General features: G+C 37.8%; 1 protein-coding gene and 1 long non-coding RNA gene across 5 annotated transcripts; one reads left to right on the forward strand and one right to left on the reverse strand.

Moving 5' to 3' along the window:
• Positions 1-1,129: 1,129 nt before the first annotated feature.
• On the reverse strand, positions 1,130-26,969 carry LOC116793944. Of its 4 annotated transcripts, none has more exons than XR_004359646.1 (8): positions 26,691-26,969; positions 23,925-24,082; positions 22,231-22,721; positions 17,855-17,973; positions 14,206-14,359; positions 10,089-10,248; positions 2,353-2,527; positions 1,130-1,235 (listed from the first exon to the last, which is right to left on the reverse strand). It is a non-coding gene; the product is annotated as an uncharacterized LOC116793944 (long non-coding RNA). The 4 variants fall into 4 exon arrangements; XR_004359652.1 differs by having other exon boundaries at positions 1,167-1,235; positions 2,300-2,527; XR_004359645.1 differs by lacking the exons at positions 1,130-1,235; positions 2,353-2,527 and having other exon boundaries at positions 9,463-10,248; positions 23,925-24,079.
• A 245-nt stretch (positions 26,970-27,214) lies between these two features.
• On the forward strand, positions 27,215-70,260 carry PCMTD1 (protein-L-isoaspartate (D-aspartate) O-methyltransferase domain containing 1). Its single transcript, XM_032702187.1, is given in 7 exon segments — positions 27,215-27,319; positions 45,742-46,168; positions 50,128-50,230; positions 62,531-62,702; positions 64,271-64,331; positions 64,334-64,393; positions 67,581-70,260. Coding segments are annotated over 6 exon segments (1,074 nt in total). The 5' UTR covers positions 27,215-27,319; positions 45,742-45,861; the 3' UTR covers positions 67,952-70,260.
• The last annotated feature ends 73,919 nt before the right edge of the window (positions 70,261-144,179 follow it).

Here is a 144,179-nt window from a genome sequence, read left to right on the forward strand (position 1 = left end):
CTTCTCAGCTCCTTTCAAGATGAAAAGCACAATTGAAAGGAAACACAGAAAAAAAAATGCTAAAGTGGTATCAATATCAATCTTCCTATTATTAGTACAGTTATTTATTGATAAGTTTAGTTCATCCTGCTGTGTTATATGGGAGCATCTTTTGTTCTATTTTTCATCTGGATTGAGGCACTCTTCACAAAACCCTTCAATACTTCTCATCCATGTTATTTCTTCTGTCCCCACTCCCCACATCCTGCAATTGCACTCACTTGCAATATTTTCTGCTATTAACAGAATTTTTTTGCATCAGGTAGCAGCTCTGTAGTTGGAGACCTAAGAGTCACTTGATATAAAGATCACTGAGAATCATAAACCATTTTCTTCATGACCTTTTCTACCAAAACATTAGCTTCTGAGTCAGCCTGCTTTGAAGCACAGAAGCACCACATATTGTCTTGTTGGTTTCTGACTTCAAGCAATTCTTTTCTTCCATTTCCTCCTATTTTTAGCATCTGAAGGCTGAAATTTTACAATATGCTATTGCTCTTTTATTTTTTTTTTCCCCAGGAACAAATGTCAGCACATCAAAAGCTCGCTGCTTTTACTGTGTGTCACTTGAGATCACTGGGGAAAAAAATACTTCGTAAATCTCCTTATTGAATCATTAACCGTGGGCGCTACTATGAATAATTTTCACAAAAGTTCTGGTATCAGTCATTTGAGCATCACTTCACTGCTAGGTAAAATCCATAAAAGCTCTCAGCACTGAACAGGGTGACTAAAAATAAACATTATCACAAAGGTGAATGGGTATGCAATCAAAATATTTCTCTTGTATGTAGCTTTTGTATGTGTTTTGATATATACCTTAAATATCTTTTTATCGTTTGTAATGAAAATAACTGTACACTCTCACATACACATATACTTGCATTGCTCATCTTCTCTCTCTGTTTTGATGCCAGTCTTAAATCTTCCAGACCTGAAATGCATTCTGCAGAAAACAACTTTCAATTTCTAGGAAAATGGTTCATACCATCTTTGTGATATTGAGTTAGCAAGAAGAGGGGGATGTGGGGTCACTGCTGACATATTTGGCAGATAAAAAGGCCACAATAGCTCCCCTGCTGCATTGGGTGCTGCCACAGAAATTCACCTTCAGTATATGCAGCTATGTCATGCGCATGTGGCTGTGGACAGGGTCAATCTCCTCATAGCATATACAGCTACAACTCCTATACAGCCTGCAACACAAAGGATATATTAAAGAGTTAGAAGGACTCTTACTTTCTCATGATAATCAACCTTTCCTGCAACCTGGTCAGAGGCGTTCGCTGAGGCGTCCTATTTAATGCACCTCTGGGAAGGGTGTGATAAACAGACAGACCTCAACAGATTTGGCAGGAACAGCCAGTACATGTTTTCCAGAACTTTGTTCAGTTTGCCATTCAAGTTTGTGTCTAATGCAATAGGGAAATCAAATCTATTAAACATTTAAAACAGGGCTGCTAAATTGCCACCTAGTGGTGTTGTAATGAAGCTAATGTCTCCAGCATGCTTATCTGGGAGAAAAAATATCAGTGTGAGTTATGTATTTTTGTCAGGGTGTTTACTGATGCCATGCACATAGCATGGTTGGAATGGAAGGGTGGCAGGGCACAACTTCTGAGCCAATAAAAGACAGGACCATTGGGGCTGCTGGGGTACCAGGGGCAGCTTGTGCAGGATTTAGACACTAAAAGAGAATTTCTGAGCCAGTCAGCCAGCCTGTGCATGGGGTGAAAAATGCTGCCAAGTAGAAGCCTTAGTCTGTGACCTATACTACTTCTTAATCTTTCCTTTTTAACAAAAAAACCCAAAACAAACGCACAAACTGAAGGTAAATAATTTTATGTAAAAGGAAATAAAAAGTTTTCTGTTTGTTGGTAAATGAGTAAAAAGTTAGGATTTTTATCTTTCTGAGGCTCAACCAGAGAGCTGGTTCTTAAGTCCCTTCCAACCCAGGCCATTCTATGATTCTATGATGATTCCAGTGTAGGAAGCACTTTGCTCTGCTGGGATATTCTCCCACCTTCTAGTCTCACTCTGGCTGAGCCATATGTTCAGCAGGATGTGCTGTGTACACAGAGCCAAGCAAATGAGAAACAATGAAGAAGCACATGTGGAACAGTAAGTTTTGCAGTTGTGCTTTTGTGATTAGTCATGTGGGTCTGCCCAGAAGCTACTACAAGAGACTAAAAATAACTTTCCATATGATGAACTGCAATAGCAAAGTCTCTGGGGATTAATGCATCCTCTATCATTTTACCACTAATCAGCTTGGGGTGCACTGGATGGTGTGTTGACAAAGCTGATGCTCACAGAGGTGGAGGTGGTAGAGGCTTCCTGTTAGGAACCAGTCCTGGAGTGGGGGCTGCCGGCTACATCTCTGGGAGGACACATCAGTTGTTTCAGAGATAAGTCAGAGATAATTCAGTCCATGGCAGCAGAATCCAAATGATTCATCTTCCTCCTCCATCCTGTCACCTGCTGGGACCTAGTGCAGTTAGTGAAAAAGAAACATCAGTCCTGGAAGACAGACTGAGAACCTTTATTGCAATGTTTATTGAGGTCCTAGGTAGTGTAAGGTGTCACATGAGTATAGCATTGGTCTGAGGATGCTGCATAAACTGAAAGCTTAACCCTGCCCAAAAAAGACATCCCCTTGCAGACTGCTGTATCCTTGATTAAGGTATTGGCACTTCTTGTGCCTCTTCTCCCCTTGAGATGAACTGAAAGCCCTGTAAGCAAAGGTCATTGCTTCTCACAGAATATGAGATGAGACAGGTCATGAAAGATGAAGAGAAAAAACCCCTCAAGACTAGGGCAAGGGATATCACTTGGGTAGCAATAAAATTCAATTGTTGATATTGTCTTCCTACACTTCAGATTTTGTGACTAAAGTACAGCTCACCATATAGAGCACCATATACAGTTCTGTTTTTCCTTTCATATCACTTTTGGTCTGGTTGACTTTAATTTGTTTTAAGATACAATCTAACTTTTATTTTTGGGCATTTTTCCTATCTTTTTTTTTTCCATTTGTTTTGCATTCACCTGTTATTCTCTTAATTTGTTTCTCCTTGTACTTTGTTCTTGTTCAAGATTGATTCAGTGAAATTTGTACCTTGATTCTCTTTGTTTCAGACTTGATTTGCACAATGTTTTGTTTTAAACAAGTATCTATTGTTTCACTAGTGTCTGACCTCACTCCATTAACTTAATCATATTTTATTCAACGAAGTTCTCTGTAGAGTGAATAGCTATCTAAACTGATTAACTTTTTTTTCTTTTTTGTAAGACCACAGCTTCCCTTCTTTTAGTTGTTATGGGAGCACAATAATAGAGGAAGCTGTTAACACACTCCACAAACTGATGTGCCACTAATCCAAAGTACCTAGTATAATAAAAAGGCATTCAACTGAAAGTCAGATTACTCCTTAATGTACTCTAGGTGATTTGATCTTTAAGGAGTATACAATAAAGTGGGAAAGGTAATCAATACAATACTGTCTGAGAAACTGCAGGTTTAACTGCATACCTATTGTCAATAAAATTATCCAAGGACAGAATGCCCTATAAATGCAACCAGCTTTTTTAAAAAATAAATGTCCTGTTCCAAACCTGAGAACTGGTAAGCCACAACAAAGAATTTAGATGGCAATTACTCATTTGAACTTTAATGTGTGCCATGAGCTTCCGTTTCCCCAGCCTCTCCTGAGTTAGTCTCTTCAGGGTTTATTAGGATTGGCTTTGACTAAGGGATTTACCATAGTGTCAATCTGTCACTATTCTGCTATCCTAGTAGCCTCCTGAGTTCTCAGATTCTGTTCAAATTGCCATGCCAAATGGTATCAACATAGTTCTGGAAGACATTTCATTTCTGGGGCCTCATGCCTGCCATAGGTAATACTGAATGCCTTCAAATACATCTCTTGACAACTTTTGCTGCTCTTTCCAGGTAAGAAGTTCTAGATCCTTCTGTCTTCATCCCCACAAATAGCCACAGTAAATGGCTTGAGAGCGTGTTAGATGGGTCATTCAGTACATTTTTACTTGATGTTTATATATACATTTACAAAATCACCAAATGCTTCCAGAAGGAAGAAAGCATCGCCCAGTGTTACTGTGCCAGCATTGAGTAAGTGAAATAACTATTCAGCTGCCACACACAGAGAACATGTAGCAGGGAGAACTTACTTGCATTGGCTTCAAAACAGTGTACTATTTCAGTCTTGTCTTTGTCTTATAGGGCTATGCAGTTTTTACTCGGTTCAGAGCAGTCAGACTGAACTTATGCACCTCCTAAAAAACCAAACTGGTTGTCATACCTGAAGATGTGCTGTGAGGCAAGGTATCTACACTAACTGTTGTGGCAGAAAGCTACCTTAAGACTTTTAAAAATTGAAGTACAGTCAGGCACTTAAAAATGGACCATAGCTTTCTTGGCCAGTTGGAATATCACAGGTTAACTGCCAAAACAGGGCTTTCACAGGAATTTCTTTGAGAAATCTTAAAGACATGAGCGGGGTACTCACAGTAATAGAACAGCTGCGATCCAAAATAAGAGTGTTCTCTGAATATATAGGATGGTTCTCAGTCAAAGGGATGGGAAAGTTGAAGTAACCAGAATACTGTGCATTTTTAAAATAATTTTCAATAAAAATTTGTGTGGGTGAAAGTAGATTGACCTTTTATAAGCAAGAGTTATTTTTATTTATTCATTGTTTATTTTCACTATGCGTGTGTGTGTCTCTCACCTCCAGGAATAAAAACACTGAAGTCAATTCCCTTCTGCCTTTCTTTACATGGAGCTGGTATTTATAATGAGCCTCCAGTCAGCTCTGTCATGTTAAAAAGAACTTTCTGAATTATTGTTCGCCTGATTTCACAATCAGCCCTTTGCAACCCACAACACTGTCACTAACAATCTAACCAAAGGCAAAAATTTCTTTAATGTCTAGATCAGTTTATGTTGAATAATCTCAACACCTTTCAGCAGCAGTAGTATTTAAATACAGCTGGAGTGCAACAAAACAGAATGTCTGAATTTTCAAAAAGTCTCATGCATCCACTCTTCTTTCTCCTCTGCTGGAATCCTGTAAGTTATAAATGATGTGGGCTCTTTCCCTTTTCTTTTTATGTCTTGCTAATATTTGGTGTCTTGCCTTGGGTGTAAAGGTTAAAAACTTTTAAGGTTGATGGTCTTTGACATAGGAAAGTGACTTCTCTGTTTGAAAGACATATTTAACAATTCTATATTTAACAATTTAGGTCAAGAAAAAATATCCATTTATCTAGCATCTATCTGCTGTCCTTTTGATAGATAGAGCATGAAACTATTGTTACATTACATGAATAAAATGGCCAGAGATGGTGCTTTTACTTGCAGCTTGAAGTCCATTTCCAGTTACCACTTCATATATATTTTACTTTAGTTTTTTTAATTAATAATTCTACTTAGAGTTTTTCAAAGAAAGACAGTATCAGGCAGATAGGACTGGGGGAGGGAGGGAGAGCAGGGTAGGGGAAGAGACTGCCTATGTCAATTCTCTATTCATCATCTTTTCAATCACCTTTTCATCCCCTGTTCTAAAAAAATGACAATCTTCACAAAACACTATCTGGTCCTCTTTGTGCAATGATATACAGGACTAAATCATGAAAAAGACATGTATTTTATTTCTAGTCCTATGACAGAGCAATTCAGAGTACAATCTGACTTAAGCCCTGCTTCAGCACTGGCAGGATTTTTTCCTATTCCGAGGGAGTACAGCTCGCTCACAACAGGGCTGCAAGAGCTTTATCCTCTTTGAAGCAGCTCTGAGTAAAGCCTCAACGGCTTGCCAAAAGAATTATCAAAACTGTAGATCGCAAGAAAAGCTCTGTGACTGAGCTATCGGAGGGAAAGAAAGGAAGCACACCCAACCGTTAATTCCCATTTTTCCAGTACTTTAACTTGCCATAAAGCTCGTGAACCACCAGAGGGCATTACATGCCTCAAAAAAAATAAAGATTGGTAAACAATTTGAAAGCAAGGGGAAATTCTTCTTCTAGCCTTCTTAGGATACTGGATATTTCATATTACTAATCAAAAGCTTAATACAAACAGAACTATTCCAAGTACAGTGTCTATCGGGTATTTCTCAACTGCTCTTTCATTCCAGTAGCTCCTTTACTGGGAAAATAGTTCTCACTTGTAAACAAAGAGTGAAAATAAATTATGAAGACATATTTTCCCTTCTTGACAGCTGAATCTGAGTTAAAACCAAGAGCGTGTTGATTTTTCACCTATTAACTGCATAGTTTTAGGTTTCATTTGTCCTATTCCTTAGCTAACACACTGCAGACTTTTTCTACTTAGTGAGCCATGTGTTTATGGGGATTTTGCTTTCCTAGCATCAAGTAATACTGAAGTCCATCAGCTGAGGGGCCAGTCTTTTGCATATCATTACTTACAGAAATATGGTACAGCTGAGAGTACATTTGTCCTTTACAAATTATATTAGAAAAATATGCTTTCATTTTTGCAAGTCTGCAATCTTGTCTAAGGATTCTGAACACTTCATGTCAAAGAGCTTAACATATAGACAGCCTCTAAATTTATACCTATGAACTGAATTTTCTATAAATCAAGAAAAATTAACTGTGTCACTTAAACTGAAAGAAAATAACCAGGGAAAAGATGAAGAAAACAGCATTTCTCATAATTCTGTGCACTTCTGTGCAGCTTTGCATTGCATTGAATTAATGTTGGGGTTTTTCTTCCCAAAGCCTGAGAGTTTTAGCAGCCCTTGGAATGATCCCTTAGCTTCACATATAAAAAAAACCTTATTGCCCATCTCGATATTCAAAACTAAGTTATGTAACAATATTTTTTTACCAAGTAATGTATTTTATTGTATTTCTGTTCTTCTGATAGAAATAGGGTCTTCAGGCAAAGAAATACAAAAGGTGAGTTCACGTCCTAATGCATCAATGCATAATTATATGTTACCAGATAATCTAATATACACTTCTTCAGTGTACCATACTAGCAATTTTCTAGAATGTTCTTAAATAAATAAAAAAATAAATAAACAAATGTGTGTAAACAATTTTTTTTAATTGAACCTAGCAGACAAGGTTTCGAATCATCTATATTTCTAAAATGCATTAAAACTAAAGATTACTGTATAAACTATGTAAAATAATACATTTCTTTTTACAAAAATACTGAATTGAAGTTGTTGATTAAACTTTGTTATGTAAGAAAAGAAAAAATCTAAAGTATGGTTAAGTCATCAAATAGGAAGAATGGAAAGTAATTTCTTCGGTGGAACTTACTTTTACAGAAGGATGGAAAGAATATAGCAGCTAAATCTTTTTATTGTACAAAGCATCCAGCTTTCCAAGTTTGTAGATGACTGCTTAACTTTGTAATGACTGCTTAACTTAGAAGGTAAACATAGCATAATAGTTATTTGTTTCTTTACAAGGCAGGGATGTGCAGTGACTTACATCTATTGCTTAGAGAGCAGAAGCCCATGTGGTCATTTTCAAGCTGTTTTCAGCATATCATTACCGGGTAGGATGTACTCACTTGCTTGTTCATCCATTGTGGGTTTGCTTCCTTATTTGAATACTGGCATATTTTATTAATATGTATATCATAAACCTAAGATTTAAAAGTACAATGTTTGCATTTAAGTCCAGTCCTAAAATTAAAATACTATTTCCTTCTGCTTCAGTGGATTAGAGGAAAAATACCTCTCTGAGAAAAGGAAAAATGCCCAGAGGCATGTCCACAAATGACTCACTGACACTTTGTGTACATTTTCCTTCTGCTTGTTTCAGAACTCAGCAAAACACTTTGTTGGTCATAGATGAGAGAAAGCCTTGTCCAGCTAATCCTAAAATGATCTCAACTTTCAGCATCATCTAGGCTGCTCTATGAACAGGACTGACTGTGCTAGGAAGCAAAGGCTAATTGGTCTTGAGAACAGCTGTCCTGATAGGTAGAAGATATTTCAGTAAGAAACTATGGGGCAATATTAATTCAAACTCTAAGGCTAATAAGGACAGTATTTGAGTTGTGAGTCTCTAATGCAAACAAAAACTGCTTTGAGTTTAAGCAGACTGTGACTTCTACCCACAAAGCCTGTAAGTCACTGACCTAGAACTTGGCTCAAACCCCACGTCTGGATATGGGCACTGCAGTCCCGTGCTATGCTGCTAAAAAAACTTATGCAGGTGCTCTGAAATTTGAGCTATCAAAGTCAAGGAGACTGCTCTCAGGAATAAGAAAAAATATCTTCTTTTTCATGTTGGAAGGAAGAGATGGGAGGAAGCCTTCAAAATATCTTTTATTTCTTACTGCTTTTGCTGACACTTGACCCTTTTTTCTATTAATGTCAACTGTATATCACAAACGCAGGTGGCATAAAAAGAAGTTAATTTGCTTCATGTGAGCCAAAGTTTCTTATGTAAAAACTTCTGCAGAAATTATGAAGAAAGATTAAGTATGCGTGTGGTAAATTTTCATTCATATCTAAATCAGTAATTAACTTATTAACTTATTGAAAAGTTATGCTCTCTAACCAAAAGGATGGCTTTCAACAAGTGTTTTGAATTGTTAATGTTACTACATGCTTATCAGATCTCTGACTTATGAATCTGTTTTGGGTGGTTATTTTTTGTTTGTTTTGCTTATGACACAATTGGGTTTTTTTCTTTAGATAAACAGTAGATAGAAGGGAGTGAATAACAGTCATCCCAGATTATAGCAAGAGAAATTTAGCCTAAGTCACATGGGGTAAAACATGCTCTCACTGATATTGGTGCAAAGAATAAGAAGTACTGGTCAATGGCAGGAGCTGGAGGGAGTTAAAAAGAAAGAGGTGAGAGGATAGGAGTCAAGGAAGAGATGCCTCTGCATCAACTTGTAAACAAGCATTTTAATCGTGTTTGCTACTTCACTATATTTGAACAATTCATATTGAAATATGAAAGATGGTTTTATCTCCCTTCTCTTTTATGCAGGTCCTGGATGGCTTTAAGCAAAACACTTCTCATCTGAATTATGAGGATAACAATAATAACATTTCCCCGTCTCAAAGGGCTGATTATGAGAATAAATTAGATACTCAGATGTTATTGTAATGCATCCCAGTAAATTAAAAAATTTTCAAAACAAAATAACCACATTTACATTCTTTTTTAGATACCTACATTTCAAAAATCTCTTTTGGCAATCATAAGCTGTTTGTATGTAAACAAGGAATTTCTGGATGGTTAACCCCAGAAATGTGAAGAACACTTATTGGGAAATACTTCAGCTAGTTGACAGCAGAATTATATAAAGAGGAGACTATTAAATTATTAAATGACCTACACGACAGCTTCTTGTATGCAGTTTTGCAGCTGGAGGAGAAGTGACTGTTAGGATGCTTAGTTTGGTCTCTTCAAAATGTCTACAGTGAGGATCTGGATTGAAAAGTGATTATGTAAAAATAGCACTTCCTACTCAGCAGATCTGTTCTTGTGCACTTTAGTGGGGAGAGAGAAAAAAAAAAAAGAAAAAAATATCACTGCATATCTTCCCTGCTGAGCCACCATATCTCTGGGGGAAAGAAACCGCATTATACTCCAGTTTATGCAACTTCATCAAAATCACCAATTTAAAGCTATAATGTACCTAAGCAAAACCCATCATTTCAAAATTGTGCCCTTCAAATCAGACCTGCATAACCTCATTACCTTCAGCTGAATGGAAATGAATGAAATGAAAGGAAATAAACCCTTCACACTGAAAAATCATGATTGGATTTCCTCCAGCTTCCTATCATCACCCAAACTAATCAAGCTATTTTCTCCCCAGGTGGAAAATGAATAGAAGGAGAGAGGTGATGATGATTCTTTTTTTAAATATTTGGCAGGTAGTCTCAGAGCATAGAGCCCATATAAGTTTCAAGAGGTTACATAAGGACTACAGAAGGCTAATACTATGATAACAGCTGCTAGCACAGGGATGTAAGCAACGCAAAAATCAGGTTCATGCCGTTTGGCCAGCCTGTTACCAGGACTGTCAGACTCCTAGGTGATGGAGTGGGCTTCGCCAATATCAGCTGCTTCCAAAGGATCAATATATCACAGTGAATGTTGCTCTTCCAGCTTTTCAAAAGAAGTCTTTGTCAGCATGATTTTTTTTTTCCCCAGGAAGAGCAGATGATGAAGCTCCTTTAAAAAGCAAAAAAAAGTACAATTTTTAACATGGGAAGATGCATACTTAGTATCTGTCTAGAGATTTGAAAGGATACTTTGATCATTCTTGCCAATTACGCACCTGTTAGAGGCGAGTATATTTACATATTTAATATTCAGCTAATCTCAAAACACTTCTTTGATCAAACAGACACGCCATTTATCCTCAAACGCTGTGCCAAAATCTCATCTCTAGATGGCCTTATGTGTGAAGTGATGAATTTGTTTTTAAGTCTTTTACAGAATGTCTTCCATTTTTCACTTCATATAAAACACCTACCCTTTTAACAAGTGTATTGCTTCTCTTGAACACTATCTTGAAATATAAAAGAAATCATACCAGAATGGTTCCCTCAGTGTTTTGCCTTTTGACATTTCTTTACTTAGAAAACTTCTGAGAAGAAAAATTAATGGCATTATGCTTGCAGACACAATCCTTTTCTAAATGAACAGAAATGTCTAGATATTTCTCCTTCCCATCTGTGACACATCCTAGTTTGCCTTATAGACAAAGATGCTGAATGACCTTCACTAAGTCCCTGGAGCAGTGGACTTAGAAGCTTGACTAGCCCTAGAACTGCAAGTTCTGAGTTAGGGCTTGTGCACAAATTGAAAATGGAAAGATTACTGCCTAAGTTTGCAGGAAAAACCCACATAGATTCTGACAGAAGCCAGTCCAGCAATAGAGGTTTTGCAACAGACTCTGGAGTCAGGTCTGTTACATTAGAGTTTGATATGACAAATCCCCCCCAAAAAAGCCTTTTTTTTTTTTATTAAATTGTGTTCTTACAGAATAAGTGCTTTCCAAGCAATGTGTAAGCTTGCAATGCTTTTCTTCTTTGTAACAAGCTTTGTTTTAAATCTCCTAAAAAAACTCTTTCCCAAAATAAGAATCCATGCAAGAGAGCTTTATTCCACAGAGATGCAAACGCAGCATCACAATTCCTCTATGTATTAAGAATGCAGCATTGCTTTGAACTTCAGACTAGATCTTCAAGACTTTTCAAGCATGGTCTACCTGTTTACTAAAGTACCAGGCATTCCTCTCCTTACAGTACCAGGCATTCCAACAGCAGAGTGTTAAGACCTCAAGGCATGCAGTCTGCTAACAGAACTGTAATATATCTGGAGCCACTGGCAGAAAAGCACTACTTGCTTTTTTTTACAGTCCTAAAATTGAACTACCAATTGAGGCTGAGGTCCACTCGTCAACAGTATGCCTCATTAGTGGCATTTGGTGTTTGAAGGAATAACTGATTTTGTACAATTGTTTTCAGAGTGCAAGGTGCAACTGTATGGACTTACTTAAGCATGGACTACAGAGCTTGATAATCTATAAGATGTAAAATAGGCAATGAAAATATTGAAGAGAAACAGAAGAAATTCTCTTTAAGAGAGTGTAGCAATCTTTTCATCCTCATCTATCACAGAAATATTCTGGAGGTCATAAATCATGCTTTCTTACCAACTATAAGGTCAGTAAACAGTAGAACTTACTACAAGGATACAAATAATAATCTTAAAAATTTACAAAGATAAAATTAAATACCCTTCAGCAAGAAGACTATTTTTCCTTCCACATCACTAGATTTTTTACTTTTTTCCTTTAGTCATAAGACTCATTTTCTTTGAAAATGTTTTTTCTACCTGGGACAAATTTGTAGAAACTGATTTACTGAGAAGAATTCTGACACTTTCCTGGCAACTTGCAGTGATGGCTGGTGAAAGCAGCTAAATTTTGCTGTAGAAGATATTTGCAAAAACTCATGAAAACAGCTCTTGAACTCACCCAAATGTCATGCCCCTAAAGACAAATCTAAGTAGAAATTGTTAATTTTTACTCACTTGAGGAACCCCATTTGGTATATTGTCTGTACAGCTTAATATTAAAGTTGGGTTTTTTTGTTTTGTTTTGTTTTCCTCAAAGAAAAAAAAACCACTGAATTTAAGCCTTATTTTTCTTGTAAAGTTGCCTAAACTGAATATCTATCATATAATTTTGCCAGGAGACTGTTTTGCTTCTAGCGATTTCACCCTGAAATCTACAAAATCTGGTGAGATCCATCAAGAATTAAAAACCAAAAATGCTGGGTATCCCTGTTTTGCCCAACTCCCCATAGTCAGACACAAGCAAGTAAAAGAGGTTCCAAAGAAAAGCCAAGAGCTCTGTCCCTGCATGTCATGAATTACAGATCACCCTTCTTCGCCTAGTAAAAAATATAGGGCTTGTAGTACAAAAGCTACCAGAGGACGCTACCAGTATTTCAGGTTCCCTACAGCAGCAGGATATTTGTTCTCCTTAGAGGAACCCAGCAGTACCACAACCCAGCTATTTCTCCTATATCATGGCATTTTGGGGTTTGTTTTTGCAAGCGTTTCAGTCATGAAAGGAAAGTCCACAAGCAATTTGCATCCAACAAAGCAGTATGTCAAGGACTTTAAACTGTGTATATCTCACAAAACTCATCCTCAGTGCAATGCTTTTTCTATCGTCTGTCTTGATAGTTAATTTCCTAAATAAACTTTAGAAGCCTTTCATTTAAATTCTTCACGGGTATAACTTGCTAAAGGTGATTCAGACGACAACTTAATAAAGGCTGATCTTGTGAAAACAGAATAGAACAAGATGACAAGAAATTAGAGTACTATTCTATAATAGAGTATTTTTTTCTAATTCTGAGAAATTTATTTAACCTTGCTGTACTTCATTGTACTCTAAGGATAATGATACATGCCTATTCTACAGAGATCTGTGAATATAATTATCTTTACATTTCAAAGCTATGGGAATGAAAAGTATCATTACTTCACTGTTATTTAATTGTATTAAAAATTATCCTTCAGCTTCCATTAAAGTCTTCGGTATTTAATAGAACAAAAGTGAGCCAAAATGATGAAGGCCATAGAACCTTATTTTCTCTATGGGTAAAGGTGTTTACTTACATGAATTGATTGGTAGAGCAAAGTCTTTTTAGAGAAACAGATCCTATCTTCTTTTTGAAGGAAGAAGAACTCCTTTTGAAGGAAGTCCTTTTGAAGGAGGAAGAACTCACAAAGCCACCAGTTTGTGGGTTCTTCCCAGCCTTTTTGCAGCGTTTCAGGCCTGGGAGCTTTTGGGTTCTGTGAGCACTATAATGCTGCTGTATTACACTTCAAAGAAAAATAATCTAAAAATAATCTAAAGAAATCAAGCTCTCTGGTCTTAACATCCCAGATGGGAGAACAACAGTTGGATGCTGACTAAACACAAATCTCTCTGCAGCATTTTAATAAAATTTCCTCAATACTCTGCTGACATAAATAAGGTATTTCATAGAATTTATTATTAAATATAAATATTTTGACAGATCTAAGAGCTCACTGAAAATTAATAACAATTATGAGTAGTGCAACATAACTCCCCCCTTCCTTTGCTCTAACCAATGAACTGTGTTTCTGAAAGTAATTTTTGCAAAATCAGAAGAGCTGTCAGCAGAAGGATGACTACATCACTAAGGTCAGAAGCTATATAGAATGCAGTAATAAACCCATGTAATGACATCAGCCTTCCCCAAAGAATTTACATTCTGTGACTAGGCAGATGAAAAAGTGAAGATATTTTGGATGTTATTGTACTTCGCATGAACACCATCTCTGGGTGTTAATGATTGGTGTGACTATCGGAAAAAAAAAGTGTTCTAGAATAACCCTAAGAATATTTAGAGTGTGTTTAAATAATAGCCCTCAAGAAATAAATTTATCAGAGTTAATTTTTTTCTCTCTCTCTATGTACATATATTTAAAGTTGTGATGGCTTCAGATAAAATGTATGTATTAAGTTGGTTTGAAATTTTGGAAACTGCTTATAGCAGATAGATTTACACCCTAGCATGCTCAAAAGTTTACATCACGACTCACTAAGATGGCAACATTATTCGAATGCTGGGTCCTTACCTTTATGTTTCCACGTCTTTTCTTTTTTTCTGTGAAATGAAGAGTAAAGAGTGTATTTCATCCTCTAACTCTAAGTCTTCAGACATTACAGTCCCCTGCAGCTCTGAGTCACACATCAAGTACTTATTACAGTCTGGACTCTCGGTATCTACCCCTGCAGGGTATAAAGTCAGAATAAAGAAAGGTAGTACACTGACTTTATTAATGTCAACGATAGTAAAGATAGCACCAAATGAAAGACCATGAAAAAAGCCTCAGGGTCACCTGACTAGATGAACTTGCAACAGCAGCATACCCACATTACACAAGGAATTGAAGCTACTCTGACAGTCAAGGTCTAAAGGGCCCAAAAGTTGCAAGCAAAAAGTTTCACAGAAGTTTTTAAGGATCTGAGATAAAGTTGGATTAAGCAATGTCTAAAGCTTCTTCTGTGTCATAACAGAGAAGAAAAAATCCTAAACTAGAATCCAAGAAAGTATGACATTTGTAAAATTATTCAGAACAACTCTTAGGTATCTATGATGCATCTTCCATTGTGGCTTTCTAAAATCTGTTCCTTGTGAATTATTCCAGAAAATAAGATGCTTCTACTCTCTCCTCTTCACAGCCGAGGTTCAGGAAACTACTGTTACTTCTTTTCCTTTTATATACCTAAAAATTTATCTAAAGATTCTGGCAACTTTTGGAAGGCAGAATACTATCATAAAATATACAAAGAGCAATGCAGTAGCCTTTATCTAATTTTTGTAATGTTAAAAGATGTGTATGAACAAATTGGAGTGAGATAAAATAGTTTGAGTTGTGTAGGGTGTTTTTGTTTTGCCAGTGCATGTACTGTATACCTATTTTTTACATATATATCTATGGAATTTTACCCTTAATACAGATGTATTTAAAGAAACACCATGAACTCAGTTGTATACCAAATAATTTAATTTGTCATACAAGTTTTAGCTACATGCTTATTTAGGTGCTTATTTACATGCTAGGTAGTGCCTAGTGACTTCTGTGTCTCCAGAGATTTGAAACTATTTAGATGCTATTCTATTTATAGGTCTTAATCACTAACTTTGTGTTCATTATGGGTTCAGTTTGCTATTATATGCCAAAAATTCAAGTTTATTCAGGTGAAAAAAAATACATCAAGAAAAAGTATCAGTTACTTTCACAGAATGGGTCGGTTTGGGAGGGACCACTGGAGGTCATCTAGTCGAGCCTCTCTGCTCAAATAGGGTTCTCTCTAGCACGTTACACAGAATTGTGTGCAGACAGCTTTTGAACATCTCCAGAGGAGGATACTCCACGGCCTCTCTGGGCAACCTGTTCCTTTCTCACAAACAGGAAAGTCCTTGAGCTTCATTTTCTATTCTGCAGCATTCTTTCTAGAGAACAGCAGTGTTCAATCAGCAGAGCTCTGCAATTACCAGCTACATGGAAGCCAAAGTGAGATTTAAGTGTAAACTTTGTTCACTGATCTAAGTTGATACTGGCACAATCTAAATATGCACATTTACCTGACACAGCTAGATTTAACTGTGATCTAGAATAAGCTTTGAGTTCTATTTTTTAAACAGGAAATGGTTATGTGAAGCTCTGAAACACCTAAAAATTACCTAGAGGCTTTAAAAAAAAAAGAAGGCAAATAGAAATAAATAGAGGGCATTATCTAATATTAACATGTCATTTCCTATACACTGTATAACATTTTTATGAGTGCAGATTCCAATTTATTATATCCCAGAATATGCAAAAAAGCATATCAATTCAGTTAAACACAGTTCATACCTTGGGGGAAGAAAACAAGGTTTATATTATCATTGCATTTTTGCCTGCTTCAGTAGCAGGCTATTAAGTCATACAGAGACAAATTTAGCATAAAAAGAATTGTGTTCTCTTTCTTTAATATAATGAGATAATAATAATGAGAATTTAATTGTTCCAGAATCAGATTCTGCCACTGTTATAATGTATAGCATACTGTTAGCAGAAAACATTTACACTTTTCTAACTCAGAGTCCACTGAACACTTTCTTGCCACTGAAGGGTCAAAATGCACACAAGAAGAAATGCTATGTATGACTTATTTGTCAACCCATTGATTTCAGGCTATTATCTTACTTGAGAAGTTGTAGACTTAGCAGAGTAATTTTCACACTCTCATACCACGTTTTTTCAATGTACTTTTTTTTTTCATGAAATTGTACAAAAAATTAGATATTGGGTAAAACAGTTAAAGGCAATAACCCCTATGAAACTTTACAGTTTTTTGTTGCCAAATATTTGATTAGCTTTTTTATTTCTTTAGGTTAGTAGAAAATTGAGAACTGCCAGGAATCAAGATGACACTTGTAATGGTCTGGGTTGGAAGGGAACTTACAGATCATCTAATCCAACTTCCCTGCCATAGGCAGGGACACCTTCCACTAGACCTGGTTGCCCAGAGCCCCATCCAAACTGGCCTTGAACACTTCCAGGGATGGGACATCCACAGCTTCTCTGGGCAGCTTCTTCCAGTATCTCACCATAATACAATCTTTCACATGATTTAAAGGGTGGAGATTTAGGCACTTACTCAGATATTTTGGAGTGCAAAATGCGCAATCCTGTAGCTGCATGCAAGAACAAGCTGGCTTTAACAAGATCTTCCACAATTACCAATATGCAATAAGGAGAAAACACTGGTTTTTGGCATTTACTCAAAGCTTAACACAAGCACCAGTCTGCTTACTTGTCCTTGTCTTGCACATTAAGATATATGCATTAGGCCAAATGAATGAGAGAGATCACAAACCTACTTCTTATCACAACAGTTAGACAAAGAATTTTTATTAGAGACCAAATGCCTACCTAAGGTCTTCTGAAACTATTAGATGTTTTTTAACTTGGCATACCTTAAACATGACTAATCAGTACAATCTTAATCTGATTATTACACTCTGTACTCATGTATTCACTGCAAAGTTTGGTCTGCCAAGTTATGTCATTTAAGAGCTCCATTTGGGCTTGATCATTTGAAAAGCTCAGTATCATGGCTGAATGCACCAAGAGGCTGTAGTAGTCCTGGTAAGACTCCACTCATCAGCCCATGAGCCCAGACTCATTTAGCCTCAGGCTGCTCTATCCTATAGGTGTTACCTACAATCCTCATCCCCACATCGCTGCTCTGGCTTGTTGCCTTGCTTCTGCCATATGGTCTCTTCATAAAATCCATTGCTATTACCACCCTGCTCTGGTTATTCAGCTCAGGTGCAATTGGACTGTGCCCTGGCAATGAGGGCACTGTTAATCCTGTGCTGTGGCTGCTCTCAGCTCCTGGCTCACCTTTAACCTTGCAGTCCTGCTCTTGCTGCTCCCTGGCACTCAGTACCCATCATTCCTGTCAAAAGTGAATCTCTTACGTAAAAGTGAGGCACCTGAAAGCATTCAGCATATTATGCTGTGCATGGAGCAGCTCAAGTATACCACTCACTATTACCATACTCAGTTACAAGACTTGCCTTCAATATCTTGCTCTTTTTTTCCCACTTCAGCTGCTCTGCTTTTCAGAACTTTTCAAAATGTGCTAGTAATCTTCCAAGATGCACACACAAGGGTGCTCTGCCTAGAATGGGGTAAACCAACTCAAACAATGCCCTATTTGCAAAGCTACCAGTAGTAAATGAAGAAGGAGTTGTCATGCTGCTTTTGGTGTTGAATACTGCTGAAACCAATCTGGCTCATCAATCCCAAAGTTAGTCATCCTGATAGTGACATGAAGATGTGGTAGACCTGGTGAAGTATACAGATAAAGGAATAAACAAGCAATACTACTAAAAACTTATCTAAAGCTGCTAAGCTGACACAGCTGGCCTGGAGATATATGACTAACAGTACACTACTACAAAAGCCCAGTCCCAGATTTTAACAGTAGTGTCTTCTTGGAGTGTATTGTACAGAGATTCCTCCCTTGAGTGGGGATGCCCTCAAGGTTACTCCCTGAGGCTGAGCAGAAGAGATTTCCCCATGGTCATTAGCATGGGTGAGTAACATCAATCTCTACTTATTAGTTGTTTTTCTAGCTTTAATATGATAGTTTTAACTTAATTGCTTCAACATTGTTTCATAGTGTGCTATATTATAATAGTTGTTATAGCTCCTATATTGTGTAGTACATAATTCTGATTAAGATCTTTTTGTCTAATCATTACCATAATAAAGAATATATATGTTTTTATAAATATATATATATATGGTTTGCCATCCTTAATCCTGCAGGATAAAGTTGTATAAAGGTTCAATTACACCTATGTAATCCTTTAGACATAAACTGTTGACAAAATCTGGGGCTAAGATGGGATCCAGATGCACCCAGGCTCCTCTGAGAAGCAGTTTAGAAAGCAAGGGAGTCCTTTCTTCACCCTGTGACTGAGCAGCAGGAGGGCTTCTTTAATAAACTTTGTCTGAAGCTCCCACTCTGCCCACTACAAAGGGTCTAGCTGTGATTTGTATGAGAATAGCAGACGGCAGAAAACATCTTGCCATTAGTGGTAGTAGAAACAGCTGGAGAAATGGCCAAAGAGAGAAAGTGTGCAGTGAAAAAGAAAAATGCACATTGCTCCCCATAGCCATAGTCAATTAATTGATTTCCATGACATGAGTATCTTACCTAGGAAACATCTCAAAATGTTTATCTTTCTCACCACTGCTCCAAGAGCCAGAGGAATAGAACAGGGGTGAATATTCAAGCCATTTAATTTTTTCTACTATACACTTAAACCCGTGGTGTGCAACCACAGATGAGGGACTCTAGGAAAGCACTCTAATTAACTGGTTGAGAACAGATCTGTTCCAGAGATGCTTTACATCTCTCCTAACGATCTATTTTCATATAACTTACTAAATAATGAGCACCTCAGACACAGTTATGTAGTTTTACTTTTACTGCCCCAGCCATCTGCACATATATCAAAGACTTAATAATAGTCAATTACATCATCCAAAAAGCAAAAACAAGTAAAAAAAAGCTGCTAAACCTCTGCCAAATTTGGAGAAAAATATCAATTGTTTTTTTTGGAAAGCATCAGGAGTTTGGAGGAGGCTAAGAGAAAAGATTACGTTCTGTTAGAAGACCTTTAAAGAGCAATCTGCATGCTGCATCTTAAGGACAAATCCTAGTAAGCCTTTGGATATAATGTATTATTTGTCCATTTCTCATAAAAATTGCTTAAAATGTAGAATATTATATTATATGAACTTAAAAAAATAGATCAATTTCAATCATCTCTGTAAAAAGAAATTGTTTCCTTGTCTTTCTGATAGTCTGTTGATAAAGGATGGTTTTTTACAGTCCAAAAGAAGACTAAGTTAACGTCTCCAACAACTCAGTTCTATTAAGAGATTTAAATTCTCTTAGGAAAAAAAATATAGTTAACCTTCTCAATTTGCCACAATATTAAATTTCTTAGAAACGAAACTACAAGCATTTTTTGACTCATTTACAGCATGCAGATAGCTTGCCTCATCTTTCCTACTTAAAGATAAAAGCCACATGTAAGAAAGAGCATTTAGAAACTATTAGGTATCTAAGTAATCAGTTGATCTTAAAAGCCTCTGAAATTATGGCATGTAGGCCAGCTGACTATATCAGTAGCAGGACTAGTAATAGTGTATTATAAGCCCAAATAGAGAACAGAAGCTCTACAAGTTAAATTTTAATACATTATAAATTAAATTACATGTTCTTTCATGTTTCACTAACATAATCAGGCAAAATTGAACTAAAAACATTTATTATTTTCAGAATAATTTTTTTGCTACTATTATAATACAAAATAGAGCAACTTCCTTTCAACATGACTCATTCAAGGGAAGCTCATAGACTGTTTGTCTTCAAACTAGTAATCATGGCTGCATATAATTTTTCTTGGTTCGAAGGACTATGTTCCTTATAAAAAAAGAACATTATAAATTTAGAAAAACACCCTACTGATTTAAGAAAAGGTTGACATAAAGAGTCTGTTGTTGACTCACTGTCAGCTACATCTAAAGACAAATCAACATATTTCCATGGAGAATGTCTCGTGCTTGCAGTTTACAATCGATGAGGAGGACAGAAGTGATAATATATGACACTTTCTACTTACATATTAATTTTGTACCCTAATATACATCTGAGAGAATTTACAAATGGTCAAAAGCAAAAATACTGAGGGAAGACATTTCTTTTCCCATCACAGGCCATGGAGAAAAAAAAGAAGTAATATACATGAAACCTAAATGTCAGACACTTGTCTTAGTACCAAATTCTAAACAATTTAATATTTGATTGTGTGACTAGATTTTATAGTATGCAAACATTATATAGATGTGCTCAGTTTGTTATATTTACAAACAACATTTGGTTATAAACTTAGCAGTGACTACAGGCCACTAGAATCTTTCTGTTGCTACAACCTCAGGCTTGTCCCTAACAGAAGAAAAAAAACCATGAAAGCGCATGCAGGAAATTGGAAAAGTAATCAGAAGGCCAAACAGCTGATCATGAGAGGCACATCCTTAGGATCAATGTCTATGGCCACAGATGCCACTTAATTTCATTGTTCATTTCATTCACTTATTTGCATCTTTAAGTTAAAATCTGGGTTTCTTTGGTTTTGTTTTTTTCCTAGTATGTGCTTTCAGTGTTTTAAAAACTGAACTGAGGACAGCTTATGTTCTGACAACTAAAATACTAGCTTTGTGCCACGCTTTGTCCACAGGAGCACTCCCAACAACTGATCCAGGGGTGCTGAGAGTTCTAACACCACCCTAGCAGAGGATTTTATGGCAAGAGGAAAAAGCCTCATGCACTCTCCTAACCAGATGTATGCAGGCATATCAGCTTTGGTGATTCTATTCCTGCTTACTCGGGGCATCAAAAGATGTTTTTGCTACTACTGTATCACATTTCTTTTAATAAAATTGATAAAAGTCATGACTGGTTAAATGGGGCATGAGAGGTTGGATGCACAGATAGATTACAGGAATCCCAAATAAATGTATGTAATTCAAACCCCAACAAATTTTATTTGGAGCTGATTTGATGTGCTTCAGAGGAGCACACTGTGATTGTGATGCACACCTTGTGTAACACTGTTCAATTACTTAATGAAATTCATGTTTGCTAAGACTGTATTTCAAAATCTACAGCAATGAAAATCTCTAGTCCTAAAAACTCCAAATGCCTTAGTGAGGTTACAGTAACTAACTGCCTCTGAAGGGGACTACAGTGGGCTGATCTAAAAGAAAAAGTGGCAAGTAAGTCTTAAAGACCAGCAAGAATACTCTATGAAGTAATCTGGCATATAGACAAAGCCCGTAGTAAATGATGATTTACTCCTTTTAAAGATGCTTTTTTCAATCAACTAGCTCTGGAGCTTTTGGAAACATTATTCGGATTCAAAGCTTGATTAATGTACTACCACTTTTATCTAAGACATCTATGCTGGGTTTGTTTATCCACATCGCAGATTAACAAGGTTGAAGATGCAGAAACACTATAGCTTGCATATGTAGATCTTACCAGTCTCACAGGTGAAATCTTTCAAGTCTCACCTGTCAAAGCCAATTTTGCACCATGCAAATGTGGCTAAACTACTTCTACAGCCAGGCCACAAGAGAAAGAAGTGCAGCTGCAGAGCTGCGTAGCCAGTTTCAGAGGTCCACATCAACAGCCTACAGAGCCAGGCTGATGTTTCACTACCCACTGGGACTGGAGGTTACAATCCAACATGTGACTGTGCAGTCAGACTAGTCCTTTACGGCTTAACTACAAGTGGATTCATTCTGTATCTGCCACTGAAAGGACTCAGCTTGGGTTTGGAACTCTGTGAGGCATAATCCAGTTCCCTTCTTAACATAAAGCTTTGGAAATGGCATGATGACTGCTGGATACAGATGAGAGCCACAGAAGGTACACTCAAAATATCTGGGAGTAAAGAATGTAAAAATAAAACATTTCAAAAATGACAGATGTGCCAAACATTAAGGACAAAACAGAAATTTTACCTTAGCTTTATGGATCTGGTTATCTATTTATATTTCCATGGCTTTTTGATTATAACATATTCCACATTTGTTCATCTCTCTTTCACTGCTGTATTGGAGGATTTTTTTTTTTACATGGGCTTTCTGGACTACATGCAGACACAACATTACATCCTGCTTTTTTTTTTTTTTATTTGATTTCCTGGCCTTCAGAAAGCATCAGTTTAAAACCTCAGGCAGAAGTAACTTCCAGGAAAGAAGATTCTGATTCTTTAGATCTCAGGGCCACCATCTTCTTATTTTTTCTCAAGCTGACTGAATCTCTATATAAATAGATACTAGTATGACAAATGTGGTTGAAGAAGTCAAGGGACATTCAAAACACGTCTTCAGATGTTTGTCAGCAGGGAAAATGAATGGCAGGTAACCCACAGAACAGTAAATATCCATAATTAAAACAGCTACATTAGAATTTGTTTCTGTGCCTTTGCACACAGCGTCTTTTCATTCACCTAAAAAATAAAAGTCAAAGCAAAAAGGGAAAGACAGAATGAAGAACTGCCAGAAAAATCTGGTTTCATTTACTACAGAAGAAAAGCAGAATCAGAAAATGGTCACTGCTTCAAAATGACAGTGAGTTATGAGATTTAAGCTTTATTAAATTAAGAAAATGACATATATCTCTAAAAATAAATGTTAAAGAAAAATACTTGTTTCGTACATTTTCTGTAGCATTTGAAAATATTTGAAAACGGTTACTCAATACTACAGAAACTGAAGTTGAAACTGACTCAAATCAAAGCACCCTAAATGAAATAATATGTAAATGGTTTTCATTAACTAAGGAGATGTGCAAAAAATATAAGCAGTGCAAATGACACATTAGTTGTTAGCTTTATGCTAACAGGATTGCATTCAAGGAATGTAACTTGTGCCACTCTGCTCTTAAGCTACTGCCATTATTAGGAAGGCCAATATGCTGGTTTAGTCTAAAGAAAAATTTTTTGTACATAAATAAGAAATTAATTATACATAACTACTCAATATATATGACATGATCTTTATTTGAAATAGTTTTCATTATAAATTGTTATGCATATCTAATTTTCTGCTCATTAGGGTAACAGGTAAGTCCAAATACTTAACCTTAATGACCTCAATAGCAAATTTCAAATTTATCTAAAAATGGCAGTCTTGAGTGCTTTTCTTACTAGACATCTGAATGTTACAACCTTCCCTAGGAGCAGAGAGTGAAGACACACTGGAGTCAGTTCAGACTTTCCTTATCTGAATTATGATGAAAAAATAATAAAGTATCAGGACAAAATACTGAAAAAGTAAATTATGCTTAAATTTGCAGAGACAATAAAACAACCCAAACTTGCAGAGAGTGAGTAAGATTTGGGGGCCTACACAGCCCATTGTTTTATGAGGATGAAGGAATGTTCCCTGTGCTTCAGTTAAGAGACAGGTTCCATTATTTCATTTTATTCAGTTAAGAAATGGGAAACATGGGTTTTGAACTTAGTCAGTTTATACAGAGCTTAGATGGGCCTGTCACATAATACTTAAACTTTTTTTGAGAATATTAACTTACATTTAAATGAAAACAAAGGTTTCCCAAATGATGCACATCTCGAATTTAAAATAACGTGACAATAAATATTTTTCACATCAAGATGCAGAAGTTACATACTGCATAAGAAAATACATACCTTACTTTTGTTTTGACAATGGATGACGGGAGTTAGAGCAGATTTGGAAAACTGTACGTGCTTGAATAGAGTTTTCTGCTAGACCTGGATGATGAAGCTTCTTCTCAGCTCTGAAGGCAGATGGCAGAATGACCTTCCTAACTGGATATCCATGTCTACTGTAAATAGAAAAAAAAAAAAGGTATCAGTTCAAGCATAACATGGTAATTTACAGAGAGAAAAAAAGCTATCTGAAAAATTCTCTTAAAATTGAATGAGGAAAATATGGCCATAAAGTCTGTCCTGAGTAAATACTGATTAAGCACAAATCTTGTCTGACAGGTAATGAGTATGTGTTGGTCAGGCACAAGAATATTTAGGATGTGATGGAAAGAGAAGGAATGAAAAACAGGAAACCCTCATACATACAATACACAGGGAATTATACACACTTATTATATCTAATTAAGAATTCTTAATAGAAAAAATTCAATACTCAAGCCAGCAAAAGTTATTCAAGTTTACTATCTGAGGGGAAGGCATATTTCAGTGTAAAAATGGAATTTGTTTATTCTTTCCCTACTCCTCTCATTCAAGGGGCCATCAGTAAGAGTGGCAATTTGAAGAACTATTTGATTTCCTTAGTCCAACTAACAAAAGACAATGCTTTCTCAGTCATATCCTAACAGAAACTCCCCCTTATGTTGCCAATTATCTCCACCTCAGTTGTTGCCATCTACAGCCATTGTGTGCTGCAGGTATTAACTAATTCCCTCCCCAAAGACAGTAATACTCACCCCTGGTCTCTTACCAGCTGTGCTTTAGTGTCCTTCATTCTCAGGACTTTTATTTAGAAATCCTGTTCCAACAGTACTTAAACTTTGGCTAAAGCTCAAAACTTTATGCCTCTCAACTGTATTTCTCAAGACACTCAATGCTTACACCATTCCAGAGTAAATTATTATTATGTCACCAAGTTATCTAAATTACTGTATTAGTTTAACATCCACTCTAGATCTTCAAATTTTCACATCCAGTAGTCCGAAATCCTTAAACACTACACCTTTTGCCTGATCATTCAGTGAATACAAACTTACTGCTCCACAAGTGTGAATATCATCCCTTTTTTGATGCTGACTGCAGGCGTTTCTCATTCCTTTCCCCCATGAAAACAGATTAGCCAAGCTGCTACAAATCCTGACACCTGCGCAATTTCTAATTCTTCCAAACATCAGAAGAGCCCACTTTCCACACTGACTCCCCAAATCTCTCATCATTCCTCCAGGCCAAAATCATGAGATGATGCCTGAGAAACCTCAGGTGAGACCAGGGCTCAGAATGACCCAACACTCTTCATCACCTTGGGCTTCTCTAGCCTGTACTAGGGCCCCACACTGCCTCGACTTCCACTTACTCCCCATCTATTCCATTCCACAGTATTTCTTCCTTTCCCAAATTCATAGAATATCCCAAGTCGGAAGGGACCCACAAGGATCATCAAAGTCCCACCTCCTCGGCCTTCACAGGACCACCTCAAGAATCACACTTTGGGCTTGAGAGCGTTATCCAAACACTTCTTGAACTCTGTCAGGCTTGGGGCCGTAATCGCTCCCCTGCGGAGCCTGTTCCTATTCCCAAGAAACCTCTAAGTGAAGAACCCTTCCCAAATATCCAACTTAAGCCTTCCGGTGACACAGCTTCATGACATTCCCTTGGGTCCTTCACTCATTGTCAAATACCTCCAAAATCGTCGGGAATAACAGAACCCTCTAACACCATCTTTTCAGTGTTAGCAAACAAGGCGTTACTTTATTTGCACCACTGGGTGTGCATGTGGCCAAGACAAATCCTGTGTCCATACAGATACCAACACATTACTCTTTCACCTATTTATACATTCTTAACAAAGAAAGAAGTTACTGTTTATTGTTTCCAAATTACATTAATTAGTATTCTATCCACTACTGGTTATCGATCTCCCGTTGCTTATGCTATTTAGTTAATACTTTTCGTCTTTTTAGTATCTTTTTCCTCCGGTAGGAATTTTCTGCCACAAACACTGAGCCTTTGTTAGTCTTGTTATCTACTGCTTTCTGCGAATAGTCCTTGTTTCCAGATGTCCATCTTCAACAATACATCTTTCTCTCATGGGCTTTGTCCATTGAAGCATATCAAGGTTGACATTAAGAAAATGTACAATTTTAGTAGTTTTCCCAAGCTACGTCTCACAAAAGTTGCTTATGACAGTCTTTTGCTATAGGCTGGCTAAAAGTAATTTAAGACCTAACACACAACCTATGATTAATTAAAACAACTGATTAAAATGTTTAATTGAAAGCATTACAAAATATTAGAAAACTTTTATCATTTCCAACAGAGAGATCAGTGCCTGCCCCTCCACTTCCCATGGGAAGTTGCAGACTGCTGTGAGGTGTCCCCTCGGTCTCCACTTCTCACGGCTGAACAAACCAAGTGACCTCAGCTAGTCATGTGGCTTCCCGTCTAGACCCTTCACCACCTTTGTAACCCTCCTTTGGACATTTTCTAACATTTCTAGCAATTCCTCTGAGCTTTTCCTGTGATCTCTTCTGCCTTCATGTAGTTTTTCAAACTATCTTTCAGAGCATCGGTAACAACAAAGCCCAAGGCCCTCCCTCTCGGTATGGGGGAGGGAACTTTCCGCCACCCCTTGCGAGCGGCCCTACAAACTGGACCCTGCAGAGACACCGCATCGGGTCATCCGAGAAAGGCGAGAGCGGAGCTGTTTCGGGCGGGCACTGGGGGCACCTTGCGCATGTTGTTCAATCCGGGCCTCCGGCGCAGCCGCGCGTCCCCTGCCGCCGCTCCGCCCCCCGCGGCTCGGCCCTCCCGCGCCACAGCACGGTGTTTTCCATCCTGAGCCGCCCACGGGAGACAAGTGGGCGGCGGCGACCCGGGATTCGGCAGGGATTTCCAGGGACTTCCAGGGCTGCCCAGCCCGGCGGGGGGTGTCGGGAGGCAGCGGCCGTGCCAGGCCCCGCCGCGCGCGCACGAGGCTCCCCAGCGCCCTCGGGGCGGCCGGTGACGAGCTCCGCGAGCCCTGGCCTCCCATTGGCTGTGGCCGTGGCGCGAACCGGCCAATCAGGGCCCGGGACGGAGCGGCGCAGCTCGCTCTCCCTCGCCTCGCGCGGCGGCCGCGAGCGCGGGGGACGGGGTCACGTGACGCTCTGTTTACATCCTCTCAGCTGTCGGGCCCCGCCTCCTGTCCCGTCCGTCGCACCGACCCCGCGACGGGACCGCAGAGCCCCCGAGCCCCCGGCCCGCGCCCTCCGATATCCGCCCTCGAGCCGCCGCAGCGCTCTGCCGCCTGCAATCCCCTCCCCAGGCGGGTCCGGCGCTGCCGCCCCGCGCAGGGCCCGCGGCCCGCTGCGGAACGGGTGAGTGTCCCGCAGCGGGGGTGGGCAGAGCTGCGCTCTGCAGCGCCCTGGGACGGCCGGGACGGTGGGTTGCGGCGAGGGGGTGGGACCGCGGCCCGCCGGCCCCTCCGCTCAGCTGGGTCGGCTCCCCGGGTGCCCCGGGTCCCATTGTCCGCGGGCCCCGCACGCAGGCGCGGGGGAAGGCGGGGGGGTGGGGGTGTTTGTTTTCGCGCAGCCGGGACAGGGCGAGGGCTCGCCCTGGGGAGGCACGGGACGGGGGCTGTGCGCGTCCGCCCTCAGCAGCCAGTTGCTTCTCGTCCTCCTCCTTTGCCCGATCCCCGCCACCCCCCGCGCCATCCCGCCGCCTGCGTAATAAATAATCCCTGGCCCAAAAAGGGTTGGGAGGAGGGGAGGTGGTTGATGTAGCTGTCGCGGGCCCAGGGCACCGGTGAGGGGACGAGGACAAGAGAGAAGGTTCCAGCCGTGAGATCTAGGCGGAGTGGGGGGTGGAGGCAAGGTAAGGACACTGCTCGTCCCCCACTGCGGCTCAGCGCCCTGCCTCTTCCCTCATGACGGCAGTGGGTTTGCTTTTTGCCTTTGAGGAAATGCAGTGAGAACGGGAGCTTGCGTTTTGGAGGGGTTTTGTTTGTTTGGGTTTTTTTGTTGGTTTGTGGTTTGTTTTTGTTGTTTTTTTTATAACCTCAGGGGCTTGTGGGGGCTGGCTGCGTCTTCCAGGCCGAGGCATCTTTAAGGGGTGCGTGAGACAACGCTTTGTTTCCCGCGGGCTAGGGAAGGATATTTCTACTTTCGGGAGAGGAATTGGTGCAGCGGCAGTGAGGGGAAAATACTTTATTTACATAAATAAAGTGTGTGAAATGCGCGATAAGTTCGCTTTTCCCCCGTAAGCCGGAGTGAGTCGGTCGGTGAGCCTTCCTGGCAGCCGCCAGGGGAAAGGGAGAGGGCTGCTCTGCCCCCCGCTTTGCCATAAGCGCACATTTTGCCTCTGTTTACATTGTGGTCTCTGTTTTGGCTGGGAGCAGCGTAAGGGGAGGAGCAGGAACTGGCTCCAGGGCAGCCACCTCCGCCCCTCTGTTTTCTTTGTTGTTATCTGTTCTGGGAGGCGTCCTGGGGTCACGTCTGCCGGTAGCTGAGCCGCGGTCTGCGGTTAATGGGATTCCTCTTGGGCCCGAAACCTGGGCCGCCTTCTGCCGTGCGTGTGCCGGTCTTGTCTGTCCCCCGCCGTCGCCCTCCTCCCCCTGCCTCCGCAGTTGTCAGCGGCTCGCAGTGGAGTTGGAGGAAGGGGAAGGGAGGGCAGAGGGGGAAGGAATCTTGGCATTTATTTGATACTCAGTCAGCAGCCTGGGCCAGCTTTGTACAGCTCTGTCATGAAAAAAAACCGAAACAAAAAGCACCTCAAAAACCACCTATGGCCGAAGGGTGAGGGGTTCGTTCAAAAACATCTTCAGGGTCTGCAGGAAAGAAGAGATGGAAGTACTGAACTGCTACGGTGTGTAGAGAATGCATGTGTGTCCTTGCAGTACTTGCCAGGGCCCACAAAATTACTGTTGTAGTGGGTATTTTTTCACTCTAGTCAAGTAAAAGTCAAATACAGTTGAACTACACACTTTAGTGAGGAAGTAGGGTTTCTTCTGATAATGAGGAACAAATTTTGATACACACATAAAAAAAAAGACACAGGTAAGGCTAGTCAGCAATTGAGTGAATTAATGAAGATACCCAATTCCTCTTGACCATGTGACCTTTCTGTTACAGAGAAGGCTTGCTAAGATGCAAAAAAATCTAATGCCTAAAATGAATATATTACAAGCATGTATTGTCTTTGTAACCTTAATCCATTATGCTTGCAAATGAATCATAATGTGTGATACATTTTTTTCCCCAGCAGGATCATTACCTTACTCTGGGCAGACCATCTCTGGGAAGAGTCAGGCTTGGATAAATGGAGCTGTCTTCTGCAGAACTCCTGCCTGATTTGTTGGGAAAGTTTGAAAAATACTTTGGATGTATAGGTGGAAAAATGTGTGAAAGATCTGTTGGTATTTTAACTGACTTTGGGTGAATAAATATAATGATAGGAATGTAAGAAGTACATAAGTGAGGTCAGAGAGCCACAATGAGGGCTTTGGAGATGGACACTTAGCCAGATGTTCTTTACAACAGTCAGTGTCCCTCAGAAAAGCTAGCAAAAACAATTGGATGTTGTTGGGAGGTCTGCAGTGAGGAGAATGTGATGAAATCACAGAAACAGAAAAAAGTATGTAATACTGAACAGTCCTGGGTGTCCAAATCTTATCACTGTCTGTTGTGCAGGATTAGGTTCCTTCCCTGCATAATCTCTGATCTTTGTTCCAGAATTCTTGTAAAAATATTCCTACCTCTCTAGTTGGCCTTCTCTCTGGATTTTCTTCATCTAATCTGCCTGCGTCGTGAGTTGCTTTAGATGTTTGACTAGCCAGTTTCAATTTTGCAGTGTTTATAAATTTATGAAGTCTTGCCATTTTTATAATCACAATCTTGGCAGATTGGTGATTTTTATTGCTTAGTCTTCTGTTTGCCTGTCAGTGACTGCCCCAAGCTGCAGCATCTCCTTTTGAAGAGGATTCTGCCTAATAGGAGAATAAGAATAGGATCTGACTGCCAGACATGTATTGTAGTTTTCCGTGCCTGTGCTGGACCACAGCAGAGCAGTCACTTGTCTGTGTTTCTGTAGTCTTGAAGTGCTTTTGAGATAGTGTGTATTCTGAAGCTAAAGGTAGGCTTAGCTTCCACCACTACTGCAGGTGGAAGTCTTAAAAGAGCATGTTGCCTGTGATTTCTTTTCTTTAGGCAAATTTAAAAGACATTAGCACAAAGGTAAAATTTGAAATTCCTACAGCAAGATACAGTTAGTAGTGTAGGTTTTTCTTCCCCCCAAAGCTTCTCCAAAACTAGGCAAGATAATTTCTCCATGAAGTGTTCCAGAAAGATTTATGTGAGGAGTTTTAAAACTTCCCCAGAACAAATACTTAAAAAGCAATTCTGAAATAGTTAGGCACATGGGAATGTTCATCCCAGTCTCAGGTGCATGGTGAGAAACACCTGAGAATACAGTCATTGTTTCTCAGTGAGAAATGTCTTTACATCTGTCCTTTTCATTTCCTGCTTTGTTCCCATTTTCAGCAGGAATGTCACAGAGATGTACTGTTGTACCCTGCTGAACTGAAAGTGATGTTCTGTAGCTGATGATTAATTAGCTCTCTGTATAAGAAAAGTGCCTTGAAGTCTACAGCAGTTGGCACTCTTGAATGCAAACATTGTTTAATATTATCTCATTTATTTTACCTACTTATAATGTAAATTCCTCAAAGCAGAAGTGGGTACATTATATGTGCAATCATGTTTTGCAAATGAATAATCAGGTATATGACTGCCCTAAGGCACTCCATGAGTCTTCTGGTAGGGTCAGAAGTTGATCTACATGCTTCATCTTCTCCAACCAACAAGCGTGAATTTTTTAGATGGAGTAAAATGTAGTAGTTATGATGAAATATTATGGTTATAATTATATGAAAGCATCAGGAAATAACTACTGTGCTTCAATTCCTTTGGGACTTATTTGTGTGCCCTGGATGTTAATGAGAGCCTTCAGGCCTGCTTCATGCACGCTCTTAAAGCAGTTGCTGCTGCTGTGTTATTTAAGAAATTTGGACTGGACTTCTGGTCCTTGAAGAAGGGCTAGAATGTGTAGCAGCTTAGGATGCCGAAGATAATTTTTGCAGAACTAAAAGATAGTTGGCTGACATTCAGAACAGTGGTCTTGGTTCTCTGTCCTTTTGTCCTGATACATCATGCCAACTTGATGTTTCAGAGTTAGTGTTGCAACTCCAAAGTTGACAGTGATGTTAACTAATCTCGAGGAGCTTGGAATCCTGATGGAACGTATGTGTGTGAATTATTGCTAAATCTATGTCTGATCAGAAGCTTATTGGAAATGTTGAAAGGAAGAAGTAAAAGTAAACTGAAAACAAAGATGCATTTAAAAATGGCAGTTAGTCCAAAGAAACTTATTCCTGGAAGGAAAAAAGGATTGGAAATGGTATCTGGAAACAACTGTACGGTCTTTATCACTTGTATGTTGTGACTACAATTGGTATGTGACTTATTTCTCAGTGAATTTTATCAGTGCTTTAAACTGAAGCACAAAAATATAAATTGCCCTTTATTGTGAGGAGAAAACACTGGTTTAGAGGTCATCACAGAGCACAGAACAAACAAACAAAAAAAGACAAACCCTCAAACTCCACAGCCCTAATGTAGTTTAGATGTGACATCAGGAGTCTCTCTGGTTACTCGCAGGCTGCAGATTCTGGTGTATTCTCATGTGGCGAAGTTCTAGAGTGGGGAAGTGACTGTGGAGCAGGATTAAACTGTGTTGTGGCAGAAAAATACTTGGAGCCTGCTGCTTGGAAAATGCATTTAATGAAGGCTAATTTTGGACTTCTGGCTTTGTTTTGTATAATATTTAGCAAAGAAAGGATATAAAGATCTTGTTTGTTAGAAGTGCAGAATATTGTGTTCTACGAGTTGCACACAAGTAGAGATGTAAGATTCTGTGTGTATTGTTAAGGTGACATAAAAGGTGATCTTAGGAATGTCTCTCAAGTAGCGCATTTCACTCATAGTAGCATTTGCTCAGCATACAGTTGGAAAACAAATGCTGAATTTGGACTTGCAGTGTTCCTTGGGTGTAAAAGACGACAAGTCGAATTAATATTTAAAAACTTGGTTGAGGAAACAATGCAGAATTTGCCAACAAAACTTTAAAATTAGGTTTAAAAGCTAATAGTCTTAGAGCAAGTGGTTTGATAGCGACATGGGACGTTTTGAATCCTGAATGAAAGACATTTATATGGAGATGCTGTAGGGCGTCTGAGTTGTCAGCGTGGGGCTGTTGGATATGAGATGGGATTTACTGAAAGCCTACATTCTTTGAAGTTAAGATTTATCCTGTCTGCCATTTTTTTTAAGTAGAGGTAGCTGAGCAGTTAGGGAAGGGAGAGCCTTTGTCTTGGTTGCTGACATACATGCTTTAGTGGAGATGCTGTGTGTTTGTAGACACAAATGCGCAAGGAAAACATGGACAACCAACCAGTTCTGTGGCAGTGTACAGACTGAACAGGTCAATGATGCCTTTTATCTGGTTGGTTTTGCAGTCCCAACTGAGTAGTCTTAAATCACACAATAAGAGCAGCTTTTCTTCCTTATTTGCAGAGAAGCAAAGACAGGATGTGGGCAGAAGAGTTTTTTGTTTTGTTACTCAGTGCTGTTGCCATTTCATAGGCCAAGTAGCCTGTAGTCGGTATGAGCACTTAATGTAGCACTGGAAGTCTGGGTTTGAGCACCTGAGTCACATCGCAACTATCAGAAGCTTGCTGTTATTACAAAGACTTTTCTTCGCATGATTTCTAAATAGATGCAGCTTATAAAGGCTGTCAGTAATCATAATTATTTCTTCATTTTTTAACAGTTGGCTTATTGAAGCCTTAAGTGAGGGGTGTGTATTTCTAATGGCAAAGCAAAAACTTTGTTGTACTGGATAGTGTTCCACCAGGAGGCACCTGTCAATGGGAAGACTTTTTTTTTTTTTTCCCAGCTAATGTCCACAAATGTTTTTATAGATGTAGCAGTAGTCAAATCAGAGTTTTTCTAGTATAGTAGTTTAAGATGTAATGAAAGGCAGTATGCAGTAGTATAGTGGACACAAAATACATGCACTCCTGAATGTAACCATTGAAAGTATTTGTATTGATATTATCCTTCAAGCAAAACAAATAGAACTTGCTATGAGTTGTATTCTGGGGTGAAAGGGAACGAAATTTCAAAGAGAAGATCTCAGAGATGATACATCTTAATTATTCATATTTAAAAAGAAAAAAAAGCTGCTTATCCAGAAAGAGATTCCTGCATCAATGCATGATTTCCATAAGTGAAGTGATAGTGATTGTAATTGGTTATAGTAATAGTCAGCTAGTTAATCATATCCAGCAATTGATATGTCTGTGGCATCTCTGTCCCAAATAAAAGGCTTGGTTCCTATAAATGGTTGTTTTAACATTGAAAGAGGAATTAAGACCACGTGGTTGGGAGAAAATGAGAAGTGTTTACTATTTTGAGAATTTATTATTTCTACAGCAAATGTTTTTAGCAGATATTCAGGAATTACTATGTGGTTTTCTTGAAATATATTAAAAAAAATATGAAAGAAAGAACCAAGTAATACTTCTCAACCCAGTCAGGATGACTATGCTGTGTAATGGTCTATATATCAAAGTTAAGAGACAGACGATTGTAGGGGCCTCTATCCTCTAATCACTTTCAGCACAATTTTTTTTGCTTGATAGGTATGGCTGAACTCTATGCAAGTTTTGCTGAAAGAATGAACTGCAGAGTTCTCCAGAGGAGATGCTTAATTTTGACAAATGTTTAATATTTCTACAGTACTCATAACTTCAAGTAGTCAAGAATGATGTGAATATTTCTACCGGGACATCAGTTTGCCATCAACGGATTTTATTTTGATTTGAAAGTCTTTGCATGAGACTCATAAAGTTCTTGTTTACTCTTGTAGTTCATGTTGGATTCTGGTAGATTGAGTTTTGCTGGCTCTTCTTCTGCTGGGGCATGTGACCCTGCTGTCTGATGCAAAACTGTCCCCTTTACCCTTTTCAGAATGAACTGTGGCTTTCTTTCCATTCGGTGTAGACCAGTTTGTTAAGCTTTGCTGTGTTCTTCTGTCAAGAAACTAAATTTGGCATTATTGAGGTCAGAAGGTCAGTGAAACTGGAAGGACACAGGAAAGTTGAGTTGCTGAGTTTCTTTGACTTCTGCTGAGCTGACAGTTGCAATGTTATAAAATCCCATAGGCTTTAGTCTCTGCTTATTTGCTTCAGTTAATTATGCATTCGTTATGACTAAGACTCATTGCTGCCAAGTTTCCTGAGATTCTGTGATGTTTTCTGAAGTAATTCAGTTGTCAGAAAACGTCAGTGTACAATTTGCCATTCTGGCATGCTCTGGATAAACTGGAGATGTCTGTGATATAACTACACCAGGTTATGTGATTGTAGCAGCCTCTTGTGTTATATCTGTAAACTACACTTTTGTCAGGTGAAAACCATGCATGTTGTGTGACTACAAAAAGCCTGATTGTGAGGCTGACGATTAAGTTAAGCTGTTCAAGTGCACTGCTGCTATATAAACAATGATAGAAGTTTTTCAGTCTCTGTGTCTTGCTGAAATATTTTTATGAATGTCTTGAAATGGTCACTGAAGCTTTCACAAATGCTCCAAATCCCCTCCAGACAACATCTTACTGCTGTTTGTACTGTAAGTAAATCATAACTTTGGAGCCAGATTTACAGTAGTACTTGATTCATACCTGGAGACAAAGAAAAACAATAATTCAGAAACATTTTCAAGGTAAGAATGTGCTTATGTATGATGGTTTTGACTTTTAAGGAAGGCCTATAAGGGGTTTTGTTCAAGTATTTCTAGTTTTTAGTTTAGGTGTACATGGCCCCAGGTCCAGTGAGTAGTGAAGCTAAGCACATATTCTCAGTACCACACAAACACATGTATTCAGCATGTACATACATAAATACATAGTTGGCCACCACACCAGCACAGAAGGCAGCAGTAATACAAACACAAACAGCACCAGTGGCCTTATCCTGTTGCCCTTTCTGGATGGCCAAGCTGAATGTCTGCAAACACATGTGCGTATATATTATGACTCTTTCCAGTTACTGGGTTGAGGCACTAGTTCTACCCTGGATTTGGCCCTTTGGTCCATGTATGCCCCATTGCCTCTTACAGACATACACGGACTCAGCTGCCAATCCCAAACCTCACAATTCTCCAGCAGCTCACTTGGACTCCCCCTTGTTCCTTTATCAGCCAACCCCTTCAGTTGCCTCGCTCAGTCAGTCTGTCCTGTCCCAGGTTCCAAGGGCACTCTGCCAGTTTGCTGGCTAGCCCAGCTTGGTACTCCCTGTGATCACGCTCTGACCCGCAGAAGTTCACCCTCGCCTTTCCTGGCACCAGAGACCCACTAGCACCCCTGTGACCCATGATCTGACTCCACATCATTCACCTGGGGCACTGAACAGAGATCCAAGAAAAAGAGTTACAAAAAGAAATTAATGGTCAGACAGGACAGGCAGAGCACAGTTGGACACACATACAGACCTGCAGACTGCTCACAGGTGACCCTTCCCTGTTGTTACCATAGCCCTGGCTTTCCATGCTTGTTTCTCCTCTAGACACTGGGGTCCCTCCCTTTTCCCACCCTTGGTTCCTCCTCTAAACATCCTCTCACAGGACTTCTGCAGTCCCCAAGTCCCTTTCCTCTGTACCCCATGGTAACTCTTCTAGTCTTGTAGGAATCACACCTTTCAATCTGAGAAGTGCCTTGGAGAGGCCCAGTGGTGATAGGAGTGTGGGGAGAACCGATGGATCTTCTGTGATAGCCTGGGTCAGGGTATTCATGTGGGTTTCCCTCAGCCGTAGGGATACCTCTCCACTCCTTTGTGTGCAGAACAGTTTTCTGTCGCATAACCCAACAGGGTTAACTTTGGTAGGTGCAGGCAAATAATCTGTTTAATCATTTGCAAGCCCTGTGAAAAATTTAAGGTAGAAGTTGCTGGCTGGTCACAGGTGTAAATTAAAGTGATACTGTTGTGAAAGCAGTAGTTTGAAACATTACCTCAAGTAGGGAGAATGATAGAATGTTTGCATGCAGCTTTGTGGAAAAGGCTTTGATAACAGTATTAATGCTGTATCCTTTTTACATTGTAAACTAAAATGTTGATTCCCCCCTCCCCCCGGATGACTAGAGAGGTTTAAAAGATTTTTGAAGTAGACTTAGTTAATACTTGATTTGTATGTTTTGAGTCTTGATAAAGCATCACTCTCTTTTGGTAAGAACCACGAATGGATGGTTGATCTCTGTTTTATATAAAGTAGGCATTGGACATCTTAATAAATAGAGATTTATGGACAAAGTCATTTTAGGTTGTGCTGTTTATGGGTTTATGGAAAATAAGACAGATAATGATATGGATCCTTAAAGTGTAAAGCTTTTGGAGATATACAGGATTTGGGGATTAAAAAGAAGAAAGGTTCAATTAGATATCCATTGCATTCTTAGACAAGGTAAAAGTAACTCTTGGTGGGCATGTGTTAGTAAAAAGTTACATTTGAAAAAAGTGATGAGTCCAGTGTGATGCTTCTGGAAGATTGCATCAGTGAAAGAATTTTGTTTCATGGTTCTGAGGAAGAGAAGCAGGAGTGGGCCATACTTATTTTTCCCTCTTGAGAATTACAGGCCTAAGTAATAAAGTAACTTCTCAAAACATATTATTGTATTGCACTGGACTATTTTAAGAATCAAGCAAAAAGGATTAGGACTTATTTTTCCTTAAATTGTATTTATTTAGCATCTTGTAAGAAGAGGGTATATAATAAAGTTGAGGTTCTTAGGCTGTGAAAGTAAACAACAAAATACAGTATTTAGAATTGTTTGTGCTGTGATTATTGTATGCTATTTAGATGCTTTTAGATGTATTTCTAAAGATTAGAAACCCAAAGGTTTTTGTGTACTTGGAGCTTGGTAAAGTTGATCAATAACTGTGTTTTTTTTAATTGGACCTGTGGTGTTTTTTTTGGAGACTGAATTAAATGCATAACTCTGTGATGAGGTTTCAAGTGTCAGGAATGCAACTATCTTCTATTTTTACACTTGACCTCATTTCTGTTTTCTTTTGCTAAAGGCAACAGGCGTATGTTGTTCTGTTGCTGCTGGAAGTGAGTTATTTAAGTAACTTGAAATGTTTATATGCAATAAGTTTTTGAACTTTAGCAGTAGCTGAAATAGTGAATATTTTGTCATAGGCCACATTTCGCCTACTCAAAGTTATATGAAGTGTGACTTGATCTGCTTAAGAACTATAACTTTTATGGTAAAAGCTTAGGAAAATACGTTTCAGTTCTTGTACAAAACATGCTTTGTATTTTATTATAAAAGAGAATTCTCCTTCCCCAGTCCCCTGTTGTTACTGGTTACTCTCATCAGATGATATTGAAAGTAAAGGAGCATCATTTTCCTGTGGTTTGTTACGTTCTGGTCACCACAGACTAAATTATTAAGCATTTTCTTTCATGAAGAAAAACGAATTTCATTTTAAAGTTGAGTATTTGGCTTTTTCTTGATATCTATCTATCTATATATATCTCAAGGTGTCTTAGTTGGCAAGTGTTCACAATAATATTAAAAGTTGCAGAAAAGTTTGTGTCACTTCTATGCCTTTTTCCATTTTCAGACTAAACAAGATTAGATATACCAGAGCTAGTTCTTTTCACACCTTACTCTACAGCTCTTCTAATTCCTAATGTTTGACAGATAGGGCTTATATGAACCTGCTTGAAATGAATGTTCTGTTAAATACCCTTCTACAAAGCTGTGTATAGTGGCAGTGAGTTTTGCAGGCTAGTCACTCTGTAGCTCACTAATTCCTGTGAAATATGTGCATGGACAGCAGTTTCTCATCTGAAAAACAGGTGCATGATACAGACTTGGTGAATATCAGACACCTGCATGTATTAATCATCATAGATTCATATCTGTCATATGAAGTCCTGACATTTTAGTCTTGCCAGTGAGCAAACTATTACCTGGTACCTCCTCTTTTTGTGGGTCTGTTAGACCCTCTTGAGAAGCTTCTCATCTTTCTGCTTTCTCCCAGCCAGTCCGTGATAAAGCAGTACTTTTCAGCTGGACAGACTAAAAATAGCAGTATCTGGGGAATAGGCAGAGCTGTAGGCACACCTCTCAGGACCTGAGACCTTTACATGTACTATAAGAGGACTGCCAGGTTCTGTCATGGACACTGGTGTCAGAGGAAGGATAGGGGAAGGATAGGGGATCTTCTACGTGTTAGACATTGGCTTAAACTGATATCCTTTGCTTATGCGATCTTCTGGTGGAGCTTTGACAAGTCAATAAGTCATCTTAGGCTCCCCAGAGATGAGGGCATTTTATCCAGTATCTTAAAAACAAGCAATAGGAAATATTTTGGACTGGTGTGGGTAGAGAAGCAATATTAATTGTTTTGAAATCTGCAATTGATGGGATACTACAGGGTACACAGAATCTGGGCAGAGCTAGTGTTCATTCAGTCATAAAGGTATACATACAGCCTGTTGAGATGCAGTCACCATTTTGCCTGTAGCTGAACTCTAATGGGAAGCAACAGACTGTCAATTATTATTTTGTTGATATTTTCCCACTGCATACTGTGAAAAAAAATGTCATGCTGTTCTGATCAGGTACTACTACTGGGAACTGTGTAGTTTTACTGCTCAGACCACATCACACACTTCCAGTGACTTTGGCTCTTGTCATTGTCAATCAGGTATTCAGACTTCCGTTAGATGTTATCATTGCTCTCTGAAACTACTGCAATAATTTAGAAATTTTTTTTTAATCTAGTAGACTGTGTCACTGAACTGACTCACAGCAAATTTTACCTCTTTGGTGTGTTTTTTTTTCTGATGGTGCTAGCCAGCAGCATTTTCCTGCTTTGAAAAATGGTTTTTTGGAGCACTTAAGAGGCTATTTTCTTAACAGCAGTTCTGGTCATCTGCTTCAGATTATGAGGAGGAGCTGGCTCTGGGACTGAACAGCAACTGGTTATTAATGCTGTCTATCAGTAATGGACAAAGTCTTTATGCCTGACAGACTCGTGTCTTCTGCACAGGTGGTAGTGTCACGTACTTGAAGTCTCGTGAAACTTTTGCAAAGACAGGTTAATCAGGACATTTCAGAGCTGTTAGTCATCTCATCAACCTCTCATGCATGGAGGCTTTTTCATTTCAAAAATAATGTTTCTTAACAAAGTATTTATGGCAGATGCTGACTAAACTAAAATTTACTGTGAAATTAGATACTAGCAAATCCTTCTAAAAGAAGGAAATGTTTCTGTGCTTGGTCCCAATTTAAAACTTTTTGTAACGTGAGTGACTACATTTGAAATGTTTGTAGGTATTCACACTCTCATATGCATAGGAGGTGTGTGGGGGAAATAATTTTGTACAGATGACCAGTAGATACTCTTAACTAGCAATTAATGAATCTGTGTTTGAAGAAGAAACTGCTTCTGAAGCCTGAGAGGCTCAGCTTTGTAAAAATTTTTTGGTTGCCCAGATTTTAAGTAGTAAGAAGAACTAAATCAAGATGTGGGTTTAAGCTAAACATTAGAAGTTCCATCCAGGAAATATATAGGATTGTTTCCTTTGCTTTGTAATAAAAGATAATGAATTTTAAAGTCTTTATCAGCATACCTGAAAAAGGGTGTGGCATATAGAAATGATGTACAGAATATGTTCCTTTTAGCATTCAGTCCTTGCCATTATGTGAAGAGGGTAGGTAGAATTTCAGATGAGAAAAAAAAATTCAGTGCAGGAGAAGGCATAGACCAAGAAAGAAATAAATATAACCTAGTCCAAAGAAGGAGAAAAAAACCCACCAACAAAATTCTATGTTGTTTTATTATATTTTACTTCAAGTTCCTGTGAACTGTATCAAATTAAAGAAAAAAGTTCAGTAGATACTCAGCAAAGTTGGTCTAAAATTACACCCTTGTGTAACTTCCAAGGTTAAAAGTCATTTGATCATGCACTGATATGCTTGTCCCTGCTCATACATTTGTGGAGTTCCAAAAGCTTCAGTGCCTCTTTTGAGAGAAATGCAGTACCATGTGTGCTGTTTGGTGTGTTCAGGTGACTGGAAGTGGAGGAAGAGTGAGACCAGGCACATACCTGGAATCTTGTATAAACAGCTGTTGAAAGCCTAAACAGGAAGATCAGGGCTTAAGCTTACATCAGACTTGACAAACATTTTCTGCTGAAGTAGGTCAATGCAATTCAGGTTAAGTCAGTAGTTGTAGCTGTTTACATTCATTTGACTCAACCTAATCCTGAGGTCTGTTCTTTGTTCCGTTGCTATATTGCAAAGAACTTCAAAGTATGCTTTGTGGAGTGCATTGCATTGGAGAGCTGACTGCAGTTGTTTTTGTACTTGCTTCTCTTCAACTGGAAGTGCTTCTTGAAGCCATCTGCTGAAGAGTAGGTTAGGAGTGAATGTTAAGATGAGTCTAGAGTATGGACTTCAAAAATGTGCAGTGTTTTCAAAAGAGTTTTCTTTAATGCACCAATAGTATGTTAGTATATCCTGAAAACAATTTTTCTTCTTTCATAACTGTTTGGAGTGACAAAACAAATAGATGTGGAAGAGAAGGCAGTTCAAGTAGTAGCTGATTTTCCGAAGTGCTTAGACTATTTGTTGCCTTTAGTATCGGTTTAGCAGGAAGGTGTGGGTATAAAAATAATTAAAAGAAACTGTTTGTAAAGACTTCACTCTGAAATACCTGTGTGTATCACATTTAATTCTTATTTTTGTAGTCACCTACTATAGTTACTTCCAGCATGCACTTCATATTTTAGTTTTCTCCAGTCTTTGCCTGGTGAAGTTAATACTGGAATTTTTCTTTTTTTCCTTTCAGATCATAATCAATTATTCTGGGTTTTTTGATAGCTCCCACTGAAATCTTAAACTCAGCTCTGCAGTTTGGAGTTGATTTTTCTTGTGTGAGGCACTGTTACAATACACGGGAGGCATAGCGAAGCTAAACTAAAAATGGAGCCTTGTGGTTGTAGGAGTTGCTGGATGAGACGAGGACAGGCAAAACATGATCTTGAGATCATAACAGCTGCAGGAGTGTCGTGAATGTCACGAATTGAGTCGGAACCAAAATAAGTAGGTCTAACAGTGGATTAGTGACCTGGAGAACTTTAAACCTCTGCTGATCAGAGCAATGTTGCTGATTTTTGCCATGAGTAAACTTAAACTGTGAAGTGGACTGAAGTGTTTCAGGCAATACTTACGTGCATTCATGGTTAATTCCCTTCTATTGCCGGTCACAGAACATTCCTTTCTGGGGAAACTTAACAGCTGAATTGTAATAGTACTGTGCAGCTCAGTGGCTTATAGTTGTCTTTTCCCCCCTCACAGGAAAGAGGGAAGATTGACCATGCAATGTTGTATTCCATTATGAGTTGAAAGTAGTGTCACACTTCATGGTTGTGTGCTGTTGCTCCAAGCTGATATCTTAGTGAAGATAGTTCTGAAGAGGAGACTTGAAATACAGCTTATTCCATTTATTATATTTTATCTTTTTTTATCTTTTGAAACAAAATAAGAATCAAGTAAATAGACTCAAATAACATGTATTTCTAAGGAGTCATCTATTTGAAGTCAGGATATGTCAGATTATTACAAGATACTAAATTTGTAAGATACTTGACACTGAATGGATTTAGCAATGTCAGTGAGATTTTTTCTGTCAAAATAACTGGATACCTTGCTAGCATGGTATTTAAACTGTATTTAGGAGTGTGTGCAAGTCCTTAGTGACCTAAGGAATTAACTTGAAGTGCAAATGTATTTGTAAAAATTCTTAAATGTGCAAAACTTGTGTCCTTTCGGGAGTTAGCAAAAAACCCCTTAGTAAACCTTGCTGCACATGGTTACTGACTTACCAGATAAGAGATCTGCATAGCTTATAAGATGGTGAAGAATTAAAATGCACTCAAATTGCCAGCATTTCTTACCCACATAGCCAAAAAATACTTGTTCAATTAATGTGAAAATATTAAAAAGAAGAAAAATCAACAGAAGAACCCTCAGAAATTACTTACGATAAGGAATTTCAGTGAAATTTGTTACAGATTAGGTCAGAAACAGGTCAGAGGTGCAGTTGTGTGGATTGTTATGTAATAGGAAAGTGTGTTGTCATTTCATTTTTATTGTGAATATAAGAAACTTCAAGAGAGTGTTCTGACTTCTGAAAATGAATTCATGAATTGTGTGGAATGAGAAGTGGAGATTGTTTTAGCTGTAGTTGGTTTTAATAAGTGAACGAACTTTTTAATCAAGACTATATTGAAATTTTAACTCCTAAACTACGATTTCTGTTGGCTTCTGTATTCCACAGATTCCTGAGCCTAAAGGCAACAGCTGCATTTTGTTAACTATGCACCTTCCTATTTCTTGTGAAATTGCTACATCTCTTGGTGTAATAGGCATCAGAATGTTGCATGTGCTTTTTGTGAACTGCATGTGTTTCACTTTTACTATCAGTGAGATTACAGGATGTTTTTGGTGAGTTTTGCAGTTGTGTAGAAACTTTTATCATAATATGCTCTGCTGTCTTTATCTTGGTCCTGGGTCAGCTGTCACAAGGGAGATTTGAGTAAGTTGCTGTTTTTCTTCAGCTGTGCTAAAATGGCTTCTGAAGTGTTTTATGTTGTGTGTTTGAAATCTGTCATCTCTGTTAGAAGTAATTTTACTTTCATAAGGCAAAAGCTTTCAAATACAAAAGCATTAGAGGAAAGTGAAAAAAAGTACAAGAGGTCACTTTCCATGAAAATATCTATTTCCTTACTAGGGCATTTTTTTTTGTTTTTGAACAAAAATACTTTCTACTACCTATAGCTGTAGAGTCCAGAGTAGAGCACCATAGTTGATTAATGAAAGCAAACCAAAACAAGAGATCTAAAAAGCAAACAATATTGCTGTCATCTAACTAACACCACCTCCTTCAGACAGGAGCAGTGTATCCAGAATAAGATGTAACCTTCAACTGCACTAGCAAACAGCCACTGTTCAGCTGCGCAGGTATCCCGTTTGTGAGAGAAGGCTTTCTATTTCTTTTCTTTCCTACTTCCCGCAATGTCATGCTGTCTACCACACCTTTTCTGTTCTTGCCTTTGAGATTCTGTGTGATAACCAGAAGGTGAAATGCTGTGTGAAACTAATGAAGACGCTTGTTGATGGAAATACTAAAGCTTTGCTCTGGAAGAGCAGCATTTTCCCGTCCGCGGGCTCTTGTGCTTGCAGTGCTGATGGCGAGCGAAGTTCTCCATCTGCTGGTGCGAAGTGGTGGATGCACCCCGCAGGAAGAGCTGGAAGCGACATTGCTGTTTCTCTTAACAACCTTCAGTAAACTCAGTTCTTACCTTTGCGGTTTTAGTTAAAATTATTTCCAGACATATCTCAAGATAATCATGAACTTTGTATTATGAAAGGATGGCAAAACCTATTACTTTAGTCAGTGTAGGTTATTTAACTGAAGAATCCTTTGATTCATTGAACTTTCAGGTGTGATGCAAGTGCAGACAAGCAAGTAGGGCTGGAATATTTTTACAAACTATACTTAGAAAAAACCTCCCTCAGCTTTCATATCTTCTGTCTAAATCACTCCCTAGTTTTTTCACTAGTAGAAAGGAATGTTCCTGCGCAAGTGAACACGCACATGCCTGCTTATTCTCGTGTGGAACGCTAGGGTGTTGAGAAATGTGGCTTTTCTACTTTAATGAAAGGTTTTCCTGCTGGTTGATAATTGCTCCTGGTGATTTTTTATCTCTTCCCAGTCGAGAATGGCACTAAAAATTGCTTCAGAGGGAGGCACACAGGTGAGTGGTGAACAGTCATGTTTCACTCATGATTTTACCAGGGCTTTAGCAGCCCTGAGCATTCAACCCTCTCCCCAGTAATCTGCCCCTGGTTTGTATACTGGGCATGACACCTGATGGTATGCAATATCTCTTTGGCCAGTTCAGGTCAACTGTCCTGGCCATGCTCCCTTCCAGCTTCTTGTGCACCTGCTCAGGGGCGGAGTGTGGTACATGGAAAAGTCCTTGGCTTAGGGTAAACACTACTGAGCAATGACTAAACTGAAGAGTGTTATCAACATTATTCTCATACTAACTTCAAAACGCTAGCTGTGTACCAGCTTTTAGGAACAAAATGAACTTGATCCTAGCCGAAACCAGGACAGGTTCAAACTCCAAAAGTTTTTTTTGACGTACAGTGGCAGAAAAAACCCACCAAATCTAACTGTGCTTGTAAGTTCCTGTTCCTGGATGTTTCCATTCAGTATTATGGAAAGGTTTGTTAGTTCTGTTTTGATAGACACCTTTTAAACATATTCTAAGGAGGTTCTTCATTTAAAGTATTTAACCATAAAACCTGTGTGGCAGTTATCCCCACAACATAAATTTAAGAACCAGCTTCATTCTGTTAAGTGATCATTGACATTTGGGTTGTATTTGTGAATTCCTGACGTGAATATGCACAGACAGGCACGTGCAAAATAGCGATTTGATGAATTAGGTTGGAGTATTCTCAGATAAAAGATTATATTCGTATTTTCAAAAAAGAAATATGCTTGTTTGAAGCAGAAGGTGGAATCTTTTAAAACATGATACCGAGCAATGCAGTTGATGAGTCAAGGGTGAATGTGTCATTGGTTTGGGATTTGTTTGGGGTTTTTTATTTGTTAACTAAGTTACGTAGAATGTATAGCAAGATTCACGATTGCCTTTCTATTCTCTTAGCTGTCTGAGCTGACATTCAATTACTGTTAACAACTAGTTCACTGTGTACTGTATTCATCTGGAAGTGGTGGATTAAACTTTTTTGTTTTCTCTTAGTCATCTGTTGCTATTTTACTGGTAACTCATGCAACATTAAAAATATTAACATCTGGAATTGATGAGTTTAGTAACTAATAATTTAGTAAGTGCAGATAAAATAGAGATCTGAAGGATTTTGAAGTTAATATGCTGTACAGAATTACATTTAGGAGCTGACAAGTTGTTGAAAACTTCTAGGTACTTAAGGAATTTGTATTCCTCTAGTGAATATGGCAGGCATTAGGAGGAGCTCAAATACTTGGAGTGGTTTCCTGTTTTGAATCCAGAACAGCAATGTGCCATTGTATCTGCTGTAGTATTCTGGTTCAGCTCAAAAGTGAACATCTGAAAAGCATCTCCTGGACATGACTGCTTACTGGGCTTAGTCTCCCACCATGGGGTGATCTTAGAGCATGTGAACCCTTTCAAAATTAACTACGTTGGTACATGCTCCAGCTGCTGTTGGACATTTAGTTCCAAGGATGGGACTAGAGCTCGCCCAAAGCCAGTTGCTATCCCATCCGTTCCCCCTTCAAATATATAACATGGGTGATAGGTTCTTAGCACAGTAGTGTTTTCAGTGTTTAGCAAGCAATGCAGCGTTAGGGTTTATTTAATGTAGACAGCCCATGTTGCCACATTAAGGCTAAGATATGTTTCTGGCTAAGGTCAGACACACTGGCTTGAGTTAGAATCTGAAGGGCAGAATTTTGATTAAATACTAGCTGTCCTGACTCTTAATAGTTCTGCTTCACTAAGTTATCCAGTAGTAACTATTTCGTCACCCACTAATAGTTGTTGATTTGTTTCTCTTTTGAAACTCAAGTAATCTAAACATATCTATTTTTCAGGATTCGTTTGTGATGTGCTTCTGAAAGAAGAACTGAGACTCCATTGCAGACATATACTTTTGGGAAAACTCTCCTCCTAATGTATTTTGCAGACTAATTGAATTACCATAGAAATTCAGCATGGGAGGAGCTGTGAGTGCTGGAGAAGACAATGATGACTTAATTGATAACTTGAAAGAAGCTCAGTACATTCGCACTGAGAGTGTGGAGCAAGCCTTCAGAGCAATTGATCGTGGTGATTATTATCTGGAAGGATACAGGGACAATGCTTATAAAGACTTGGCGTGGAAGCATGGAAATATACACTTGTCAGCACCTTGCATTTATTCTGAAGTCATGGAAGCACTGAAGCTTCAGCCTGGATTGTCTTTTCTAAATCTGGGTAGTGGAACCGGATACTTGAGTACAATGGTGGGATTAATATTAGGTAACCTGAATGTTTTTGTTTCAATATAGTGTGTTTGCATATATTTAGAAGATTATGCAAGCCCTGTAAAACTTATTTAAAAATGACAATACTATACTTAAGGCTGGCTCTTTGAGATGTGTTGTTAAAATATTATTTGTTATCTATGAGCAGTTCACTGGCACCTGTAGTTCAGTGGTGTTTCATGGGATTTTTTTGGAAGCGGCAATTCTTCCTGTGTTCTGTAGTCTGAAATTCTCATTTGAAAAGAAACAGTCCTTTTGTTGCTTAAAAGGGAAAGGTATAGTGGAAAAATTTTTGAAGACTAGAATTTCAGTCTGCATTTGCACCATCTTTATGCCCTCACTCTAGGTTACTGGTTTCATCCTCAGTTTATGGAAAGAAAAATCTAATTTGTAAAGGCTTTTCTTGAAGAAACTTAACTGAAAAATAAATCTGTATCAGTATGCAAACATTCCTTTTAAAATATATTTATTGAATAATTTTATTAGTGAGAAAATTTGGGGATGAAGACTGATAATATGTTTAATCACTGTAGGTCTGTAGGTTTTCAAAACTGCTTTAACTGATTAGCGCTGTGGCTTTTCTTCTGTTTTCAAATAACTTTCCTGTATGAAAAAAGATGTAATTAAATATTGTTTTCTAAATTTAAATTTAAAAACCTACAGACAAAAGTGCTTTAAATCTTCTTCTATCCCCAGTGTTTAGACTACAGAGCATATGCACCAAGAAATAATTTTTTTACCAATTAATTTATTACATAAAACAACTGCAGTTATTTTAATACATAGCTTTCATAGATATAATTTTTTTGACCATATTACATGCAGTTTTTCTTTGGTTGCAGAAACCCTGCTGACAAGTAATATACAGATTTTGTTTATTTATATATAGAACAAGAGTTGGTATATACAGTCAAGAGTTGGTTTGTTAATTTTTCAGTAAGTTGCTTTCTGTCATCGGTTCTTATTTATTAAAGAGCAGAAATTATACCTAATAGTGCATAACAAATGTCATTTGTTGGTATCTCTGGCAGTATCTTTTGTTCCAGTTAATAGTAATAAATTCAACAGATTCCACTGTTTTGTGAAAATAGGAGTTATGTTCTTTCACAGGTAAAAATAAAATGTAATAAAGATGTCTACTCTCTTAGAGTGTTGCTTTGCTCTGTTTGGAAGTGTTTCTGTTTGAGAGTAGCTATTTTAAATTAGACTGTAATATTTTAAGCTCAGTATTAAACCAATTAGGAAATATTGCTGCATTTTTTTCTCTAAAATGTTTCTTCAGCTTAGTGAGTAATGGTATTAATTTATTTGTCTTGTGGGAAGCTTTGTTATTTCATTATTCTTAACTGCTGGAAAAAAATAATGTATATTGCTCTTGCTTATATATATTGCACTTGTATCTGTGTATTTATCTAACCAATTTTGAGTGGCTGTTGGTTGGCTCTCTTGAATCCTCCTGAGTTTGACCTCTCCTTATCAAGCAGAATTCCTGCCTTCAGAATAGTATATGCAGTGTTGAAGAAATTAGGCAGGAAAAGACTTGTCTCTTGCAGAGGGTGAGGTTGGCTGACAGCCCCTGAAGAGCACAGTTACCCTGCAGATGTTCCCACAAAGGCAGCTCAGGTGCTGATATTCCCTAGCAGGGCTGAGCAGCCTGAAGCAGCAACTGCTCAGCTACTTACAGAAGGAGACTTTCCATGTTTCTGTAGTGCTGTATCCTGTCACTGAAATCTGCTTAGTGTTGCAATGTGTTTTGAGTTCTAGGCTGAGGCATAGAAAGTATAAATGCAATTTATGTGCCTTTATTTTCTTACTCAGCTCCTGATAAAATTAGTTACATGTAATCATTTTACTTCAGTGTGTGTTTTAGGCCAGGGAACAGCTGTTTTAACAAAGAAAAATAAACAGATGTAGTTTCCTGACAAATAAACCATAGGTATTTTTAATAACTCACGTTTTTTCAAACAAATTTCAGTGTACACTGCAGTGAGCAACAGAGAACCATGTGGGTTTTGGCAGTAGTTGGGTGTCTTTCCATTGGACAATGTAGTGAGTAGTATTTCTGCCACATAGGTGGTTTCAAAATGACTAGGTTAAATTATCAAATACTTTGGTAATCACTTCTGTGTATAGCAACATAATAAAAAGACATCCACCCCGCCCAATCTATACAGATTAAATTAACTGCTGCTGATACTGTTAAAATGTAAATGAAGTTCAGACCAGGTAGTGGAATTGCCAGCTCATTATGCTGGAAGAGGCCAGTTGATTTCAGAGAATAATAGAGAAGTTACTTTCATGATTTTAGAGTAACTGCCTCTGCTTAAATGTACAGCTGTGACTTTCCCTGTGGAAGAAGAGAATATGTTTCTCATCTTTCTGTTCAAATTATGGATAATGTGATGTATGATGATGGGGTAGTGTTCGGCATTCACAGATTTAATTTTAAGCTTTTGGAGCAACTGATGTTTGCAGGATTTTTTAGTTCTTTGTTTTCAAAATTAAGTAATGGAAGGTATGTACACGTGAATTTTTGGACAGGTGATATTGATGCATCATTTAAAAGATGAGATTGAAGGAATGGCAATTTTTAAGTAAAGAAAACATAAATTAAGTGCCACTGCATGCTATAGAACTGTTAGAAACATCATTGTCTATTACAGTACAAGAAAACAATAAACAGCTGGGAAGGGATTTCCTATGCCAGTACTTTTTTAATGTGAGCAATGATAAACTAAATTTACATGGAATGTCATCAGGAGGTGCATGTTTTCACAAGTTCTGAGAACATCCCTTGAATGACACCTACCTCTTGCCTGCAATCAGAGAGATCTTACAAACACTGCCTGTGGTAACCTAGTGGATTGCTGTTATTTCACCCAGTAGAAAATGTTCTAAACTGTTTTAAGAATTGCAGTTCTTGATCACCTTAATGGCATATGCAGTATTTTTCTTGCAGTAAAATGAAACCTCTCTTAGTAGCTCTAGGTCTCTTTTGTTAATCCGTGTCCTAGAAAAGACAAATTGAGTTGTTTCATTGGAGTAACATCATTGAGCTAAATATTTAGGAAAGATTTAGAATGCAGTAGAGGATATAAATGTAAGTTTTGTCTAATCTTATTGATGTTTACTTTCCCTTCTTACCCTTTCCTCTCCCTTTTCCAATTCTTTGCTCCAATGACTAAAGTCCCTGGGCTATGAGTGCATGTTAAATTTAGAATCCCCACAGCAAATGTGACTATCTGATTCAAATTCCTTCCTGATGTGGATAATCCTCATAGTACTGTCTCATGATTTCTTCTCATTCCTGAAAAATAACATTAACTTTTGGCACACAAATTTACTTGGAATTATATTTGGATTTGATCACAGGAAAGCAGTGTTGCGATTGTGATGAGTGACCACACTGTTCTAGGTGGAAATTAATTATTATATGTAAGTAAATCAGAAGCAAACTTCTGATTTTGCAACCTGCAAAGTAGAAGAGCAGATGTGGCTAAGGGATATAATATCTAATCTCTGAATTGTCGAAAATGAAAATTTTGCCATAAGAAAGCTTAAAAATTTAAATAACAAAATACAGACTAAATTAAAATTCTTAATTGTTGTATTCCAAGTAAGCAACATGTTGAAAAAGAATTTGCACAGACTGACTTCATTGTAGTCAATGTTTTTTCATTTTCTGCATGCTTATGAAGAAAATTCATTCCATAGAATTGTTTTACCACAGTTCTGTCCCTGTTCTTTTAGTGAACCTTTGGCCTTTTACCTTCCTCTTAAGCACTGGTAATGCAGATGCAAAAAATGACTTTGTCTAGCAGTGTTGGTAGACTTATGTTTTATGTGTTTTTAGTGTTTTCACAGATGAAAAGTATAGTGCTGTTCCATGCAGTTTTGTTATGCTTAAAGAACAAAAAACAAACACAAAAAAAACTATGCTGTTTTTATTTACAGGGCCTTTTGGGATAAATCATGGAATAGAACTTCATTCAGATGTCGTAGAATATGCCAAGGAAAAATTGGAGAGCTTCATAAAATATAGTGATAGCTTCGATAAGTAAGTATCTGACTAGCTCACTTTGCAACAACATTTTTGTTTTTAAACTCAGTGCGTCACTGCTTATGAGTTTAGGGAGGGGAGAAGAATGGCACCACATGACCAAAATAAAACTTCCAGTTTCTGACTCCGTGAGGTAAGTTGAGGCTTAGGAAATCATTCTTCAGAAGTATGGTAGTATTTCTGTTGTACAGTACTTAGCAAAGTGGATTTCTGTGTTTTGGCGATGTGTAAACGTACACAGGCACACGTATGTACGTGCACATATATGCATATGTTCTTAGGAGAGTGGCGTGATGTCCAGATGTCTTTGCATGTATAGAATAATTTTTATCCATGAAATGAATATTTATTGTATAATTATGCATCATCTCTCTATGCAGTATTAACTTTTTTCTAATCTACCACTGTTGCTCTGGACATGAATGAGTAAATTTTTCTGTCATCATGTTTACTCCCCGAAGAGATGGACTTAAGAGGATTCATCTATGCTCATAACACTACTCATTTTTACTTCTGGTTATAATTCTTGGTTACAGGGCTTTGAACCTTATTGCTTCTACCTACTTAACAATTTTTTATTGTTTTAAGTTGACCCATAAGAATCTGGATCTTGGGCACTTCTGCCTCTGTAGAAGGGAGAGCAAGGTTCTGATTAGGGCTGTTCTTTGTAAAGACTTCTTTCCTTGTGGGCAATAAATTCTCCAACAGTGATTACAAGGTAGCTGCTGGAAATGCAGAAAAGCTTTTGAATTGTAGGAGTAGCCTAAGAATTGCACGTCCTCCACTTCTTCTCGCTATCCTTTTTCCTGTGTGATGTGCTTTTTAATTGCACGCTCTTGGTTGTGTTGGCTGGACCTCAGACTCCTTTTTTCCCTACTGCAAACTTCAGAAGTTTGAGTCTGACCACTTCATGGTCCTAAGTAACAGAAAAATATCCATCCCAGTGTTACCTGCTTCTGAAGTCAGTTCTGTAATTCTGATATTGGCTAGATTATTTTAGTACTATGTCACCCCAGCAGAATAAATAAAATTATGTAGGAGAAAATACATATGTTTCATTACTGTTGTCTTAATACAAGCATTTATGTTGGCTGAGCGTAATGTGTAACGGCAGCCAGAATTTACATGTCTTAAAAAAATGTGTGTGAAATATGGTCACTTGTGATCATATGAATACTGCATTAATGGCTGTATTAAGTTGGATGTACCTGCTAGCTAGTCAATTCCTGCACATATATACCTGTATTTTTACATTTCTATAGGTGTCTGTACTGAGACATACAAAAACTGGTTTTTTTTGGAATGTCTTTCCAGTCAGGTGATATGTTTATGTAAAGAAATAAAGGGAAATTGAGTGAAGGGGTAGCAATGAAGTTTTATTATTGTAAATTTGATTGGGATCTTTTTGTAAATGAATAGCAGAACCCTGGTGGGGGTTATACTTTAAAAAATGCAAGAACTGGAGAAAACCAAAATTGCTAAAAATTGATACAGGTGAACATCAGTGTTGTATATGTATAGTGTTTCAAAGAAATAAGACTCCTCACAAACCTAACAAAAATTATACTTTTGTGAAAGGACTTTGTGATACAAATGTACTTGGTAATAGCTGCGCTGCAGCTGACATGATAATAGTTGGCTGGTTGCATTTTGTGGTTTGGGGGGGGTAAATTCTCTGCATAGCTGATTCTGGCTAACTACTTTCTTTGTAAATACTCTGTATTTTAATGTAGTTAATGAAGATGGTGTGCGTTTTTTCTGTTACAGGATTCTTCTGTATTCTTTTTTACTATAAGCATTAAGATCATGTCTTGAATTTTAAGCTGACTCTCAATGTGTTCTGACTCAGAAAGTCTGGTTTTGGTTCTTGTTTCAGTATTTTCCAGTATCTTCATTTACAAATGAAAGATACTTACCCAAAGTTGTGGGCTGTGGTATCTGAACTTAACTACTGCTTTGATCAGCTTAGTATTTGGACAAAATACCAGCCAAGGAAGATATGTGCAGTATCTGTCTGCTGTTGAATGCTGGTATATCTCTAGGGGGCGCCCTTACTGTTTGAAAACAGATTATGTGACAGACTGCTATGAATGAAGGTAATTGTCTGAGTGAATGTGTGTGTGTGTGAAAAATACCTTGCACTTGGACAGCAGCCTCTAACAAGGCACCTAGGGGACATAATGAGCGCGGAGACCATGATCTGTTTTCCTGGCTGTAATAGAGAAATGTGGGTGAGGAATTCAGTAAAGCTTTCCTTTGCTACTTCTTTGCATTCTCTCTTTAGCCTGTAATGTTCTATAGCTTGGTCTGAATGTTTTAAGCATTCTACTTTGAAACATAAACCAGGGGTTTGACCTTATGGGTAGGTACTTGGAGAGCTTCATCTTGGATCCTGAATAAACAGTTGGGAACTCTCTGATGTTCCTTTGTGTGGACCAACAGGCCATTGGTTTTGCATCTGACTTTTTCGTGGAGCTGGGTCATGATGATTTAGGTGGGTTTTTGCCTGATAAAGCAAGATGAAATACCGCGTTTATGCCATTTTTGTGGGGAAATGATCCAGTGTTGTGTCATATAATATAACTTTTTCTCTTGATTCCTTATAAGAATGTTGTTGAACTGTATTAAAAAAATTACTTTTCTATGATTTGAGTAAAGTGCTTGACCAGAGACTTGAAGTGATGTAAACTTAGCATATCCAGAAGGATTTGAGACACTCTCTTGACCTAAAGTGAGGGTTGTCTACCTCTGGTAGTTGATTATATCTCAGTTTTGGCCTCTTGAACTGTTTATGAGAAGAAAAGCTTTTCAGATATGTGTTTCAGAAAGGCAAATAATTCCAGAAATCGTTTGTATCTGTATCCATATCCCACCAATCTATAAAAATAATTTTCCTCTAAGTGGAGGTGGAGTTGTGTATTCTGAGAGATGAAATGCTGCCTTGATTTACTTGTTGACGTATGTTTGCCAGTAGAATCAAAGGAAAAGTTCCATCTTGAAAGCATCTGAAAGGGTCATGATGGTTGAGGTGTCAGGACTTTAGGTACAGACTGAAGAAAATCCTTTGAGTCTAAGTACACTTAAGGCCCTCTTTCATTCTTGAAACCTTCAGAGAGTGCATGCCAATTAAGGGGAAAAAAGCATTTCTTTAAGAAGGCTCTATATAAAACACGTATGTTCAGGCCCCGCTTCACCTGTTTATTGAAGGGGAATGTGTTGTCTTTTCTGCTCCCATTCAACTTCTAGACCTAGAATATCCAGCTTGGAGAGAGAGCCACAGGGCAAGGCTAGGTTGCCCATCTTCTAGCACCCTATCAAAAACCCAGCCTGGGTAAGCTGGTGAAGTCCCTGCTGTGAGAGAAAATCAGCAACCCTTCTCAGGATCAAAAGAATCCACTTCAATGGTAAGTGACAAGAACCCTAGTACTAATTATGGGAGATAACTGTTATGGGTGAAACTTCTTTCTGAAGTCCTGTGGTAGACTGTCTTGGCATTAAAGGAATAGTAAGCTTAATCTTCCTTCAGAATATTTGTCTTCATTGAAATTTAAGGCTCATGGTAGGACTCTGAAGGCTCACCTTTTTAATTAGATTTGAAAGGCAAAGTTCCTGGTATAAACACAGAAAAGTAAAGTTTCTTCCTACTGCTCAGCTGGCTACTGATTGCAGTAAAATCTAAGCGGGAAAAGCAAACTGTCTCCAAAACTCACAGCTTTCTTGGTTCAAATCATACTGATAACTTAGTTTCAAATAGTGTAAATAATGCTTTAATGTAAATTCTTGTTGAGGTTTAATCTAACCAGGGCAACACGGACTACAAGAATTGCAGTGGGATTCTTTGATGCCAGAGGCTATGTTAAACAAAAAGGAAAGGAAAATAAGGGTTTGGAACATATCCATTTTATATTTAGAGATATTAGAGAACTGCTGTTTCTAATCCTATACCTTTTAGACCAGAAGCCTCTAAAAATCCCAATTGCATCTGCTCTTACCTAAGGAGGTTGTTGCCCTCTCAGAACCACACATAAAATATATTTTCAAAATAAATCCCATGGTGGACACTGCCTTTTGTTGGAAGTCTCTCATTGCTACAGGTTTTGATAGTATTTAGAATTTTTGGTATGTTAAAACAAGTTATGACAACACTTGATGCGTGGTTCCTATAAAAACTGTTGCTTCACAAAACCCCACAGTGTAAAATATGAGTCTTTCAACCTGTAAAACCATTTTTTCTGCTTCAGTAAAAAAAAAAAAAAAAAAAATCTTCTGGTTTTTGTAAACAGACAAATCATTTTCCAGGTTTTAATCGGTGGATGTACTAGGGCCTTGACAATAAACTGAAGTGACAGAAATTTTTTTTCTTACTTCCCTGTTTCTGTTAACTGTTCTTAAAATTATCTGTGGAATTGATAAAAAGTGTTCCTTCAATATAATTTTTAATTATACCACCAAGGTTTAGATACGGTATCTAATGACATTTAAATTTTGTAAACCAGTGTTGAAGGGAGAGTGACATTAATGAAGCATTTTTAGGAACCAGTGTTTGACTTTTTCTTCAGAACTAATTGAATAATGAGTTTTGGTCTACTCAGTGAAACTGATGAGAGTATCAGAAATTTTAAACAAGATGGCTGAGAAGAACCAAGAGAATTTTATTCAGAGATGGAAATGACAAATACAAGAGATACCAATTTCTCACTATCCCTACAACATTGCTTGGAAGCTGAAAAAAATGTTTAAGGAAAAGATTATTGAATAAATATTTTAAAACATTACTTTTGGCTATTACTGTAATGATTAAAATTACTATTGCAGTTGGATGCAAGGGGCTTAAAGTCTATAAGGACAGCTTTTTGATTAATACTTTGTTTTACTTTTTGTAGTGTACATGCAAAAGGTATCAACAGTAGTAGGTGAAATGTGGGTAGCTTTCCAACAAAACATGGTAGAAATAGATAAACGTGTTTATACATGAACCAAAGACTAATTTACAGAACTTGAAAAAATATTTAACTGAGATGAACAATGAAGAAAGAAAAATAGAGAAAATGTAGCAAGAGCTTGCCATCTTACCCTGCTATTGCCTCACTTCATAGGAAAAGAATTAACAGTCTTTAAAAATTTTTTTCTATTAACTGGTGCAGGTTTTAAGTTTCGTAGCTCGTGATTTAATCTTAAATAGACATCACTGAGAGGATATATCATGGAAAGTATGGAAAAACCTTTTCCTGCAATATGTAAGAAGCACCTTTAAATCTGATTCATTTTAGCTCTAAAGCACTCTTGCAGTCAAGTAAAATGAGAGGCTAATGAGCCATAGGAGTCTGAAAGTATTCCATGCTGTTGCATGTTCTTGTGGCATGTTATATCACACAAAGCCATGTGAATATTGCCCTTCATCTGTTGTTTTCAAAAAATTTGTTTTAAAACCTGAAAAATTGACTAAATTATCTGAAAACTTCTTCAAAGCTTCTTTCAGTTGAATGTGTTAGTGTTTAAACAGGTTCTAGGAATACCTGGAGTAAGATTACTGATTTATGAAATTATTGTTTGTTATAAGAGAAGCTCTCAATGTCTTTTTAATGCAAGTGGACAAAGAAGCCAGACCTTTCTAGATTAAATGGTATAGCTTTACAGTCTGTGTCTTCGAATAACCACAAGAACTTACTTTGCAACTGCTGTAGCTCTATAGACCAGATTTTGGTTTAGTTTCTTATTCTTTTCACCGGCAAATCTGCCAGAACTGGTGTTTTTTATTTCCTTCTTTACTCCCATCTTCCAGCATCCTGAAGAGTCCGTTTTTGGGAAGTACAGACAGCAGTATATTAGAATTAGGACAACAGTGTGTTAGTATAGGACAAAAGTAAATGTTACTTCCTCGTCGTAGAAACAAAAATTGTTTAATGTTTTATCACATATTTTCAGACTCTACATATTGTGCACATTAATTGCAGTGTCTGGTTATTAATGTATTTGATGGTTTAAGGGGAGTTTGATATAAAGTTAATTCCATGAGTTCTTATGCTGGATTTGCTATTCTGGTTTGGAATATGTATTAAAATACGTTATGGTGGGTTTTTTTCCCACAAAGAGTTATGTGTGAAATTCTTTGTTCTAATATGGTGTCACTGTAGTTCAAATGACAAATGTTAACAGCTTGCCAGCCTTTTCTTATACATCATTAAAGCTGAACAGTAGTCCTTTGTGCACTAAATTTAAATAAATTTAAATAAATTTCCTATTAGAAGGGAATTACGTGAAGCAACTTGATGGTACTGAATGAGATGTCAGGATTTTTAGAGGGTTTGAGTTGACCAGCTAAAGGAAATGAGTGTGGATGGGAAAAGAGCATACTAAATTCATACTGAAATGGATTTTCTTTCTGTAAGGGCTGTGAGCAACAAGCTGAGAGATATGAGTGTGTTTAGTTAATGTAGGGATAGGCAGAAGTGTACTGTCAAATGATGGCCTGATATGAGTGTAGTAGTTGAGAGATGTAAAATGTACCAAGAATGGTGCTGGGTTTAAGAAGTAATTTAGTTCTTCTCTTAGCAAAGGACAGGTATAAGTAGTTTTAATGGTTCCACAGTATTGCTTTTTTAAGCATCTTGTAACATGTTTTATTGTTTCCTTCAGATACAAATCTGCGGATGCTGACAGTTTGGGGTTTTTTTTCTGTTCCAATTACTTAATATTTTTCTCCCCAACTTTATTGAACTTGTTCCTTTTTAAAGAATTAAGTATATTTACCACTTAAAAGCAAAAAAGGAGACAATTCATGTGTAGTTGCACCTTGTATTTGCATCTCTTGTATTCATAAAGGTTGTATAAGTAGAAGAACTTAGCCCAAGAAGTGTCCTGTACATATTCAGAGCTGGAAGTAATTAAAGGTAGTGGGGTGGGTGTCGTAGTAGGACCAACCAGTTAATCCCCTTGTAAGGAAATTCCTGCTATTAGGGTAGGTTACTGTACTGTACTCCCGGTTTTTTAATTAATATTTTACTGTGACACAAATACTAGATTGGTGGATATGGATACAAGAGCAACAAACTTAATTCTTTGCTGCGTTTTTAATGGTTATTAATGTTATTACAGTAATAATACTTTATTGTGTTGATAGCTATAGGGAATCTAAATTAAATCATGGGCAGTTACAATCTATTACTTGATCATTTTCTTAAGTTTCTGTAGCAAAGGCACAAATTCACTTTAAATTCTACAGATTTATTTTTACGTTTATCTGGAAGAAAAGTACTTTGGCTGCGTTGACTGTGAACTCGAAATGCCCATCCAGTGGAAAAGATGGAAAGGTGGAAGCAGATGGTCAACAGATGTTTTAAACGCTTGAAACTGCTTGGTTATCTTGGGCCATTGCTACGTGTGATCTGTGTGCTTAATTTTTTTCTATGGCAGGTGCTCATTTGAACAGATTTTCTATTGCTATATTATCTCTAATGGGAACTTAATTTCTGTTCTGTTGCCTGTTGGTTCTCTTCTAATCAAGATGCCATATTCAACTGAAGAACCTGATGTCACTAAAACTTCTCCAGGTTGTTCCAGCACTTTTTTTTTCCCCTTTCTTTTGGTATCTGATGCATGAAATTAGAGGGGTTTTTTTTGTGTTATCAGTATAATGCTTGTGTAAAGCCACCTTTTGGTAGAGGTGAACAAATGGTAAAGACCACTTGGCATTTCTTAGTTTCATTTCAGCTTGGAAACAAACAAAAGATTTAAGTGAAATATTACCTCATCTTGATAGGTATCTTATGTGTTTATCAATACTGCATGTTAAAGCATTAAGAATTTTTTCGTCAATACCATTAATACAATATAACTCTGTGTAACACAGAACGTAATGTAATATCTGTAATAGTTTTAGATAATTTCCTGATCGATTAGTGGGGTCTTTTATACTTGAGTAGAACCAAACTAAACTTTACTTTTTAAAAAAAATTATTTGGGCAAGTTAGTAGAAACAATTTTGAAAATTATACTTTGGTCTGTATTTGAAGGTCATCACAAATCACTGGATTAGAGAAATATGAGAAGATGGTACATGCCTTTACCAGGTCTTTATGATTCAGAGGTGCATGTATATTTGTCAAATCAGAATTGTCTTAAGATTCAGGGCACTGGGAAAGAGTCTTGCTGCATCACTAGATTTACGTTACATGGAAGTAGTATATTCACTGTTGTATGACATGAGTAGGTTTGACAAATCTATGATACTCTAGTAACTAGGAACTCAGTATGCTTTTATTTCTGGTATTTTGTTGCTGCTCATGCCATAACACATGAAGCAGTTGGTTCTGTGAGAAGCATAAACGAAGAGGGGTTGGTTTTTGAGCAATCACTTTGCTATTGCCAGAGACAGTTTATAAGTTTTTGCTCCCATTTTTTCTACCTACTTTTAGCTTTTTGGGTTACCTGAACTGCCTATGCTAGTATGCATGCTAGCTGGGTGTGAGCATTGCATGGCCAGGGGAGCTGAGTAGACCTCTTTGTTTTTCATCTGACATGATTTGAAGAGGTGTCTTCAGGAATTACATGTAACTTAGTCCACACAGTGTTTAGGTTTGCTGTGGGAAATGAGTCTGTCAGGAGCCACCAACTGTGACAAACAAGGTTGAAACTAGCTGAAAAACTTACATAGAGGAAGAAGGCCTTTTTTGAAGTAAATGAACTAATAAATAAATGGCTGTTTTGGTCATGAGCTTTTCGTCTCCACAAAGTTGTGCTAAGAACATGGAGGGAACACAGTCCAGGCACTTTGAAGTGCGTGTAGATAGTCAATCTGTAGTACTTAACCCACTTCATTCCTATAAGTGTGTATTAGGAAGTTGCTTCTGTGTCTTTACTTGTACTTTGTACCCTTCTGGTTGTAAGGCATGGAGCTAAATGAGAAATTTTCCTTGGCTTTTATTACATTTGTAAAGACAACTGTGGATTTTCATCCACAGCTCACTTACAGAATATTTTGTGTCTGGGGAACATTTTGGGGAGCTTTGTTTTGTCTTGTATTATGATTCCTTGGAGAGTTTTTGTTCTTCCTTGTTTTAAGAGGGTCTAACCACTGGCTTCATGAGCTTTTAGGGTGGTGTCGTGGTTTGAGAGCTCCAAAATCCAATTCCCTAGTCTAAGTCCCCCTCCCACATCTCAACCCAGTATGAGATGGGTTTTCCAGACACCACACGAGACTCAAAATGGGGGGAAGGGATTATATATTACAATGACTGTACAAATAAATACTACAATACATTATATACAATCTTAGCTATCTCTACCATGACATAAGTATTTACAATGGATCAAATCTCTTCTCCCCTTCAAATAAAAGTCCAGGAGGGAAGAAGGAAAAGATCCCTTTCCACTCTCAGAACAGCAGTCTCTCTAGGGCAGCAGCTTATCTTCTTCTCATGCAGGAGCTGTAGCTGATCTCTGCCAGTACACACGAGGCGGTATCCAAGCCCCCTCGGCCACTCGTTTCCAAGCGAGGATCTTCTTCTGTGGACTATGTTCACCCGGACAAGGTCGTGTCACCACAGTCATATCACGAAGCTCAGGGGTCTTCGTGACGGTCCATATCTTCAGGGGATTCAAGTCCCTTTGCAGAGCTCTGTGCTCTGTCTCAAACAGCGGGGGGGGGCAGGGTCACCCTCCACATTCTTCTTGGAGCTTTTTCAGCTCCTCTCTGTGTAGTGCATGTTGCATCTTAGGACTTCATCCAGTAGGAGTCCACCACCCCAACTTAAGAGGGGTCTCAAGTTTTGGGGGGTCTGGTTCAGTTCTTACCCCCAAAACTCTGTGTAAGCCGCCTCTGCTGCTTTCTTATCTCTTCTGGCTCTCTGCCACTGTTTCTTCGGTCAGTGCGGTTCTACCGCTGTTGCTGCTCACAGTGGAGAAACATCCCCCAGCTCTTAGCTACAGATACTTAGCCCAGTCTAACACTGTTCCAAGTCTCTGTAGCTCCCCTTGCTGGGGGCTGGGGGGACCCAGAGGCCCCAAGGGGCTCCGAGCCCCTTCCTCGTGGCTTTCACAACATGGCTACCTCTTCAACAACAAAACTACAACTACCTTCTCTTCCGTTCTGCTTGTGATATGTTTATATTTTGCAGAAGTGCTCATTGGGTAAAACCTCAAGACTTCAAGGGTCACCACCCCCTAGGGTTTTACCATTTTATAATTGCAGGGGGAAAACTGTTTCCCCCCACCACAGGTGGTTTCTAGTAGAGAAAACAGTTTGTGATTATCTGGTAATAAACTTGGTGTTTTTTAGGGGAGCATTCTGCGAAGATCAGAAGTTGTGAAAGCTGCGGGGTTAGGCAGGCAGGCTGTCTTCATTTTTCTAAAACTAAGCAGACACTGTCTTGAGATTTAAAACTGCATTCTAGAAAAATATCATATTCATTTTTCTCCCTGCCCCCTCACCCCTTTCCTGTTTTACTTTTGAAGCCTACAGGGGTAATTTGCTCAAACCTTCAAATTAATTGATGTGGTGATGCTTGATTTAAACTGTAGGCAACCTGAAATGAAAGCTGTATCAGGAACTGCCTGATTGACCTGTAGGTAGAATGTAGAAAATATAGGAAAACACATGGTAGTCCCAAGTGCTTAAAAAATGACATTGCTTCTTCAGAAAAGTAATCAATGCCTTGGATTTCTTTTTCTTCCCAGCATTTAAACTTGCCTAATGTATTTCTGCATCTTTGTATTAATCTGAAATCACTTCATCCACAGTTCAGGCTGGGCTAGCATTCCAGTTGTGTGCAATAAGGCAGTTTATCTCCACTCCCCTCCCTCTCCCTTTTTTCTTCTTAATCTACCCGTGTTGTCTGCAGCTTTCTTTTTTTTTCTCTGAATTTGGAAGAGTAAACAACGTTATGGACAGTTGACCATAAGCAGTACATGTGAGAGAGAGCTATGCAATAATTGGTAAAGGATTCTATCTGTGCCTAGTCAAAGAAGGAAGCGTTGCATTAATTTCAAGGTCAGGCATCCCATCTTGGGGGGAAAAAACACGCTAGCAGCAAAAACTTCAACTTCCTGATTTGTTAATGGTAACGTTCTAGATCAGAAAGTCAGCCAAGCCTCATAGGCTTCATCCTTAAGCAGTGAAAGCTGCCAGCTTTCACTGTAACTGAAGAAATATTGATTTGAATGTTGTCAGGTGTTGTACTAGGATTTGCTAATGCTAGCCAAGCCAAAAAAAAATTATTTTTCATTGACAGTCAGCTATAAAGTTCATAAAATGGCTATGTGTACTGCATGTTTTTAGAAAAATTCGTTCCTTCAGGATGATGTTTGAGATGCATTGGACTTTAGTGCTGCCAGATGAAGTTTATGAACTTCTTCATGTAACAACAAGAGTATTAGGTTTTATGTAATCTTTTTTTTTTTCAAAGAATGTCGTAAATCCTTTCTATGAGCTACTTTGTAACCTCTCAAATGTGCTTGGGGAAGACATAAAGTTATTAATTGAAGGATTTTTTTTACAAAATATTAAGTTTTATTATGGTGTTAACAGCTGAAGCAGTAACATGCTGCAGAGATTTAAAAAATGTCAGAAAATAAGTATTGTGGAGAATATATGCAGCTTTAGCTATGAAGTACTGTCCTGTACATTTTTCCTTTGGTATTTTATGCAGTGACAAAAAGAGTTTGTTGTACTAAAAAGGAGTTATACAGCTTTCATTTGCTAATGAAAATTAGAACAGATGCTTCTGAGATAATGAATGTCTTTCTGCTTTGCCTGTGGTCAAAAAATGTCAGATTTTTCCATTAAATTCCTTTTTGGGGTAAAGTGGATTGGGCTCAAGGTGAAAAATTTGGAGGTAGAGGAAAATGAGTTTTTAAAAAACCTAACTTATAAAAAATGGAGGTGAGATAATAGGAAATGAAACTTTTCAATGTTTATTCAACAGCCTGGATATCTCACATTGTTGATAATCTACTATTTAATGGCACTTTTACCATATGACTTAAGATTTCTGTGGACAAAGCTATTTCTTGTAGTTAGGAAGGTGATGCTTTGAGGCCTTTCTTGTGTTGCATAATACGTAATTATATAACTGCTTAAGAGCTTTTCTTTAGTGGTCTCTGATGTGGCAGGAAAAAACAGATTGTTTTCAAATTAGTACTGTCTCAATGCAGAATTTTCAAGTATGTATTTTAATCTTCTTTATGATACAAGGGAAGATATGAAAAAATATTTTTCTCTGTCTTTATCTGGAGTGACTTTTCTTAAAAATCCTGATTTGAAATGTGTCCCCTCTTTGTTTTTTTTCTTCTTCCTCTTAGATTTGAGTTCTGTGAACCTGCCTTTGTGGTTGGTAATTGTTTGGAAATAGCCTCAGACAGTCATCAGTATGACCGGATTTACTGTGGAGCTGGAGTCCAGAAAGACCATGAAAACTACATGAAAATTTTATTGAAAGTTGGAGGCATTTTAGTAATGCCTATAGAAGATCAGGTGACTTAGTGACAATTTACCCTTTTAATCTTCTAGTATGAGAACTATATATTTAAGAAATATATAATTCAAGGAATGCTTTTATATGTATATTTGACTAAGTTAACATTCAGCTAATAATACCTTGATTCAGTGTATTGTTGCAGTTAAGCAGATATTAATCTTTTTAATGAAGTCTTGAACTTTTCTGTTAAATGTGTAGGAAAGCATCAATATCCTGCTTCTAACAAAGTCTGTTTCGTACTATTTCCTGTATATTACATCAGTCTCAGAACTGCTTTGAAATCTCTCTGCCACACAGACATTTTTAGTCAGTACTTCCAAACAAAGAAACCACCCTCTAAACCAGGAGAATTCATTTCAGAGAAATACACAATAACTATGATAAGTGGTAGATTGTAAGGGGAGGAAAAAAAAAAGAAGAAAAAATATTACTTTATTTCCATTAGTTTTCAGTGTTGCTTTTCCATGATAGATTTACGATTTCAGACAGGTGTATTATTTAATAATGCTTCGCACTTTTATCACTTTTCATCCTTAGACCTCAAAAGGCTTTACAAAGGTAAGTATTATTCTCCCTGTTTTACTAGTAGGGAAATTGAGAAAGACAGATCATGTGACTTGATAGCCTCCTAAATGCAGATAATTACTAAAATGCTTGTTGGTAAGCATGCTAGTTACTTTACTTTCCAGAAAGAGTTACCACATTATCTATCTGCTTACTTAAAATACCAAAGGGATTTAAGCATAGCCTGCATGATTCAGTTCCATAAATACTTTATTTCATTATTCATTTGACTAAGATACTGTCAAGTGAAATTGATGGAATCCAACTTAAAAGTAGTCACAATCTATTTAAAAAAAAAAATTTAAGTGTGTGACTATTTCTGCCTTACATACAAATCGATAGGGACTTAGAGCATGTAAAGACCTGGGTTAACCTAGCCTGCAGAGACACAGCTAAGGGAATTTTTAATTCCTGATTTGGCTTCCTAAAGGGGTGGAGAATTTGCCTGGTAGGCAGAAGTCCAGTTCTCCTCACAGGTGCAGAGCATACTGGAAGGCTGTTACAAATGGCAGCAAAGGAGCTTTCTGTCTGCAAGAAAGGAAAACAGCTTTTCATAACGAGAGTGGTTGAACACTACAGCAGGTTGCCTAGACAGGTTAGGGAATCTTAGTACTAGATCTTTTTTAACTTAATTGGAAAAGCTACTGATTTAACTTTAAAGTTGGCCTTGTTCAAGGAGTAGGTAGGACTCCAGAGGCTGCTTACAATCTAAAGTATTAAAGTATTCTTTGATCTTTTGAAAAAATGAGAGAAAGCAAAACTTAACCTTGGGTCTTAGTTTTCCAGCTGCATCTCTTCTCATTGTCAAAGAGCCTTATTCATTACTCTAGTAACCAAGTAATATTTCAAGGAGTATCAGAGTCCTTTCTGTTGATAAAACAGCCCTAATAATTTAATTTTGAAGCAAAACAAACAACAGTGTGTTTGAACACCAATCTGAATAGTATGAGTATGACAAAAACTGTAACCACTGATTTATTTTGGTTTTGTTTTTATGCAGCTAACACAAATCTTAAGAACAGGACAGAACACCTGGGAAAGTAAAAATATCCTTGCTGTTTCATTGCTCCACTAGTGCAACCAAACAGAAATGACAACGGCAAACATGACACTGTGGGACTGCGTAAGTGCCTTTTGTGCTCACTCCCTTTGGCTTGAATGGTTGTTACAGTGCCTGATGGTTGAAGTCTGGAAGTTGAGATACTATGCTATAGAGACATACAGTTTAGGAAAACAGTAGCTCACTGATATGTTTTCGTGCTCCCAGTGCATGTTCTGCGTTCCCAGTTCTGTGTTGCTAAATGACTAATATCCTGAATTAAAATGATACAATGGTCCTGGTTTGTTTCTCTGGCCTTCCTTTCCTTTTAGGTTCAGCTTCTCTATTATAGCAAGGTATAGATAAAATAGTAAGCTAATATTAGGCCTGTCATAGTCCTAACTTTCTCAGGGTCTACCAGAAAAAACAAACGTTTTCTCTTCCCCCTGAAATGGAAAGAAGAGGTCTAAACTGCAACTGTGTGTGATAGAATACTAATAACCTGAGTGTGCTTGTGTCTGTCTGCAACAGATATAGTTGTACCTGTATCTGTATGTCATTAGTCATGGGAGTTGGCTTTCTAGCTGCAATGCTTTGAGTAGAGGTAATAAAGATATTTAGAAAGTCTCTGAAAGTATACGAGTTGCCAAGGTGGTAAGATGGGATGATAAGGAGAAGGGGAAAAACATGGTAGAGAAAGGTGTAAAGTTGAAATTTTCTGTCTGAGTAGTCAGGGCTAGGAGTAGAATAATAATGCTGAGCATGTGGGGACTTAAATAAACCTGACAAAGAGGCTAGGAGATGACATCTTTACTCTCCTGTTTTGTCCTGTTAACAAATAACCAAAGGGAACTGTCCCCTTTGCATGCTTCTTGCCTCCTATGCATATGTTTTAACTGTATAAGCCCTTCAGGAGTCCAGGTTGTCCTATCAGGTTGCATTGCCTGTAACTGCTGATCTGGCTATTAATTTTGAGACTGTGTGTGAGCTTGCCTAAGGATAGTTCCTTATTACAGTTACCTTTACTTTTATTTGCACAAAGTATAGAAGATCTTCTCCTTTATGTAATCTGTTCCTTTGCAGGAATAATTAATTTTGGTTGTTTTAACACTTGTTTTTTGAGACCTCAAAAGTAATTTCCTGTCATAACCTTGTTAATACAAGATTATTTTTTTCCTCTGTTCCATCCATAGTAGATAGGCTGTATCATGTCTTACAGCGAAATACAGAGGTGGGTAGTCAAACACTGGTCTTACTATGATTTTATACATATAATATATGTAATAATATATACATATAACTCCCTAGAACAGAAGAGAGTTTGTGTCACCATTACTAAATTTTCAGAATGAAAATAATGAAGACCATGAGCTTTCAGAGCTGAATAGTAGTACGATATTATGTTATAATTTCAAACAAAAGTGAGTTGTATTTCTTGATCAGTGTGGCTTAAATGCATGAATATCTGTGGAACTTAATTCTGTTATTTGAGTCTTCACTAGGTACTCTCCTGAGTACTTCTGTATTCAGATTTTCTATTACCTTGAATAGGAAAACTTTATGCCTGCCTCACTGAAGGACTTCTTAACTGTCCTTCCTACCCCTTGAGCCTTTTTTTTTTTTTTTTTTTAATACAGCAAGTCTTAAGCTTTCTAAAAGTTAATTTTTTTTATGCTACCTCTGTGTGTCTCTGGGACTTCTGAACAGAAGGGCAGGAGCTTTAGGCCTTGACTGAATTTATGAAATATGAATTGCTGGTAGTTACTGATTATAGGTTATGATCTTGAATGTGACTGTGAGGAGCTTAGTTTGTCTTTAAACCTTTTCAGATGCTGTTGTCTTCAGAATAAAATAGAATATAGTCACGCATAACTAGCACTAAAAATAATCTGGTTGTTTTATGTTACTTTATGGGATAAGAAAGCTGAATGCATACTGCTTTTACACCTTTTTCAGAATGCAGTGCTTCAAAATTTTATTCCATCCTCTTTTGAAGGAAATATTTTTTTTTCCTTCTGATTTTATGAAGTCTCTCTTAACACAGTTCTGTATTTCGGTTGAATGCCTTCTGGTCCATTTCTTCAACTTTACATACCTTCTGCTTGCATTTTTATAATTGGCTTACAATCTGCAACCCCTGAACTTATAAATGTGATCTGAATGGTTAGTTAGATAGAGTTTTGTTCTTGAATTTGGGGATTCTTGAATTTCTTTTATATGAAAGAGATGGGGCTTGTTTGGTAGTTCGGTTTTTTTGTTTGTTTGGGATCTTTTGTTTGGTGCATTTTTTGGTTGGTTTGTTTTCTTTTGGCATTACCTGACATCAGTATTGCCAGTCCTAAACGTTCTTTCTGTCTCAGATAAAACGATCAGCCTGCAACTGAAGTCAGTGTATGAAACAATAGGTTTTTTGAACTACATCAGGACTTTTTTTTTAAGCTGAATGGAATATTTGGAAGTGCAATTTTCAAAATGATTTCTTCACTAACTTCTAGTCCCCACTAATTTTATGCTAATTTGTACAGGAAGAAAAGTGACAAGCAAGAAAGTTGAACAGGCTACAGCTTTGGTTGATGTGCTTTTTGGGGTTTACTTTCCTTGGAATTAGCCATCCGTAGCTCATCTAGAGCAGGCATCCCCTAGCCCAGTAATACTGTGTCATCACCTGCCTGTCTGTCATTGGAAAACACTAGGCTTTTGGCTTTTTTCTTACTTGTTTTTTTTTTTTGTTTTTTTTCCTTCAGGAATTCAGTAATTCTGATTCCTTTTCTGCTGCAAAGATACGGGTGACTTATGTGGTTGGTCAGCTGTGGAATACTCATGTCCCCCCCTCATCAGTTAGATTCGGTAGAAAGGGGGAAAAGCATAGTGAGTGGAAGGAGGAGACAGAAGAAAGGCACTTGCCTAAACAAGTGTGACACAGGGGTAGAAATTGTTTTCCTACTGCAGGATGTTAACAGTGCTAGCAGTAGGTGCCAAGACTTGCCAGGTGCTAAAAGGTGACAGTATTTGTTGTTTGATGTCTTAAATTTATTTTAATAATCTGTTCATGCTTTCAACTTCTGTCAAAAGACTTCTTTGTTTCTTGGACTGTGACGCAGGGTTTGTGAAGGTGGCTCTATCCACCCTTGTTTTATTTGCATATTTTATCACGTACTAAAACTGCAGTTGTTTTTGAGCGTTAGTCTTACTGCCTTGCAGCTAATGTTTTGGGGGTTTTTTTTGCTAGAGGGAGATTTCACTTAGTATAACTTATTTTCTTTCATTTTAGCTCCGTGTGCTGTTAGAAACCTCCAGGACCTAGCTCGAATATATATCAGACGCACTCTTAGAAACTTCATAAACGAGGAGATGAAAGCCAAGGGTATTGCTCAGAAGGCTCCTCCGAAACGCAAACGCAGGAGATGTCGTAGACGCAGGATTAACACCTATGTGTTTGTTGGTAATCAGCTAATTCCTCAGCCTGTAGACAGTGAAGAAGATGAAAGAATGGAAGATGATAGCAAAGAGGAGGAGGATAAAGATCACAGTGAGGCCTTGAAGCCAGAAGAGCCTCCTCGAAATCTATTGAGAGAAAAAATTATGAGTCTACCATTACCTGAATCTTTAAAAGCATACTTGACCTATTACAGAGAAAAATAACTTGTTTTAAGTAGAAATAATGCCTACTGATAGTTCCTTTATTCTTGAAAATGTAGCATTTATTAAGAGTAGTGGACAAATTATTATTAGTTTTTCATCAAGACTGAAGTACAGCGATAAGTGGTAACTTGTCTCTATCTTGTCTTTGCTACAAGGAAGACTTGCATTCAACAGTAGAATCCCTTTTTAAAAATCTATTTTCTTTAAATTTTGAAAATGCTGTTTTAACTCTGATAGAAATATATATTCCATTATGCAACACTAATCAATATTTTGCATGGTAAGTCTTTTTTGATCCCTAACAGATTTGTATTGATAAAAGGATGAGTGAAATTTTATATATGCTAAATAATTGGTTAAAAATGTGCATCTGACTTGATGAACAATTTGTCTGTATTTATTATTATTAGGGAAATTTAAACATGCAGACACTTACCCTCTAATGTCCAAATCAGACCCTTTTAAAGTTTATTTTACTATGGCTTTGTTGCAATCATTATTACTATGTTGGTATAGATGTATTCCAACAACACAAGTGCAATAAATGTATACAGACACTGAATGAGCTGGCTTTAGTGAAATATGAAAATACAAGTTCTGCCATGTCAGATGACCCTGCTACTTCTGCATTAATCTTTTGCCAAAAGATCTTGAGACAATTAATAGCTTCTCTCAGAGCCTTAAAGAAACACCGTATTGAATAAGAAGCAAAGCAATGCTTACTTCAGCTCTGCTTACACTTCACTCCATTCTACACTGTCAGTATTTCTAACTAGAGGCAATTCCTCATTTGTGGGAAGTTTAGGACAGTAAAGTTTGTTTATTTCTACAGCTCACAGTATTGAGTCAAAAAGTTTGGTAATACAAGATTGTAATTTAGATTTCAGTCATCTATATTTACTGCTTTTAAATAGAGATAGAATTTCAACAAAGTTTAGTTTGTATTGCTTATTTGGGATAGCTATAATAGTAGAAGTTAGAATTTGTTCAGCAAATGCACTTTAGTAAGTGAATTTTATACTTAACATGCATCTCCAAGAAGGTAGACTTGTGCTAGCCTATATTTTGTTTCTGAGCATGGCTCTTAGCACAAAAATATTTATAAAATCATATGCATCTTTTGGAAACATAAGAGTAGCAGTGCAACTGTGGGGACCCACAATAGTGCTGATTTAAATCTTTCTATGATCTTTCCTCTTCTAGTTGTGAAGTTACTTGCAGTTTTCATTTTTAACTTTGCTTTTACCATTTTAATTTCTTCATTCTGTTGTAATATAACCACGAGGGTAACAGTTTATTAAGAACTTGGCATGATATGCATTAAAGCCACAATCATTGGAAATGTATACCTGTTGGACCCAATGAAAACATTCCTATTGAAATATCCCATATGATACATTTATAATACTGGGTGACTTTTTTTTTGTGTGTGTGTGTAAAAAAAAATGAACAGAATAATCACATCTTTCTAAAGCAGTAAATATTCTTAATCCAAGTATTTATAACCAACCAGTATTCATATGGTCTAGCAGTCCAGTATTGACTTCCAAGTACATTAGCATTTTCTTGCATCTGAGAAGGAAGATAAGACACAATCCCATGACACTGACTCTTTATGGTGCATTCATGCTGTAGTCCCTGTTTTTAAGGTACATCATAGTAATGTTTAAATGGAATTTCATGGAGGCCTGTTGTACCAGCATGTGGAGTTAACTTCCGCAATATTTACTGTATAAGTAAACAAAGGTATTGGAAATAAATATTCTGACTTTATTTTAAAAGCAGGAAGATCTTATAAGAAATAGTTTTCCGAAATAATGATACTAATAAAGTAATTGTGATGCTTCAGCTATAGAATTGAACATAATACTGTTTTAAATGGGTTATTTTAGATGGAGGTTAAATATCTAAAGTTTGAGATGTTGTCTCTCCTTTTCTTGGAATCTACATCCATAAGCTCAAGAGTATGAGATTACTAAATATTACTTAAGTACTTTAAGGACTTATACAGGATGCTTTTGAAAATAAATTTCTGCATTCTTTCACGCCTGTATACTTGGAAAAATGGGACAGTGGGATGACTTGTCATGAGTTCTTCAGTATGTAAGGTTTTTTTTTTTGGAGTCACTGAAAGAGAATGTTTTCTTCTGTGTTTATATGTGGATTTATTTTACACTCTTGAATTTATATTTACATAAATAAAAAGGTAGAAACACAAAATTAATTAAAACTTAATTTTTGCCATCTCACTTGATGATGGGGACATTGTTGCAATAAAATGTTTTTTTTGTGGTTTCTGCTTGCTTGAATTTCTGTCTTTCTGTGGAAGTATTTTGAGTTATTTGGAAATTCAGGTAACAGTTTGTTCATAATTAGGTCAATTACCTTTTAATAAAGGCTATTCTTGAATTTCAGAAATACACCTTCTTGCTAAATTTTGAATTTTTGCAAAGGTTGAAAGATGAGATGTTACTCGTGACACAGGAAAGCTATTTTGGGCCCATCACTACTTTTGAAGTCCTTACATGGAGAGTTCCGCTGGAGAGCCAGAAGCAAAAATGAGCTATATACTAAAGAACAGTTCCGTGGCTTGTTTGGTTTTTGTGTTTTTTTTTTTTCAACATTGGTATTTTTTTTCATCCTCAGCTGAGCAGCTCTCTGGTCAAAATAAATAAGGAAAACTGGAGGTAAGAGCACAAGGGTGGTGAGCAACTAGCGAGTCTCACTCCTTCTGAAACTCCCTCTTGTTGCAGTCTTATTTTATGACGAGTTAGAGGAAAGGTACCAGGTGGGTAGGCTGGGCTGACGAGCAGTGCTGTAATTGTGGTCACTGTAAGGAAATATGGGATGAATTGGAACTTCCAGGGGATTTTATCTTCTTTGGTCTGGAGGAGCACCCAAGATCAGTGCAGTCTTTTCAGATGACCTGAATTTTTGATCCCGTGTCATTCAGGAAAATCTCAGCAGGTGCCTCCCAAAAAGCTGGAAAGCAGTTTTCATTGAAATGAACCTGAACAGCTCTGTTCAGCTGAGCACTGTCTGTTGCTTGTTCAGGTGCTGGCAACTTAGTCTGTTTGTTTGGGGTTTTTTATCCTCTAATTTTTTTTCGCTAAACTACTTTTTTAAGTGCATCATTACCTGTCAGCTTGAAAACAAATAGGGAGTGTTATCAAATATGCTGTGTTCTGATTAAAGCTGTTTTAACTCATTAAATATTAATCTGTATCTCCTCAAGAGCTTCTCCTTCCATCATTCATGTAATTGAGTAAAACCGAAGGCTTTGTGTGATTTACTAATCAATTATAAAAGATAAAGGACCTGTGTGCTGTGTTCTTCTTAGAGGTATACACTGAATTTCACTTTAATGAGCTGCTACTTATTTGACAACACTTGAATCATGTATGAGATGTTTTCCATAAACTTGTTCTGAAAGGTCACTGGAGTGTAACTGGAACAGTGAGGCTTTACAGATGTGTGCTTCTTGAGATCTTTTAGTAAAATTAACTTCAGTAAAATCTGGATGGCTGACTTGACAAATGCCTGCCTCTTTGTGCTTCTGTAGCTTCACAGTGTTCAACTTGTTGAGTTACTCTGTTCAAGTAAAGCTGGCTTGTTTAGCCCCAGGCTTGCACCGTGTTTATGGTCAGTATGAAAGCAAGAATCTAATGCTGATTTATCAGTGCTTTTCAGCGTGATGGTAACATTTTCTTTCTGGAGTCTTCTGATTGTCATCCTTTGTATTCTGTGATGCTTTAAAGAGAATTTTCAGGGGACCTAAGGGGACTTACATGTCCCTATTAAATCTGTATTCTCTGCTGTGAGCTAGGAGTCTGTGTAATACTTTGCCAGAATATTTTGCAAACTATTTCCATGCTGGAGAGAAGCAGAAGCAGTGCAGAAAGCACTCCATTGTTGTCTTCTCTCACTTTTTCTCCATGCATTGGAGACCAGCCATAATGATCATAGGATGAAGAGAGAACAGAAAGCAAAGCTGTGAGTCTCAGTACATGCTAAATGCTGGCTTTGTTTCTTTCTGAGCATTTCCTTGCCATTTTGGTAGCCTTTTAGTCCTGACTGAAAAATAATTTATTGGCGTTTCCTACTGTGCTATCATGGATGATCTCCTTGCAGAGAAATGTTCCTTGCAGCCAGATAGACATACAGAGTTAAATTACAGTTCTTTATTACAGTAATACAATTAAAACTGTAGCAGATACACTTAATTTCTAATCCTTCTCTTGGAGTTATGCTCAACCTCCCTTTGTTTCCCGTGAGTGTTAAAACCACAGCTTGCACAACTGCTAGATAACACAGAGTTCTGTGTCTCTGCTGTCTGTGGGCGGAATATTTTGTTGATGTTGCTGGTTCCTTCTCACCCTCCTGAGATCACTTTGGGAATCATTTCTGTGTTGGATAATGTGCTCTTTGCATCTTCCTTCATTGTTCTGCAGCTCCAGTTTGTATTCAGGTTATCTCTGTATGATAATCTGCATCTGTTAGATGTAGATGCAGATGATGTTTGTCATCCTAAGACCAGTTCCATCAATCTTCAGGTCTGCATTTTGGCATTTCTGGCTATTCTGGATCTGTGTACAGCTGTGGGATCTCCAGTGCAAAGCATGGCCCACATCTTCTTAACCTGTCCTGTCTCCTGTGTCCCCGCTTCTCAGGGCCTCTGCTCTCAGACCAGGGCAGCATTTTCTGCACTACAGCATTACATGAAAATGATAAATACCTTGTTCTGCCAACAGTAATGACATTACTGTTACCTGTATAAAACTAGGCTTGTACCACACAAAGGTAAACATGAGTGAAAGGTTACCTATCAGGTCAGCTACGGAGACGGTGAAGTGTTTGTCCTGCCATGGGCAGTACCAGTACCATATGTGACAGGGCTACACAAGGATGAAAACAAGCTTTCATATCTCTCTTTCTGACTCAGTGATCAAAAAGCATTTTTTTCAGGGTTGAGACAGGAGCAGGGATAAGGAGAGATGAATAATTTTTACAGGGGAAGTGACTGGTAACTAACCAGTAGTGACAGGTTGGTTTATGTAACAAAAAAAATTAGCCACAAAATCTTTCATTTCTGCCACTTCCCAGGTCTGTACGATTCATAGTCTTTGTAAATGTTAGCTTGAAGGGAGATGGTGCTCTGTGTTTTAACCACTTTAAATACTTGATATTAATCTTTCTAACTGTATTGCCTTGACCTTCAGTTTTTCTCTTTACTAACTGGCACAGTGCAGTAGTCAGTAAAGGAAACCCTATAATGCACTGGTTTTGTACTGTTTGCTCCATATCTAACACGTTCTCTAACGTTGGCTTTCAGTAATCTGTTAACAGTAGCACCCTTTTTAGATCAGCAGCATACAAAATTAAGTCTGTTATTTGTGGCACTTTGTATGTTTTAGCTTGTGTTTCTCAAACTTGACATGTCTGTTTTCTACAAAAATAAAAAGTAGTAGATCCTTAAAGGATGCTTTTTTACCTTGCTGAAGAATTTTGTCTAAACTCGTGCGTGTGTAATCACGGACACCAAAAGAGGGCAGCATTGCTGTTTGGGAGACTTACAGACTGGGTGCAGGCAACTGTTAGTAAAGAAATAAAACATCTACATTGCTGTTTTCATAGAGAAATATTTCTCTGAGTAGCTTGCTTAGATACATATATATATTTGGAAAATGTCAGAAGAGTCTTTATCATTATTCCAAATAATTTTCTGAATTTTCTGTTTTAGGTGTATAGTATAATAGGGGTTATTTTTGGGATGTGCTTTCGTGTAATCCGAGACCATTCCAGAACTGATGATGTGGATAAAACCCTTCCTTCATTCATAAACATTCAAGGTACCACGCTGTAAAAGGGTCTGTAAGGGTTTGACTGGCTGTGTAATTGGTCATTAGATGCCTTCAGCTGCCAGAATTGTTTTGGACTTCTTTCTAATGCTTGCTTGAGACCATATGTTGAGAACTGGACACTTGGGAATGTGAGGAAAGAACGGTTGTGCAGTGAACTGCCATGTGTGACAGGCTCCATACCTGTGCATCACCTACAGCCCTGTGTAATGCAGTAGTCAGCTGCTGCTGTTTCTGCAGTACAGTGCTACTGCTAGTCTCCTGCTTGGAGCAGAGGCATGGGCTGGAAGTTGTGATACAAATATACATTAAATGTTCTGAAGCATGTGGCATTAAAACCTGGCCCCAGCAGGATCATATTTCCCAGAGAAAGAGGGGTAACCTGAGGGAAAGCACTTCAGAGCAGTGCTTGCTGCTTTGCTGCTCAGGGCCCCAATGAGAGTTTTGTCCATTCCAGATGCTCTGGCTATACCACAAACAGATCCCAGTCTTACCTACAGCGTTTGCAGCATCAGCCAATCTGGCTGTCCAGCAAACAGGCAGTTTTCAGTCCTGAAAGTATAAAATTCTCTTGTTGCTGATTTACTTTCTGAAAATTGGGCAAAATATGAAATGGTGGCTAAAAAAGCAAGCGTTGTATTTAAGGTACAAGACAGATCCATCATACTGTTTCCACAGCTTGATCTCAGGTTTGCTAATGATGCCAGTGCTGAGATAAGCATTGGCAACAATCTTGCTTGGATGCAGTTTCAGCTTTTCTTGGGGAAAAAAAAAAAACAAACAGAATATTTCTAAACTATTGTAATAGAGAGAGGACACAAATACTGAATGTTCAAAGGCTGGAGTGAGGATTTGCATGAATGGAAAGGCTGGCAGGCTTATTAGCCCAAATAGCACCAAGTGACGCTAAGCAACATGCTGAGATGTGGGAAATGGGTAATGAACTATCTCCTTATGAAAACCACTAGTGCTTCACTCCAAAGCTCCTTTTTTTCTACTCTCAGGCATTCCCCAAAGTAGAGATTGTGTGAATATGTTGTAGAAAGCTGTTATAGGATCATCATTTTAAGTACCTGCACTAAGTGACTTCTCCATATGCAGAAACCAGGATTTTAGGTTTTGTTTAATCCCTTTTTAATCTTAAATCTTTTTTAAAAAATGACATGCAACTCCATGACCTTATCTCACTTCAGGAAATTTGGTTTAAAATTTAGGCAGACTATTTATTTTCCCTTTGAGCACAGAAATATATCTCTTTTTTTTTTTTTTTTTGTGTATCTGGAGAATGTGTGTGATAATGGTATGATAGTAACTTCAGATTTAATAATAAATTTAACATGGCTATTTCTCTGTAAACACACTATCCTTTTACTGCTATTAAAATCATCACAACAATGTCCTTTTCTTTGCAGGAGTGGTAGCAACTGTGCTGAGATAGATCTAGTTCTGTCACAGTAACCTTGCTGTTTTTACTCATTACTGATCTTTCACTGTGTATCTAATCCATGGGCTTCAGCAGTCACTAATTGTAAACTACTGCCTGTATAAAATGCAGATAAAACATTGAATTCCAGTGCATAATGAAATTATGAGATCTTTTTCAGGCAAATAAAAATTAAAAACAACCAACAAAGGTCTTGCAAATCATAAGGTCCACCATGGAGTTCAAGTGTCCAGCTGCCTCTTGAGGCACCTCAACTAAAAGTTTGTATATCCATAGGTTCTTAACTGCTATGCTCCTGCTGAGTTCGTTGGAGTCACCTGTGTAGGGATAGGTGCAATTGCACAAGAATTTGTAACAGAAAGCTAGAACATGTTTCACTCAGGAAAACTGCAAAATGCCTTCTCAGACGGGTTAGATGTTTTTTTTCTTCTTTCTGCATTTCAGAGAAAGTTGTAGGGAGAAGCTATGTGCGAGCTCGCTCTCTCCCTGGTATGCACAGAGATAACATGTTTGCAGACATGTACAAGGCCTCCTCGGGCCAGAAGGGGTAGGGGAGGAGAGAGAGAAGGTAGAAAAAGCCTTGGAGAAGGCAGGGTGTATTGCCTTTTTACACTGGGACTTGGTGTGCACAGCATCATTAAGAAGTGGTTCTTGCATGTGAAATAAACCTTTTTTTAATCCTTCCACTGCCTTGGCATTCTTGGGAGGAATACCTGCTTATGTTTTACCTTGCACCTTGGAGAAGGTGATCGAAGCTATCACAAGCAGCCCGAGATACTGGTGCGAGTGCTCTCACAAAACCAAGAAGACAAAGGTTTTCTGTGTAGGTTCCTCTGTGACAGGTGAGAAATCTAAAGTCCACATTGGGAGAATTTATGGAAGTGAACAACAACTATATTTTCTTCCCTTAGGCTTCAATATGTGGGGCTGGTTTTATTGGTTCCCAAGTCATCATGCTGACTGTTGTGAGTCCCATGCTGTTCCCCACAAATTACCACAGATGTGTGGTGGACAGGTAGCAGGACACCAGGTCTCACTTTGTCTGTGTAGCACTTCTGGGAAAAAGAAGCCCCACTATGGTCTTAGCACCACAGAGCAAAATGTATATTTGCTTGCATGTGTTTTATGTTGGGTTCTAATCTTTTTTTTTTCTTCAGAGATGATAGCTTTTGTAAGTCGATTGGCTTCAATGATGCAGCCTTGCTTTGCTGTTAAGCTGCTTGAGATTTCAGGATCAATATTAAAAAAGAGGGCTTGAAAAGGCTATTGAAAGTGTTTGGTCATGAACAAGAATGACAAAAACACCAACTATGCTGCTTTGACAATTTTTAAAGCTCCATGTCAAAACAGTTTCCTAATTAGAGCTTGGGTATATGGCTAAGAACAGGTGATAGAACCTTTAATGAAAATAGCTGAGCAGTAAGGTTCTCACTCTACTTTTCTCTGACATCCTAAAAATAAGTACTTTAGAAACTTTCCCTCTTAGAATAGAAATTTCTGACTTGGATTTTACTATAACATCAGTGTGTTAGCATTTGCAAATGTGACTAATGTATTTTGACAAAAAGCAGTAGTCTATTCAGGAGTAACTGAAAAAGATGAAATCCTGATTAGATTCAAGTCAATAGGGACTCTTCTATTGCCTCCTGAATGCAAGCAGATAAAAGATAACAGATATATAGAGACTGGGGAAGAGGAGGGCAGGGGGATGAGGAAGGGCTGCGGAGGCCCCCAAAAAGGGATTGGGATGAACTCACTGACAGTTGCTTAGTGCTGATTTGGGTGGCCAGTTCCTGCTTCCTGCAGAGTCTGGCCAGCCCTTCCACAGCCAGGGCTCACCATGACCACCCCATCTCCCACTAGTACGGCATATTTCCTTCAGGGAGCAGAGAAAATATTAGAAAACTTTTCCTGTAGTAATTCAACTACTGAGGAAAGAAAGTGCTGACATTTGCACGTTTTTTATGAGAAAGGAACAGTACAAGCCTCTATCAGGTGAATGCTCAGCCCTTTCAGTCTCAATGAAGATAAATGATGGAACAAAATGAAATACCCTGTTCCAAAAACTGTAAGATTTCAGACTTGCCTTCCAGTCCCAACTTTTCTTCAGCAGTTATTTTAGCTCAATACTCTCCCTAGCCCTTGCAGTTCCCCCATCCTGTGGCCCCAGCCTGGACTTTGGGGTCTCACAGACACAAAGGGAGGGGAAAGCTTAATGCATATGCCATGCATAACCTTAAATTTGCAGTTAAGGGGCTAAGTGGAGGCAGGGAAAGGGCAGCTACGGGATAGCTCTTTGGTATCGGGCACAATAGGAATATAGGTGCTCTACACTGTGATCCAAGGAAACAATATTAATTTCCTTAAAGGTACCAGTCTATTTCCAGGAAAATGCAAAATTGAAAACAAAGAGCTTGTCTCTAAAGTTTTCTTCAAACTTTTGTAGGCAACATGTCTAAAAGTTAGGGAATACTATGCAATGCTAATGCTAAAACTGTGAGATCTAAGCTGTTTAGTAAATTTTAAATTCTGCCGGCAGGTTTGAGAAAACAGCCTATCTTAGCAAGAGGGATGCAGGAAATCTGTGGGGATTTGAAGATTCCTTCCCTGGTCTGTTGGTGACCATACAAGTCATTAGCTTATGTCTCAGTTTCCCCATTGGGAAAAAAATACTTTGTGTCACTGAATCCCTTTGGCAAATGCTTTTACAAAGAGGACTTCTTCACTGTAAGAGGCATTTTATTATTTAAATGAGACCTTATGCAGCTGGCCCTAGATCCTGGTGTGGGACACTTGTGTACTGGCACAAGTCAGCAAGCTGCTTTCCTCCTGGTTTCTTCTTACTGGGAAGGAACAGGGAAAGGCAGCAGTGGAACACAGAATAAGCAAGAGCAAGAGAGAGGGGATGACCTGCCCAGGCTGCGGAGAATGTGATGTAGCTTTTGCGCTCTGAATCTAGATAGTTTCTTCCTGGTCACAGCCTGAGATTGCTACTATCTCTGAGGAATTTTGAAAGCAGATGGTGTTTGGCAGCTCTCCTCTTTCACTACAGTTTGGCATCAGTAACGTTTCCCCCTTTCCCTGTAGGCATGTGCACAGCTGACTTGTCCAGCCTGGATTTCATTACTTTCGAGGTGAAGAGAAGCTCTTCCTCTGCCTTCTCTTTCCCTTTGAGAAGTCTCTGTGCCTGCTGGCATGCAGACACCTTCCTCAGACATTACCACAGGCCACAGGTCAAGGTCCTTGCTCTGCTGGGTTTCGGAAGAGCTCTGGGGAAGGGTTCAGACCCCAGGTGATTGCCTGGGTTAGAAGAGTTTGAGTGACAAGAAGAGATGGGGTTCGGGGCAGTGAGAAGGGGGAAATTCCCCCCGTGCATGAGCAGAACAATGAAATACTTGAATTTCTGGAAATATCAAAGGTAAAACTGCAGCAGGTCCAAAGAGCCTAGTACTGGCAGGACCTCTGAGCAGAATAAAAAGCAGCAGCAGCAGCAGGGCAGAAAATTCTTTGCTTAAATGAGAAGTGTTTGTTTCCTGCAGCATGAGGCTGCATCACCCAATGTTCGGGTGCCCTGTCTGAATAAAAAAGCTGCTGGATACTGTAGTAATATACATAGTAGGAAATGTCTTCATGCACAAGGAAGCTAAAGCATATTGGATGGAAAACTTTAGGCTACACTGTACAGTTGTTGGTGCAGGAGGCCGATGTGCATTTGAAGGTTTGGGATTTGCTGGCTCTCCTTGCCAGGATAACTTTTTCTCTGCTCACAAGATAAGCCTCCCACACTGTAGTTTTTAAAGCAAACTTCACTGCACAGCCAGTGATGGCAGATGGTTTTCTGCTTGATTACTTCTACTGTCATTTAGTTAAGGTTTCCACATGTAATTTTTGCTGTCCTTATGTTTGTACATCAGAAAGGGATGCTTGGGAATGCTTGTTTTGCCAGAGTGTAATATGAACAAGGAACAGTGGATAATTACTACGGCAACATGGGATTAATTAATTACTATTATTTCAGAATATGTAAGAATATGTAAGTAATTAGACTTTTGAACCTGTCACCTCCTTGTGAACTGTTCAAAATCAGAATTGATTTGATTGTAACTGATTAAAACTATTGTGGACAAACATGCTCTGTTTGCCTGTCCAGCTCTGTGTGTGTGGATTGGATGATCCAAGTCAGGAGTTGTGCTATTTTGCCTTCCAGAAAGAGTTACAGCATCTCTGAGAACTTTTTAATCATTGGTTTTGTCTTCATAGCCTTGATAGAGATCTGCATGATGCTTTCTTGGAGCCTGGCTAGCAAGCAGTAGTTTTTTTTTTAAAGGTGGACAATGGAAGGCAGCAAATTACAGGGGAATGAAAGGAGTTTGGGTTGGATTTGATCACAGTGAAATTAATCTTCTCAAATACAGTATACTACCTGAAGCTGTTAAGCAGTAAGTTTTATAACTACAACCCTGTGTGATGTTCATTCAAATTCTTTTTCCTAAAGCTCAGATCAATGAAAATTTCACCCTATCACACCCACTTATTTCTCATGAAAAAAAAAAAAGAGCAATTTACAGTCACAGCACCTACATACAGCTGAGTGCTGGAGACCTTAGTTAAGAAGTTAAATCCTCTGAGGATTATATTGGCATTAACTGATGAATTACAATAAGATTATCAAACACATTGCTATGGTTGTACTGTTTGAGTCACTAATCATTCACAAAGGACTCACATGTCAAGCTCATTGCACAGACTCTGCACCAGTTTACAGTTTCAAGTCAGACCTTGCCTATCACTCATCCTCGAAGGAGCCTCTTTTGTGGAAGGCTATGAGGTGCTGTGGAAATTCTGCCTGTGTCCTGAGCAGCATGACTTGCCCAATCAGAGCCTGGTGAGATGTTACCTGCAGCTGAAAGAAGTGTGGAAGTGTGTAGTAGAGGGGGTGGGGTAGCCCTGCGAAATTACATATGCAGTATGGAAGAGAATGGACAAAAAGTTTTAGTGAAAGTCACTGAAACGTCACTTTTCCTCAATGGATACCTTTGAGGGTTTTTTGGTCAAAAGTTTTGTCATCTGGGAGGGCATCAGCCCCCTCCAGGCTGCTACACATAAGGAATCTACCACCTACTGTAATAATCATCACTGTTACATACCTTCCACAAGAAGGAGAGTGGTTTTATCTTCATAGTTTTCTTTAATATTGGTGCTGTACAATTAATCTGTTTTTTGCACAGCATTAATACAGGATCTTAAAACATAATTAAGATTGTGTGCCCCATAAAAGGTGGAATATACTTAGAAAACAGAAACCTCTGGGAGCAGAGAGATTTATTTTAAAGTATTTAAAATAATATAATGGTAACAAAGGTTTGCAATGTATTATAAGAAATGCCTTGAACTCCCACAGTGTACCATTTTTCAGACATGTGACCTGAAAAAAAAAAGATACAAGTGATAAAAGCTCTGCTCTGGAACAGATCTGTTTGCCATAAGAAAAAAATCACCCAGCCTTGCAAACACCCACAAGCACACTAGGGAAGGGTTTGTATGCATTTAATTGGCCCTGTTTACTTTCTTTATTAATTTAAGCTGTAACCTTATTCTGTCAGAGTGTACAAAACTAGGGCTGTTCAAGCATAAGCAAAATAAGCTAAATGCAAAACTACATCTGCTTGAAATTTTATCCTCCATCTTCAGTATTAACTTGGTTGTACATGCACATTACATACCAATAGAGTCCCTCAAAGAGCATGAACACCCTTATTAACCTAAAAGATGTCTAAATCTTATACTTTTCACAAAGTATCAGAACGCTGGAAGATTTAAAAAATCCTGATAATAAACATAGGTGTTTTAGGTGCAAACTAGCTGCTCATTAACAGAGTCTAACATTGCCCCAGCTCTTTCAGCGAGTGCTCTGCATCGTTGCAATATGTCATGCAAATCTCTGGTGAATTGTATGGGTACATATATAGAAGATAAACAACAACTAAAGAAAAAGTCAAATAAATAAGTGCAATACTTGGTTGTCATTTGAATATAGGCAGTGTTTTCTCAGACATAAATTTTAAATACCCATTTAAAAGCTGGGAATTTTTTCTGGTTTAGGATTCCTTTCATGTGTTATAGGATGCATTTCTCTCGCTTGGATTGTGTCAAATCCATAGTTGATATTTTTAAGTCATGTTTTGCTTGCTGTAGAAATGAAGAGTTTACCTATTCCAGTGAAACAATGAAACAAATTGTAAAAAGAATAAGGATGGTCAAAAAGATACTTTTCTATTTTGCTTCTCCAAAGATAAAATAGAATTTTGGTTGAGATTTGACAGTTTTCATTCCACCTATTAATCTCTGTGTTTTATTGAATCAAAAAAAGTCAATTTTCCCTTAGTGGGAATGGCATCAAATACAGCTTTGTTTTTCATCTCTTGGATGCTATACCTAAAGTTGTGATCGAGTGTGTTTGGGGTTTCTCTCTTTTATTGTTGTTACTCTTTGAGATGGAAACCCTTCCGGTACGGACAAAAATATATATATATTTTTTGTGAGATGAAAGCACTCAGAGAAATGTCATTGGGTTTGGACCCAATTTGATCTCTGGTTTCTTGCATAGAGTCTGCATTCTTCACCCATCCCTCTTCACCTTATGTCTTGTCAAACCTGCCACTCTCCAATAGCCATTCAAGAATGTTTTGGGTTTTTTTAGTGTATTATATAAAGATCTAATTAAAAGTCTCCCAGTAGCTGAGCAATCTCTTGTCACAAACTTGTCTGAACTGAATTTAGAAAACAAAGGAAAGGTAGACTGAAGTTTTTGCTTTGCAGTTTGTAGTTTGTTATTAACATTCATGGTGTCTTACCTCTCTAAAATTGAAAGAAAGAAGCAAAGAAGAACCTTATAGTAGGGGTGCCAGAGGCTCAGGTTTGAGGCCTATTAGAAAGATCAAGTGTTGTTTGTATTCCAATAATTTTTTCAATGGAGCATGCCAACAAAAGTGTCGTGCTCTTGTTCTTTAAATGTGAATTTTGTTTTATAGTATCATGTGGCTGCACAAATTTGCTTTGGTACTATCAGTGTCCTGGATTGTGGGAGAGCCTGTCAGACTTATCTCTGCTTTGGCAAATGCAGGCAGAAACCAGTCATGTTTATGCTTAAAAGTTCTGCATATGCCTGTTCATATCTCATTCTGTAGTTCTTAGCAGTATGATTTGGCAGAGGGGAAGTTTTCTCTCCTTCTAACACCCTATGTGAATTCTAAGACTTTCTGAAAATATTCATGACTTCAGGTTTAAACTTGACAATTTTGTTTTAGAGAACTAATAGAAGTTTGTAAAACACTCCCCTGTACCTTCTAAAAAAAATTAATTTTCCAGTTTTAAGGGTTTATTTGGTTTGGTTTGGTTGTTGTTTTGTAAGGAATATCCTAATCTTTAGTGTAAGGAGAACTAATCTTCAGAATGGTTCTGTGTAAACAAGACTTAAGAGACTCCTTCTCTCATCTTTCCCCATCTATACCTGCAAAATATTGGGGTGCATAAAAGACTTTAATCTACAGGTTCAATTTCCATTCATGAAAATCTGGTCATACAGCAAACCATTAGAGGAAGTTGAGCTACTAGTAGTAACAAGCCTACTGCATACAAGTCAAATTCTAAATGCATAATTTGAATATGTGTGAGGAAACTTGAAGTGTACTTCCTGCAAGCAAAGCATCTCTGTGTACCATTTATAGGTATTGTGTGCTTCTGAGCCCATGTTAGATTCCCTGAAAACCTCCACAAATTATAGACCAAAGCATCAAGGAAAAATTGAGATTTGTTTCAGAGCAATTTCCAGCAAACAATTTCCCACTCTTCATTTTGCCCGGTTTAGAAAAGTTTCTTGTAAACGTCTTGATGTTTCTTAGAAATTAATTTTTCACTCTTCTTTTCCTGGGCTGACAACTTGTTTTCCTAAAAAAAAAAAAAAAAGCTGAAAGAATCATCTTTTCCTTCACCAGTGAAAGCTGACTCCTTATTGCTGCCTTTGAAGAGCCCTGTAGAACTGTCATCTGGTTTGGTGCAGTTGTAGCACTGATGAACCTCGCACAGCTGACGCCTGGGATGTGCAGCCTGTCGATCATGAAGAGCACAGAAAATACTTCCGACACACTCAGCAATGTCGCTTTGAAAAGCATTTAATGACACATTTCCCTTTGCAATATATAGCCAGAAAAGTTTCATGAAAATATGCAGGGAGAGATCGATAGCAGAGGAATCTCAGAACTTTGCAAGAGAGTTCTTTCAGTGGGAAAAGAAAAATATTTTAGCAAAACTTTTCAATTTAACTATGCTTGTAGGACAATATACTTCATTTTTACACTCTGTTTCCTTTATGTGTATTTGTGTTCCACAAAATTAAACTGAGAACAGATTTTATTGTATAGAATAGGGAGAAGCGTAGTTTATTTTACTTTTTATACAGTTCACTGGAAATTATTTAAAGAATATTATTTCAGAGCATCATTCAAAAACTGTCAGTTGCAGTGATAGCTGGTAATGATCTATAAAATTATAAAGTTCTCAAGTTTTTGGGTAGCAATCTCAGGTTGTTATGAGTTCGGTATTTATTAAGTTCTTTTGTCAGGACTTTTCTTTATACTTACGTTGTTCTTGGGTGGAAGTGAAGACAGGTTCATGGAGTATATAAATGAAAGAAATGTTCTTGGAATGATTTCAGGCTGGCTGTTCTTTGGTATAAGAAGGGTGGAAAAACTTTTTGTCAGGCTGCTATCCAGTTTCTGAAAATTGATAGATGGGTTATCACATCTGTCTTTTATTAGATTCTATTTTTTCTTTTTTATAATTTTTGTCCAGTTGTAGAAAAATCCTGTACTGATTGCACTGTCAGTCTGATCCTATGAGTCTTCTCATTTTGTGATTCTAAGCTACCTTCTAACCTTAACTGATGGCTGGGCAGTCATCACCCACTACAGCTGATGGTGAATGACTGTATGTGCACAAAAGGGTGGAGTTGGATAGTAGTTGTGAATGGGTATTATTCTTAAAAGTTTTTTAATATAATAAAATTTTTTGCATTTAAAGGTAAGATTTCTGAGCATGTGAAACACGTATTGGTAGAGTTTTTGTAACAGATTACAAGGAGTAGTGTTAATAAGTTCACTGTCAGTTAGTAAAAAAAAAAGGACTATAAAACTATTAGAAGGGTGTACTTTCAAATTTCTAATTGGTTCACTACCTTGTAAAATATTTCCAATATTTTTTGTTCTATTGAATAATAATGAAAAAAAATCACATACAAATTTTCTTTATGTTCTCATCTTTCACTTGATGGGAGATGATCAAAACAGATTTAGTGTAAGTACTGATCTCATTAATGTGCACTGCTGTAATGGTGTTAATGCCTGATAATTCATTTTAGCTTTGAGTAACAGTGCAGCTTACAGCCTGAGATAATAACTAGCATACTTACAGATCACAGTCAAGTTTGTGTAGGGTTTGTGGCATTTGCCTCCAAATTAATTTTTTTTCGTAGAAAATGTGATAATTTTTAAGGCAGTTTCTCCTGATAGGATGGAATTTCTAATGATTGTCATACTTATATTTTGTATTTGTTCAGACCTACAAACTTCTGTATTTGTCCAGCCTTACTTAACCCATATGGGTAAATAAGTCTGGAAGGAAATTCTTGATTCTGAATGGAGTTCATTTGGTGAAAAGTGGGACTGGAACAGAGAAAAAGCAAAGGAAGGACACATAGAGGACACTGCTGGTTCTCTTTCCTTTGATATCTGAAAAGGCTTAAGCCCCAAGGCCTACAATGTTGGGGCTGATCTCTGCAAAGTTGCCTTGTATTTCAGAGCTTTTTTATTTAAAATACATGACCTCATTTCATTGGAAGTGGGAAATCTCTCCTTATTGACTATGCTTCTATTGGTTTTCAGCAGGGCCAAATGCAACATGTCTTTGTTTTTCTTCTTTTTTATTTACTCCTGGGGACCTTCTTAATGATCTTTTTAGAGTCCAATTCAGATTTTGGGAGAGTAAATATGATGTCAGACTCCTAAAATCTGCATGCCAAAGAGCAAATGACTGCTTTGCATACACACACAGCACAAAGGGCCACATCTATCTGTCTGCAACTGAAATTAACTTTATCAGTCTTCAAAGGTTCATGTTCTTAAAACAAATTCCACCATCAGTTTTGCAGGAGAGGAGTGTAGAAACAAAATAAGATAGATGCTGAAATTTACTGTGGAGAACCTTACTTGAAGATCTCTTGGACTGAAGTCTGTATTTTTAGTAGCCCTGAGTGTATATTGTAATTTGTGTGCTTGGACTAACAATGGGATATATCTAATGACAGCACATAAAAAGAGAAAGTTAATTTTCTTTGATACCCCTTTATAGGAAAATTGTGTCTTAATAAGCAATACTAAAAGAATTTATTTCACTAAGTTTTGGAAAGAAAATATTTAGATATATATAAAAAAAAGTAAAAGAGAAGAAAATTTTTCAGTCATTTGGATTGAAGAGAAAAAAGTCTGAGGCTGTGGGTCTGCATGAAAGTAGCACTGTCACAATATTTGCCTTCATCGTTAATAGCATCATGGAGAATGTGAATTACTGGACTGAATGGATGAATATGTACAGGGGATTGAAAAGTAGATTTACAAGGCATCAGCATGGACTGTTTTCTTGAATTATTTAGCAAGACCTTGCACATAACACAACCCTAACAACAAATATCTCCCTTTATACTTTTGGCAAGAGAGATATTTCAGAGCTATGACAGAAAATTTGGCTTCTATGATACAATAAATTATTCCTTTTCACATCCATTTTTTAGAAAAAGTTCAAATTTAGTGTAGGGCAAAGAACTGCTTTACCTTTCAACTTTATTTTTGCTTTTAAAAAATTGTTAAAACTCTGATTTAGCAGCTACTTTGGTTAATCAGTTTTGTTATATAAGTCTATGCAAGAGTTACAGTCTCCTAAGGTGTTTAAAAATTATTCCCTTTTATTATTATCCCAAAAGGAAAAAAGTAAAATGGAAAAAAAAAACCCCAAAACCAACACTAATGAGACATGGGTTTGTTCTGTTGTGCCAAATGGAAACTGTCAGTGACTAGCAGAAGTCATACTGGATCCCAAATAGAAATATATAGGGTAACTTTTACCTCTTCTACATAAAATAAAGCCACTTAAGTAACAATTATGTTAAAAATAAAACATTTGCAATCCCTGAGGAACCCTTACATCTTTATTTACTCTGTTGACAGCAGCCATGATTAACATGTCACATTCTACTAAAATGTAAGGTCCAGAAGAGAAAAGTGCTGTGTATGCCACAGCAGCAAACACTGTCTCCAGAGGTTTGGCCAGCAAAGGTCCAGGTCCCTCACAAATAACACCTGATCAGTTGAGCTATGGCAGCTTGAACTGAACAAAGTGGACATCTCTAAGCCCCAGGCTGACCTGCTGGTGGGCCAGCAAAACCCCTTTTTCACTGTTTGCCCTAAATACCAGTCTAGGAATTGGGGTAGCTGAGGTGTAGCTGGTCACCTCTGGCACAAGCCACCCAGGTACCTGAAGAAGATAAAACCTCAAATCACCAGAGTAAGAGTTATCAGAGGAACTGCCAGAGCCTGAGTACTCTCAGCAAAAGCTTTATGTCAACAAGGAACACCATCCAGGAATGAAATATTTCACTTACTGGTTCCTACATGGTATTTGAATGATAGCTGCTGGTGCCAGCATAATTCCTATGGAACTACATCTGCCCAACTTTTCTGGTAATTACTGGGAGGCAGCATGATATCAAAGTAAATAGCAAGAATAATTGGATTATTTCAGCAAAATTTGCTCTGCATGTAGTCAGTGATATGGAAACAGACTCCATTATTATTTTCAATTTTAAATTATCTCACTGATTAGAAACTGCATTGCAGTTTAAACTGCAAAAGAGCAAGGTATGCTACATTTATCCAATTTAAATACAATTTTTGCTTCTCTCCAGACATACTTTAATATACTTCGTGGTATGCACTTTGTGCAATTTCAATTGCTTTTCCTTTCTTAGGAGTATTTCTGCTATTTTTACAAAGGCTGCTAATGGTAATTCTTGTTCTTGTTATTCAAGAAATTCTACACCACAAAGAAAAGCACAGCTTATCTCCTGACTTACTTAAATTGTCTCATTAAGTTTGTGGTCTCAAGTAGGATTAGGAGCATTAGTCCATGTATTAGTTCTTTGCAAATACATTTTATGCAGATTACCTGATTGGGAAGAATTTGATTTTTCAAATTCTTTTTCTTTTTGTTCACTAGGGTGCTAAATGGGAAATTTAACTCAGTATCCATACAGAACCCATTTTCATAGAGCAATTAAACAGTTGCTAAGCTTGTTCTTTTCCTGACTCTATTTAGCTGTTACTGTCAGTGTGAGAAATCTAGTATTTTTTTTATACCACTCAAAAGGCTTACACTTATATAACCTTAATCAATCTAAAGTTAGACAAAAGAAATAGATGTAATAGCCTATAAACAATACCTAAATACAATAAATAAATCTTCTATCAGGGTATTACCATGTAAGAATATGACACCATCGTCTTTATTTATATATTTTGAAGGTCTTAATGAAGTGACTATATTGGTTTATAGTCACTGTTAAAAGAAGCTTCCAAGTATAGGCTAAAAAAAGGGGCATTAACTACCTTTTAAAATTCTGGGTTGCTGATCACATTGCACATGTTTTTCTGTAGGAAAGGCAAAGGAAGAAGAATTTGGAGCTTTTCTTTCATTGTTGCAGATTCTCACTGGATAGATCTGAAGTGGTTGGTGAGCCAGTATGCATTGTGCTGCTGGGTGCCAGAAAGAAACAAAAGGAAGAAACAACTTGAATGAAAGAATAAGATATTCAACAAAACCAAAAAGGTTTCCGGGTTTATTTGGTTATTTTCTTGTTACTTAACTGGGCAAGAGAGATTTTAATAAACTGAGTAAGAAATCAGAGCAACAATAAAAAACCCCAATCAATTACATTCCCCTCACCATAATCCCCAAACCCCAAAGCACAGAAAAAATAAGATTTAGTAAGAGTTTTGGAAGGAGGCAGAAAGCAGAAGATTTTGAGTGAGCTAAAGTTGTTGAGATGTAATCTGGTACTGGAATCAAACAATAAGATAGGCACGCAGCAAATCTGCTGTGGTAGATTCCTGTAACATCCAGAGTTAAGGTTTTATAAAGAAGATGATTGAATTTTTGTAAGGAAACCAGGCTAGGCTGGTACTGGAGACGTGACAGTAAATTGGAACTACTGTAGAAGCAGAAAGGCATGAGACCATTATAATTGGAGGCCACAAAAATAGTGTTTGTGGTTGCACATGGCGAACTTATTTCAGAAATCACAGAATCACAGATTGGGTAAGGTTGGAAGGGACCACAGTGGATCACTCGGTCCAACCTCCTTGCTCAGGCAGGGTCATCATAGAGCACATTGCACAGAATTGCAACCAGATGATTCTTGCATATCTTTAGTGAGGAAGACTCCACAACTTTTCTGAGCAGTCTGTTCTGGTGCTCAGTCACCTGCACAGTAAAGAAGTTCTTCATATTGAGGTGGAACTTCTTGTGCATTGGTTTCTGCCCGTTGCCTCTTGTCATATTGCTTGGCACCACTGAGAGGAGCCTGGTTCCATGCTTTGGCCACCCTCTCTTCAGATACTTATAGATATTTATGAGGTCCCCTCATAGTCATCTCTTCTTAAGGTTAAATAGGACCAACTGTTTCAGCCTATCCTCATAAGACAGAAGCTCCAGAAATTACTAGAGCAAAAGAGAAAAATACAATCTGAACAGTTTTGTCTGCATTCGACTTGGTTCATGCTCATATAATTGTGTTTGCTGTGATTGATGCCACTGGAGCATCAGCACTCGATCTATATCCCAAGTTACTGCTCTTTGTTGAATCCTTTTAAACAGAGGAAGGAAAAACAACTTTTTTAGAGATACCAAAAAGATGGTTTTATGTGTTCAGTGATTGTTTAGAATTTCTGAAGATGAAACAAACAGATACATATATGAGAAAAAATTTTATTCCCCTACTATGCTTTCAAAGTTTTAAGCAGTTGTAATTGTCCAAAAGAGAGCATTTTAAATATTATGGGCATCACCAACTATTTGTTTGGGTATGACTGAATCCAGAAACCTTTCCAATCTACTTCATTTGTAATTTTATCCCTTACTTTCTTTCCTATCACAAGTTTCAAATCATTTTCTTTGTTTGAAAGTGACAAGACTGTTGCCATGGTTTAATTCCACAGAGCATCACTGTAATTAGTGGAAAGAGGCACTATTAGAAATGCTTTAGCCCCTTTGCCTACATCCTACTGGCGTTAGTAATTCAAACATCTCTTGTTTGCACTTTCATAAGTTTTAGACTTGATTCTATTAGTTATTTGTTGTGGTATTTTCTAGGCACTTCTGATATTTCAAGTGCAGCCTCCAACTTTATAACTGTCTGCTATGATTTAATACAAATAATGATTTTTTTTTTTTCTGTTTACCTATGTTTCTGGTTCCTATTTTCTTACTTGTTGATGGAAAAACATCAGTGCCTAACTCCTGTTTCCACTCATCCCTACTCTCTGTTGAGATGCCACGAAACAGATGCATCCTTAATGTGTCATAGTAAGAATGGCAAGGACTTTTTTCTCTGTATGAAGGGAGTTTTCTGGTTTTAGAATAACATCTGTCAATCTGTGTGTGTTTGTTCTTTAATCTCCTTTTCATGTCAATATGGGGAATAGAGTTGATGAAGACATGAATGCAGTAGAGTGAGTAGCTTCTGCTGTGCTCTTAGTGGCTTACAAGATTAAGACAGGATTATTTAAGCCCCTTCACCAAATGTGCCAGTACAAGGTGTGTTATGGGTTACTTCAGAGGCACATTATCATTTCTGCTGAGAGAGGAGAGGGCTTGCATTTTTTCATGATTTCAGGTTTATTTGGGAGACCAGAGAGGCAGACCTCCTCCTCCAAACAGCAGCTCCTGGCACTGGTGGTCATGTAGCCTGGCAGAAGAGTCTTCTCACTGGGAGGTACTGGGGGGAAGAAACAAAGACCTTGACCATGCTGGGAGAAGACACAGAACAGTGTTGTGAGCTGGCCTAGGGAACTGGAGAACAGCTTTCTTGATCCTGTTCCCGGCAGCAATGCATTCGGCATGGTTGGTAGAGTATATACTTAAAATACCATTTATTTCTTTCCAGACTGAAAGAGCTAGAATGATGGAAATGAAATATGTTAACTGTCTGATTGACCTGACAGTGAGGTTTCACAAACAGCATTCCTTCAAGGTATGTGCCAGTGGCCATTTGCACTCTGTCTTAATAACGAAGGTTGAAACAAGATCTTTCTTTGGGAAATCTAATCACTGTAATACCAAGGCTCTGGGCAGTGAGACCAGCTTGACATTTATTTATTACCTCCTCTGATACGAAGCAACATGTGCTATTCCAGGTCATTGCCAAATTTTTGGCTTAAATTCTATGCTGTCTATTTTCCCTTAAAAAACCCCAAGTGTCTAAATCTGTGTAGTTCTGTTTAAAAATGTGCAATCACCTGCTATTCTCCTACCTACAATTAGCATGGTAGTTTTTGACTATAGTGTGGAATTGAATTGATTGAAGTTGCAAAGACTTGTGATTTTTAAAAAGGGAAGAAATACTGTCTAAAATAGCTTCATTTCAAAGCAGAAATTGTTTTAATACTTCTTGAAATACATTAATTCCTTGTGTGTATTTTTTATTTGAAACATCAAATGTAGGATGGAATATTGAGGGATCTTAGGAATAATTAATTATCATCTCTGACTTTTTAATGTAGACAATTAAGTCTTGTCTAAGCTTTAATTTTCCTGGCTTCCTTTTTTTTCCTGTGTTAGATGGATACTCTGTATTAGATAATACGGTTTTATTTTTATACATTTAAGTGCTTTAAAGTTTCCTTGTTTATAAAAGTGCTTCTCAGGGGCAGAGCCTTTCCTTGTTTCATATAACTAAGACCCCTCCCCTCCACCTGCTCATTTAGAGCAACATAAATGCGTGCTGCTGCACTGAGGCACGGGAGAGCTCCCATCAGCAGTAATTATTGACCTACCACAGTTACAGTCAGTGATCAATAGATACTACTTTGCTGCACAGCAACAGCGCAGAGAAATTGTGGAACCCACTGAGAATTTGTTTTCAACATGCAAACCCAGCTGATGGCCTTCAACTGTAACAGATGTCAGAGAGTGACAGGCACACCAGGGCGCCATGAAAGTACTGCTGGAACCTGACTGGGGAAAAAAGAACACTATCAAATTACTAAGTGCGTTCTCGCAAATCACATCAAAGTGGCAAAAAAAGCCTGAGCAAAAGAAAATTACTACTTTCATTTTCTTTCTTATCTTCCGTTCCAACACACTGTGTGTGCTGCCGCATGCGATGCTATCAACCACTGTACTAATGAGCAGTTCAGCTGCATGAAGCAACGAAGCTTTCACAGTGCTGGCCAAGGGTCTGTGTCACAGGAGAAACTGGAGAGTTTAGGAAGAACGTGTACTCCTAGGAGCACATTAGCTAACTTTTTAACTTCAGCGTATGTAGATTCAGAAGTAAATATTTGCTAACTTTCTATCCCTAGATGACTATGTGAATTCAATTCTATGCAGAAGAAGAACCTAAAATATGGCATTTTTTCATCCTCTTTGTTTGTTGATTACATGTACAGTTGTTTTGTTTATTTGCAGTGCCTTCATTCTGGGAGATGTTAATTCATAGGTGGGACTTGGCTGAATTGTGTATTTTTAATACACAATTCAGCTTTGGCTTTGGCCACCTCTGGTCGTGGTCTGTAAAACTGAGTAGGCATGTAGCTACAAAATTAAACATGTGCAGGGTCCATTTAGTCCCCAAAAATACTTCAAGTTCAGTGAGGCAAAAGTATATTAATACTTAGAGAAACTCAGTCTCCAAAAGGAAAACAAAATGCAGTGGTCTCTTTGTATTCTTTTTCTGGGTCTTAAAATGGATTATTACCATTCCACAGAGTGTAAAGAGGAAATATTATCAAAATGTCAATATCCTCATGCTCTCTTATCTTTCAGATACCCTATTGTTGTTCACAATGTATGCATACTTCTCACACATGAATGGTGTCATTATAGACAATGGAAATATTGTAGTACTGCAAAGGAATACTATACTCCTGACAGCAAAATAAAAAATATATCTAGGAAGACAGTGCAATCCTCCACATTTGCTACTCTAATGTAACCTGGGGACCATGGAAGAGACCCTTTCCCAAAAGCAGCTTTCCCAATGAAGGTTTAAAATGGAGTTACGTGCTACCCAACTGATCTTATAGCTGGGTATAGGACACGCAGACCTCACCATTGTCCTGAGCTTGGATTGATCTTTTCTCTGAGCAAAACAAAGAACATCTCTTGTGCAGCACAAATTTTGTGTGTGCAGTGGACCTGAGGAGAATGTGTATTCACTGAGCTCTCACAGCAAGCAGGGCTGGCACCTGTTTTCTCTGCATGGAACATTACAAAGTTCTTCAGAAACAGAAGGAAAACATGAAGCTGGACTGAATTCTGGGGAGGGGTAAAGTTCCTATGTTCTTAGAAAAATAAGAACAGATAATGTGATGAAAAATATTTCAGACCATAGTCCCATACAAGTTTACATAGCATTAAACCTAAATTTTCATTATGATTCAAAAAGCAGACTGCTTGTTTTCTTTTTGAAAATAGTCATGTTGTCAGAAGAAATGGAATCCTGTCTTGCTCTTCAGAAAAGCATTTTGTGAATGATTTCGGCTAATACTTTTGTTATAACTTTTCGAATATTTCTAAGTATGAAGTTACAAGAGACACGCAGTGCCATCCATCCTTGAGTAGCCGCTACAAGCCCTCTCCTAGATGGCCCTTGCACTGTGTGTGCCTGGACCCTTTGTAGGAGGGATCAGAAGGGCAAGACATACCTTTTGGATCGTCAGGCAAGATGTCCAACAGTGCAACAATAATAGAGATGTAATGTTGCTAAGATTTGGCTAATTTGAACTATCACGAGTTGTGTTGTGAAGCAAACAATCAGTAAGGAATTCAGTCAGTGTTCTAATACACTGTGTAGTGTTATGCTAAGAACCTTGTTTATGGGGAAGGGGAACATGCCTTATATAACTAAATATTAAAAAAATCTGGCACACATATATTTCTATCTATCTATCTGTAAAGCAAAGAAATTAGTGTAGATAAAGTGGGAATATTAGTAGTCTAATTCAAGCACTATCATGAGCCTGTATCTAATTGTACAGAAGAACAAAGTCTAGTGTAATCAGAATACTGACGCAGAAAAATGTCACAACATTAGTAATGATACTACTAAATTTGCAACATACACTTCTACTCTTTTCCTGGGGTTAAGCTCACCCTTCCCCTACTCCATTGGATCCAAAAGTCAGTGGCTTTACTCTGGGGATCGGTATGTGAAGAGGTGTTGGGCACATCACCAGTATCTGGAGTCCTTTCCCAGGAGGAACATGGTGTTCATGTTACTGATTTCCACTCCTATGATCCACTTGGGATCTACCATTTGCATGTTTGCTAGCACTTCTATATTGTTCTTTTTCTTCAGTGCTCCTCAGCTTCAGGTTATATTCAGATTTACCATATAAGTATTCCTTGCATGTATTAGATGCTGTTTCTTTGTTCTCTTTGTTACCTCAAAGACCAGTTCTGCTCACCTTCAAGTCTTCTTTATTTGTTTGTATGTTTTGGGGTTTTTAACTGAAAATTATAGAGATCTGTGCACAGCTGTGGGATCTCGCATACCAGATGTTGGACCCATCTCTTGCCATGCCATGTCAGTATGCCACTTCCTGCACCCCCATTTCCCAGGGCCTCTGCTCCTCATACCAAGGCAGCATTTTCTGCACTACTGCATTGTGTGAGAACCATAAATACTTCATTCTGCCCACAATAACTGCTTGTTACTGCTACCTCTATATAGGTTTTTACCATGTAACAAACATGAGCAAAACAGCTGTAGACATCAAGTCATCTGGAGTGACTTCTGTCACTGCAAAACCGAGTTAAACAAAGCTACAGGCAAGTGAAGGAAAGCTAAGCTGTGGCGGTCCAGAGGCCTTGCAAACTTACTACCAGGTGATCTGATACTAGTAGTGGCACTACTCTATTAACAGGACTACGCATTTACAAAAATAAAAGGTGCTTTCGAGTACATGTGGACATTTATAATACAGTGCTTATACTTCTCAAAAATTCTCCTTGTCATAAAATAACATGGATGCAAAAAACCCCTTCTTTTTCCCAACCAAGGACTTCAATTTGCAATGCATAGCAAGAACGCTGCAACCCTATTTAGATATCGTAGCTTGAGAAAAGCTGTTCTGTTTGTAACAGCCTCCACCCCCCCACACACTCTGATAAACTTTAGCTTTTAAGACTCTCCAGCTGTGCCTCCCGCAGTAATTGGGGTCATTAGTCTTTGCCTTCCCAGGCTAATTACCAGCACAATCCAAATGTCATCAGCTAAAGAAATGGAGCTTGAACAGGTTAAATGCTGCAGCTACATGCAGGTAGAAATAAAGGGGAAGATAAAAGATAAGACTGTTTTCTATGTCTGTATTTTGTCCTCTATCTTAAACACCAAACTGTATTTGCTTCTACAGGCACTGTTTACTTTAACAGGCTCTTAAATCTTCATTGTCCGTGAAACAAGCACAAAAGAGGTGTTTGTGTCTTGACTGTGTCCAATACTTAAATTGTGTTCCTCTTAAATATAGCTCATAATTAGAAATGAAATCCTTTAATTTTTCTCTGAAGGACATTGCATTCAAACTCCAGTATCTAGTAACTTTAGTTCTGGTATGATGAAAAACTAACAGATGTTTTCGAAGTCTGACCAACATTAAAATTTTAAACATGGTCTGGAAAACCCACAAGAATGGCTAATGCACTGTAGTATGAACTCTTCTTTTTACAGTCAAATTTTGAAGTAAATTTATGAGATCTTGTATGAAAAAATACAAATTTAGAGAGCGAGGTGTAAGATCTATCTTACACCTCTGTATCTTACAGAAAAAATTCTAATTTGACACCAACAGTGAAATTACATAGTTAAGTCCTTGAATTTATATTAACATATAGAAAGCATCTGCTTAAAAGTATACTCTTTGTGACCTGGGGAGAAGTGTGTGCTGAATTGCATTCTTCTTATGAGTGGAGAAAAAATAAGTTTTTACCTCAGATCCATAATTTTTCTCTAAATTGATGGCAGTGGATTGCATAGTAGGTACTTAGTAACGGGGTAAATCAAGGGTTCTTCCAGTCTCTGAAAGCAATTTTGAGGAAGAGTTCACCATAACAACTCATGTTTCAGATAACTTACAGTCATGCTGATAAGTCAAAATGATTCTATGAGGAAAAAATGCAAATTAGCAGGTCTCTAGGGCAAGATTGCAGCTATATTTGCATTCCTTTAATAAGAGCATGAGATAGGAATGCGCTGCATGCAATATGTTTCGCCTAGATAAGTATACTGCATAGCTGTTACTGGGTGCTGAACTTTAGGACAAAATTTTGGTCACTGAAGAGTGGACTTAGTGAAGCTGCTTTAGGACCATTGACTAATTGCTGCATTTGATCATTTAGAGCAGCACCTTTTGGACTATAGGTAGGTTTTGAATTGCTCTGTAAGGGAAGGAAAATGGAAAATGGATCTGGCTTTTATGCAGAGTATCTGAGGTTTTCCTTATGTGCTGTGCAAGCAATGAGAACAGATCTGAGACTTAGCTTTAGGCCTGCTGCTTAGGCTTGCAAGAAAATGCTACACCAGAATGAGTACTCAGGAAATGAGGAAGGAGTTCTGCTCACCTAACCACTTCTCCATTTGTGTTTACAGCTCTCTTTCAAATTTTGGATGTCTTCAATTCACACAGTTTTGAACACCTTTCAGTCTGTCTCTGGAGCAAAAGAGCAAAATTTTTTGGTAGAATAGCTACACAGTTATATATGAGATGTTACAAATTCCCTGTCTACTGAGTGCCAGAGCTGGAAATGTATGTAGATTAGGAATAATTCATAGCAGTGTAGCATATTCACAACTTGACTGAGTCCTTTATTACAGATTTATGATTACAGCTGAAGCAAACTGATCTCCTTTGTGATAAAGCGTTACATAATAACAGAAAGTGGAGACTGTATGGACAGCAAAGACCTATTTAGGTCCCATTGCTGCTTTAGGTGGCTGAATGGTAAGGTTTTCTTTGCTGTAAAATTTCATTAGAAAATGGCTTCTCAATAGTAAAAAGGCTTCATTTATGACTTGGCCTATTGTTGAAGATGAACAAAAATGCGGTCAGGGAAAAATCACCAAGGGGCAAGAAAGGGGCAGGAGGTCTGCAGGCAGAAGATGAGTGAAATATATGGCTTGTTGTGAGCGAGGGCCTCCTATATTCCCATTGCTGCAGATTGTGGGTCTGGAATGAAAGTTAAAGGAGCAATTTCAGAGTCCAAGGAATTTCTGAAGAACCAGGAATGATTTGCAAAGATGATGATTACAGTCCATGTACCTGTTCCTTGTGTGTTGGGTGGAAAGATGGCAGTGGGATGAGGGGACCCTATGAGCCTTCATGGAAATTAGTGGAGAATGTTTTTCCACATATGTTTTCAGATGAAAAGTGAAACTGATTAAAAATTTTTCTACTGGAATTCTATACAGTAATGCATATTTCCACAAAGTGAAACTTTGTTTGAAAATACTGACTTCATTTTTCCCCCCCTAAGAGAATTGCAAATTACATTTTCTAGAATTATACTGTAGCTGCACTGCAGAGGGAGCAGGATACCTGACTCTTTGTCTCTTCCTGTGACTTGACTGGGGAAATAAGCAGGAAGTATGTGGGGCAAAAGAGTTTTCAATCTCACTTCTCAGGAAAACAAAATGGAAGTGACAAAGGTCTTTCAAGGTTGGTCACCTAGTGAGTTTTGAGTTGTGTGATGCTTCTGCAACACATGTGTTTCTGATAAATCCTGTCTCCAGTATGTTCTGCAGTTTTTATTTTTGCTGCCCATGAGTCTTTTTGAAAAAAACGCTAGGCTTCATTCTAGAAAAAGCTGAGATCCAAACTTGCCATGTTGTTTCATGACAAATTATATTTTGTTAGTGTTTTAATATCTGACATAACTTATTGCATTTTTTCATAGGTCAGTTCATCTGTTTGCCTCAAAAGCTGTCAGAAAACCTATTTATTTGGTAATGTGCTGTATATGCTTAGGAGTATTTCACTTTTCTTGTTAAGAAATTACAAAAGTGCATTTTGAAAGCTAGCTGAAATCATCTGGACATTCCTTTTGTTTTCTATGAGAATGAAGTTTTTCTGTATGAGTGTTTGGTTTTATTTTCTTTCCCTTTTCAGTTTTATTAAATTTAAGTTTGACAGTTGTTTTTCTGGACAAAGTCTTTTCCATAATTGCAAACTTGAGAAGTGCCAGAACTGATGCTGCTGTCCTACCAATTCAGGCAATAGTTTCCTATTCAGGCATCTCTTGTGTGCTGAGAATATGCCACAAATGATTCATTACCTGGAGAAAATCTAATAGTTTTTAACAAAAATAATTTTATTTACGGGCAAACTGAGAGATTGTTCAACAAAAATAATAAAAGTATTTTATTTAGCTCACTTGAATAGACTGCAACTGGCTCTCAGACTAGAGTTCTGAATGAAGCCACAAATAGAATGTAGATTATGAGCATAAACACCATTATCTATTTTTCCAGTTCATTTCTCTTGTATGGTAACTCTGCCTGTTACCCTTTCTGATTTATTATAAGTTCTGTCAAGAGGAAAAAGAAATTAGAGATCGACAAATGTACAAGGCCTGTGTGTGTGCCTGCATATGAGACTAGATTTTTTTGCAATACTGGACCAGATCACTGGGTTCTTAAAAAGCTATTGATATCTAAATTCTTTGTTGCATCCTCATATGGCTTCACTCCACCAAAACAACAGACTTTTTAAGAAGAAAGGTTTTTCTGTTACTTTCATTTTACAGCATATAAAATTACGTTTTCAAGAATAAAATATTCTATTATGGCTTTGCCAATGGAGCTACTACTATATCCACCTCACTGACTGCTCCAGGATTCCCCTTTGGTGGAGGACAAAAAGGTAGAAGATTTCCAAATTGATATTGTATTACCCCTTCTATCTCACTGTAGAAGAATGATGTGTGAGCAGTTTGTTCTCAAGCTCTGGCGAATGTTCCTTGATAGAAATCATCTTTGAGATTACTTTTGACTTAAAAAAGGGCCTGGATGCTGTTTTGGTGATAGAGTAATGCCACTGTTTTACATCTCTTCCTCTCTGCTGGATATACAGGACTTGTTCAAAATACTGTATCTACATACTTACATACAGCTGTGTATGGGGACTTCAATGACTACTCCTCCGATTACTCAATCCTAAATTATGAATGGTGGTGGTGAAGGTTTGATGCATGGACTAAAATTTTCCATGTTGTACCAACACTTTAGACAGCAAGTAAAAAAATTCAGAGGGTTAATGTTGGCTAGTAGCCAAGCACCTGCCCAGCCACTCACAGAAGTGGAGGAAATAGGAAGAACAGGAATAAAAATCTTCTGGGTTGAGGTAAAGTCAGGGAGCTTTTTTTGGTCGGTTACTGCCACAGGCAAAACAAGTACAACAATGAAAAATTATTTAATTCTCATTTAAAATAAAAACGTAGTTACTAACTCAGGTATGGTAAATAAAAGAACAAATATGCAAACAAGACCTATTCTCCCCTTATGACAGACTTAACGTCCTTCTTCACTCCAGACTCCTTTAACCCATCCACACCTCAAGTGGTGGAAAAGGGGGGTAGGGAATGGAGGTTTGGGCTCAGTCCATAACAGCTTCTCTCTGCTGCGCTTTACTCCCCACACTTTCCCCTGCCTCCAGAATGGACTCTCTGTGGGCTGCAGCCATTTGAGAATGTCCATTGACTCCAGTGTGGGTTCTCCAGGGGCTGCAGGGGAATCTGGAGCACCCCCTCCCCTCTTTCTCTAGCCTTGGTGTCTGCAGGTCTTTTTCTCATATTTTTCTCACTCCTCTCTCACAGATGCTGTCCAACATTTTTTACCATCTCAAATATGTTACCACAGAGGAGCCAGCAACATTGTTGATGAGCTCAAATGTGCCCTGCAGGAGGTTTCCTGGAGATGACTGTGCCTGGCACGGGACAGCCTTGGCCTCTCCTTACTCCCTGCCACCAGCACCTGGGCACCTGCACCCAGCACAGACAACATCTGGGAGGTGTGGGATATATCTGCAGATGGTTGGTGGCTCCTCTGTCCAGGTTGTCAGGAATATGTCAGGACCTCCCCTACTGAGGGAGCCCGAGCTTCTCCTTGAGATAAAATTCAGCTGTTTTCATCTCAGTAAAAAAAAAAGGTGATAATGGCCTTTTAAATGAAGCTCATAGGTTCAGGACATGGTATTGCTTTTTCCCGGAAGCCCACAGGTCCTAAAAACTCTTGAGCATGTGAAGAGGTTTGCTGGTAAAAGGATTTAACATTTAACAAGGATAATAAAAATCAGATCCATTCCCTTTCTCTGTTCTATTCTAAAATGAATTTAAAACAATACTTTTTTTCATCCTTTTAATACCATAGAAACAACAAGGAGATCTCTACTTCTGCTCTGTAACTACAATGCTGTTTTCTTTCTTCCATTAGGGCTAGGTGAAAGAGCCACAAAAACGTATGATATCTTCCTCTTCAGTTCATTTAAAGTCCTCTTTAAGGTTTATTATGGCAACAGTTTAAACGTAATTTACTCATGTCTTTCATTTCAGAAGTAATTGTTTCTAAACAATTTTCTAATCCCACTAATTAGAGAGTATATCTGGTGAACATGATTGCTCATTTAATAGGTCTTCCCAAAATGCCTCTTCTGAAAATATGTTAATGATCACCGAAGTTAAATTAGAAAAATTATCAGGACTTCTGGAAAATTTATCAAGGCACAAATGCATTCTTAAATCCCAGTGGTCACAGGCAAAATATGTGTTGGGTTTTTTAAAGCTATCAGCATGTAACTTGCTCTTAATTGCTTTTGACAGAGCTTTATTCTTGTGTAGATACCTTCTTCTTAGTTATGAAATTTTTGAGCAAATCTTTGAATCCTTGGTGTTGCACTTGAGGGCAAACTGTGGTTTTTCCTTACAAGGAGTGAAAAAGCCTTCTTATTGCAGGTATGTGTATGCAGGTATAAGAGAAGTCATAGACTAATTTTCTTAAGGAACTGGGAAAAAGATGTGTTTAACAAAAAGAAAATCATACTGAAATGACAGATACTCTTTCTTCTCCCATAGTTTGTATAGCCTGACTTTAGGAATCACCACACTGTTGTGGAAACAGGAACAGCTACTACTTCAGAAGGAAGAAAAAGACCAACAAGGGCTTAACTTTCTCTGTTCTTTACCTAGCTATACATGACAAACTCAAGCTCCAAAAAATTTTAGTACAATTAATTTGCATGACAAATGTTCATCTCATAGGATGCAAAAAGTATAATTTTCATTTAATATTCTTTCTAAACATTATATTTTGGCAAACTGTTGGTTTAGACTATGCTAAAAGACTTTCTAAAGGCACGCAAGAGAAATGGGAAAAAGCCTACAAACAGCAATGATACAAAATTGATATATGGTGGCACACTGCATAGACCTTTTTAGGTAAACTTCTCATGCTAGCCTCCTGCTACAGTTGGCAGAAGTGAAACCCCTTCTAGTCTGCAGCTCTGACCTATTTCTAGTTGTCTGCTTTAGGATGAGATGAATCACATGCTAGAAGGAATGTATTCCCGACATGAACTTGAAAGGAAGCCTGGGGTGACTAGTCCAGATTTAAATGTCTGCACAATTAGATTAGGGAAGAGAAATCCCATTTCTCTTACCTTATTTCTTCTTGGTGCGAGATGGGGAAATTTGACAGGTAGTTGATTCTGTGTGTAGCCATTGAAAATACCACATTTGGAGGCATAAATGCCTTGATTCTATTCTCAGTAATATTTAACAAACTGCAAATAGAGATTGGTAGTTTACAGAGAATGCATATGTTCCTGACAAGTCACCTTCAGGGAATGAGTTTACTTACAGCCTTAGAGAAAAGCATAGTTTAATGATATACTTCTGCTTGCTAGTTTAATATCCTTGCTTTAAAGAATGAGTATCATTCTCATCTTCTTGAGGCTGTTGTTTCAGATTCTGTTTTACATTCTTACATGGTGTTTGTAAGTATCACATATTTGTCTGAACAAAATCCCTGGAAGAAATGAAAAAGCTACTTTTCCACTTTCTATAAATGGGAATCTTAAGCACAGGCAGACTCTGCCATTGGCCAAGTCCCACAGAAAATCTGTCCCAGATGAGGAGACTTGAATGTATCTCTCCCAGATCCACATATTTAATTAGACCAATCCTTTTTTCTCTACAGTAGACATGGATAGGAAACTTCATTGGTCCCACGTGTGTGATGGTCATAACAACTTCTTGTTTCTTCTGTCAGGGGATTGATAATACTTAGCATTGATCCAATACCTTGCTCACGAAGTTGTGTTTCTTCTTGAATGAGACTCAGTTTAACACTGTGTAACACTGTGCCATGCCTATAGAAATGTCCTTTGCTTCAGAAGACACTCACACATCCCTGACATAACACTGAACTGTGAACTGAGTCCTAAAAGTAACAGCAGGTTAATCCTTAATTTTCACAAAGAATCTGTATTTATGGAAGGGCTTGGTTACCTCTGGTTGAGAAGAGACCTTTTAACTGTAATAAGTTAAGCCATAGAAAATATTAAAAGATGAGCAAAACTACTAAAAAAGCCCTGACTGTACTAAATTTTACCTTCCTGTATGGGTGGATAACTCAATAAAACCCCAAAACTATGTTGCTGGTCTGTGTGTGTGCATAGATGTATATATACACATACACAGGACAGAACAATACTGGGGCTTTCCTACTTTTAATCTAGCTTGGGCACTGGTATTACACTAGCTACAAGACCTGGATCAGCTCAGTCTGCAAGACTTGCTGGAGCAGCAGAGGAAGATTTTGGATTTCTGGTGTGCTCTTAGTTCTGTGTTTGAATAAATTAGGCTACATCTAGTTTGTCAATGTTGTGCTACATCTTAGACTGAGCATGCTTTGGGTTGATGCATAATAATTGAGGGCAGACAAAGTTTTCTGACAGCACATGGTAATATATAATTAAGCTGAATTTTTCTCCGATTCACAATTACAGTTAGTTTTATAGCATCTCTCTGTGTTGATTATGAATGAAGCTGTTTTATTGCTGGCAAATGGGAGGTCAAATCCCAAGCAGCTTAGCAGCAAACAGAAAAGAACAAAGGTCTGTTTATGTGATTACAATGAAATACTAAATGTCACCAACCTTCCAAGCAATTCACAATGTTGAGCTTATCAATGAAAAAGGTGTCTCACCACCGAAGAACTTGCTGCTGAAGGGTGGTGATCTGGCACTAGGTGCCTGCCAACAGGCGTGGAAAAACATATTGTTAGTGCTCATTCAATAGAATGACCAGAGCAGGGTTAACATGGAGGAAATGAGGTATTTTACTCTTCACCATAGCTTAAAATTTTGTTTTGGAGCAAGCAGAACTCCTTGTCATGGCAGGTGTAATTCTGTAATCTTACCCCTCCTGAAGTGTCATGTAACTGTAGTTTTCCCAGGGCAGAAGTGTTAGCCTCTGCTGGACTGTGCACTCTGGGAGTGCAATACAAAATCGGTCTTCTGAGCCCAAGCTTCTGTGTGCAAAGCTGTGCAAAATCCCATTCCAAATCTGTGAAAAAAAAGCATATACCAGCCAAAACACTCCTCCCCTAAGAAAATGTGCTTTAAAAACCAATATATTAGTGTGGGAGATGTGAGACTGTGACTGAGCCTTTGTTAGAAATTTTTCCTACTCGCCAGACAAGTTCTTTAATTTCTAGAATAGAAATGAGACCAGAGTGGAAGTTGCCCATCTCAGGCCCTCCTCCTTATCCAATGTGTGCAGAGGTATGCATTACCTGGGTACCTCAGTGTGGGAGCCTGGCATCTCAGACGTGCATCCTGACTGCTCCATCTCTTTTTCTCTAGCCCTGGGAACAACTGAGTGTTTTATAAAAGAAAGAATACTTCAGTAGAGACTCTGAGGGGGGCATGCCTCAGACAAGTACTGCTGCATGTGTGGTTTTGAGCACAGTCAAGTTCCTAACTCCTATTCTTGCTCTCTTCCAGCCTGGCCAGTAAACTAATAATAATGTACTGAAAGTTCAATGTAAAAACATATATTTAATCAAAAGTTGCAGTATCCATGCAAAAATTGTTTCCAGGGGAGAAGAAAGAAAGAAAAAACTAAATTCCCAGCCAGCTCTGATTCTTATGCATCAAGCATTTCCATTAGTTTCATAGGGATGACTTGTGAGTAAGATCCACTCCCACAATTAACAGTGTAGCAGAACTGAATTTAAAGTCAATGCTTTTTCTTTTCCAAAAGCCAGACAGCCCGAGGAGTGAGTAAACAGAGCCTGAGGAAAAATTGATAGGATAGATTTCTACACTAGAAACAAATACTTTAATTTGTGTTTATAGAAAAAATGTGCTGTATAATGCAAAATGGCCTTATTCATTAATGCTATATTCTATTGCTAACATTCTCCACCAAACAAAGACCAGGTTTCCCTTTAATTTCAAAATACATCCAGGCTAAAGTTGTCTTTTTTCTTATTTTTTTTCCCTAATAACTGTTCATACTAGAATTTTTTTGCTAAAATTAAAGCAAAGTAAATTCTATAAAACAGGAGTTTACGCAGTTTTACTGTTATGCTTTTAACTTTCTGGTACTACTATATGAAAAACAGACTGTACTGCAGTATGTTTTGGGATTAAATTTTTTTAACATTATTTTCTGCATTTTTTTGTGTGCTTATTCTTTTTTTCCCCTGCAAGTTTTATGGATAATATTGCATTTTTCCTGTTCTCTTTGATTTTATTTTTTTTAGTAGAAAGGATTGTTGAGACTGTACTGGATTTGAGTAGATAATCACACAGGAGTCAGTGTTCTGGGGTAAAAAATACTGTGTCTTTTGAATTCTTGTTGAATTTTTGTACTGCAGCCAGGCTGAGGAGTTGGAAAACTCTGATAGACAGCCAATGAAATTAAAGTTGAGGAAGAAAGCTGAAAATCACTGGGAAACTATGGAAATCCTAAATGTGTGGATTGGATGACTTGAACAGATCCTGCAGGACAGTGTCTCACCAATAATTGCTTGCAGTTTTGTACTTGGGACCACAACCTACTACACTGAAATTGGAACCCTGAAATCCTGGATCACTGGAGGGTGCTCAAGTAGCTGCTACTGGAAGGATTGCTTTTCTTCTCCTCAAAGTATGAGCATATGAGCAAAGTATATGCTAGAAAGGTGTGGTCAGTATTCAACTCTGGTTTTTCAGAAATGGAGTGATTAACATAAATTATAACTTTTATTTTTCTTTTCTTTTTCTCTCCCTCTGAAGCTAACATTAGTAAAAGTCTGGGTCTAAATACCATCAGGACAACTCACTTGAATCTGAACCTTAACAGTTAAGTAGGGCCTTGAGGCCATGATCTAACAGCACTCTTTGATGAACAGAGCGCCTGGATTCCCTGCCTGGGATGAAATGTTCCTTAAACACTTACAGATGTCTTGGTCACAGAGGTAGCCTTGCTGCCTAAAGAAATAGAGAAAAGTTATCATTCCCTACTAGCTCATGCTGTAAAACACTAATCAGACAAATGTTGCAGCTCAGCAGGCACAGATACCTGAATTAGCTTCTAATAAGTATGAGAACAGCTGAGCTTATTAACTTATGCACATCACCTTAAAAACATAGGCATACTGTTTTTTGGAATGTGTGCCTGGCTACCTTCATAGGCCTGAATGCATGGTCTGCACATATTATCATTCAGCATAACCTCAGAGATTTCTATACTTTGTCTCTTTATGTGGAATAAAATCCCTGGAGAAATCAGCTACTTTCAGTTATTCTGTCCCACTGTCCTGCTGAGTCACCAAAACAATTTTAAACAAAAATTTGGCATGAGGACAGTTGTGCATGGAAATTGGAGTAGGCAGTAGGAAGATAAATGATATTTTTCTCCCTTATCCCCAGAGGAGAGCCATTTCTTTTGTCTCATGGCAGAGTATGCAGGGAGATGAAAAATAAATGTATCTAGGCTGGCTGCTATGCTAGAGTCACTTTTAAAAAAAATTACTTGTTTTAGTTATGGAATAAGCCTGCTAGTCCTGGTTACCAATCCCAGATTCCCAAAGGAAATTTGAATTGGGAATCTTGACTAGCAAGTAGTAAGGACAACCTGGTGAATGCCGGAGGGTAGTTTGTCCCCAATGTGAGCACCAAGGACTGCTAAGATTTTTCAAGAAACAGGGTTCTTGCTGAAGGGGAAAAACATAAGTTTATAGGTAAAAATTTAAATGGTTAGTCTCATCTAGTGAAATTTAGGTTACTGCGTGTATTAGGAACCTATTTTCCAAGCAGCTGTTTCTTCAGCATTGTTTTGCTCAGGTGCAAAACTGATGGGGGCAATTTTACGAGACATAAGACTGCCTTGGCAAAGGTGAAGGATTCCATCCTGAAAGGCACTCGTGCAGCTGTGTGGTGCAGGCAGCTGCACACTGTCAGGTCCAGCTGCTCACTGCTGGACACCTCCCTGAGGTCACCAGGTGCATGATTAGGATTTCTAAAGAAGCTGTACTTCACATGCACCAGGGAATGTTTTATAAAGTTCCCTTTCAATTTTAATATAGCTTATTGCTCCTGTAAGAAGCATCTCATCCTTGTGACTGAGCATGTTCATGAAAATAGTGTGTTCGCAGTGTTTGTTCACTCTTATACTTTTATTTATGTACTCAGTTTTGCCCCCAGGTTGAAAATGTGCAGCTATACTCCACAGAATCGCTCAAAGACCATTGAGGAAATAATCAAGGAGATGAAACATTCTTGTTCTGTCCACCCAGTGTGCACAACAGCTCAGTGGCAATTGAAATGCCACTTGAAATATAGATTTAAATTTTGTATGGGAACTACTAAAGCTGCTCTCATTCCTAGCAATTTGAGAAGTTGTTCAACACAGCAGGTTCAAACCTTTCATACTGCTTCAAAATGTTATGTCTTCTCCCTTTACTGTTAGGCTTCAGAAGAGACACCAATAAGGACTATAGAGAATTGAATATTGTAAAATCTATGGAGTCTCATTAGAATTTGTTGACTTTTTGGCCCTGTTTCACAGTGAATGATTCCATATTATTCAGCTCATCTAAGCACAATGAAGGAAGGAGCTGAGCTATTCCTTTTTTATTTCATTTCCTCTCTTTGACTTTCTTCCTCTATGTTAAATGAATAGAGACAGGAAAAATGTCAGTGGTGACATGATCAGTTTCCTTATGAACCTTCCTGTAAACAGTCCTGAATCCCAAGCAGTCTCCCTTTATAGTCATCATTCACGGAGTACCTTGCTCACAAGGTACCTTGCTCTCCAAAGAAGACTTGTGCAAATAAAAATGAAAAAATCAATTTTCCTGAGATGCCTCTTGTTTGCAGTGATTTAAAGGTGTATACTGTTGAGGTGGGATCCTGCACAGTAAGGACATCCATACAGATATCATGTTTCTTTGTTGGAACTGTAAACAGGCAAGGATAGATTTGAAGCCCTCTGAGCTTGTACATGCCATTTTTGAGCTGGTATGAGTTCTTAAATTCAAAGATGGAACCTGATGACCTGTGGTTCAGAGGGCTGTCTGCAGCCACCACCTATCTCTCTGGCAAGGTCAGCCCTTGTTTTTCTCACTTAATGAACTTTCTCTCTTTAGTTTGTGCTTCTTTTCATTTGTTAAGAGAAGTAGTGGCCACTTTTGAGGTTAAGCAAAAGTAATTAAGGTTTATGTTGCAGTCACTTTAATTGCCTTTGGAGTTTTAGTTTTGCTGTCCTTTTTTTTTGTTTTTATTACAATATAAACCCAAGAAGTTTCTAGATCTGTTTCCAGTTGATAAATTCCTAGTTATATTAAGGAAACTCACAACCTTGAGAGTTCTAAGCTTCTGTTGCTAACCAAGTGTTTTATCCATTGCAGCTTTATCATGTCTGTGAATAAAAGTGTCTGATTTCCTAATCTTAACTTTCCCCCCCCAAAAAAAACCAAACCAAACAACAAAATCAAACCAAACCAAAACCAAATACCAAACCAAACCAACAAACAAAGCAACACCCCCCCCCCCAAAAAAAACAACAAACCAAAACAAAACCGAAAAACCAACAAAAAGAAAAAAGCAACAAAATCAAACCCTCAAACCCCAGACTGGCTATTTAATTAGTTGCAGGTGCTTAGTCAGAGACTGAGATTTGCTCTAAATCTTTCTTTTCAAGTATGTGGTAATGCCAGCTTCTGATAATGTGTATAGCGGCAATACAAGTTTAAGTTCTATATATTTATGTCTTTCCTGCACATTTCAGAATCACAAAAACATCTTCATGAGGCTTTTCTTATCCAAGCTATCTCTCTTCTCAGCATATTATATAAATGTTGCAGTCTCTACTCATGGCAGAAAATAATGAATTTACAGATCCTAATACCAGATCTCAGGAAGGTGTGAGCTCTGTAAAAGTGATGCTGTTCAACCTGAGACCTGTATTGCCAGCTCCCCTTGCCACAGTATTTGGGAGTTATCCTAGGCAAGGTGAGCAACAACTGCTGGAGATGCCCTCAGCCAGGCCAGAGCTGTGTGGCTCGAATGACAGCAAATGTAGCTGAGAAACTGACTGGGTCTGTACTGATCAGAGGTTTAAATTCCTTGTCTTTTCACATGGTGATAGTGTGGGGAGGCATGGAAGCACCCATAGCCACATTTTTCTTGCCCTTTTGTGTACTGACCACACCACAACAGGACATATTACATAGACAACTGGAATTGTATAAGGACAAAATAGGGATTAGAAAACAGTTCCTGTTGGCAGTTTGAGTTCTGACAATGAGAAAATCTGCCTAAACTGTGTTGTCTGATCCCTACTGCTTCAGGGTTCAAGAGTGAGCAGTCTTTTCCCTAGGAAACTTTTGGCTACCCTTCTGCTGCTCCCTGCAGAGCAAGGTTTGTTTTCTGCTTTTCCATTAGCAGAGAAACAGTTTCTTTCCCTGCTGACAATCATGTCATTTTTCTAAGTCATAGGATTGAAAATTTTCCTTTTTTCTTTGACAGTGTCAAAAATGTTGGGAAAGCCAGAGGGTTTTTCTCTCTAGGTTGCTGTCAAAAGGCATGTGTTCCTGTGTGGGGTGATTTTGAGCTCAAGACTTCAAAACTGCTTGAAATTATTCAGCAGAGATGTTTCTGTGAGTGTCCTCTTTCAAGTGGGACTGGTAGAAATGAACAAGAAGATGACAAGGTAGCAAAGCACTCTTCACATCATTTTCTGTCTTTCAGGTATACCCTGTACTTGTGTCTATAAGTGCTCATTCTGGTTTAGCCAGGATTCTCAGTTTTGAATACAGTATTTCTGTTCTATTCCATCTTCCTATGCTGCAATCCCAGAGGCACAAAAAATGCCTTTCAGGCTTTCTGGCAGGAGATGCCTATGAATGAAGCAGTTGGCATAAAGGGCTTATGTGTTGAACAAATGTAATTTTCCCCTTTTCAGAGCCAAGTGTGTCACCTGTGATGTGTCTAATTGCTCTGAAGTCCAGGCTTTGCACCCTTTGGCAGAGCATCTACAATGAAACTCATTTTTTCATGATCTAAGGAAACTGTGTGATATAGTGCTATATGTGCCAGTTGGTAGAGGATCAACAACGTCCTCAGAATTAAAGAGGTAAAAAATATTGCTCCAAAGGCAGGGAAGTATGCCTGGAAGAGTCAGTTTAGATAACCTATTTACATTTAGGAGGATTTCTTTTTCTTTCTATCCTCTGTATGTGTCAGTTCATGGCTTATCTACTATAGAAAGTTAAAAGTAGTAATGATTTCTTGTGATCCATGTAAAAATTGCTGTAGTTGAATCTGGTTTCCAACTCTACCTTACTAGTGGACAAATGAATGATGAGCTACTATGAGCCTTAGAGCAGGTAAACTCCAAGGTAAGACATCTAATGTATACTGCTTATTTAAATAGTCAGTGCAACTGTATCTCTTGTGTGTCTGGTCCATAGCAGGCATAACAATTTGCAAAAACGTTTCCTATTAAATCAAAAGTAATATTCACACTTTGCCAAAACCCTGGTCAAGTTTCTTTCTTTTTATCTTTTCTTGAAAATATTCACAATGTAAAGTAAGAGCCTACAGTAAAGTATACAAGCCCCATGAAAAAGTACCTTAAATTATATTAATTCTATTAATGGTACATTTCTCACTCTTTTCTTTGCTGATATGTCCTTCAAATTCTACTTGCCGCTATCGGTTTTTTGCTTTTTACTTCAGGATCTGTTGATCTAGGAAAAGAATTCTTAATAGAAAACTGAAATTTTGCATATATGTTTGATGCCTAAGATGGTGCTAAGGAAAAAAAAACCTCTGGAGCAGTTAATTGAGGGTGAGATAAGGAAAGGGTTTAATTTGTGCCTAGGCATAGATGTTACAAGACGCGCACGCAGGCCGTGCCTGAGATGTTACATTTTATAATACTGCCTGACCAATCCAAGTTTTGTCCATCCCATTGCTTTTGCCCTGGTCCACCCTCTGGGAGTTGGGTCTGGGGGCTTTTGGGACCACTTCTTCATCACCTTCACCATCTTCAGAGCACAAAGCGTACACGGTCACCCAGTTCTTGACTGTGTTCTGTTGTTCAGGCCAAGATATGAGTGTTCTCTAAACAGCATAGGCCTGCCTTGACAAAAGACTAAACATTTTCTACTGAATTCAGGGGTAGAATTGGTATGGGGAACATGGAATGGGGTAAGAGGGTTGAGGAATGTGTAAACTAAAGGGTGCTAAAGGGTGAGGAATGAGGGCTGCTGCTTCTAAAATCTACTTCTACTTCTTATAAAACTTATAAAGCTAACAAAATTAGAAAAATAAGAAACTAAAAGGGTCTTTAGGCGTCATGTTCTTAAGTGGATCAAAACTAGGTGTCAAAATAGGTAACCCGAACTAACAGATTCAGTAGATTAAAAGGAACAGTGTTTTTCAGTGTAGTTTGGTCAATAAATTGTAATATGAGTGCAAAGTTGAAGTAAAGGTATAGATTTTTCTTTTGTCTGTTTTTATGGTTATTTTTCTTTGGTTGGTTGGTTGAATTGTTTACATTGTTCAGTGACCACCAAATGTTCACCATTTCTGCAGTATCCCTCTTGATTTACTTGGATTTCAAGTCCCCTTAGTCTTTTTAAAAAAAACAAATTATGAGGCCAGGACATGAAAAATCTACTGACACTATAATTTTTTTTCTACTGTCTGTGAGTTGTATTTCTTCAAAAACTGCTTTCTCCTACTTGTTTCAGGTAATGAATGGAGATATTAAATTAGGTGCTACTGGAAGGATTAAGATATTACTGAAACTTGGAATAAATTTAGACAGTCACCATGGTGAGAATACTTGGCAAATTTAGAGCTGATCTTGTATTCCTGTTATCTTCAAGGAGATTTCTCAAATTCATCTATTCAAGCAGAGAAAACAGGAGCCTATTCTCTAAAGATACATTTATATATGCATGAATGAATGCTTCCAGGAGCCCAGAAATACTTGCTTGTCAGCCTTCTGCATTGACACAGAAGTGTGGAAACGGTAGGAAATGACAGTGCGTTTTATCAGGACAGCACAGATGGATGGTCTTTGCTAACAATTAACAGTGGGATGTTAGGTGATGTGTTTTTTCCCTAAGACCTCAGAAATATGTTGTTCTTTCAGGTTTTGAAACCAAGCTAATGCCATGTGCCCTGAGCTTTGGCCAGGCTAATGTACTCTATATAGTACCTAGTGTATAGCTAGAGCCGTTACAGCCAAACTGTTTCCTTTACATCTATCAGGTATTTGTTTTCTTTCCTTGCTTAACCTGTCTTCTCAGAACACTACTTACCCTGATTTTTACATTGCTAGTACTTGCTTTATTCCTCAACTCTTTTCTTTCCTTCATTTCTGTTTGTCTCCTAAGGAAATGACAGACCAGAAACAGTTGATTGGTCAAGTGTATCTGAAATAAAGCAAGCTGATGCAAATGGCGTGGTTCAGTGGATGGAGCATTTCATCCTGCAACTGAAAAAAAGTCCTCTTGCTGTACCAGGAGGAGAACTGAGTCTGTTCATATGTGGCTGGCATAAAATGAAAAGAACAGCTAACAAGGTAGTCTGTTTTTCTGGAGACTACTTCCCTATGGAATATGTTCTTGACTTTGATCCACAATAGCTCAAGTTTGTAATCTTTTTTAGGTCATCTCCCAAAGAACATCTTAAAATACACAATAACTGAGAATGGAGATCCTGAAGAGTGCAGAACCTTGTATCTGCTGCAGTTAGTCATGCCCTGTTTCCTGCTTTCACAACGGCAATCCCATGAGGCAAATGTTTTCTACAGAACACTGCCAGCACTGGTGCCATCCCTGATGCCTGTCCTGCTGGAGCTGCAGGCTTCTCACCAGCTTTAGGCAATACATCATTTCACAGGCACTGAGCAGAGTGGTGCAGCCACATCCAAGTGACCTTACATGGAGCCAATGCAGTTCTGTATGGGCTTATTCAGCCTGGTCTAGCCCAGCATCTGTTGGGCCTGATCTGAGCTAGTTTGTGCAGAGCAACTTGCAATCTGGTACTTCCTGGCCCAGCAGTTGCGCAAAGAGAAATGCAGTAAAGCTCTGAAGTAACCTGCAGGCTGCCAGTCCAGTAGGGCTTGATGATTGCAGTCATTTGGGGATTGTCCCCCTGTACTTGGCACTCGTGGGGCTGCACCTCAAATGCTGTGCCCAGTTCTGGACCCCTCACTTTAAGAAAGGCATTGAGGTGCTGAGGTATCTCCAGAGAAGGGTAGTGAAGCTGGGGAAGGGTCTAGAGAGGTCCTGTGAGGAGCAGCTGAGTGAGCTGAACAGCAGCTGTTTAGCCTGGAGAACAAGAAGCTCAGGGGTGACCTTATTGCTCTCTACAACTACCTGAGAGGAGGTTGTAGCCAGGTGGGGATCAGTCTCTTCTCCCAGGCAATCAGTGACAGGACAAGAGGAAATTATTTCAAGCTGTGTCAGGGGAGGTTGGACATCAGGAAGAATTTCTTCACTGAAAGGGTTTTCAAGCGTTTAAATGGACTGCCCAGGGAAGTGGTAGAATCACTATCCTGGGAAGTGTTCAAGAAACGACTGCACGTGGCACTTAGTGCCATGGTCTAGTTGACACAGTGGTGTTCATTTGGTCCAGGGTTGGACTCAATGATCTTGGAGGTCTTTTCCAGTCTTTATGATTCTATGATTCTATGATTCAGTAACTGCACTGACACAGTGCTCCACCTGATCTGATGAATTCAGCAGGACGGGAACACCTGAGCCTGCTTTGGTTTGTAATGAGAGCCACAGGCTATGAATTTGCTATATAAGAGACTGTCATCTTCAGGTCCTATAAGCTGTCACCACAGTACTTGTGACATTGAGGATACCAACACAGCTGAACTTTGGGGTTTTCTTAGCTTATTTTTTATTGACCAGATACTTGGCTTAGGAAAAAAAACCAAGGAACAGATAAGCTTTGGGGCAGGAGCCATTCCCTTTCCTTAATCAAAAAAACTCCCAAACACCCCAAATCAAACCATGCCTCTCCAGAAAACCAAGATAAAATCTACTAAGGCAAAAAATATTATGCCAATAAAGCAGAGTCCTTGAAAGAAAAGTACATTCATTATCTTTAGAACAGATGAAGATCATCAAGAAAGTTTTAATGGACTACAAAACCTGTAAAGTTTTTTGAGTTCATGATTATACTGTCTTGTAGAACTCATAATTGCCTCAAAGAGTAATGAGTGGGCCTCAAATACATTCACATTGGTAGAAACGTGCACTGAATTTAATAGACCCTGAGTCAGAATTAACTTGGATATGTTGAATTTTAATGTTAAATGATGCTTCTTGTAAAACACTTCAAAAGCAGAAAGTTAAAGTCTGAAGACACAAAGACATAGAAGCAAAGCAAGTTTCTGGTAGTTATTAATCTGTGAGATAGCACTCAAAAAATACTTCCCTGTAGACTCACCATGAAAATTAAGTGAAAAAAAAATGGACTCGATGTTGCAGGACTGCAATGTAATGTACACTATGATTCATATGTGTTGTTATGAAGGTGCTGGAACAAAAATAAAGGATTTATATCTCTTGTTGGAATTCCCTTGACAGATCAACAGGCAAATGGTTATCTGACTAAAAATGGTATCAGAAAAGAAATGCAATAAAGCATCAGATAATTTTCAACTAAGCCTTTTATCTTGCAGATAGTTACCAAAAAAAGTGAGGTCATATATTAGAAATGTGGTTTTTATTCTCCCTTTGTTCTGAAGGAAATATTGTCAGATATAAAATCCAGAAGAGCTTTCAATTCTTTTTGTTCTGTCTCTAGGTGGCTATGAGGAAGCATTCATCTTACAAAGGACTTTTTCTTTGCTATGTGATACTACCTGGCTTGGGGCTTCAGTGCTCTGCCAACATTTGCAGATTTCCATGAAAAAGGGATGTAAGACTAATTAGCAATTCCTCCTCTTGTGTGAACAAAGGCAGTGACTTGTCTGGTGATAGCTGTGCTCAGAGCAGCTGAGGAAGGATGTAGACTTAAATCTGCTCAGTGGTGCAGAGTGAGATGTCTCTGGCCACCTGCACACCAGTAGGTGATGAGTGAATTTTCCTCTTGGGAAACTGGACCATTAGCTTTTCTTATTCTTCTGGTTTGTGTTGGACTCTGCCAGGGCTCTTGAGCACTGTTTCTGTGGCTGTGTCTCAAGTTGTTGCTTCTGGCCATGCTTGAGCTCAGGAAAGTGAAAGCACATCCTGGCCTTCTCTCTATTCCCTGCTTTGTTGGCCCTTAATCAAGGCATCATCAAAAACATTCTGCTGTGTCTATATGAGTGAGTATCTAAAAAATGAAGGGAAGTTGTCAATGGAGAGGATGATTGCTAACTAGCCTTAGAATAATCATACCTACCTGAACACTCCACATGTAATTTTTGACTCTGATTTTTTTGGAGATGAAAATATACTAAACTATTCAAAAGAAATTCTATGAACTTGGTGATATTGATATGTGACCACCTGTTCCAGTGCCCAACCACCTTCTGAATGAAGATCCTCTTCCTAATACAACTTCATGCTAATGTATTAATTAATATAATAACATGTAATTAATGTATTTATGCAGAGCAGCTTGTTCAGAGGCTTTGGTTTAACAATTCACTTTCCTAGCATGTCATAGAACCATAGAATCATTTAGGCTGTGAAAAAGACCTTTAAGATCATTGAGTCCAATGATTAACCAAGCACCATTGTGTTCCCCACTAAATCGTGTCATCAAGTGCCACATCCACATCCAGAAGTGTCACAACTACCAAAGCTTACAAAGCTAATATTTATTTTGATAATTCTATGCATCTTGGTTTACAGAGAAGCACGAAACTGCTATTTTGTAAAGGGAAAAATGTGGAGGAACCAGAATCAGAGTGGGAACGGTTCCAGGCATGGAGGAAGATATACAACAATTGAAAAAGGACTTTATTATGTGAACTTCACAGTTTTTACATGGTTTCAAACATGTTTATTGTATATTGCCCATATGGTTGTATTGCCTGGGCATGTCCAGGCTTGCCCTGAGTTGTTTATCCCCTGTCTTCCCTGCTCCTCCCTCTGATTGGCTGAAAAACGCTGCAGAGCTCCCATTAGCCCTTGATTTTCCCAACTCCTCCCCAGTTCCTCCCTCTTCTCCCAGGTTCTTATCCTCATTTGTCCCCCTGGTTGTATGTCCCATGCTCCACCCAGTTTTCTAACCCTTTCCACCTGAACCCTATATAAACCCTAGCACACCCCTAATAAAGAGCCATTGCACCCGACCTTCTACCTCGAGTTGAACTCTTTGTGCAGTGTCACGGTCCCATTCCTTACCCGATGGATCGTGGCAGAAAAATAGTGAATAATCTCCTTTAGAATATCTGTAAAATGATTTTCAAATTTCTTAGAAAAAAAATAACTGCAAGTCCACAGGATACTGTGTAAATGGACCGAAAAACCCCCAGATCCTCAAAAACCTACTAATACTCAGAAAGAGTAGAACAGTGCTGCAAAGATGATCAATAGGAGGAGGAATTCTGTAAGGCTACTAAAGCAAAAATAAATGCCTCTTCTAGAAAGAAAATCCTTTGGCCATAATCATTAATATAGTGGTAGCTGGCAAATTCTGTTACAAGGGAAAATTATTTAGAAATGAGGGACAGGGACCAGGAAACATTTGAGTGGTTCATCTCATCAGAAATTCTTAATGTTTTACACTGGGCATTACACCAAAAAACCTTTTAACGGGTGTAGAATGAGGTTAACATCACAGTTACTCTGAGTAAGTAAAAATTTCTGCCTTTTGAAAAACAAAATTCTGCAGCTGCTGAGTGTCCCTGGCATCCACCAGTGTTTCCTTTCCATTGCTTTTGTCATTACCAGCAAGGATGACAACTTTTCTGGAAGGCTTACAGCTTAGACTGCCTCTATGTTAGATCCTACTTTAACCCCTCTAGAAGTTTAGAAGATCGAACTAGGAACTTAGTATGTGATATTCATTATATATAAGAAGCAAAACCATTAATGTTGACTGCTTTCTGTATGTGTTGTTGTATGTGTGCAATTCAAATAGCAGCATCGGCATTTTATTCCCTTGGAAGAGTGAAGAGCTGCTCAACAGGATGTAGCAAGAACAGAGCTTTGTGGAGCTCACTGGGGACCCTCTGTGGCATGTGTATGCCACAAGATGCATGTGAGGAGCAGTGACCCAAAACCATGTTTCTTCCCTCTTGCCTTTGGGGAAAAAATAAAAACAAACACCTTGTCATGCCTGTTAGGTCAATTTTATTTTCTGGAGGGATTCAGCCTGCAGCATGTGAGCTAAAGCATGAGCTAAAACATTTGTAAACACACAGTTCAATAAATTTTGAATGGTCTTTTGAAATCAAAATTTGCTAAGTGGATTAGGTGTAAAAGAAATGACACAAAATACAGCCCATTGAAGAGAAAAGGATCCTCTCTTTTCCACAAACTTCGTCATGATAACTTCAAGAATATATTAATATAAGCCAGCAGTAGTGCAGATGCAGCTGTCAAGTAACATCTGCCAAAAAGGGACTTGCTTCATTACCTTCAAACCTCTTCATTGCTCATTAGGTCTCACCAGATGGGAATTCAGTATTTTGAAGTCAGTCACCCTGTATGAAGTAGTTTGTTCATGACACTGATGAACAATTATCTACTCACACAGTTGGGACTTCTATACTGTTTATTTCAACTGAGTGTCAGTACAGGGCACAACTTTAGCATTTGATGGTAAAAAAAATTGAAATGCAGAGGGTCAGTTGGGCTGAATTGAGTACATGAATGAGATTGAAACTTTTCTATGTAAAAATAATCTGTTGTTTATTTCCCTGTAACGGAATCCATTGTAATAACCCCTCATAAGGTTTTGCTACCTTTTTTTATTTATTTTACTTTTTCAAGTACCGAAAATACTAATTACAAATTCAAAAATATTGTTACAACCCATCCAGTGGAAGATAAAGTGCTGTGCATAGTAACTGTTGTATTTCTGTTGGTTGATAAATGTTTAATGGTTTGTTAGGAAACTAATTGTCAGTTTAATCAGGAGAGTGACAATAATAACTCACTTATATATTTGCATTGTCACCTGCAAAGGCAGCTATAAACATGATTCATTCTAAATTCTGCCTATAGTCGATGGTACAAATATATGGCAATCCCTTTGAAACAAACTCCCAATCTCTCTTGTAATATTTCTTTTGTATTTTCTGTTCTTCACAATCTTTGTTATAAACAGAATAAACCAAAACATTGTACCCTGTGACATGTGAATCATTCACCTGTGAGGTTTTGTATTGATGACTCTATGCAGCATCAGAATTTAAAAGTGATTAAAACCCTTGAATGATAATTTAAACCATCTTTATTTTCCTACACCTCTCAGTTAAATCAAACCACATAGGCAATTATGGGAAAGATACATGTCTGTACATACATACATGTACATACACACATATACCTATATTTCTATACACACACAAGAAACAGTGGAAATTATTTTTAAAAAGCAAAACAAACCCCAGTTTAAATAATTTCCTCTGAAATTAAAAATATTAATATTTCAAGACCAGATGCTGTGTTGCATTCTTTGCTGAATTCTTAGTGAACCATATTTTCTTTGATTTCAACAGGAAAATGCCTCTAAGGAGACTTTAGAAGATAACCCTCAGGTATCTGAGTCACCACAGACAGCAGGAGGCAAGCAAGTTTTTCATTGAAAATGTAGTTGTAACATAATTGTAAACATCATTTTGGAAAATATACTGATGTATTTAGTTAACTGCAGCATTACAGTGAAATTTTTAAGGTCCTTTCTTGTCCACAGTGAAAAAAGTAGAGGAGGAGGCTGTGCCAAAAGCCTTCTTATTCTTTCATGGTATGACTAGTCAGTGGTTTTTTTCAGCAGCAGAGGGATTTGCATAATCATTTATGCACCTTTTCAGGAACTTTTCAGTTGACTGCATAGGGAAAAGTGGGGTAAGGCTTCCTTTCTCTACAAGTATAATGAGAATTGAGGCCAATTTCTGAAAAATGAAGCTGTCATCTTCCTCCCTTGTTTTTCAAGTTTCTTGGAGAACCTACAGCAGAGATCTTGCTTTGAAGTTCTACTCTGAGCACATGCTCGGTAGAAACTTCTTTTTTAATTTCTTCCTCCCTCCCCCCCCCATGTCCTTATTTAACCAATTCAGATGCTTCTGCTATTGAAGAATAGATTTTGTGGTCCAAGGAGAAACTTCTGGAATTAAATAGCTCCTTAAAAATCATGGTAATATAAATAAATGTTATTTTCCTTAAGGAGCTCTAAAGTGAATCCAGGTTGTCAGTTTAAATCACTCAGGAAACATTTGGGGACCATGTCTTTCAAGCAAAATTTTACTCTTACAGACACAGTATTTTTGCATGGTCAGTTAGTGTGCTTATATTAGTGGAAACATATAGGAACCTTAAAAGTAGTGTTACAGTGAAGTCTAAATAACTTGAACTTTTCTCTTCAGACACAAGATGAAAATTGTTCTCTAGTTTAGGTTTTAAGTTGGCAAGGATTTCCCATACATTTCCTAAATTTCGAGGTCAATATAGTTCTTAGTATATAAAGTAAAAATAAAAGGATGGTTTGTCATATACATTGACTGAGAGAGATTTACTTCCTTTGCAACTGAGATAAAAAACAGTATCAGCAGAAAAAAAATGTGTAAATCAGTAGCACAGAAAAAACATGCTGAAGTGTAATGGAAAGAAGATAGTGCAGGCTGACAGATGGCAAATCTTGCCTTAGTTTAGAGGAGAGAAGACACCCATGTTTGACAACTCCTAGAGGAACTAGGAGCAAGAACTGTGTGTAATTGCCCCTTACAGTTGGCATGTGGACTAAACGATGAGCGTTTATACACTGTGTTAACAAAGTACAAGGAATGCATCTTTCAATCTTCGTGTGTTATTCTCGGCTCCTTAGAGTATTATTCTTGGCAGGTTATAGCCTTGTAATGTTTCCAAAGTGGTGGAATGACAACTCTTCTGCCCTAATGGTGAGGTCTAGTAACTTGAAGCTCTACAGATTACTCATACTGCATCAAGAGGATAGAAGGACTTAATTTCATTACTAATAGTAACACTTTATAGCTATGCCATTTTAAATTGGCAGTACAAACCATAAGCTGACTTCCACAAGCATTAAGAAGCAGGATGACTTTTTCCAGGCAAGAAGTATAGGGTAGTGTATTGGTAACATCTGTCATTTTGGGTTTTTTTGCACAATTATTCTTCATTTTCCATATATTGGGGGATGGCATATTGCTGGACTGGTCTGCAAGACCAAGGTCAAATATAAAAGCTAAATTCAACATTTCTTTGGATCAGTGAAAGGGGCTGGATTTCAGTGCATTCTGGAGGTTTCTGCTGCAAAATTCACAAGTGTGAACTTCACCATCTTTTCTTAAAAAGTTTGTTCCTGTGATGCTAGTAGAAAATTTTTGAGTACGTGTGCTCCCTCTATTCAGAAATAATTTAAAGTATATACAGTGTATTTGTGCACATTTGAAAACTAACCATCTTGAATAACAGAGATATCTTATGCATGTTTGCATAAAAGTGGAATATCAATATTTCTGCACTTAATTTACTTGTGTTGACAAACCTTATCTAAAACACAATACTCATTTGGTAGCTCTCAGCTGCTGTTTCCCTCAAGTTAGATTGCAGGTTGCTGAGCACTGTTAGCTTAAAACATGGTCTTCTCTGGCAAAGTTGAAGAAAAAGCTGTTCTTATTTCCCATCTGCAGGCCAAAAGTCAGTTTAAATTTTTTTAAAACATTTAGTTAAATGTTTTTACTCTATTTTTATTATGAAATAAAGTATGCTTTGATTAAAATGCAGGCTGTGAGCTCTGGCAGTTTTACTAGCGTTTTGTGACACTTGCCTGTTTTTCCTCCCTGGCTAGACTGTTTAATGTAAAATTTACTGTGACAAAATACTGGCCCTACTTATTGTCTATAAATGCCAGACCATTAGAAACATGTCTGAGGTGTAGCTTTTTAATGGCTGCATAATGTTCTCGGACTTGCAGTTAATGGAATAGTAAACAACTTTTTGATAGCAAAAGCAGTGAAGCAGAAGCATTCCTCCATAAAATCTTTTTATTGTAGATGTATGGACATTGCATGACAAGCACAATGATTTGTATCTACGTACAGACAAATATGAATTCTTTTCATCTCATTCATATGAATATTTTTGAAGCTGTTAGGCTCATCTTATAATGAAAAGGGTTTGTCTGTGTACACTTACTGCATGAAGAAGAGTAAAGGTTGTCGCTGTAGTGAACCTCTTCATGAAACTGTAAGTAGTGTCTGAAGATGTGAATTATACAGATTTTGATAAATACAGATGATTTCCTTCCCATACACAGAGTATGGGAAAAAAACACCTACAGCGTATGAGTGAGTAGGAGGTAGATAAATATGCAGCACTTGAGAAAAATCCAGAGTTTATAAAAAGAATCCAGTGTCTTTTACTGGCTTTTTGCCATGTCTTAATTACAGAGTGGTAAAGTTAAGAAGAACTGTAAGATGAGCACAGTGAAAAGTCAGGTGTGCTAAAGAGATCATTTCATCTGAGGTAAAAGTTACAAGGGAGAAAACATGGGCTTACTTGCCTTTTAAAAAATACTATAACCAAAACAAAAGAAAATCAAATCTGAACTTCTTTCATATCTCTCAAGCAGAAATCCCATCAGAAGAATGTTCACAAAATCTCTGTATTTCTCTGTGCTTTCAAAAACACTTTGTCTGGTCTAGATCATAGAATGATAAGGGTTGGAGGAGACCTTAAAAATCATGTAGTTCCAATCCCCACTGCCATCTCCTACTAGACCAGGTTGCTCAAGGCCTGATCCAACCTGGCCTTGAACACTGCGAGGGTTGGGGCATCTGGTTGGCACATCCACAAACTCCCTGGGCAGCCTGTTCTAGTGCCTCACCTCCCTCACAGCAAGAATTTCTTGCTAATATCCTGCTTAAATTTGCCCTTTTCAATTTGTGCCTATTACTCATTCCATCACTACAGTTCCTGACAAAGAGTCCCTCTCCAGCTTCCCTTCAGGCCCCCTTAAGATACTGGAATGTTGCTATGAGATCTCCATGCAAGCTTCTTTTCTCTGGACTGAACAGCCCCAACTTTCTCAGCCCGCTTTCATAGGGGAGGTACTCCAGTCCTCTGATCAACTCTTTAGCCCTCCTCTGGACTTGCTCAAACAATTCCATGTCCTTATTTTGTTGGAAACACCAGAACTATACTCAGTACTCTAGGTGGGATCTCAGAAGAGCAGAGTCAACCTGCTGGCCACACTCCTTTTGATGCAGCCCATGATTTGGTAGGTTTTCTGAGCTGTGAGTGCACTCTGCTGGCTCATGTTAAATTTTTCATCAGTCACCACCCGTAAGTACTTCTCCACAGAGCTGCTCTCAATCACTTCTCTACCCAACCTGTAGGTGTGTCTGAGATTGCCACAACCCGGGTGCAGGACCTTTCACTTCACTTTGTTGAAATTCATGAGGTTTACATGGGCCCACCTCTCCAGCCTGTCAAGGTCCCTCTGGATGGCATCCCTTCCCTCCAGCATACCAACTATACCATGCGGATTGGTTTCATCAGCAAACTTGCTGAGGGTGCGCTAGACCCCACTGTTCCTGTCGCCGACAAATATGTTGAGCAGTATTGGCCACAGTACATCTCAAATAGATGTTCATCTCATCCTTTGTTTTCATGGAATCACAGAGTGACTGAGGTTGGAAGGGACTTCTGGTCTGACTGGCATGCTCAATCGGGGCCACCCAGAGTCACTTGGTCAGGACTGTGTCCAGACAGCTTATGAATATCTCCGAGGATGGAGACTCCACAACATCACCAAGCAACCTGTGCCAGTGCTTGGTCCTTCTCAACAACGAGACAGTGTGTCCTGATGTTCACAGGGAACCTCCTGCGTTCTGGTTTGTACTCATTGTCTCTGGTTTTGCCATGGAGCACCACTGAAAAGAACCTGGCTCTGAGTTCTTTGCAGCTAAATATCTTCAGGAACATTAACAAGATTCTCCCTGAGTCTTCTTTTCTCTAGCAGTCCCACTTCTCTCAGCCTTTCTTCATCAGTCCCTGAATCATCTTAGTGTCCCTTTGCTGGACTCTCTCCAGTAAATCCCTATATCTCATGTACTGGAGGGCCCAGAAATGCTTCAGGTGTGGCCTCACCAGGAGAGGGGAAGAATCTCCTCCTTTGAGCTTTAGACAGTACTTTGCCTAATGCAGTCCAGGAAACCATTAGTCTTCTTTGCTGCAAGGGCACATTGCTGGCTTGTGTTCAAAAGGTTGGTCCAAAAGGACCCAGCCTTGCAGAATGGGACCTGGGGCCATTTCCAGATGCTCAGCCACCACCATGTTCTGGTGAATGAAGAGTTTTCAACCTTTAATAGTGAATATTCCAAAGTCCTTCAATAATCTAGTTCAGGAAATTCTTAAGATTAGACGTTGTTTTCTTTTCCCCTGTAAATTATTCTTGCTGCATTTTGAGGTAATTTTTTAAATGCTCTCTCACATTTTGAGATGGACTTTTTACTCTTCACATTTTATCAATCATTTAAAATGTTACTATGTTCATCACATCCTTTCTCAAACCTCTCTTCAAACTAAGTAATTGTAATTTCCTTAGTATTTTCTTATGTGTCATATTTCCTAGCTCATGATCCACATAATGTCCTGATCATTTCTGTGCTTCTTTTTTCCTCTTGACTTTCTCCCTTGGACCACAGCTATAGTTGTTGCAGAGTTAACAATTAACTTCTATGTCTTGTATTAAACATTCCAGTTTAGATACCTCAGTGTGACATTTATTTATTTAGTTAGTTATAACAATAATATGATGCCTTGATTCATTTCTGGTTTGTGATCTTTATAACTCTCTGGTTTTGTAATAAAAGCAGCAGCTGTTTGGGTTTTATTTTGTACTTAAACTGTTGAATAGTCCTAAAAAATGTAGTATTCTACCCTCCAGTTGCAGGTCTAAAATTGAAATTTCTTTGTAAGATCACTAAGTCATGCAATACATCTCCCCACGCAGCCATTTCACTAAAACCAGCATTGGAAATTCTTTTGTTATCCACTTCATGTTAATGATACTTAGTCTCATGCTTGCCATAGCAAACTTTTTACAGTTTCAGAACTTTTTTCCTCCTGGCATCCATCAGCCCTACATTAGAGATAAATAGAAATTCACAAAGGGGATAACTACCTTCTGAGCTGATGACACTACATAGCTACTGCATCAGCCTTTAGAAGGGCTGCTATTTACAAGCCTCCTCCTTTTGGGCCATCTGTGAGTCTTTGAAAAAATCCTCCCTTTGCTATTCAGTTGAATTTAATGAGCTTGTGATACATAAATATGTCTAATGTTGCAGTGAAATAGATTAGTGGGCTGAATAAAGCAGAAGCCAAGCAAGAAAAGGATCAAATTATCCAGTAAAGGAGGTTATATATAGACTGCCAAGTTCTAGCAATCTCACCATCTCCTTCTAAGTCTTCAAGAAGCATTTGAAAATATATCTCTGTTGGAAAACTTCACAAAATAGTTGCTACGAGTGCAATCAACCTCCTTAACTGACAGTATCACTTTCAGTGCTCAAAGTCTTTAGTGCAGTTAATAAAAGTGAACTGCAAGAGTCGCTTCTGAACTGAACTCATCAGTTCTCCTGTTCACTATCTAGTGGTTGAAGGAGAAAACAATTTTGAGGGGGAAATAAATCTGTATGATAAATCATACTTTATATAGAGAGAAGTTTCACAAGCATGTTGTTGTTACAGCTCTGAAGCTATATGCTGATGTACAAAAGTATTAGTTGGGCTGGATCTGAGGATAATCAATCCTGCTGGATCTCTGTATTAGAGACTATCACAGAACTTATATTCTTGTTCAGAGAAGATTATATTTTTATAAGTGTTCTGAGCTCTAAAACAATGTAAGACTTGTTTTGGACATAGGAATGATTTTTAAAATAAAAAGTACTTACTGAATTTTCTCATTTTTATTTATTGTGTGTTAGGAGCATGCCTGCCTTAAATATCAGTGAAAAAAATTGAGATAATGAAATTTATTTTGATAGTATTGAATTTTAAAAGGAATTTGGGACTTTTTATATTCAACTGGTAATATGCAAAGAAGTACTTATGAGGAGAAAGGAGACTAGAAGGAGAATGAAATAAGATTGCACAGAAATTCATGGACATGAATCACATCTGCTGCAATTGAAAAAGGACAAATAACTGAACTATGAAATTGGCAGATTCATCAAGTACTATTCCTTTCAAGCTATTTTATCAGATTTGTTTTAGTCTCATGAAATGTAAAATTTTCTTTTGTTGGCAATAAAACCCCTTGGTGCTTGGAAATACAGTTAAGTGCAAAGAATGCACACTAAGGTGAATTTAATTTATGGTGTGTTTACTTTATTGGTGCTGCAATAGCATCAGAGTGAAAAAAAAGAATTTTCTTGGCAGTCTAAAAGGTTTAACAGAGTAGAATCAAGAGAACAAAACTCTTTATATTTTTTTTTCCCTTCCCCCCCCCCCCGATCCTCTTCTTTCATCTGTTGTGAAGTATGTTTGACTCAAGTAAGACTTGCATGCAGACCAGGTGCACGGTAGGCACATGGATTGCAACATTATCTGGCTGTGAAAGAAGTGTTGTTATTGAAAGCCATTTGAATAATTATCTGTTGAAAAGAAAAATTCTATGAAGCAGATTTTTTCTGCAAAAAAGCATGATATACAGCGTCGAAACATCAGTTAAAATTAATTAATAAAATAGATTACTATTAAAAAACTGTTGCATTGCACTGACTGAAATATTTCCAGACACATTGCTTTATTTTTTTATACTAATTTTTCTGAAGATATATGTCATTTAACAAAGATATGAGGAATGCAAGTTGCACTTCCATTACCTTACATTCTAGTTTAGTACATCTGCTGCTTTGTTCTATAGCTTTTGAATCATGGTGGTTACAGCATTTCAGAGAATATCATTTTCTGATGAAGTTAATTGAACTAAAAGTTACCTCTTTTAGTGGTACCACCATTTTACTTTGCCACTATTAACAATTTTATGTTAATAGGTAGATTTAGCATTTTGTCATAGTTTCAAAACTGTGCAAATAATTTAAATTATTTTTCTAATTCCACCTGTATAACTCCTGTTGATGCCAAGGACAGTATGGTATTCAGAGTGTATGCTTTAATTTCTGGTAGCTCTTTTAGTTTTCATTGTGGCATTAGACATATGTCAACTGATGCTAATGCATTTTAAAAGATCGTATAGCAACTTCTGATCTCTGCTGGATCACAAAGCAAACCTTGGAGTTGACTCTTCAGACAGAAACATTAATCTGTGTGAGTTGTCTGAACTGATTCACCATGACTGGCAGCTTTCCAAATCACCAACTTTTCTATAATTTCAGCGGAGGTAACTTTTCGTTTATCGTGTGTTTATTGCTTATTGAGATGTTTTGGGAGCAAATAATCCCTGAGGATGAAAATGAAAATGGTGTAAACAAAATGGCTATAAAATACATTTAAATTAATAGAGCAGCTATAAATCACTTGTCATAAAAAGTTACTGCATAGGATTGTATGCATATATAGAGAGAGAGAGAGAGAGAGTTATAAGATTATGGCATATATACATATATGTAACCCTATATATATATATATTCTACATATATGTAGGGTTACTGCTTAGAGTTACTGCATAGGTACATTTTACCTCAGTCTTGCTTTAATGTATAGATATTTGTTAACCCCATCTTGAATGAAATTCCTTTCTATTTTTACTTTGTTGGGGAAGTATTTAAGTAATACGTAAGTTTGTAATTATTTCCAAAAATGTTAGTGGTTGGTTGTTAATTGATCACCTATTTGATGAAGTTACTAGAGCTATGTAAGGAAGAGGCCTTACTGTTTCCTGGAAGCAGGGCTGATGAAAGCCCAGCCCTTACCGTCAGTCTTCAGGCACGTCTTTTTTGGACCCTTTTCTTCAAGCTGGAATTAATTTGCCCAGAGAAGTTGTCTGTGCCTCATATCTGAAAGTGTTCAAGACCAGGCTGGATGGGGCTTTAAGCAACCTGGTCCAGTGGACAGTGTCCCTTTCCACAGCAGATGTGCTGGAATAGATGCTTTTTAACCCTTTAGAGGATCTTTAACCCTCCTAACCCAAGTTATTCTGTGATTCTATGAGTTTGAGTGGTAACATACTCTGGCAAGGTGGGTACTCATATGCTAACTACCTGACTGCCATAAAATCAAGATAATGAATTCCTTTTTTAGTGAATTGATTTATGTTGTGTAGGTCTTCCATAAGTAGAGATGCATCAGTTCCCAATGAGACATACAAAAATCTGTTCTTACATGCTTGAAATATTTTCTAACAGGTTTTGAATAAATTTTTGCATACAACCTCTGTATGGTTTAAAACCTCTATCATTTATATTCAGTACGCAGAAAGTGGGATACAGCTAGTTGTTACGTTACGTTAAAAAATCTCCATTGTTCTCTATAAAGCAAAAATTAGATCAAACATTTACATTTTGTTTTATTGCTGGGGCTTTTTTTGTTTGTTTGTTTGTTTTTTTTTTAAACATGTATTTTTCTTGCTTGCTTTTTTTTTATAGTAACATTAAAATTACATAGATATTTCATACCGGTATCCGAAGCCAGACATATCTTAGGGTACGCACTGCCTTTTAAATTGAACATCCTGTTGAAGTTGGTTAACCTTGGTTAAAGTAACCTTGGCATGATATACCTTAGTGCGATTTTTGAAGTGTGATGTATAGCTCTCTTGTATGCCATAAACAGTGACTTGCTTAGCATGAAAATGAAGTTTGGGGTTTTAAGGAAATACATTTAGAAAAAACAGCAGGAGGTCAACCAAAGTTTGCAAAAAAATGGTAGGGATGGCGGGCTGAGGAATATAGATCAACTTGATGGGTATTTTTAACACTTTCAGATTTGCACCCAGAATAGCAAAACACATTCAGACATATTTATTGCTCACTAGTGATATGAGTCTCTTTTTATAGTCTTAAGAAGGTTACTAGTCTTTAGTAGAAATGAGATCTGTTGCCAAGTGGCTAATTAATGTTTAATTTCTATTTATTTATTCATAGAAGTGTTGTTTTTTTAGAAAAAAACTCTGCCATTGTGGTTTCTGGCTAGAGAACAAAGCTGGTTTAACCGTCTGTTACAACGTACTAATTGGATTCAATCAAAAAAAATGTAAAAAGTTCAAATTTGTTATAATTGTCTTCACTAATTATTTCTACTCATGGAGTTTTGTGTGCTGCTTTACTTGCGGTGCTCTGCTGGAATAGCTGAGACCTGCCCTTTACAGTTCATTGCCTAAGACCTGTTACAGTGTTCAGCAGTTTGTAGCCATTACAAAAGTAAAGCTTTCAGGTGGTGCAACTGGAGAAATTACTGGGAAGCAGGAGAAGTGATTCATGGGCCATGAACATACCCAAGAGTGCCTTCCCTGACCACCTAACCCTGCTTGAGAAGGACTCAGGTCTTCACTGAGTCTTTGGTCTATTATTCTTGAGAGAATGCCTGGGATGCTCATACTGGAACTTGATGCCTATGGTTAGGCATGAGACTCACACTTTGTCTGTGTGGGGAAGGGCATACCTTCAGTGGGTGTATGTAACAAGTTTTATAACAGAAAAGGGGCAATATTAGGACCCACCACAATGACGATCCTCCTGAATGGTTCCCAGGCAGAGTTTAGTACCTAAGTGCTCAGGTTTTTCCCTCTGTTGGGGAGAAGCAGTTCTATGAGTTGGAGAACAGATAGCTGTAAAAGCTTGATCTCATTATACAAATAAGTGATATAACTATAAATAAAGAGGTAAAAGACATCTAAATAGCAGGAAGTGTTCCATTACAAATTTTCACTCAAATACTTTTGCTTTTTAACTTGCCAGGGAAAACTCAAAAGTTTTTGATGAAAGTAAGCTCTTTTCAGCTATGACATACCCACTTCCCTCCCCCCACCCCGTTTTTTTTTCCTCCAGTGAAAAACAGAATGGAGAGGAGAAAAAGAATCTGTTTTTGTGATATGATCACCAAATGTATTTTAATGTTTCTCTGTGCTGTGCTCACATATATTTTTTTTAACTTCTTAAACTACACTTCTCTTTCACAAGCTTATCAACTACAGATAGTAAATTGTGTATTTTTTTTCCTGTATAGGAATGCATTGTTCCAATATAGCAGTAATTTCTCTATCTTATTTTAATGCTTTAAAGATCTCTGCCTTCATCATACTTTATCTGCTCTAACTTTATTGCTACTTCTGAGGTCCTAAATGTGTCAGTCTGAAGTCCAAAGATTCATTTTCCTTATAAGTTATGACCCCATCCAGAAATTAGTTGTAACTTCTATTTGTCTTTACATTATTTAAAAATACATCAATGAAAAGCAGATGATACTTTAAAAAACTGTGGAAAGTTTCACATGGCTCAGTGTTGTTTACAAGAAACTAAAATAAAAAAATTGAAAAAATATCTAATCCAAGCAGAAATGACGTCTCCAATGCATATTGCAACTGGCAAACAGAAAAATAGTAAATTAAATGAGTTAAAATTGCCAAGTACACCTTCAAATTTAACTTAATTGAAGTGTGTGTTTGAGTTTAATGAAGTACAACAAATGTAGAAAAAATATACAACGTCAGAGAAGAAGTCTGGGACTGAAATCCTGTCTCTGCTGAAATCACTAAGAATCTCACCTTTGATTTTAATCAGACCAGGACTTAATTTCATTTCTTTTTTCTGGTTTTCCTTTAATGCTTCCATGATTCCACCAGCAAGTATCCCATGACCCAGAAAATCAAGGTTCAATATTACCTATTGGCATGATTTTGGTAGAAAGTGTATTATGGCTCTTTCCCTTGCAATCTCAAAGACTCATTTTAATGGAAGGGCCTTTCTTCTGACCAAAATAATGCTCTTGCACAGAGAATAAAAGTACTTTTAAAAACACTTTTTACCTATCCTGCACTAACTTTCAGAATTATGTTATGATCGTCATACAGACTGGTAGAGAGGATTAATTTTGTCTTTGTCTTTCCCGGGATGCTAATAGCTTGTGTGCATGTGTCTAGGTTAAATGAGGGTTTAGTGTAATTTTATGTTAGCAGAAGCAGAATACTTTCCTTCTTTCTTAATTAGAATAGCTGAAAAAGGATGGAGAGAGATTAAATTTGACTCAAAACTGCATGAACTGTCTCTTGGTGACTCTTCCAGCAAGGGTATGAGCACATGTATCCCGTGGCTGGATGGGAATTCTGACCACTGGATGCCCTGGACTATAAATCAGGTGTCTTCCCAAAATTCAAAGCCTTGTATTATCCTACTTCCTGTGGTAATATAAAAAAATGAGAAGAAAGAATAAAACTTTCCTAAAAACAATGTATACTACAGCTACTTTGTCAGAAATCACACTGTGCCTTCCTGACCTGCCTTACCGTTCTAGATTAGTATTGCTGAATGGTAAAGTAGTGCTCAGTAACATGGTAGTGATCCTGCAACCTAGGTGCAGCAACTGGAAGACTGAGGTAGCAGCGTGTGTCTGTCCTTTAGCAACTCAGTGATACCTGTCCAGATATGTACTGGAAGGTTTTTTTCCTATCTTGAGTCTCTGTAGCACTTGGTGCACTACAAGAAGTAGAACACCTTTTGGGATGAGAATTTACATGAGGTTTATTTGTGTTACATATCCCTCAGGCATTTTCTTAAAACCTTGTGTCACTGCTTCAATATTTACAACCTCAGTTCACCTGTCTCAAAAGTAATTATTTTGCTTGTTGCTCATGATAAATACTTCCAGCACTATGCTAAAACTATATATAAAACAGTAATGTAGCTGCCCTATGTTCAAGAGCTAAATTACTATAAAATCAATGCTATCATTAATTACACAAATATTTGCCGTTAAAGTTGTTTATTACCCCACTTTGCTGTGAATTGCATTCTTAATTAGGCGTGTAGACTCAGTGTTCTAACAACACTAAACATGATCACTTCTTCAAACTAAAGACATATTGTGTTATAAAATTCTACGACAATGGTAATTGGCGCTACAGAGTTACAAAGCTTCACAAAAATTTGACATCTAGATCTACTTTTATATATAAATTTCCATATTGAATTATGTACTCCATAAATATGTTTCTGGTGGACCTATTCTTCTTTCTGATAGGAATCACACTGTAGATACTTGTCTTTGAAACTGCCAAAAAATCACAGAATCATAGTGTGACTGAGGTTGGAAAGGACATCTGCAGGACATCTGGTCCAACCCCACTGCTCAGGCAGGGTCATCTAGAGACAGTTGCCCAAGACCATATTTAGGTGGCTTTTGAATATCTCCAAGAATGGAGACTCCACAGCCTCTCTGGGCAGCCTGTGCCAGTGTTTCATCACCCTCACAGTAGAGAGTGTTTCCTGACGGTTCAGAGAGAACCCCCTGTGTTTTAGTCTGTGCCTGTTACCTCTTGTCCTGTCACTGGACACTACTGAGAAGAGCCTGGCTCTGTTTTCTTTGCAGCTAAATATCTGGAAGTATTTATATACGTTGATGAGATGCTTCCCCGAGCTTCCTCTTTTCTGGGATAAAGAGTCCTAGTATTACAAGTTCTTAAATGTAATTGAATTTGAATGGCTGTCTGTTGCATAGGGGCTACACACAATTGCATAGTGTATGAATGTGTTTTTATTTTATATACTGATATGGTTTGAAGCTGGCTCCCTGCCAAGTCTCCAAACCTTACCACAAGAGTTCCCCCCGCCCCAAACCTCAGGGAGAAGACGGACAAAAACAACCAAGGAAACCCGAAATGAGAGAGAGACAGCTAAAGTGATTTATATAAATATATTTACACTTATATTACAGTTATATACAATTGAAATATATATACAATTTCACAGGGGAAAGGGAAGGGGGAAAGGAAAAGGAACAAAACCAAAATTATATATATATATATATATATATCTATCTATATCTGTATATCTCCCAGTCAGTAGCCCGAGATCTAGTAACTAAAGAATTAGCAAAGAAATATCCCACCACTCTCCTTGGGACAACCGAGAGTCACTCCGGACCGATCGCCGGCAACCTCCACCTCCCAAGGTCAACAAGGCCTTACCAGGCCTCGCTCCCCAACACAACAGACTCAACAGCAGGGAACCTGCACCTCCAAGCCGCCGGAAGGAAAGAGAGCGAAGGCCTTCCCTCCTTTCTTCTTATAGTCTGGTTTACGTAAAAATCATAGGGAATACTGGGTAAATCTGGACCCTTCCTTGGCTACAAACTGGTCACCAAGGAAGGCCTAGCCCAAACCACCACATATACATATGTATATATGTATAATAGCATATATGTACATATACAAATACATTATAATATATCTATATATAATATTTTTATAAAGTTATACAGATATGCAGTTGCTCTTTTATATGAAACTCTAAAGTAAAATATATCTAGAGTTGAGCTTAGAAATACCTATTTTCCAGAATTCTTGGTAAACCAATATTTGATTCAGAGGCACTTCACCTGATTCTGATTTTACATTCCTTTAAGGTTTTACAGATTTGTTGTTCTCATTGAATCTTTGGGCTGTTATCCTATATTGTTTTAAATTTATCCTAATGGAATGGCACATCATTCTTTTTGTTCTTTTCTGTACATGTATGTTTAGCATGTAACTTTTGACAATATCGTCAGCCAATGTATTATTAATAGTAAGAATTTATATTATTTTTATACTCCAAATACAGAATGTGGTGTCACTTCTTTATTTTCAACTGTACTGTATTTTGCTGTTTCTGACTCCTAAGTAAAAGCATCACTTTTGAAAAATGATTAATTATTTTTGGGTAAGACATCCATAATGACTGTAGTCACTGTGTAGTCTACATCAAGTTATGGAGATATTTGTTTCTAAATGCCCAAGGTAGTTTTGATAGTGGAATTGTCTTTCTAAATTACTCTAGAAAATTATTTGTTCTCGTATGTGATGAGGAACATACTCCAAAATATAGAAAAATCTTAAACCAAAATGGGTTATGTAGAATCATAGAATTGTTTAGTTTGGGAAAGACCTTTAGACCATCGAGTCCAATCATTAACCCAGCACTGCCAAGCCCACCACTAAACCGTGTCTCCAGGTGCCACATCCACACATTTTTTTAAATACCTCCAGGGAGAGTGACTTCACCACTTCCCTGGGCAACTCGTTCCAGTGCTTGGAAATCCTTTTGGTAAAGAAATTTCCTAACATCCAAGAAAATGTAGATAATCTCATGATGACAATTTGCAGTATGATACCAACACTTTACCATACTCTTGTTTTTCTCAGGACAAAACCTAATCTATGAGGGAAACTTTGTGAGAGCTATTTTTATTTTGTTTTCTTTTGCTGTTTGATTATGACTGCCCTCACTATGATGTACTATAGTGTTCCTGAGAAACAAAGGAGAAAATATAGTAGTTAGTTGACTTTTATTTTTTAAAATATGTTTATAAAATTGCTGTCTATGAGGTAGTATTTTCAATGTAACAGTAAACTTTTAGTGACAAATAAAACCTTTTAAAATTAAATTATTGCTTATTATTTCTTTAACTGTTAAAAAGGGGGTTGAAAGATAGGTTCTGTGACATTATTTTCAATTTTTTTTTTCATTCTGATGTCCTGCAAATTGAATAAAATTGTGAAATAAACACAGTCCACAAAAACACAGACACATTAGTGACTTGACTCCAGTAATGGTGAGATCTGTCCTGGCTGTCAAGATACTAAAACATCAGTGTCAGAATAACCACACTACATAACACGGAAAAAGATTGCTTACAAAATATGTACTGAAAAGTGAAGCTATGGAATCTTCTTTTCTGATAAATATTTTAAGTGAAGGCTGTTTAGATCACGTTAGTTTGGACCAACTGCATGTCTCATTTAATGTAAGTACTTTGTTTTCACCATATAGTGGTGTCACATCTATTGCTTTGAAAAATTGATGCTCGTTTCTACATAATTCATAGATAGTGTCATGCCTGCTGAGATGAGTGAAAAATGCTTAATATATTCATGGTATTACTTCTGTAACATTTTCAAGGTCAGACATCTAATTAATGCTTAATTCTAATTCTGTCAATGTCAGGAAAATGACAAAGAGAGTATTTTTTAAAATAACTTTTCATGTCTGAGGTGTATACAGAAAAAATTGTGGAGGCCTTACACCTGATTTATATTGACTCTTCTACATGATGTGAACTGTTGATCAAATAATCTGCATTTTATTTTTGGGTTGTGGCATAACTATTGAGAATTTTCAAGGCTGTAGCCAAGGGATCAAAAATCTTCCCCAAACCAATTCTGTATATTCATTTGTTTTTATGTTTGCTGATTGTCTTTGGAGGGGATTTTGTTTGGCTGTGGTCTAAAGCATTACAGTCTTTGGAAGTTGGTTTATGAAGTTTCTAACCTCCTGGGAGGAGTAAAATTGTTGCATCAAGGATATTCAGGGTAACAGAGTCTGGTCACGCAAACTGGTCCCTTGGTTTTTCAAGCATATAATTCACTGATTATGCTCAGTTGTCCTCAGCTTCCCTATAACCCCTTGATATTCTTGGACAGAAAATCCTTACCTCAGCCTACAAGTTGTGAAGCTGCTGGACAGCAGGAACTGAGATATATTCACCTTCAACCAGGTGCACTTCATTGATCTCCTGTCTTTTGCATTGGTGTAACAATGATAGAGCTGAGAAATGTTGGGTACTCATGGTCTCCTAGGGATTCCTCTGACTTTCAAGCACAGAAAAGGGTGAGATGTAAGGGCAGTCAATTAAACCTGTGTGCAAACAGGAGTGGAATTCTTCAGTTTTAACCAATTACCCCAAAGATACCCTAATACAGCACTGAAGATACAAATCTTAAGAAATCCACTTTGCAGATGTGCTCTGTAGATAAAAATAACAGAAATAAATCTGCAAAATGAACAAGGTCAAGAAAGCTTAGCTGGGAAATATCCCAGTGATGCTCTAAAAAGTTGCAAAAGAATTGAGTATCATGTAGAAGAAACACAACTGTTCCAATTCAGCAAGGGTGTGCATTTTGCATAGTGAATGTGGAGAAGACTGATCTAAAAACAGAGAAAGGAGTCTTTTGACATTTTTTCTCTATTATACACTCAGCAAAACTCCAAAAGTGCTTAGAAAGTTACCTGATGGTATTGTTCTTGTTAGTTTAATTCTTGTGTCAACATACACTTGGTCCCCCTTAGACTTGGGAAGGAAAAAACTGCAGTAACTCATTCTGTTTATTCAACTTTGTTGAAATAGGATGATACTGTACAGGTGATTTCTGCTACCAGTGCTGGACAGATGGTTTGTCTCCTAGGAGGTCTGTGTCCCTAAACTATAAAGGAGAATTTAAAAACTTAATTGAAGTTAATTCTTAAAAAAAAAAAAAAGAGAGAGAGAGAGAAAAGAGAAAAAGTTGCATTTTGTTCTGTTTTGTTTTGTTTTAATTTGCAGTGGCAATAACTATATCTTTTCTGCCATTATCTCTAAGAATCTTGGAAAAGAAAGTGCAAAGTAAATCACAAAAAATAGCAATAGAGCAGAGTTGAAGAAGATAGTCTAGTCCGTTACCCTACCTACAGATAACACGGACCCTCCCTAAATAATTCCTAATGAATATATGCCTAATCTTTTATTTACAAACCTCCAGTGATAGATTTTCATCTGTCAATAAATTTGCTGTCTCAACAAGTGCTTAGCACTCTTTTTTTTATACTTCTTTTGCTCTGTAAGGGCCAGCCTAAGTATATTCCATGTCAGAAATTATACCTATTTCTTACTGGCCTATCCATGGCAGAAATGTACATAATTTTGCTTGTGTCGGTCTTGAAAGCTACAGTGATGTCTGTTTTTAGGCTTTTCTAGTCTAGACACTTTAAATGTCTGTTTGTGGACTGCGTTCTTCAAATCTGACTGTTCTCATTGCCCGGCCAGATCTTGTTCTTCTGCTTTGCCACCTCAAGAGCAAAACTCAAAAGGGAAGTGGTGCTCTAGATGGACTAACCCTAGGAACTGTGCATAGAAGGTCCTTTTTCAGGGTGATGATTTGCTCTGGGAAAACAGTGACTGGGATAATTTCTGAGTCAGAGTCACAGAATATTCTGAGTTGGAAGTAACCCACATGGATGATCGAGTCCAACTCTCAAGTGAATGGCCTGTACAGATCAAACCTGTGACCTTATTAGCACCATGTTCTGACCAACTGAGCTAATCTAAGCATATTCCTGGCTGTACTTCTAAACTTTAAACAAGTTTTCTCACAAATAATTCTTCAGTGTAAGGTTCAGCAATGAAAATGTTCTAAGAACAATTTCTAGTGGAAATGGAGTGGGCATTAAGCCATTCATTTTTGGATGCTAAGCATAGATTCAGGCTGCTCTAGGTCATTTGGCCTAAGTGTCTGGGAATGTTTCCAAAATCCCTTAATTTGATAATATGAGTGTTATGACTGCCATTGAAGACTTGATCTTTATAGTAGAACCATGTAATATGTTTTCATTGAAGATTTCTAGTTTCTTATCAGATTGTTTTGTGATGAATAAACATTTGACAGATGAATTTCTGAAAAAAAAAAAAAAAAGTATGGTTGTACTCTTTAAAGTTACTGGCATCCCCAGGACAAGTGTTCTATTTTATAGAACTTTTTAGGAATTAAAGATTTTTTTATTTGTTTGCTCTTTTAAACTTGTGGTTAAAAAATTGGTTTCTTTAGCATAGAGTCTTCATGAGAGGTGATGGAGAAACAGGTGGAGACATTTCAGGTGCTAGAATGGACAAGTAAGGGGATGAATTGGAGCACAGACCTCTATTTCTGAGGTCAATATCCAGATTGTGCTGTGGGATATCTAGGCAATATCTACCTCTTAAAATCTAATGATCAAAATAAGTTGAGTTAGTTTATCCACAATATCCTTCAAATACTTTTAAGAAGAAGATATCTTAATATCCTCTTTTTGAAAAATATGCAAAAGTTTAGAGGGAAAATTAGCGTAAATTTAGAGTCTTGTCTCCTTATTCCCATATTTGAGTGTTTGTCTGCTACTGTGGGGAGGAAAAGGCTAAATGATTTACACTAACAACATCAAAGATATTTGCCCCACAGGTTAATAATACAACTTCAACTCAGAGTGGCTCACTTTTACTCTGGACATTGTTTTTTACAATGGGTTGTGCCTACGGAGTTACTGATATGCATTTATACTCTACCACTTGTTGGACTCCGATTTTGAAATTGCTTGCTTAATTGAGATTGGATGGAACCTACACATTCCTAGAATCCTTTGGGTGAGGAAAGAAACAAGAAGCAATTACTACCATGTCTTGTTATTTAAAAGGGACAATTATGGACTATATTAAAATTCCCAGTCCCCAGATTCTTCTTTCTGAGTTTTTAAAACAAGACCCTTGTGTCTGTATGTAAAACCTAAGATATTTGAACTTGAAAGGCATGACAGATCATAAGAGGAATTTAGAATTAATTTATTTTCAAAATAATTGTTTTTAAAGTGGCTTTAACGGTATGGGGATTTGTCTAATCATTTTTGAATGGCTGAGATGAGAAATATGAAAAATAAAGACTGCGATGCATAACATAAGTACAAGTAATATAATAAAAACTGTTCTGTAAAACTGAAAAACATACAATGACTAGATCATTGTACTTTGTCAGTAAGCTATGACAGGACATTTATTCTATTATTATTCTTCACTGTAAGCTTTGTCCAGATGTAAGCTGAAGGTTGAAAGCATTCAGCCATCAAAATTGATAATGAAATCCAGTCCTCAGGGAACTCCCATTCAGGAAACTGAAGCAGAAACGATCTTATTAGAGTGCATGTGAAAGCAAATGAGAAATGATGCAAATTGTACAGCAGTGCACGACAGTGAGATTTTCTGGTATCCGTGAGTCACTGCATTGCTCTAATCAGACACAGACATTAATTTGCCATCCTGTAATTATCTTCACTGCCTTAAATTATCAGAAACCAAAATATTTGAAAATGAGGACTTCCCTTTTTTGTATGGTATGAAACACTACAGGGCTTGACGAACCTGCCCTGCCTCATCTAGTCCAGGGACTGGAGGCTGGACTGATTCCAATGGTTTGGTGTCTGTAGGAAGTTGATACTGCTCAGTCCTGGAAGGTGCTATGGGGATGAGAACTGCTTTTTCCTTTAAGTTAATATCTTCAGTGGTTTTTAAGGGTTCTCTGTTCCATACTCTCTTCTATAAATGCGTGAATAAACACCCTTGTTGCTAATATGTGGTATGTTCCCAAGTGGGTATTCCTCAGTCACTGTAGTTATCACAGTTCTTTTTGTATAAATAACTACCAAAAATAAGGTAAATGTGGTTGGTACTCCCAGGTGTCCCAGGGAGAACAAGTGACTGTTCTATTCGGTGTCTACCTTTCTAGTTATAAGGATTTATCCTTATGCAAAGTATGAAATGGTGCACATGCTAATATAGGCAAAAGAAAAAAACCAAACCAAACAAAAACCACCCCAAACCAAACTAATAAAAAATAACATCAAAGCCAAAACCCCCAGGTATTAATATACTGTGATATGGTTTTACCAATCAATTACCTCTTTTTGAGGAAAACACGTACAGAATTTGCCTGGTTGTCTTTATTTTTGACAATTAATTTCTCTTGGTTTTGTGCTGCTACTGCTTCTGATCACAGTTGTCAGAATAACTGAGAGCAGATGTAAAGATACTAGCATTTTCTCATGTTCTTCATTAACGGACACCACAAAGGTATTTTCTTTCTCTGCACTATTTAAATACTGACACTGTAGTGTTGCCAACACTGCTTAAATACAGTGCTGCTTTGCTGTTACTCCTCGGAGAAAGATTCATCTAAGCAGATGCAATCCCTGCCTGCCCTCATGGCCTTTGCATGGAGGAGTTTGCTCTGCCTGAGTTGTACAGAAAGTCCAATATATGGATACACTAAGAGGAAGGGGGGAAAATCTCATGTCCTTCATTTCTAGTCCTTCCTGAATATATATATGCTTCTGGCTATCATAGAATAAGTTGACCTTGAGGTCTTCAAAGAGCAAGAATCCAGAGCAAATACTTACTCATTGCACATCAAGTATTTTCACTTCATACTTTTTCTGCTTATGAACAGATTGTCTGGAATTTTTTGATCAAGTTCAAACTCTACTTTGTGACTTGTGTATTATTAGTTTTTGAGAATGTTTTGGAGTTTATTGTTTCTCAGTCCTGATTAGCAAGAAGTTTCCACAGATAAGACTTCACTCTTTGCTTGTTTATCTAGGCTTGGAAATAATTTGGAGGAACTTTTGGGATTGACTGTAATTTTGCTAATTGCTGTCAGCTGCAGAAAGGTTGGCTTACATTGTGTGTTGTATCGTTTTGTGAAAACAAACAAGATAGAGCAAATGTTGAGTCACCGCCTGTCAGCTCTGTGAGGTAAATGTTTATTTTTCTTCTCCTTATGTGTGGCATAGGACAGTTATCTCTCAGTGAGAGATAACCATCCCTGAACTGCCAAATTTTTACTGTAGGTTGACCTGCAGAAGAATATGTTTCTGTAGAATAAACCTGGAGCGCAACATGCAATAGCTTTTAGTTTAATGAGTCCTGAGTCTACATTCCCTGCATGAATGGATACCTTCCAAACACTAGAATTTTGTTTCTGCTCATCAGAAGGGTGAATTAGTTTAGTGGAAACACTGAACCTGTAGAAGATTGAGTGTGGATAGAGTTAAGAGTTGGATTTAACCTCTGATTTTGCTGAGCTGAATAAGTGTAATTTATTTTAAACTGCTCCTACATGATAGTATTGCTTATGAAAACCTTAATTCACTGGCTCTCTTGGCTATTATTATTATTATTATTATTATTAAAATGTCAATAGATAATCTCCTTATGCCATAAGGTGGCTGTATAATGTGGAGAAGTAATGGTGAAGGCCATAAAAATTTTAAGAATCTCCACATATGTGACTCCAATGGTCTTACTGAAGTTATTCACAGTTCTGCACAGATTGCTCTCCTGGGTGTCTTGGGGTATGTCCTGAAGGTCAAGATGCTGGCTGCCTTGCTGAAATCTCACCATGGCTTCTACTACCCAGTCCCTGGGAGGCTGTAGCACAGAGTTTTTGTTCCAGCCTCTGTCACAGGGAAGGGAAGGATGGCGGTTGGAGACAGGAAATGTATCCCTGATCTCAATCAGGTGAGAAAATACAAGTCACTGACAGAGGAGTCTGTGTTTCCCCCATACGTCAGGATCAGGCACTGGGGACTGTGCTATTGTCTCCTGAACAGGGCAGAAAAGAAGCTATTTACTGAAATAGATCTTTACAGTATTTTCCCCTTGATAGTTTACAAATAGCTGGCTTAGATGAAGTTGCTTTTTCTTGAAATTTATGGTATTGAAATCTGACAAGAATAGGGTACTTCAGTTCCATTCCTTCTTTCTTGATTGTGGCACTGCCTTTATTATTTTTCACCACTTGTTTACATCAGGCAGTGTGAAGGGAGAGCAATTCCCACTGCTGCAGACCTTCACATTCATCTCTAGAATTCATGCAGAACTCAGTGCACCACTGACAAATGACATAAAGATAAGTGCAATTTCTTAACAGTTTCTTATATACCATATGGAATTTTTCTAATGGCTATGAGGTGAAGAGTTGTGAGAAGCATATCCAAATCCTAATCTGATCTTTAACAGAGGTAAAACTGTTTGATGTATTTGCATTTTTTTTTCTGTATTTGCCATTGGAAGCTAAGAGGATGTAATCACATCAAATTTTTGTGGAAGGGTGGTACAGTAGTGAAAGTGTACAAGAACCTGAAATGACTACTGAAATAACTATGATCAATTGGATATAAGTGCACCTTGTGCAAGCTTCAGAAGAGCAGTGAAGCTGGTGAACTCTTATACTCCTGATATTTTCTAAATTTCTTTACTTTATAGCTGGGCAAAATAACCCCAAACACAAAAAAACCCCAGTTACGGTAACTGCTGTACTTTTATTCTTTTAACTGAATAATGGGATTATTTCAACTTTTGTATATTAAAAAAAAATTAAATTAATTGCATTAAACAAAAGAGACATATTAATAACTCAGAAACAGCAATTCCATTTCCTAGTGCCTACTTTGGGTCCTCATAGTCCACATCTTAATTCAAAGCAGTTTTTTCAGGATTGAAGTTTGGAGCTTCAGCTTCAGCATTAAAGGTTGCTTCTGACTTTAATAATTCCTTACAGGTGCTAGGACAGTTCTCTCTGCATCTGTCTCTTCTTTTTCTTTAAAAACTTTGTGGCTGAACCGATTGCATTCACTGATTTTGTGGGTGGTACCATGAAAATAAATTCTTTCTTAGAACCTTACATTTACTGGAAAACATTTCTGTTTCTCAGATCCACATGCAGACTGATGGATGAGAATAATTTCTTCATCAGGTAATGATCTAACAGTATTAATTTACAACAAAATAATGTTAAACTGTCCATGTCATAATGAAAGAAGATAACAATTTATTAGTCAAAGTCTTGCTGGAGTCTTACTTCCGAAGTAAGTGTGACTCACATGTATTTTCTCATGTTGGAAAAGTGAAAAAAAGGGTAGTCTTTGTTATTTGTAGATGAACATATAATGGGTTAAAATATATATACTGGCCATCAGCTTTTCCTCACAAATATCGATGTATATTTTAAGACTAGCATAAGACTACAGACCATAGAAAATCTCATTCCAAGTTAATGATGTGGATTTCCATTATTAATTTTAAAGTCAGAAATCTTCATCCATTTGCTGTATTGATTAGCTAATGAGAACACTTCTGTGTTGTTTTGTGTATACTTCTTGTTTTGTACACTAGCAGAGCTCAGGACCAAGAGTGGTCTGGAGGTGATAACTACTCTCAACAGGATTGTTTCTAATTTGTTATGCCTGAAATTCCATGTCTGAGTTAGTGTGGGAAATTCTTTTTTACTGAGTAATGCTATTTTCTCAACTTTCTAATAAGGAAAAACAGAAGTTGAAAGAAAATATGGAATTGCCTGCAGACCATCGGTTGTTCAATTAGGAAAATAGAGCTTCTATGACTAGCTGCATTTGTCAATGTGACAACCGACATCAAATTAAAGTCCACTTAGCAGAAATCATTTTAAGATTTCTGCCTTTCATGCCTGGTAATGTTTATAAAACTACAAGATTTTATTTTATGTAAAGATAGAAGCTCTTGTCTCTTCATCCCTTCTCTTTAACGAAAGCACTCTCTGATACTTTTTGACACCTTTATTACTAAGATGATGCTGAAATGCCTGCATAACAAGACAGGTCTTTGAGACAGTGAGTTATGTACCATAAGCCTTGTGGTAGAAAGAGTTGATGCAAACCTCTGCTTGCATGAGTTGGGGTGATGCTTCTGCATGTTTTCTGAAGGAAGTATATTTTTTAAACCAAATCCATTTGCAAACCTTTATTTTCTTTTGACTATATTTGACTTTTTTTTCTTAAAATAATTGCAGAGTTAATATTCATGGACAAGTGAAGATTATCAACAGTAAATTTTTGTGTGATTTCTCTGATGTCTGATTGTCATTGCTCACTGCCTGAGCAAGAAACAAAGACACTGCATTTTCATCATGTTCCCATTTCCAGATTTTTTAAGTGGAAAGAAAGAAACGCATTTGAAGCTTTTTCACAATCTTCTCAAAGAAGACCAGGTAAATTCACTGTGACCATACTCATGCACCCCTCCATAAAAATTTGAAACAAAGTTTCAGGTCAAGATTAAAACTTGAGTCAAAGATCAGTCTATGTCTTTGAACTGTACCAACCAGGTCTTTGGCATATCACTGAGAGCTGCAATGCCTGTTCTTGAGCAGCACCCCTGTGGTCACAGACTGCTCTGCCCAGGCATTCTGCCTTATAACTCTCTCCTTCCTGCAGCTGAAGAAAACTCTGAAGATAAGTACATGGCTCACAAGCCATGAGGTACACACTAGACCCTTAATACGGAATCCACCCTGCCGTGCTGTTGATACCATTGAAATCTCACCTTCCCCTTAGTCTGTTCTGCCAAGAGAAAGAAAGGTAATCTCCCACGTTATTGAATATAGGACTGGAACTAAGATAAAAACTCATAAAAATGTAAAGGAACAACATTCTTTAAAACAGAGCAAGTGTCAAAATCTTAGATATCCAGTGTTTTTCTTCTTCTTCATAACTTTCATATTTTCAGTGCATTTGGCTACTGCCAGCCATCTCCTTCTTTATCTCTGCCTGAGAGTATATTCCCTGTGCATTCTATTGCTTTTTCCAAGTGAGGGCCACCATAAAAAGAGCAATTGATCCAAGTTCCTGAAAAATAAATCTTGCTCAGATTTACTTCTCCCCTTTTGAGGACATCCCTCAAATTGTACGGGAATCAGTCCCTATTGCATGCAAAGAAATTTTTGCACTACCTGGATGTACTCTTTCTACAGCTCTCTCTCATCTGAGACTTCTCTGCAGTAGAAATTTTAAGAAGCTGATACAGCAAAACTGAAAAGTATTTCTGTAGAGAATTTAGTGTCCATTTATCATGGCTGACCTTACCAGGATGGGACAGCAGTTCTTGCTTTTGCATTCTTTCAGATCCAATGCATTTTAATAGCCCTCTAGTCACCAGACTTCTAAAATATCAAAGTATATAAATATATTTCTAAAAAGAAAAAGTAAAATTTTGGATAGGGTGGTAATAAAGGGGGGTTAGGGAAGTATGGAAATAGAGATGTCTCAGAACAACCTTGTAGAATTATGAAAGAAGTGATTTTTTCACCACCTCTGAATGCTGGGGGGAAAATGCATTGGAATTTTAGCAAGATGGCGGCTCTATCCCTGCTTTAAAATTTATTCAAAATATGCACTTTAATTGTGAATTCTTATTGAAGCTTAAGACATTTGAAATTCCACAGTATTTTACCTACTCTTGCCTATGCCATAATTTTTGCTGAGTAATGAACCATCTCTCTCATCTGCCACAAACAGAGTATATGGGCAATTAGACAAGGCTGAAGTGGCCCTAATAACTTCAAAAAGGGGTCACTTTTCTTTAATGTTGACAGTCAATGTTTTAGCTACATTGTTGCCTTATGAGCTTTTTATCGCTATTTTATTACCCTGCACGCACACTTTTTCTTTTCTCTTATTTTTATTCATGGAGCTCTGCATCTTTGTGGATAGCTATTTCAACAAGTTGTGGATTCCAGATAATGGGTTTCAGCATCCTAATGTTTTTCTCCTTCTAAATATATTCAAAATATAAAGCACGTAAATGACTAAGATCACTCCCTTGAGATTCTATGTATTGTTTTCTAAATGTGACACTTGATGGAATTTCCACTATCTGTGATGCTTCTATGTCTTCTGTATCAGCAGAAGGTGGTAATTTATTTATAAGTTCTTTCTCTACCATAACATGGGCAGTTTTAGTTTCTCATACTGCTGGACAAAAGAAGGTATTGTTATCTGAAATGGAACTTACATGTGCCCATTGCTGAAATGCTGGTGGCACGATCATAATACATATATTGAACTTCCCTTTCCTGTGCAAGTGCGAAGCAGGCAATGCTGTCCGGTTACCTTTTCTTTTTGATCAAACAAGTAGGCATTTTTCTCATAGTTGAATCTAAAGGGAAAAGAAAATATTTGTTGAAGCAGTTTAAGCAGTTTACATTAAACCACATGATGCTAGAAGGATTTTTTTTTTGCTCTTACTTATGAAAGTAGGTCCAAAATAAATAATAACATTGAAACAAGAGAGATAAACACTTTTTATAGAGTTGCCTGG

Source organism: Chiroxiphia lanceolata, chromosome 1, assembly GCF_009829145.1.
Source record: "Chiroxiphia lanceolata isolate bChiLan1 chromosome 1, bChiLan1.pri, whole genome shotgun sequence".
Lineage (NCBI taxonomy): Eukaryota > Metazoa > Chordata > Aves > Passeriformes > Pipridae > Chiroxiphia > Chiroxiphia lanceolata.